We start from the raw sequence: 144,179 nt of genomic DNA on the forward strand, positions 1-144,179 counted from the left end.
TTTTTACTCTTCCAAAGACTTTCTTCCTTATAATTCCATCAAATAAAGGCAATCACTCTTTATAAAAGAATTGGTTGTTAACACCTTAACTCAGATTCTTTTACTCTTTGTTTTCTGCTTTTCTGATAATTAAGATAGTTGTGGTAGTAAGAACCAAATCCCTCCTCTCTAACATACAATACATTAGTAGAATGGTATATGTGTATACTTTATAAATAAATGCACATATATTGCAAAGATTTTAAGATTTGTTCATCTGGGACATTCCATAGGGTGTGACACTTGGAAAATACAAAGTCAGATACATCTTAAGCAATAGCCCATCCTCCAAAATCCCAGTTGGTGAATCCTCTTAAAGGCATTGAGGATTGATAAGGACTCTCATCAAAGTATGAATAGCCTGCTGACACTGACATAGGGAGGAATACTTCATAGGTTTTCAATTAAAGGCCTCTCTCCTGTAATGGGATCAAGGTAATTAGGGAATTAATCATGACAATAGATAATGTTTATTGAATGCTTTTAAGGTTTTCAAAATTCTCTACAAATATCTTGTTTGATCCTCATAACAACCTCAAGATATTTGTTGTTGTTGTTGCTTATTTGTGTCTAATATTTTATGACCCCATTAAGGTTTTCTTGGAAAAGATACTGGAGTTATTTACTATTTCCTTATCTAGCTCATTTTATAGATGAGGAAACTGAGGCAAAAAGGATTAAGTGACTTACTTGCCCAGAGTCATACAAAGTGTCTGAGGCTGAATTTGAACTAAGAAGATGAATCTTCCTGATTTCAGGGCTATCATACTTATCTACTGCATCATCTGCCTTAACCCTGAGAAATAGGTGCTATTATTAGCAATATTTTACGGAAGAAGAAATTGAGGTAAGCAGAGCTTAAGGGATTTGGCCTGCATCAATCAGTGTTCTAGGCAGCATTTGAACTCTATACATTGTTTCCTTGTTTCCCCTAGCTGCCTATCAAATTTAGCAAATTTAGACATTACTATAAACAGGGTTTTAAGGAATTCTTCATAAAAATATGTCATTATTTAAAGTAGATGGTAGAAAAAGTTATAATGAAAAATAACAATAACGGCTTCCAAGTATAAAATGTTTTTAGAATTATAAAGTGGTTAACACATTTTTACCTCTTTCAATACTTTCAAAGGATCAAATGTAAAGCAGGGAGTATTATTATTCCAATTCTACCTGTCTGATTACTCATTCTCTGCCAAATTATTTGTCATATTTCTCTCTCTCTCTCTCTCTCTCTCTCTTTCTCTCTCCTCTGTGTCTCTTTCTCTGTGTCTGTCTCTATCCCTCTCTCTCCCCACCTCACCCCACCCCACCCCTCTCTCTGCTTTCTCTATCTCTTTCTCTGTCAGTCTCTGTCTCTCTTTTTGTCTCTCTCTTCTCTCTGCCTCTCTCTATCTCTGTCTCTATCTCTCTACTTTCTCTTTCTTCTCTCTGTCTCTGTCTGACTCTGACTCTCCCTCTCTCCTTCTCTTCCTTTCTCCCTCTCTACCTACTTCCCTCTTTCCTCCCTTCTTCCCTCCCTTCTTCCCCTTCCCCCCCCCCCCCAACCGCCTTTCTCCCTGGCTTTCCTTCTGTCTCCGTCTCTATATCTCTGTCTTCCCTCTTTCTCTGTGTGTGTCTCTGTCTCTTTCTTTGTCTGTCTTTTCGTCTCTCTCTCTGTCTGCCTCTCTTTCTCTCTGTTTCTGTCTCTCTCTATCTCTTCTTTATTTTTCAGTGAGTCAGTAAGTTCCCATGGATTCAATTGACATCTCTGTCTCTCTATTTTCTCTTTCCTCATTGTGTCTCTGCCTGTCTTTATCTATTTCTCTGTCTCTCTTTTTCTCCTTTATTTTTCAGTAATCCCAAAAGTTCCCGCATATTCAAATTGACATCTCTATGCATATGACTCCTACATTATATTCAGTTCCAGTCTCTTTCTAGAACTCCACGCTTACATCACTTAACTGCCTATTGTACATTTCCAGCTGGATGGCATTTCAAACTCAATGTGTCCAAAACAACCCATTATCTCTCTTCACTAAATGCTCTTCTCTCCCTAATTTCTCAGTTTCTATTGAGGGCACTACCATCCTTCCAGATGACAAACAGGTGTGTGGTATTGCTCAAGGCTTCTCTCTCCCTCACCTTTCATATCCAGTCTCACTAGCACTAGCATTAGGTTAGAAAAGCTTCTTGCAGAAGTTTTATAGCTAAAACTTGAAAGCAGCAGAGAAGTTGGGGATGAGGGAGACGAGGAGAGAGAGCATTCCAAGCATGAGAGTCTTAGGGAAAATGCAGTCACATGATGGAGAAGCTCCTGCAAGGAACAGCAAGGAGGCTATAGTTACTGACTCATAATGTATATGGAGTAAGGTGTAAGAATGCTCGAAGGGCATGAAGCAGCCAAATATGAAGGCTTTAAAAGCCAACCTGAGAATTTTATATTTTATCTTCCTATTACATTTATATTGCATTATCTTTCTCTGTCATTGGTCATCATTTTCCTGGAGTGGTGGGCTTATCTCCTAGGACCATAGATTAAGAATTGGAAGGATCTCAGAGGTTATCTAGTCAAATGTCCTCATCTGAGAGCTGAAGGATCATTAAATGATTTGCTCAAACTCATAAAGGTAATAAATAGCAGAGCTGAAATTTTAAACCAGGTCTTCTGACTCCAAACAGAGTATTCTTTTCACTCTACCACAGAGCCTTCCATTTTGATTTTTAAAAAAATGTTCCCTAATAGGGCTCAGCTTTCCTTACCAGCTTTACTATATTTTGATCATTGCTACTTGATACAACTCTTAAAGGACTATGACATGATCTGTAGTCAATTTACTTTAGCTGCCCTTGTTTATATCTTCTGTACATGTTTTGTTTTTAATCTAAACTGCTGGTGAATCATCTGTGTCTCCATATAGTTCTTTAGGCAGTTCCCTGAAAGGTGAAGAGGAAGAGGTGCATTCCACAGACAGGGAACAAAGCTTAGTGGCTATGCTAAGCTGGGAGATGACATTTCATGTTTAGAGGAATAGCTAGAAGTCCAAGTTGGTCAGAATATAGCTCAAGGAAAAAGGAGTAATATGAAATATGGCTGAAAATTTCGATTGGAGTCAAATATGGAAAGTCTGAAATGATAAGTTTATACTTTATCTTAGGGACAATAGGAAGCTAGTGCAAGTTTTTGAGTAGGAAAGGAAATAGGTTTTTGCCATGGGAATGTTATTTTGATAACTATATGGGGAATGGATTTGAGGGGTAAAGAGACTTAAGATGGGTGGAACAATTAGACCAGGCAAGGTCATTAGTCTAGAACCAGAAGGAGCCACAGAGACCATCTATTCCAACCTTCTCATCTTATAGAAGAACAAACTGAAGTCCAGTGAGGTTAAAACCGAGGTTATAAAGATTCAAGAACAAATATTTGTTATTATTCAATACATAATTTTTCAAAATCATATTTAAACTTAGTAAATATTTATGAAATACTTAGTATCTACATGGTGGGCTAGCTAAATAGTACAGTAAATAGAATACCAGCTCTGGAATCAGGAGGATCTGAGTTCAAATCCAACCTCAGATACTTAGTAGCTGTCTGACCCTACACAAATCTCTTAATCCTATATGTCTGTTTCCTCTTTTGGAAAATGAACTGGAGAAGGAAATGGCAAACCACTCTAGTATCTGTCTCAAGAAAACCCCAGTTTGTGTTGTGAAGGGTGTTATATGACTAATTGATTAAATAACAACAATAGCATGTGGAACAGTGACTATATTTTGCTTTTCTCTGTCTTAGCAGTGCTTAGCACAATGCCCAGTACATGGTAGCTGCTTAATAAATGCTTCTTCCCCTTATTTCTCCTTGAGAACATGGACTGGTGACTTATTGACAGGAATTAGAGATTCAAAGATGAAAAACAATGTAGCCTACAATGGAAGATCACACAACTTAATCTAGTCCACAGAGAGAGGAAAAGAAGTGAAAGGATGAATCAGAGAGCCCACTGAACATATATATTTAGGGAACAAAAAGAAGGAAGGGTTTTTACGAGATTTAGAACTGGAATGAACCTTATAGGTCATCTTGGCCAATCCTTACATTTAAAAATTAATAAATTTGATAAAAATCAATAAGAATAAAGAAGTAGACAAAACCAGGGTAAAATCTGAAAAAATAACTAGACAAAATCAGGATAAAATCTCAAATTTTAAATAAATAATTAAATTAAATAAAATTAAAAAATTAAAAATTAATCAATCAATTAAATAAATAAAATCCCAAATGCTAGACTTAGAGATAATCAAACAAATTGACCAATGAGTAGTTGGCTGGTTGGTTGTTGTCTGTTCTTGAGAAGAACCAAAATGACATCACTATGTTGGAGTCAAATTGCATTGTGTCTGACTATGGCTGATCAGACCAATATGAGCTTAGAAGACTCTGCCACAGGTCAGGCACAAATAGTCTGTATGAACATTTGGAATGAAGATGTCTCTAAGTTTGTGCTACTGTAATTCTGCTTTGCTCATAGAGCATAGCACCTTTCTTTGATGTGGGCACATCAAGCTGGGAAGTCCTGTGCTAGTGTCTTCCATGGATCATAATCAATTCCAAATTTCTTCAAAGAGACCTTTAGAGTATTCTTATATCCCTTCTTCTGACCTCCATGTGAGCACTTGCCTTGTGTCTCTTCTCTGTAAAATAGTCTTTTAAGCAAATATATCTTTGGCATTCAAACATGACTAGAATTTGGATTTGAATACTTGGAAGATTAATTCAAGAAAGGACCTCAGTGTCCAGTACATTATCTTGCCAGGTTGAATTCAGAATCTTCTTAAGACAATTCAAATGGAAGTGATTCCTTTTCCTGGCATGGTGCTAGTATATTGTTCAGATTTTATAGACACACAACATTGAGGTCAGCACAATGGCTCTGTAAATCTTCAGTTTGGTAATCAGTCTAATATATTTTCTCTCCCGTACTTTCCTTTGGAGTCTCCCCAAAACCAAGTTAACTTTGATAATGCATGTGTCAACCTCATCATCTACATGTACATCCTTGGAAAGCATACTGCCCAGGTAAATGAGCTTATTCACAGCATTTAAAAGTAAACAAGTAATCAAAGAAAATGTTTTTCTTCTGTGACTTGTGTTCTCAATGTCTGGTACAGAGCATTGAACTTATTTGACTTGATAAATGTTGAGTTGGACTGTCCTTTTTAAGGGAGTGGTCGGTTCTGTCACTTTTGTGACTAATTTTATTTCCTTCTTTTCTTTAAAACATATAGGTCTAAATCCTTTATTTTACAGCTGAGGAAACTGAGACTTTTATCTTTTTCCACCATTCTATGGTCCAGTCAAATTGATTTTTCTGTTCCTCAAACATAAATTCCATCTTCATGTCTGTGCCTTTGCATTGCCCATTCTGTCCCTCCCATGTTTAATCTTCATTTCTACTTCCTAGAATCCCTCACTTCCTTCAAGATTGAACTCAAGTAAGACCTTCTACAGGAAACCTTTCACCCCCGCTATTAGCACCCTCCCCAGCCATCTTCTATTTATTTTGAATATACTTACATAGGAGATGTATGATGTGTTCAGGGCAGACTAGGTTCCCTGGTATGAGGGCTTACCAAACCCTTCATCCACTTTTGGAGTCCCAGCTTTCACTCAACTCTTTACCTGTGGCTCCAAGAAACTGGATAATGCTTGGTGCCACAGATGGGTAAAACCATCTTGGTAGATGGGTTAAACTAGTCTAGGGGAACCAACAGGCTTCAATTCTATGAGTGACTTAGGGGGATATTTATCCCAAGCATATGTTGGGTTTATAGTACATTTTATTGGATTTACCTCTCCCATCTGCCTCCTCTTACTCCACATTGCAGTGAAGGACACGCCCCCAAACTTCCCCAAACTTCCCATATCTCCTGTTTTCCGAGTAGTACATCCCAATGAACTTCACCCCTCGTCTCCACCCTACCTCCATTGGTAGGCTTCCAGAATGGGCTTATGAAAACAATTTGTTCTAGCTTCCGGAAGGTGGCTGAAGCTGCGGAGTTCCTAGAGCTCCGTCAGACCCCAAAATGCCAACAGCATCCTCTGTATCCCAGTTGTCCTGACTTTTGTCTTGCCACCGGACTCTGATGACTTCAGAAGAGTGAGGCTGACAATTTTTTGCAATTCTGACTCATTTAAATCTAATTCACACAGAAGTCAAGCTATCCCTTTCTAATGTCACACACACACACAATCTACACTTGTCTCCTTTCTCATCTCCCTTGGAGAGCAAAGTTTTGTTTTGTTTTGTATTCTCAGTAACTAGGACAAATACCTAGCCCATTAGGTGTTTAATAAATGCTTGATTTATTGATTTTTAGAAAAGTGGCAAGCTTCTTGAGCCTCAGTTTCCGTAATTGTAAAATGAGGGAGTTGGACTTGATGATCTTTGAGGAGCCGTCCCAGATCTAAATTTAAGATTTTTGAAGATACTGGCAGACGGAAGTGACCCAGTCAATAAGGAGTAGAGTCAGGATTCGAACTTAGGTCCTTTCCTAGCATCATTATCAACGTTCTTGTCCTGGGCACCAAGCCGCTGGTGAATGAATAGACCTATGGATGATCCGCGATCCACTGACTATTGGGTCTACGCAATGGAGGGAGGATGTAGACGAGGGGTGAAGTCTATTGGGATATACTACTCGGAAAACAGGAGATATGGGAAGTTAGGGGAAATTTGGGGACGTGTCCTTTACTGGTGTGTGTGTGTGTGAGCGTGTGTGCGGATGTGTCTGACTGTGTGTGTGTGTGCGCGGATGTGTCTGACTGTGTGTGTGTGTGCGCGGATGTGTCTGACTGTGTGTGTGCGCGGATGTGTCTGACTGTGTGTGTGCGCGCGCGACCGTGTGTGCGCATGTGTCTGACTGTCTGTCTCTGGTTCCATCCCGAGACATCTTCACAGAAGTTGGAAGAGCGAGGTTTCTGGGATGTACCAATAATGTACAGGGGGTGGGAATGCTCTCTGGGTATATATCACTCAATGGCTCATAAGACGAAGTGGGAGTCGATGGAAGATCATCGGATATACGTCACTTAGAAGGCATAGAGTGTAATTTAGTCGGAGTTCCAAGTGACGTCCAGAATGATTAATATTATTCCTGTTTGGTAAAAGAGGGACGAGAATAACCCTTGGAAAGAGAGACACAGTGCGCAGTCTCAGAACTTCATCGCCTCGCTGTGCCCCGGAAGTACTTCCTGTGATCCGCCTCCAAACCCTCTTAGCTGAGCTTGGGAAAGCGCCTCCTTCTTTTTCTCTTCCGCCGTTTTCGCGTTTGCACTAGGTAAGAATTTTCTCTGCTCCCCCAAGATCCTTTTGTCCTCTCACCTTTCCCACGGTAATTTCTGAATCCCAGGGCCGGGGCCCAGTGTCCAGAGGTGGGGTTCTGCCGCCGGCCGCGTTCCTGGGCTGGCCGACACTGTCCCGGCGGTTCGGAAGCAGCCCGCGTGGTCGGTCTGGGAAGGAGGGATGAAGGCGGGAGGCCCCGAGGTTGGCTTTCTGCTCACTCTCGGCGATGGATTTTTGCTTCCGCAGGTCCCTCAGCTGCCGATATGCAGAACGACGCCGGTGAGTTCGTGGATCTGTACGTGCCGCGGAAATGGTGAGCAAGGTTCCCTTGTGCTGCGCCCGCAGTGCTCGGGCCCCGACCCTTATCCCTGCCTCCCGCTCGTACTCCCCCCAACCTTTCCTTCCCTTGCCCCAGCCTTCCGCCGACTTTTCTGACCCAGATCCTTCTCCCCGCAGCTCTGCGAGCAACAGAATCATCGGGGCCAAGGATCACGCGTCCATTCAGATGAATGTGGCCGAGGTGAGCGCCGCCCTGTCCGCAGGGACCGATCTCCGGTTGTCGATTATTGGCACCTGAGGCTAACTCGGGAACCTGGAACTGTAGATCCTCGTGTTAGAGGGGAAATGGAGGATTGGAGATAGGGTTAGAAATAATTAGCCCTCATTGTAGAACTTAAGGGTTTGCAAAACGTCCTATATCTTTTTTGAGCCTCCGAACAGTTCCGAAGTAGGCGCTATTTTATCAACCTCGTTTTACGAATCAGGAAACTGAAGCCGAGCACCTTAAGTGACATGTCCCCCTCCCCCAGAATCGGGCTGCTTAGCGTTTACAGTCACTGTAAGGTTTGACTCCATAACCAGAATTCAGGACTGCTGGCTTCTCAGTTGCTTTTTGTTGGTTCTGAAGTTAGAAATCTTTAGTCTTTGACTGAAGTTGGGAACAGTTTGCAGATTGATGATTCAGAAGCCAGAAAATTAAGAGTTACTATTTGCTGTTAGCCGTGAATGGCTCTAGTGTGGTATAAGGTACGTTGGGATTGAGATCTGCCATAGCCTAAAACAAAAAAAATACAAAAACAAGGACATTGATGATAGGCTTTCACCATTTAGCAAAACCTTGAATGATACTGTGGAGATTCATCCTTCATAAAGTGATGAATAAATCTTTAATAAAGATGTTTTAGCTATCCTTGTCGAGCTATCTTACTATATCTTAAGCTATGTCTTACTAGTAAATTTACTTAGAAACCTAAAACATAATGCATCAAATCCTGCATGCAAATGGTTTGCTAAGTTTTTTTTTTTCAAATATAAAATTGAGATTTTTTTCCCCTAGTTTATAAAAATAGAATTTACTCTAATTGAAAAGTGAACCAATATCATCTTCTTTTAGGTTGACAAAGTCACAGGGAGATTCAATGGCCAGTTTAAAACTTATGCAATTTGTGGAGCAATTCGTAGAATGGTGAGTGGTTTTTCCTCTTAAGTTGGTGAAAAATTTGAGAATAGCATATGCTAACAGCATAACAACACATGAGAATAAGATCTAAGAATTGTAACTTGAATATGACCGAGTCACAGGTCTTCACAGGCATTGTCTACTTAAATCTTGCCAAAAAGTTCAGGTTCAAAAGCTGTTCAGTTATAAACTAATCTTGCCTTCTTGATTGAAGAAAAAACAGAGGACTTGAACTGTTAAAACTACTTATAGAGGTAATATGGGGAAAAAGGATTAAACAAAGAACAAATTACAAAAGCAAATTTTTAAGCCTGATTAAAAAAAAAATTGTTTAACAATTTGAGTTATCCAAAACTAAGAATGAGCTGCTGAGAAGCTGCTTAAGCAGATGTCTGTGATAGAGAGATGGAGAGATTTCTAGTTAGGTATGGTTTAGATCAGATGATGATAGATTGAATTAAATCTTGCTGTTTTTAACCTGAAAAAGCACAAAGCTATTTTCTCTACAGCTCTAGTTGAAAAATGGGTTGCGAAATCCAATGTTCTTTCTATCTAAAAGTCAAGGATATCAAACTAAATGTTTACCTCATATGTAAATGTAAAGCACTGCTTCCCTACTTTGTTATGATATTATATATGTTCATAATCTCACCAGATATCTAGGAAAAGATAACCTCTTCAGTTATTCAACTGGAACTTTAAAATCCTATAGCTAATTCAAACTAACCTCTATTTAAGGGAGAATCTGATGATTCTATTCTCCGGCTGGCAAAAAATGATGGCATTGTTTCAAAGTAAGTAATTTGTCACACTTGGAATATATACTCTTACTCTTAATTATTTTTTCTGGGTTTCATTGTTTTCAATAATTTTTCTTCTTGTTCCCCTTAGGAACTTCTAATTGAAGAAATCTTGTGGAATGTCTTAATAAATCCAAAAAACCAGAATGTGTATTGATTCATTTTTATGCTAATAGGAAGAAAATTGACTTTAGTCAAAAGAAAATTGAAAATTGACTTTAGTATTATACTGTGTTTAACTATTCCTACTTTTTGACATCTATTATCACCTCATAGAGAAGTTTTCCTTTGAAAGAGTTTTGTCTGAGAAAACAAATGATTATTTTAATTCTAAAGCATACACATTATATCAAAAGCAAGTTTTATTTCACAGCATCTCAAATTTCACAAATTCATTATCTTACTATTGAAAACAGACCAATTACAAGTGCCTCAAATACAATGACATTTAAAACTAAAGTTTACACAAATTTACATTAACCTAGTGCAGTTGTGCTGAAAGAAAGCAGCACTACATGTTTATGGCCACAAACCCAAATACTTAAAACAGACAGACAGCTCAAACATTTCAACATTTTTTCCTTTGAAAAGTTTTAGGGCTTAATTTTGGTTTAAATATTGGCTTTGTTGCAGTAATTTTGTGCTACCACACAGTGGCAGCTTTTATATTACTAAAAAGGGTACGTTTATCATAACAAGGCTTTTGAGCCAAACAGGTTATATAAAACCAATTTGGCAGCTAAAATTTAAAACTATATATATACACATTCACACACACACACAATTAAAATTATTGTATTTGCCAACAGTTTCACTATTGACTATACAGGATGGTTAGAGGAAAGTACCTAAAGTATACATTGTAAACCATAGAGCAAATATTTGGGAATCGGACCCTTACAGTGCTTGTACATATTTTATAAGTACCCTTTTGAGAAAATTTCAATGGCATAACTTAGAAGACTCAATGCACAGTAGGTATACATAATTTCATGTTACTGAGACCAGCCAAACAGGTGATAACCTTAGTGTAATAACCTAAGATCAGGCTGGGTTAGTAAAGTAGGTAAAGGGACAACCTCATGGGGGAAAACAAGTTTAAGGTGCTTATAGAAATAGGATTGTTATTGGCTCATTAACTAAAAACACTGGCCCATAAAATAGTACTTGAGCATAGCACAGTTTCTGTAGCTTCCATAATTTGTAGATAATTGCAAAGCTACTTCAGCTAGATTGATAGTATTGTGTCAGGCAACTGATGATAAATGATAGCTGTTCTATGCTGATCCTTACCTTGTGGTGCCCACAACTGTCAAAACTAGTTCAGTACTCAAATGTTATACAGTGAAATATAAATTCAATAGGAAATGGGATATCTTTAAACAGCTGGGAGATAGTTTAGAAAAGGCAAAGGGAAGTAGTAGTCTGGAATGATGTGTTTGAGAAAATGACTAGGTAGGGATGGGGAAGTCTTATAGTTATGTTCAAAGACTTAGGCTTCATGGGACTGGTAAATTGCAAATTGCTAGTTACAATAGCAACCAGCACTTGAGAGGCCTAAATTGTTTGGCCTGATAAGACTGGCCAATACTCTGGCCCCTTCTAGATGTGATTTCTAGGCAATAAATATTTTTAGTTTTCCTCGTAAAGGAACTTTTTTTCAGATCTTATATGTCAGCATGCTTTTCAACTGTGTGGAACTCTGCTACATGTTTTTCTCATGCGAGTTAATTTTTCAAAGACATTTGATAAGACTGACCTGAATACTGATCATATGTTGCATACCAATTAATAAAAGATTAAGTTTATGACCAGTTGGTGTCACTATACTACATACTATGTAAGAGACAACATCAAATATTTGAAATTTGCAGCAATTAACGTGTAACCTATGCGTTTACAAAACTGTGTACACAATTTGATAATACGTGTACAATATATAATGTAGTCAAAACAGGCAAAACTGAAGTTTACAGTACTTTTAAGAGTAACTCCCTCTTTCTTCCAGAGCAAGGTATGGTATTCAAGTTGGTCTTAAGTAAATTCCTTAATCAAAAAATCCAATTATTTTTGTTCTCTTGCAAAAATTAAAATGAATACCAATTTTCTCAATCACAATATTGCTTAGAAGAAACAATGCAAGAATTAGCAAGTAACTACTATAGGACCAAACTGTTGCATATTTTATCCAAACATTTGTTTAGTACTTGAATTAGATGTCATTTTTCCTGCCCACTCTTCACAATTGTATATAAACATTATACTTGAGTCTCACAAGGGTTTGTTTGGATATGCAACATGCCAATTTCAAGAGGAACATCACAGTGGCACGATGCTTGGAAGAACAGAATTCGAGTAAAAAAATACAATAAAAAAATTCAGATCTTGTTTCATTGGCTTAATTTGATAGCAAAAACTATAATTGCTGACACTTGGGAGAACTGCGTGCAGAAAGTAGTCAGAAAGGGACTTTGCTTTGGGTACTATAATGGCAGAGAACATCCTGAAGTGACAAACAGCAAATCACCCTTTAAGCCAAAACACTTCTACAGTTCTTTAGAGTCGCTTGACTGCAATTACCTTCATCAAGTATGATTGCATGATGAGATCCTTAACATTTAACATTCTAAAATTTTAACTATCCCTTTATCAATGTATTAATGCTTAAATAAATTAATAATTTCATCACTGATGAAGCCATTGTTCAAGATCTAGAAATCCAGATCCCATTGTTTGCTAACACAGCCACAGAATTCTTTCTGAATGCAAGGCAAATGCAGGTAAAGGATAAAACACTATATAATTATAGAATTTATAACTTACGCAACAAAAAGATTCTGGTACCAGACCAGTTTCAGGCACATTTAAAAAAAAGTACATTTTGTTCATATAAAAAATGCAGGAAAAATTTCCAATACCATTTAAAGTATGACATTTTGGAATGGAAGTAATAATGAACAATTTAAAAAAAAGTATCTTTCAAAGGAACAATAACATAACATCCTTTAAAGGGAAGAATGAACAGCCACAGTGACAACTACATCAGGAATTACTTGTGCTTTAGTGTCTAAAGGAAATAATCCTTTCTGTGCCAACAAACCTGTTGTCACCCAACAAATACTCAACTATGCCACTAAGAGAACATACATTTTAACTAACTGAAAGTTGTGATGTAATAGGGGCACAGAAAAGATTAGTGGGAAGTGGAAGTCATTCAGCAGCAAAGCATTCTGTAAATCTTCCTGTCAACTGTTAGGTGGAACACACTTGGGCTAGGATTGCTGGGTGAGACGTCTATAATGAGGTAAAACTTGGTTTTCAGGAAGGTATAGAGCTAGTTCCAGAGCCACAAGCACTGTAAATTCAAATCCAATTAGATCTCTTCGGTTGAATCTGAAGCGTTCTTCTAACTTCTGTATTGAAGAAGAAAGACTAAGTTAGATTGTTGTATCCATATTTTTTTCTAGCTATATTAAATAGTCATCACTTTGCCCACCTGTGACTCACTTTTTTTCAGGATGAAGCAAAAACAAAAAACTTGATTGTCTTTATGTCTAAATGTGAAGGCATTTGTATATTTTTGTTAGTGAGAAACATTTCCAAAGCTTGGGAAGAACAATTAGTAGATGCATAAATTATCATCTTTCTAACATTTGTGTCATAAAGAATAAAGATCTTTTGGCTTAAGTGAGACCAACTTAATTCGAGCTACCAACATAGGGAAAATAGCACTAGTCTATGTTTATATTTTTGATCATCAGCTCTGAATCCTATAATTCTGTGTCCTTATACATATGAATTTTGAATATACTCTCATTTTTACAACACTAGAAATGAGAAATTATATCCCAGTTAATATTGATTGCAAGTAGATATAGGTAGAATTTAGCATTTACCCTAACCTGACTAAAAGAACCAAAAGCTAGAACTCTCAACAGTGACATACTCTTCCATGAAAATAGAATCTGGTTATACTTACATCAATAAGTTGCTTTACTTCATTTTTCCTGAGGTCACTACTGATCTTTGCTGCAAGGAGCACACAAGCACCAGCACACAGTTTGCGGTTCTGTTTGTTGAGCTTGCCTTGTAAGACAAGCTTCTCAAAGTAAACATAAGCCATTGACACGGTAACTGGTTCGAGGTTGCATTCTTCAGAGAGATTCCTCATTTCCCGTTTTAGGCTGTGAGTAAACAAAAACCAAATCATGTTCTTAGTCACGAGGCAATATGGATCCTAATAGTCTTACAGACTAAGCAGTTTTAGATACAAGTGGAAGATGATTACCTTCTCACAAGTCCAAATGACTGCTAGCCCAGCTTTACTCAAGATTTTCTTACCTTCTAATTTTACTCAATGTAAGTTTGATGTGAGGAAACTTCTCTTTAAAAGTTTCATTCATGTCCTTTTTAAGGTCTGAAGGTTTCACATATTCTATCACGGTGGTCTGAAATAGAAAAGAAAATTGTCAGCTAGGATATATTCATTTTTGATCCTCAAACTCCATCTCCTATTGCTATAATGTAAATCTAGCCTTAGGGATCAAAATGAAAAGTTTTGCTGTTGAACTATTTTCATGCTTGTTAACAGCAAGGTGTGTACAAATAAATCTAGACCATTTTTAATACCTAAAATCTTTATGGAGAGCACTTCTGGGAGATTTAACAAAGTGAAGATGAAGCCTTAGTTCCCAAAGCAGGATGCAGAATATAGAATTATGCTTAAGTTTTGTGCTGCTTAGAGATTAAGTAATTGAATAAAATGAGGCAATATTGCTGACTAGCTTTTTTCCAGGTATCAAAAGGCACAAGCATTCCACTAATTTCTCTTACTTATAATCAATCTTGTTTTCTGTGAAACAAGTTTCTTAGCATATTTTTAGTTGCTAAGCTATGAATCTGAGGTTTTAAATTTGTCCAAAATGAGTACTGCTTAAACATGTGGCCGTGAGACGATTAGCATTTATTGAGTGCCCTATGATGTGTCAGGAACTATTCTGAGCACTGAGGATTCAAAGAAAGGAAAAAAATAAAAAGTTCCTATTCTCAAAAAGTCTACTGGGGAATACAACATGCAAACGAGTACATATTAACAAGATGCATAAAGATAAACCAGACATCAGGCAAAGCAGAAGCAGTAAGGAGGATGAGAAAGGCTTACAGAAGGTTGGGTTTTAGCTGGGAAGCTAAGTAACTAGAGATGAAGGGAAGAATTCCAGTCATGGTTACAGCCAGTGAAAATGCACAGAGTGGGAAGAAGCAGTGTTTGAGGAGTAGCAAAGAGACCAGTATTATTGGATTGCAGAGTAAGAGGTGTATGCGAATAGAACAGTAAAGGTGAGAAAGACTGGAAAAGTAGGAAGGGCCAGGTTATGAAGGGCTCTGGATATCAAACAGGAATATATATTTGTTCAAATAGGGGATTAAGTGGGAGAAGGAGGGAGAAGAGTGTGACATGGTCAGATCCACATTTAGAAAGATCAATTTGACAGCTGAGTGAAGAAGAGACAAATGAGGAGAGAACTTGAGGCTGGGAGATACACTAGCAGTCTACTTTAGTAGCCCTGGTACAAGGTCACAGAGTGGCTACCAAGGTGGTAGCAGTGTCAAAGGAGAGAAGGGGATGTACATGAGAAACCTCACAACAGTAAAACTGACAAGCCTTGACAAAAGACTAGATATAGGATCAGTGAGGAGTCAAGAGTGACATCTCTACTGGAACCTAGATAAATGAGAAAGTGGTAGTGGCTTCAATACTAACAGGGAATTGATACTAGAAGAATTTAACAATTTAGCTTTAAGATTGTTTCCAGTTCTAGAGGGTAATGCTATGATTTGTTTCTTCATATACAGGCACATTAAAATCTACTGCTGTTGAATCTCTTTTGTAATCTTCTAAGGACAGATGCTCACAAGTTTTACTAATATGATTCTGTAGTACCGAATGTTTTCACAATCATTGATTACACAATCTGCCACTGAATCAATTCTTAAGTAAATGCTAGACATACGAAAAATATCATTGATCAATTTTTATACACTTTATTGTTTTCTTACCATATATGATGCAAAGATAAGAACACGCTTGTGTTTCCCACAGGGCCACTGAGGATCATCAAGGAGATTAGGATTATATTCTATTGAATCACCTGTCTCACTCCCTAGAAGCACATACAATAGCATCAAGCATAGGTATAAGTCAGAATTGTTTTCAGACAAAAGGTATCCAGTAAATGTTTGGGTGTGTGTGTGTGTGTGTGTGTGTGTGTGTGTGTGTGTGTGTGTGTGTTTCCCTTTTAAATTGCTGATTTCAATTTCTTTTTTTTTTCTTTCTCTTAAATCACTACCAAGTTAGTACAGTGGATAGAGTACTAAATTTCAAGTGAGGAATACCCAAGTTCAAATGCTGCTTTGGATACTTAGTGTGACCTTGGATAAATCTTAACTTATCTGACTCAGTTTCCCTTCTGTAAAATGGGGATGATAATTTCACTTACCTCACAGGTTCTTAAGATCAAATAAGATAATGTGACGTGCATTATAAACCTTAAATTGCTATATGGATGTTACTAATGATAATAATAACGACAGTATAAGATTAACTGAGAAACGTTAAAGGTTGTTTAGAAAGAAGAGAAAAGGATGTCACATTTTCTGGTCCCTACTTCTACTGAGTACAAGAAAAGCAGAAACGGATCTAATGAGGCCATTCACTGAGAATTTCTTTTTCTTCCCTTTCCATCAGTGTGCCTTTTGCTACTATCTCCTCCTTTACCCTTGTCTCATATGAAGAGGTGGGATTCCTCTTCGCCAAGGGTAACTTAACTTGTACAAGTGATCTGTTGCCTCCTCTGTCAGCCCTATTTTCTCACTTATCTTCAATCTTTCCTTGTGTGCTGGCTACTTCTCTACTGCCTACAAATATGCCACCATCCCAATGTGGCTCTCTCCTCCAGGATCAAATATGAAATGCTCTAGCAATCAAATCCTTCTTAACCCCTGCCACTTTTTCAATCTTCTTACATTCCCCAATCCCACTCTTGGATGCAATAACATAGGCCTTCTTGGCTGTTGCTGTTGCTTGAATAAGACATCCCAATTCCTGACCCCTTGCATTTTCATTAGCCATTATTCCATGTATGAAACGCGTTCCCTCTTCATCTAGTTTCCAAAAAGTTCCAGCTAAAATCCCACCTTTTGTAGAAATTTTTTCCTGATCTGTCTTAATTCTACTGTTTTTCCTCTGCTGATTATTTCCAATGTATCTTCTGTATAGCTTTTTTGATATATAGTCGTTTACATGTGAAATTAGGGACTATATTTTAGCACAATGTATGGCACATAATAGGCATTTAATAAATGTTGACTTACTTATACTGTAAGGGTGAAGGATTTAATTTAGATATTATGTCAAATGGATACATTTCCTGACTGGGAGGAAAGTGGTAAAACTGCTTTCCTTAAATCTTTCATAGTAAACTAGAACTTCATCTCTCTGGAATGGGATAAATAGGTTCTCAGCAGATGGACATAAATGTATGTATGTATGTATGTTGATGTGTGTGACTTTGGGAAAATGCCAGCATACTAACATATGCACCACTGACATTTCTTTGAGTTTATACATTCTCATAGTGAGGAATGAGGGCACAGTCCATTGTGAAGACATTAATGGGCATACACTTATGGTAAAGGGAGGGTCAAGAGGGTCAAGTGGGCCCAAGAGAATTTGACTGAATTATTGGGCATCATAAGAGGATATACCTCCAAAGAGTGGTAGGAGAAAAAAAAAGATAAATGTAAATTCTGGGTCAATTACAACTTTTAGATAGAAAACCAATTTTCCATCCTTGTGTCCTAACTAAAAATTGAATTTGTATTATTTCTTTCCTATTAAGTGAAAATATTAGGAAACATTGTTTTTAACAATGAAACTCTCATCTATTTGTAACGATAAATGCTGCACTTAAATGAAAATGCGAGAATTGGTAAATGAACATCCACATTTAATGTCCATGTTTGCTTTTGGGGTATTTTAAAATGGGTTTTCGGTTTTGTTTTTGCTTGTCCTGTTTTGCCTTTTGTTCTTCACAGATGTATTTATGGAAATTAAATTTTGTCAAAAATAAGTGTTAACTATAAAAATAGTAGTATTATGTCACTAAAGTTACTTGGTGAAGCACTATTCTCAGCATGTGGTTAATTTTTAAAGGTGAATTTCCTTTTGTGATATCTGAGCCAGCATAATGTGTACGTGCAATTTCTGTTAAACAATTCTAAGATAATTTTCCCACATTTAATATTTAAAATTTATTCTTGGCTCCCTTTAGTGTCTCTTAAGTCTTTATCAACCTTTCTCCATTTCTACAATATTTATTCTTTTCAATTGGCTTAAGTTCAGTTACTGGTCTGATCATTATTGCTGGCATGCATTTGTATAAAATAAGTTCTATTACATTCTCTTTACTTTTTCAGTCTCCCCCTTCCTAGTCCATCCTTCACACAGCTACCAAAGTGATAAATGTTCTGAAAGCATAGCTCTGACCATCTCATGCTCAAAAGGCTCTAGAGTGCTCAAACACAAGCGCTTCTGTTTTCCTTTTAAAACCCTTCATAATGTAGCCCCAGACTGCCTTTCCCCCTTACATAATGCCTTTTTTTACTCAAAGATATGGTTAAATGGACTTTTCTTGCCATTCCTCAAACATGACCCTTTGTCTCCTTTCTTGGTCCTTCTGACCAGGCTGTTGATTTTTCCTTAAGGACTCTCTCAAAGCTCAACTGAAGTATACCATGAGACTTTTCCTTGCCTTTTCAACTGCTCTGTTAGAGATTCCAGTGTATTTACTATGATATATTTTGTATCAATTTGAGTGTGTATGTATTTCTCCTGATAAAATGAAAACTCCTTGATGGCAGAGACTGCTTGTTTTTGTTGTCTTGGTTCTATACATATAGATTCTTAAATAAATTCCTGTGAACTAAAAACATGAACTGAAAGAAAACCTCATGTTATAAAACTTCATACCTAATTCTGTGCCTGATGGCACAGATTTAGCTGTGGCAGATTTGTATCTTGACCCAGGCAGAGTCCGTTGAACGCTGGATCGGGGTTGGGATGCTGCAGTGTGATTATCACTTTTATGTGTGACAAGGGCATTTGTAGGATACAAAAATTTTGCATAAGATACTACCTGAAAAACAAATTCACATTTGAGATTATTTTCCTCATTTGACTGAGTTAGACAAAAAACAAAACAAAACAAAACCAAACCAAACCAAGTATCCCCGTGCTCCCCAAACCCAAGTTTCAGGAGGCTTTTCTTCATGTTGTATGTATTGATAAAGAATGCAAAAATGAATTCCTTCCCAACTGCTTACTTAGGACGAAGGAAAGAACCATGTTTGTAGGCTATCTTTTCAACTTTGAATTTATTTCCTTTTATTCACATTGATAGTCCAGTTTGGCCCTAATGAATTCCTATGAATGGAAATTAATGTGTATGTTTGGGTTACTTCCCTAGGGAACTTTACCATCGAAAAACTAGCATATGTAAAAAATTCATTTCTCCATCCTAAGAGTATGGGTTTATACATGATCCAATGAGTATCTGATATAAATTATTACTGTTTTGGTAACCTATGGTATTTTATCCTGCTCACTGTTCTATCATTTTCACATTCATCCCTTCAAATATTTCATATGAAAACATTCTATAATATAATGAAACTGAAAAGGATTAGTATTGTGTGATATCTGAGATTTGAAACAAATCTCCAAATAAGAGGAATATAACACTTTTGTTTATGTTAAAGTAGCTGGCTTAAAATTCAACTTATTTAGAAAAATAAAATTAGAAGTGAAAATGGTAATATAATAAATATATAAGCCTATTTTCCATAAGGTTGCATAAGCTTCTTTCCTATTTATCTTTCAATTAATTACAAACAGTAAGATAAACAAAGTTAAAATTTTTAAATAAAAGTTAAAATATTTAGGTCTTTTAGCATTCTTAAAAATTCTGACTTCAAAATTCTACAAACAATAATTAGCATTAGTTACTATGAAAATACAAAGATTAATCTTTTACCTTTCCATCAGCACCAAGCTCAACTCCTTCCAACATAAAGACCATTTCAGAAGATACTGAAACCCCACCAGATGGATGCCTCTGTTTCTGGCTTTCTACCTTTATGTCACTGTAAAAGTATTTAGATCAAAGATGGTATATTTTGGGAAGATAAAATTCCTTCCTCCTATAGTAAATGAACTACTGAATTAGGGGAGGGAGATTGGGAAAGGAGAAAGAAGTAGCTAGATTTTTAAAAATAGCATCAATACTGATGAACATGTCTAGATAGTTTTTTTTCCTTTTTCCCATGAAAAATGTATACATCTATTATCAATAAGCTACTGAAAATAAAAAGGAATGGAACCTGAACTTTCATAGAAATAACATTGAGTTAAGATTATGTAAAAGATAAATACTATTAGAAGATATTAAGAAATTCCCTAGCATTTTACATTGTTTCTGTTTCATGATAGTATTAATTCCTAGATAATACCATTTCCTATAATCAAAATAAAATTTGTATTAACCAATAAACATCTAGTGAATACCATTACTTACCTTTGTTTAAAGGATTGTACACATTTCATAGGAAAATTTGTAGGTAAAATCAAATTGTAGTAATACACAGCCAGTAAGCTTTGGAAACTGCCTCTGTAACTGGTGTTTTCCCACATCAGAGGAAGAATGGGTTTTCTATTATTGACTATTTTTATAGCATGTTTGCACACAATACTATTTCTACTGCTAAACATCCGTTTCCTTCCATAAATTATGAACAGGACAATCAAGTGGACAGGATGTGAGAGAACACAATTGTATTCCACATAAAGTGAAAGAACAATAAAGGCAATTTATATATAAATAGGTTCCCCCAAAAATAGTTTTTAAAAAGCTACACAAAATTACCTCAAAATGCAAACAGAATATTAATATTTTTAATATGATGAATAACTTTAACTCATAGGAAGTTTAATTAGATCGTATTTTTACTGAATTCTGAATGCTTCTGGAATTTTGGGGGGATAATTCTTCATTATAATAGGTCTGAATTTTTAGACCTGTTTTTCTAATTCTTAACATTATTTCCCCCAGGTTATGTTATCCTAGAGAGCTTTTAAATCATTATCACATATACCACACCTTGTATAATGCTGATGCTCTTATTATCAAACTTAAAAGTTAGAGAAAAGTGCAAGGTGCTCATTTTGCAGATGTTTTAGTAGTTCAATTATGGCCAACTTTTCCTGACCTCATTTGGGATTTTCTTGGCAAAGATCCTGGAATGGTTTTCTATCTCTTTTAGCTTAGCAAACTGAGACAAATGGGGTTAAGTGATTTGGCAGGGTACACATAGAGATCACACACAAGGTTAGATTTGAACTCAGGAAGATGAGCCTTCCCGATTGCAGACCTGTTGCTCTATTCATCATACTACCTAGCTATTTATATATGTAGATGTTTAGGTAAGCAAATTATAAATTACATATCATATCTTTTTTTTAAATAACTTTTTATTGACAGAACCCATGCCAAGGTAATTTTTTACAACATTATCCCTTGCACTCACTTCTGTTCTGATTTTTGCCCTCCCTCCCTCCCTTCTCTCCCACATGGCAAGCAGTCCTATACATGTTAAATCATATCATGTCTTTTGTGAAATTTGTCAGATCTACAGTTAAAATCTTTACTTACTTAATCCGAATGCTTTCTCCATAAGGCAAAATAGAAAATGCTGCACACAAGGACCTTTTAGCACAAATCAGAACTATCCTGAAATGCAATGGGGAAAACAAATGATGATATAAGAAAGTTCACAAAATTAGAACTAAGCTAAAAATACTCATAAATATTGCTTCTCAATCACATACTATGTGCTTAGGCACTGATGTAAATATTTTCTTTTATTAAAAAAGCAAGCACATATTTCATTAAGAAATTCAGAAGGTGGGAAAATTTTCAAGTTATTTCCTCATTGAGTCTTTAACAAGAAAAGGTTAATGTCAGTTAACACTGTGTGCCACCTCAAGCACAGAGTCTGAAGTTGGGAGTCTATTGACAACTTGCAGGTTTCTCCAATTGTGACTTTTTTTTGGTTAGTGTGTCTTCCCTCACTCCAGCCATGCCAAATCACATTAGAATAGAGTTAAATACTGTCAATAGCTAACCTTCTGAGCTATCTTCCATTACATATATACAGCAACATTTCTGGCAAATTAATAAGAGGGTCCAGAAAAGAGTCTCCATGTTCACATGAGTTATTCCTGACTTTGGCTGTCTCCATACCTGCACCAGGTAATGTCCTGCCTGGGAAAAACTTTTCCTCTGCCTGGGAAAAACTTTGCTCTCCAAATGGGTAACTGTCTCTATTAGTGATTCCTAATATGAGGAAAAACTCCAACTATGCTTAATTTACTCTGCAACATGGCCATCTCCTCTATGATTTCAACAGCTGTCTTCTTCTTCCTCCAAAGTATCCTTTCTTCCCTCCCCATTCTGGATCCAAGATCAAATGAATTCTGCCAAGTTATTTCTCTAGGGTCCCTTTTTGTGTTGTTTCCTCAACACAGAATATAGATTACTCAGAATATAGGTTCCTTGAGTGACAAGGATGTCTCCATTTTTTTCTGTGTATCCTCAGAGAAGGAGAAATGCTTTTCTACTCATTTCTGATTATTTGCTCATGAAAAGGTAGCTACTGTCCAAAGCAAAAAGGAAGGCATATGAAAGGCCAATGATCCAATTAATGGAGAAAAGCCTTAACGTCAAGAGTCACAAGTCCCTATAGTTAAAATTTGTTTCCTATGACCCAAGTTTTTAATACTCCCCTTTCCTATCCTTACCACTAATGAAACTGAAGATGGTGTATTATGGATTGTAACTGTTTCACAAAAGCTTACCGAATAAAAATATCACACATGTGTTTTACTTTTTGCTCTAGAGGCCTGGATATGTGAAATTCACTTTGTCCAATGCTATACTTTGTACTCCTGGCCTCACAACAGAAAAGAATTTCAGTGGTCAAAAGAAGCAAACTGCCAATGTAGGAGAGATCTACTTGGAATTATGGCTCAAAGACAATACTGACTAGTAATATGGTGGTCATCTACTTTAGTTTCCTCATCATTAAATCGAGAGGTTGAGATTTTATGACTTTTAAGGTCTCTTCTAGCTCTGAGAACCAGCACATCATTCTTCTTAGTGGAAAACAAAACTGTAGGAATAAGCCACTTCCCAATAACAAACATAAAGAGTATGAAAAAACAGTTCTTAAGTTACCAAACTAATTACAATGATATTTAAAAATGCTACAAATCACTAATTATTAGAGAAATACAAATTAAACTAACCATGAAGTTTTACGTCACATCCATTGGATTGGCAAAAACAGACAGAAAAGAAAATGACACTTTGGAGAGGCTGTGGGAAAACTCAAAACTCAGGTACTGTTGGAACTGTGAACTGGCCTTAACCATTCTACAAAACAATCTGGAATTTTTCAGTCTCCAAAGTTACTTCTCTTTGACTCTGTATACCACTATTACAACCATACCCCAAGAAAATCAAAGAAGAAAAGGACCCATATATAAAAATATATTATTAGCAGCTCCAGATTCCCATCAATTGGGTAATAATTGAACAAATTATCATATATAAATGCAATGAAAAACTATTTTGCCATATGAAATGAAGAAAGAGTTAGTTTTAGAGATCTGGGAAAACTTATGTGGCTTGATGCAGTGAACAGAACCAGGAAAATAATTTATTCTGTAACACCAGCGTTGTAAAAATGAATAATTTTGAAAGACTTCTGAATTCTGATGAATGAAATAATCAACTACATTTCCAGAAACCTGATGAATGCTGTTCACCAGACAGGAGAGATAGTGGATTAATATGTAGAATGGAAAATGCATTTTGTGAGGTAGCCAATTTGTTTTGATTATGAATATATGACACAAGGGCTGTTTCTTACATGTGCCAGAAAGTGGGATAAAGAAAAAAAAAAGTGTTTTAATTGAGAAAAACATTTTAAAAAATCCAATGTGCGGCATGTCATCTTTTATAATATGAAGCATATCAGAAATAATTCAGAGTAAGTTAAAAGAGCCAGAATTAATTTATCAGGGAAATGTAAGTAAAATGAATTTCATCTTTTCTCATAAATCCTCATTTCTTTCAACTAAAACTAAGCTAGCATTTCTTTTTGAAATTCAATTGATGCCTTTTATTTTTATATCAACTTGAAAAAAAAAATCTCACCCACTGCCTTTCCTTTGGAACAAAAAATAAAAAAGAAAGGAAAAAGAAAAACGAATACATTGCTTCTGACAATCTATGCAATATCTGGGGCTTACAAATTGTACATTCTAAAATACTAGCCTATATATGCCTTCTATTCTAATTTTAGCTTTTCTTTGAAATGTTTACTAAAATATCACTATCAGATTTTCTAGATTATTACCGAAAATTCCAGAGGATTATTTATAAATCTTACATGTCTAAAAATGAGCACTTTGCTATACATGTATGTACTAGAAATAATATGAAGAGGAAAGCAAAGAAAAGTTGAACTAATAAGGAAAAGGAAGTAGCTAAATTCTTTTTTTGGGGGGGAGGAGGAGGGTTGAGGCAATTGGGGTTAAGTGACTTGCCCAGGGTCACACAGTTAGGAAGGGTTAAATGTCTGAGACTAGATTTGAACTCAGGTTATTCTGACTTTAGGGCTGGGGCTCTATCCACTGTGCCAACTAACTGTCCCTGCTAATTTCTTTTTTTTTTTTTCCTTTTTAAAAATTTTTAATAGCTTTTTATTTACAAGTTATATGCATGGGTAATTTTATAGCACTGACAATTGCCAAACTTTTTGTTCCAATTTTTCCCCTCCTTCCCCTTCTCTCTCCCCCTCCTTTCCTTAGATGGCTGGATGACCAATACATGTTAAATATATTAGAGTATAAATTAAATACAAAATAAGTATACATGTCCAAACCATTATTTTGCTGTACAAAAAGAATCGGACTCCGAAATATTGTACAGTTAGCCTGTGAAGGAAATCAAAAATGCAGGCAGGCAAAAATAGAGGGATTGGGAATTCGATGTAATGGTTCTTAGTCATCTCCCAGAGTTCTTTCACTGGGTGTAGCTGGTTCAGTTCATTACTGCTCCATTAGAACTGATTTGGTTCATCTCTTTGCTGAAGATGGCCAGGTCCATCAGAACTGATCATCATAGAGTACTGTTGTTGAAGTATATAATGATCTCCTGGTCCTGCTCATTTCACTCAGCATCAGTTTCTGTAAGTCTCTCCAGGCCTTTCTGAAATCATCCTGTTGGTCGTTTCTTACCAAACAATAATATTCCATATTATTCATATACCACAATTTATTCAGACATTCTCCAATTGATGGGCATCTACTCAGTTTCCAGTTTCTGGCTACTACAAAGAGACCTGCCACAAACATTCTTGCACATACAGGTCCCTTTTCCTTCTTTAAGATCTCTTTGTGTCCCTGTAATTTCTTAAAAAGATGTATTTTTAAAAGACAGAACCAAATTCTGTTTGCACAGAACTTCATCACTTCACATGAAGTCTTCCTTTCCTGATGCCTTAAGCTGATAAGGTCTTTCCTTTGAAATTACCTTGTATATGTTTTGTACCAACTTATGATAACAAAAGCATTAAATTTACAAAGCAATTTACATATGCTATCTTATTCAATTCTTATAACAACCTAGTGAGGCAGGTGCTAATTAACTGCCATTTTTTGTTTTTGTTTTCTTGATGTGTTCTGTTTTTATATTACAAATATTTATAGATTACTTCTACTTCATGAGAAGTCTCTTGAAACAGTGAAGTAAAATTATTAATACAGTAACCTTATTGAAAATTCATGCAATATTTCACAACTGTAATGCCACTCCCCACCATGTTCAATAATTTTGCAGTTCTGTCTAACTCTTCATGATCCCGTTTGAGGTTTTCTTGGCACAAATTATTAGAGTAATTTTTCTTCTCCAGATCATATGAGGAAACTGAGGCAAACAGAGTTAAATGAGTTGTCCAGGGTCACACAGTCAATAAGCGTCTAAAGCTATTTTGAACTCAGGAAGATGTTTTAGTATTCTGTTTATGCTGACTTTTACTTTGTGCTATTTTATGTAGATCTTTCCAAGTTTTTAAAAAAATAATCTATTCCCCATTTCTAATAACACAATAATATCTCATTATATTTATATACCTCAAATAATTTTGCCATTCGAATTGTTAAACATCCTTAGTTTCCTTTTTTTTTCTTTACCAACACAAAGAGAATTGCTATGAATATATCTGTACATCTTGGACCTTTTCCTTTTTCTTTGATCGCTTTTGGGTATAAGTCTTGTGTTGGAATAGCTTCAAAGGGAAAATAAGCTCATCATGTATAATTACAAAATGTTTTCCAGAGGTTGTACCCATGCATAGGTCCACCAATAGTGCTTTAAGGATCTTGTTTTCCCACAACTCTTCCCATGTTATCACTGTCCTTTTTTAGTCATCTTTTCTACTCTGATGGATGTGAGCTCCCAATTATAAAGGAGGAAACTGAGAGGCAGAGAAGCTAAGTGACCTGCACAGATAGGAACAGCTATTAATTGTCTGAGACAGAACTTGAATTTGGATCTTTCTGATTCCAAGTCCAACACTGTCCACTGTGCACTTAGGTATGTAAGTGTTATTCTCCCTGATGGCATGAGTTCCTGAAGGCAGGGATAGTTTCATCATAGTCTCTGTGTCCCGATAGCCTGGCACAATGCCTGGAACATAATTAAGGTTGTTGATTAAGCAATTGATTCATTCAATAGGTGGCTGTGTCCTAAGGACAGTAAGGACACCTCGGCTGGATCACCAAATGCATGAATCGAACTGTGTGTAATAAACATACTCAAGGAGGTTAAGAGGATAGGTAGGTGCCTCAGTGGATACAATGTTAGTCCTGACATCGAGAAGACCTGAATTCAAATCCAGCCTCGGACACTTCCTAGTTGTGTGACCCTTGACAAATCACTTAACCCTGTTTGCCTTAGTTTCCTTATCTGGAAAATGAGCTGGAGAAGGAGATGACAAGCCATTCCAGAACCTTTACCAAGAAAACCTCAAACTGAATCACAAAGAATTGGACATGACTGAAATAAACAACTAATTTAAAAAAGTTTAAAGCCAGGTCCTTAAAGTCTTATAAATTCCAAATAGGCACTCATATTTAGATCCTCCATGTAACAGGAAGTGTTTCTTATGCAGGGAAATTTTAGTTACACCTGTATTTTAGGAATAACGCTTGAAGATACAAAATTCAAATTAACTTCAATAATTTCTAAAGTTTTAAGATTCTACTGTAAACAAAGCTTCCTCCCCAAAATCATACTTTTCAATACTTTGAAAATCTTCACATATTAACCTGTTTTAGTGGTTTTATGATTTTGAGCAGACTTGTAGAGACAAGCATTTCACCTGTATATATAATGTAGAAGAAACACTCAGACCATTAAGTTTCTATATTAAAGTAATAAAAAAAAATTAAAGGTCACCTGCTATTTTTTGTGTCATATTGTCTCATGTTCTTAATAAAATGAGTCTTCTTCAAGCCTTTGTGTCTTGGTGATCCAGATATATGTTTGGTTCTGCAATTGAAAAGGAAAAAAATAAATAAATTTCTCTCTACCCCACAGACTCTTCATTAGGACTTGTATGATCAGATGGCAGCACCAGCATGCAGGACCTCCGGCACTTTTCTTGGACAAGGGTAGCAGGGAAAAGGAATGCATGCAACAAGATTAATGCTGCTTTGAAAGAGTACCTTTGTACAGTGGCATATTCCACTATGTCTTCTAAAAATTCTAGAGAACAGCGCTGGGAGATAAAACGCCTTCTGCAAAAATGTACACCAACATGAAGAGTGAATAATATTAATTGAAAGCCTTAATGAATAGAAACTAAAAAAGCATGTGATGGATCCCTTAAAATAGTTATCAAAAAAAAAAGCCAGAAAAAATAAATCTTTCAAAAGTTATTCTTCAAAATTTCAGAAAAAAGATAGACTCATTAGTATGTAAAATTCAACTTAAGAAGATTTTTATTTTCCATTTTAATTAGAAGATCTTATATTAAATAGAATCTATGAACTCACCAATGTGGGTAAATCCCCCCATTAGTGATGAAGAACCAAAGCCATCCATCTTTATTCATTTTGGTTAGGGTACCTTATCCATGGTTTTTTTCACAGATCCTCCACAGAGGTCTTTCACTGTAACATCATACGTCTTCCCTTCCACTCCTGTCCTCCATACCCTGTTTGGTGCTAGAGTCTTTCTCTAGAACTTTTTTTTTTTTTTTTTAACATTTCACATTACAATGGAAGCATTCTAGAGGTCCATTTGTTACCATATGCTTTTGTCACATGGCTGACTTCCTTTTCAAATCACAAAATTTATTTTTTTCAATGATATCTATTATACTAGTTCTTGCAGACCATGAAACAACTGATGCTTCTAGAAAAACATCTGAGAACTGAAATTCTAAATGGTAATATCAATAATTAATGTGAAACATAAATTAGTATCATAGAAAACTCATCCTTACTAATATTTAATATTTACTTAGCATAGTATAAGGTACGGTTATTTTATATAGATTTCTGGGAGAAAACTTATTTAAGAAGAAAACCATGCATATCTACTTCTCTAAACATTATCTCTTCTATTTTAAAGAATTATTGTATAGAAATAAATACTGAATTTATCTGCCTTTTTGGAACATATAGGGGGGTATATTTATATACATACACATATAAATGATTCTGCCTAGTAAAGGCACAAAAAATAATTTTTAATTACTTTAGGATAGTATAAGGGAAGGTTTCATGGAGGAGGTGGCAGCTTGAAGTACTGGTTCAATGGCTAGAAATGGGGGCAACAATGAGGGGAAATGGTGCAAAAACATAGGATGCTAACAGGTAGAATAACTGGTGAGCAGACAATGTTAGAAAGAAAGCAACAATAATGAAAAAAGCCCTTCTATTTAATTAACATTTTCTTTTTACAGAAAACATGTTCTATGGAACATGTGAACAACAACAAAAATTAGGGAATATTAACAGGGACATCTGTAGCCCAAGACATAAAATTCATTGGGAAGATAAAAAGAGGATTCATTTTACATGAAAATAGGGATCTTATATGTCAAAAATGGGATAAGTGCTTTTAAATTTTTATACTTTCCCTATCTCATTATGTCAATGACCTCCCAAAAGAAATATGGGAATAGAATCCTCTATCTTCTCTTTTTATTTATCTAAAAAATGAATTAGATAGATATCAAGACTTTATACACAGTATAATATTTGAGGCAATCTTAAGACAAAATGGGAATTCACCGGCACAGAAGGTATGGCAGTGGGGACCTCTGATTTGTTGGCTCACTTTCTGTGGATATGTATTATAGTTTATGGGTGTCTAATTTAAGTAGATTTATAGATATCGTCCAGTTTTAATCAAATTAACCCTCACAAAATGGACAAATTGGCTTTAAAAGATTCCTGTAAAGAATTTGTGGACTGATAATACTATCAATGAACATAAGTAAACAAAAAGAAAATAGTAGAGAAAAGAGTAGATCCCAGGAGGATCTCATCAGTCACGATAAATATAAAAGCAAAACAATAACAATCTAATCAAAACTAATAGGAAGAAGCATCTCCCAAATTAAAAAAATCATCAAAAAGACTGAAAAAATAGATGATATATCCTATTATTAGTAATCAAGCCATGCACTCACACTCACACTCTCACTCTCTCTCTCTCTATTGTACCTTCAGATATTAGCTAATAACAGCACAAAGTCATTATGACCAGTAAGACACTTAAAAATTAAGCTTGTGTTGTCAAAAATGGATCACTTCTATCTGCACAGTGTAAAAAAATTTTTTTTCTAACCTGGTTAAAATTATATCAAATGAAGAATTTCAATGGATTTTTTCTTGATATCAGAGAAGATGGAAATTTGCCAACTAAATATCAACATAAACTGTGGATAATTTTTGGATAAGATTTAAAAATAAGTATCATAATTTACAGTAAGCAGAGTCAATGATGTGCTTTTTCAACTTGTGATTTATGTATGATTGTCAGGTATCCTTTTCTGATAGGACAGCAGCCACAAAACTAATCATGGCAACAAACTGAATTTAGTACATGAACTTTGCTGTACTGAAAACTGTTAAAGATTCAAAAAAATTAAATATGTTCAATAATCTTGCTTCCTAAAAAAAACTGAATGTTTAGTGAGGTTTTTGTACCATTTAAATTTATTTCACTCATCTCATACTTTAAGGTTGTATATGTATGTGACAAAAATACATTTTTTATTAAAAAATTTTTTTTACTCATAGGTATACGCAATCCAAAAAGTTTAGAGACTGATTTATGTGATATATCATGGCCTTAATAAAATCACATGACTGACTATGCTTTCTACAAGAGAAGTATTTTAAACAAATATCAATAAAAAATTGATTCACTGAAAACTGAGATCCCAAATTAAACATTTCAGCCTATTCAAGTGATAATGCTATTCCTTATGCTACAGACATTTGGCACATAAAAACATCAATATATAATAATTATTGTAATTTACTGGTACTATATTCTTTCAGAGTTGGGAAAATTTCCAGTAATATTACCTAAGCAAAATTATCTATACTTCAATTTCTTTTCAAGTGATTATTAATTTTTCTCAAGGCACTGAGAGCACATTTTGTTACCTTAGGCAGAGGTCACTATTCTTAACCTGCTAATTAATATGTTAAGTCAGGAGCTAAGATTTTATGTTGTAGCATAGCATTCTTGCTACCCTATTGTGCAAGGGAATTTTAATTGGGTTTATGTTTGACTATTACAAGATGAATGTGTCAGAACCTGGGCTTATGTGTGTTGTAAACCTTAGTGTTATATATCACCTATCATCTTTTAATTACTTGCAGCTATGAAAAAAAAGGAAAAAAAATGACTCAAATTGAATTCAGAAACATATTTACATCTTTTATCAAGGGTTTGTGTCAGGTGGTAATAATAATAATAATTTAGCATTTACATGGTGCTTTGTTTGCAAAGTTTGCCAAGCCCTTTAGAAAATTCTCATTTTATTCTTCTCATCCTGGAAGGAGAATGCTATTATTATTTCTACTTTACAAATAAGGAAAATTAAATGATTTCACTAGAGTCTCATAGCTAATAATATCTAAGGTCACATTTGAACTCAGATCTTCCTGATTCCAGAACGTATTCTACTCATTGCCTAGTATTTTGTAATATGAGAGATAAAAAGGATGAAGCAATGGTGGGACAATAGATCAAAAAAAAAAAAAAAACTAAATATAATTTCATTTTATTTTCAAATATATGTGTATTACATGGTAGGGAAAAACTTATGTTGAATTAAGAGAAAGCATAATGTGCTAGAATGAGGAAAGTGATGATGAGATGAAAATCCTCACAAACTCTTCTTTGGTCAGATTATGCCTGGAATATAATGATAATGGTGATAATAAAAATAAACATTTCCATTTATATGTTGCTAAAAGGTTTGCAAAGTATTTACAAACACCATCACAATTCCTCTGGGATGGAGTTGCTATTATTATCTCCATTTTACTGATGAGGAAACTGAGGCAGACAAGTTAACTACTCTGTCCAAGATTAGTTAATAATTGACTGAGACAGGATTTGAGAATCAGATTTTTCTGGACTCTAAATCACTGTATCACCAGCTGTCTAAGTAGAATTACAGCATCTAATTCTGGGCAACATAGGCTAATCTAGAGAAGGGTAGGCAGTATGGCCCATGTATATGAGGATCAGATAAAGAAAATAGAAAGGCTTAGCCTGGAAAAAAGAGGATTTAACCATCTGGGTATTTAAAAACCTTTTCTTACAGAGGAAGGACTAGACTTGCTCTGTCCTTAGAGGGTAGAACTAGAACAAATTTGTAACTATTAGGAAACTTCACAAAGTGTGCTCTTAAATCAAGCATAAACAAATTCAACTGGGGGCAAAGGAGAGGGCAGAGGAAAAGCCTTGGGACATAAGGCCTTGGCAGGACACAGTGAGGCTGCTACTTGGCAAATTCTCACAGGGCTGAGAGGAAAAGCATCAGTTACTTCCTATGTTAACTAATTATTCTGGATAATTAGGTGTAAAGGAATGCTATCAACACCCTCTAAATCTTAGTGCCTGCCTGTTCTCATTATGACATTTCAATAGAAAAAAATGAACAAAAGCTATAGTGAGGGAGATTTTGCTCTATTAGATATATATGTACTTAGATGTATATATAGAAACATTTCCTAAAAAATTAGAATATTCTTTTGAAGATAGTAGGATCCTCTCCTCTTGGAGGTCTTTAACTGGAGTCTGGGTGACTTCTTTGTCAGAAATGTGGCAGGAGAGATTACTGTTCAGACAGAGATCAGATTACATGGCTTTCGGCCTCTTCCAAATGTGAAATTCTGTTTCTGGGCTAGAAATACTTTTTGATAAAGATAAGGAGACTTAAAAATTTCTTAAAGATTTAAAAATCAACACAGAAATGACATTCTTAAGCCTAGAATGATAAAAATGCACGTCCTTCCAGTAAGTAATAATAATGCTAGCTGACATATAGCATTTCAAAGTTTGCAAAGCAGCACTCTATATATACATTATTTAAATTGTGGAAAATATTCTTGACCAAATAGTTTATATTAATCATTCTGTTAATGAGATACATGATATAAGTGAAAACTCAAGTTATTTATAGATTCAATAATCCCTCAAAGCTCAGACTTGGAAACTCAAACTGCAATGTGCTGAAAGTCGCAGGATAAAGTCAGTCATCAGATCAGCTAAAATGGGGACAAAGAGACTGAGACTCCTTACTGGAAAATAAACTGACAGAAGTCAGATTTGGCCTTATCTGCTTAGAGACAAGAAACTGAACAATCAAGTAATTTAACTTAAGTTCAACAGAAAGAGCAATATACTGTATACCAGAATACAGTGCTCTAAAAATCAATGCAGTTAGAAGCAAAGTTTTCTAATGGGTATAAGCTTTAATAGTGAATAATTGCATTAAAACTTTTGGAACACCCTGTATAATACCTTCAGGTGTAAGAAGCAATGCTATCATTATTTCTTATCTTTTAATAACATGATATATAATTATAGATTTTAGGCAAGAAAAAGTCTTTAGTTATATAAAATGAATTTTGTGAAATATGAATATATAAAGAATTATATAACAATGCTAATTTCAGAGAAATATTGTGAGGATTACTGCTGATAGGGCAAACAAAGCTGTCAAGTATTTTGAACACCTCAAGGAAAGGTGAAGCTTGATATCATTGTTCTTGAAAAGCTCCAGAAGTATTTAATGCATTATTTGGAGTATTTATTTTTCAAACACACATGCATAAGAGACAGTGAAATTCTGGCCAGTAGCTGACAGATAAGATGATGTTTTTAAATCTGAGAGGATGTGACAATTTCAAGCTTTTTGCTCTATATATGAGATAAATTTATTCTCTGTAGTCTGTAAAGTGACCCAATACCATGAATGTATCATAGGTATATTTTGTTTAACCTAATCATAGCTCTAAGCATAGATTTAAGTTGGAAGGGATTTCAGAAATGATTCTTTTACATCACTGACTTAAGACCATTCAGTTTCTGCTTGAATTTAGAAATACTGTATTCTACTTTTAGGTAGTTTAAATTGTTAGAACAAGCTAAAATCTGCCACTGCAAAATGAATTTTAGACTCCTAATTTTTTCCTTTGGAAACAAGAACAAGTTTGATTAACTCTTATAAATGATGACCTTTCAAATACTTGAAGATAACTATCATGTTTTCTCTCAATCTTTTCTTTAGATTAGCCACACCTAGCTTCTTCAATTAAGATGCAGCCAAAGATTACTGAACAATTATTGGATAAGGACTAGTCTTTTTGGTAGAATGGAAACAGATAGGGACTACTATGCAGGAGAACCCATTGTTTAAATTACAAGTTACAGTTCCCAAACTTTGTTTTCCACATTTTCCTGGTACCCTTCATAAAGTGTTTTAAGTGATGATATTAATAATTATTTTAAGGGGGATTATGCAGTATTCATAATTCTATAGATAAGACTACAAATGTACAATTTAAAAGGTTGTCTCTGAATCTCAAGGTGACTTGTTCACCTAACAAGTGGGTAATTATGTGTCACTGCCTTGTTATGTATTTGAGAAACAAATATTCATCTTCACAGAAATCCTGTGGAAAAAACAAAATTTCGTATTTATAAAAGGTATACAAAATCACGCTCATGTAAAGGGTACTATAGATTTAGTTTTGAGAGGTCAATTGATCATGAAAGGATCCATTCTTATATACAATAAGAGATACTGAAGAAAACTTCCAACCATCCCTACTCTCAAAGTGGGGCAAGAGAAAACAAATGAAAGTGACCTTTAACCAGTTTTAGATATTTACAAGTATTTGGGAGGAAGTTTTTTTCATTATTAAGTGTGGGCAGGTAAATTTAATGACTTACAATTTCTGTATTGTCTAGGTCCCCACCCCCCTTTTTTCTTTTTATTATAGCTTTTTATTTACAAGATACATGCATGGGTAATTTTTCAGCACTGACAGTTGCAAAACCTTTTGTTCCAATTTTTCCCCTCCTTCCCCCCACCCCCTCTTCCAGATAGCAGGTAGACCAATACATGTTAAATATGTTAAAGTATATGTTAAAGACTATATAAGACTATCTCTAGTCTTAAGAACAACAATTCCTTTTAAGAAATTTAAAAAAATGGAAATTATTAATATCATCAATACTGATTACTAGTATCAATAATAATAACAATTGCTAGCAGTTATATAGTGCTTTAAGGTTGACAAATTGCTTTATGTATGTAGTATATGCTCTGGAGCTACTCTTGCAATTCTTATTCATATTTAAGAAGTCAGTAAAATGCCCCTAATGTGGCTAAGTCTTTCCCTTAGAGTTCTGGGATTAATCCTCAGGGGCTGAGGTTTTCTTTCTAATACTACCTAGCTCTTGAGTCCTCATCAATGTGGTTCTTGTTATTTATATGAGTTGGTTATCAGTCAGCCAGACTTAACTGACTTTTAGAAAAGGGGTATTTTACTATAGTGATATGAATAGTTGTTATAGACCTCCTCCCCATCCAGGCAGTACCATATTTCCTATAAGTACATAAAAGTGTCTGGGGAAAGAGGAGTCAAAGTTAAGCATATATGGCATCCTCAGAGCTTTTTAAGTCCTTTTACTGGAGTCCTTAGATCTTCCCTTTAGGTATAAGTAGCTTTTTTCCTGAGCTCTTTGTAGAATCCTGAATTCTTGACCCCAATGCAGACAATGCAATCCATGTATTTGGGGATGCTTCTAGGACAAAGACAGGAAACTGGCAAATACTCTAGTGGGTTTTGCACTAGCTTCCTTATTTTTAACAGGTCTCACCTGAATGGGACAATGTCTGTTCTGCAGCTCATCCTATGACTTTTTAGGAATTTCTGCACTTAAGTCTAATGTTTTTTAATTGATAATTTGAGAAGTAGTCTCATTTGATAAATATATCAGGGGCAAATGGGGTGATTGATACCATCTTTACATATAAATTATTTCATCTGCTCCTCACAAACTTCTGTCACATAGGTGCTATTATTATTTCCATTTTGCAGATGAGGAAACTGTGATTAAAAGAGATTTCAGTGGTTTTATATTTTCAAACTGTTATTCAGTCTATTAATTAGTTCACAAACTAGCGGGGTCATGTATTTAGATAAGGACCACTCTTCTTTTTTCACAAATGAGGGGGGAAAAGGTCCAGAGAAGTTTAGGTGACTTGGCTAAGATCACAGGTGGTTGAAATATTTTAAACCCAGCTCCTCAGAACCCAAGTCTGGGGCTCCTTATTCCTACTGATCAGTTAAAATAGTGTACAGAGTCCCAGGTATTTCAATCAAATCTTAACTAAAGAGCAAGTTATTCCAATTTTAACTGGGAACTAATTATAGAGAACCTCCAAATGTCCAAGCATGTATGTGTCACAAACCCTAAAACCAAAATAACCTTAACAATTATAGGGCTGACTTGCTCCATCCCCTTATTTGAGGCACCTAAGGAAACTACAGCCCAACCAGGGTAAATGATTTGTAGTCATCCTTGTGCATATCTAGAATGAACTCACTGGGAAGCAACTGACAGGCATGAGCCTCTGGATGAGATACGCATTTCTTAAAGAAAAAGATAAATAAGGTAAAGAATGGGTTTTAGGAGAATCTTTACGTTAACACGAAACTAAAACCATGGTCAAATGTTCTAGAATTATGGAGTCAAAGAATATTAGCACAGAAATGAACTTTACAAATCATCTATTCCAACTCCTTCCCAGAATTTTTACCAGCAATTTTTGGGACAAGAAGCATGAAATATGCCCAGAATAAAGGAAACTGCAGTGGCAGCCCTAGGGTACCATAAAGTTGACGCTAAGAGATAGAAACATCAATTAGTAATTTCCCATTTTAACTATTCTTGTTAATTAGGTGCTAAAGCTCAATTGCTATGCTGCTGAGGAACTAACTGTTGTTAAAACTCTCTAAAGCTGACATCCTGGGGACAAAGCCCCCATAACCCTTCCCTGGTTACAGCTCTTTCCTTTCCTTCAACAGAAGAGGAAATTAAGGCTTGTGATGTGAGGTTAATTTGTCCAAAGCTGTATTGCCAATTGCCGGTGGAGCCAGGACTCTCACAACTTCTAGTCCAGAGTTCCTTCCCCCAAATCACACCTACTGTTTCTCTATGTAGTCATAGCTATATTCTTCCTTCTCCAAGTTTTAAAAACAAATATACAAAGTATATATATTTTCACGATATTACAGTAATAACATGCAATAATTATCTAGTTCTCTTTTAAATAAGCTAGCTGAGAAGTTTGCTGCACTTTAGAATTTTTATTTTTGGCATATAGAGGAGGCATCTTGTTTAATAGTGTGTACTTCCAGTTACCATATTGTATTCATTTAATTTTGAACAACTGTTCAATAATAGGTTTGCTATCTTCAATGGATATTTATAGTTTCTAGCATATGACAAGTTTTCCATTTTGATTTTGAATTGTAGCAACCAGACAGTTCTCAAAGGCACAAATTATTCTCTCCTCTCCCTTTTAGCTGATCGTCTAGTTCAAGAAGCATCCTTTAGTCAGACTTAGGAATGACTTAATTTTAAGGTTAATTTTAATTTCAAAGACACAATATTCCTGGCAAAACAAATCAAAGCACACAATCCAACGATGTATTGAGCAATAGTTAAGTAAGAAATAGAATTACAAAGGCCAGTATAGTTTGGAGGAGACAAATAAAAAGCAACTCAGTCATAATATGTGAAATAAGGACAAACACAATGGTTGCTAGAATTCTTTTGACATCAGAAATTATAAAGGGGCAGCTGGATGGTCCAGTAGATAGAACACTGGCCCTAGAGTTAGGAGGAACTTAGTTCAAATCCAGCCTCAGACACTTAACACTTACTGTGTACCCTGGGCAAGTCACTTAACCCCAAATGCCTTGCAAAAAACAAAAACAAACAAAAAATTAAGACAGGTATAGACATTATAGCCATGGATTTATCAACAATTTTAACTGATTATTTACATATTTCGCCACCTCCTGGGAAAAGAGATCTGTTCTAACCAACTATCATCAATAGGAATTTGTATTTTCTTAGGAGGATAGGAAAAAATTGGTTGCTGAGAGAGGCCTCTCTTTCTGCTTTTCGAGAACAAAAGGTCAGGAGCCAAGAAAGAAGAGAGAGAGGTAAGATAGGAAGGGAAGACCAGTAAAAATTTAGTGAGATCCAGAAAAATTTGTGAGACTTTTTAAAAAACAGCATCAATTACATGGATCTTTGCTTTCTGGATGGCTGTAGATATCTTCCTCCAACTATGAAGATTCAATATCCATGCCTCCCCTACTCCTGCCTCTGTGCTCCTAAGTTTCACACAATGTTCCTATGTTGCCCAATGTGCTGGGTCCCTTTCTTATTTTCTTTTGACACTGCAAAGATACCAGTGGAATACAAGTATTATCTGTCATTCCTTGTTTTTGCCACATGATAACCCAAATTTTTCACACTTGTACATTTCTTTGGTGACATTTTTCAACTTTGGTTCTTCCAAGTACTTCCTTATTTGTTGCACATTACAGCACATTCAACACCAACTATGAGCTGCTACATTGCTGTAAGAGTGATACTAATTTTCAATTATTTGGAAAACATAAGATCCCATGACTTGCAACTACACAACACTGACAGAACATTAATAAAAAAGATACACTTTTTTTCCCTTCCTGGGAGGAATCTGAAGTCATTAAAGGAACTTTGAAATTTTCTAAGGGTCATCTCACCCATTTCACACTTCCCATTTAAGTCTGGGACCATATATTACTGGCCCAACATGTGTATATTTATGTAAACAGACACCTTTACTAACCGACAGCCTATAAAAGTTATCTGTCCACCATGTCAAAATCTGATAAATTATTTTCATTGAATAAGTATATTTCTCTTCTTTCTGGTGGGAAGAATGATGAAATACAAAAATCCTTCTAACAAAAAGAAAGTCAAGCAAAACAAATTCTTGAACTGAAGAAGTTAAGAAAAAGTCTCATTCTGCATTTTGGGTCCATCACCTCTCTGTCTCTCTGGGTGATAGTTAGCATGTTTCATCATTCTAAGTCATGTGGTCTTTCAAATTTCTTTGTTTTCACAATAGTTGTATAACTCAGTTTCCAGGTTCTTACTTCACTCTTCATAAGTTCAGAGATTTTCCTAGGTTTCTCTGAAATAAGTCCTTTAGTAATTTTACAACACAATTGTATTCCACTAGATTCATAAGCCATAATTTGTTTAGTCATTTCCCAACTGATGGCACCCTTTAATTTCTGATTCTTTGCCACCACAATATCAACATTTTCCTTTTTGAGGGTCAACTTTGCCAATTTGATGAGTGTGAGATATAATTTCAGTTACTTTAATTTGCATTTCTATAATTAGTAGTTATATGGAATACTTTGTATGGTATAGATAGCTTGGATTTCTTCCTTAGAAAGCTGTCTATTCATATTTAATCATTTATCAATTGGGGAACTGTTACTATTATTTTTAAAAATCTTAATTGGTTCCTTATAGATCATTGAAATGTGGTACTATAAAGAAAGGTTGGGTGATTATGGCCTTTGTTCTTACTTAGGAGACTACAGTATTTTAGGGCTTGATACAATTGTAGGGCTTTCCTACAAACTGAAGCTTTTGGAGGATTTCATCATCTTTATGGAATCAATCTTAATTTTGACTTAATAATTGTATCTGTGCTGTTATTTCCTCCAATACAGTGGTGAATACTTTTGGTGAACATTTCTACCTGTTTTATACCTGCCTGATACTAGTGAGTAGAGGATCAATGAACCAGAGTTTCTTTGTTGTCATATTTTTCAAAGAATCTTACATAATTTTGATATATGCATAGGATATGGCTTGTTGAAAGAAAAGTTTAAGGTAGCATTCTGTTTTATAGTTTCCTTCTAGGAACTATCAACTTTTAAAAATTAAAAAAAATTAGTCAATGGGATCTTCTTTCACTGGACATTTATGAAGTCTGATACAAAGGAACCTCTAAATAACAAGTATCTTCACAGAAAAATTATACTAGGGAGCAGGGTGTAGCAAAAAAGAACACTGGACTAGAAAACAATACCTGAGTTTCAGTTCTTGGCAAGTAACTATCCTTCTGAGCATGTTTCTTACTCATTTTTAATAAGGTCTCTGTTCTGGGAATTGGATTAGATCATCTCTAAAGTCTTTTTCTAATGTTAAGATTTCTATGATTTTATATGTTGGGATACTTGAAGAAGTATCTTTTGAAAGACTCATAATTTAAAAAAATTATTTTCAAAACTTTTTTCTTGTTTAGAGCTTAAAGTTTGGAGTTCAATTAGCCCTGGAGCTTGGTAGTTTGATTCTCGATAACTATACAACATATTCAGTGAAATCTTCATCTAAAGATGATCTTACCCACCTATTCTTATTCTAGGTAATAAGTAGCATCAGAGAAATAGTGAAAGCCTGACTTTAAGCATGTACACAGTTTTAACCCTCTAAGTAAGAGGAATAATTATAAATGTTTCTGCAATCCAGTTTTACACTATATGAAATTAAACGTGGGTAGAAATTAAATGCTTCAGTTTTACTTTTGTACATAATTAAATAGTAAAGACTAGTTAAAATTTTAAGACTTCAAGATTCTAAAATAGGTAAGTTATGAAGAAGATAATAAATAACCACACAAATCCATTCTACGAAGCTTCTCATTTTCCCTTGGGTTAGATCCATTAAGACTATATAGCCATTAATTTTTTTTAACCAGTTACTAACTAAATTTGTTTTATTTTGAGGACTTCTCTTGAATCTTTTTGTAATGTTTTATATGAATTTCTTTTTAATTACTAGCAATCTGGATATAGAAACAACAAAAGGAAATATTCACAAGGGATATAAAAATTACTTATCACAAAAATATCTATATTTAGATTATTAACTCCAAATTTATAAGCATTTTATTATATATACTCTCCCCCAAAAGGCATATACAAATGCTCTAATACCAAAATCTGGGAGAAAAATAGAATGGTATAGAAAGGACAGCACTGGCTCTGGAGCCAGGGAATTTGAGTTCAAATCCTGTTTCTGAAGTTTCCCAACTGTCTGTCTTTGGGCAAGTCACTTCATTTCTGATGAGGATAATGCAGCCTCACCCAGAAGAGTATTTGCATTCCCTGGGAAAGACTCTGTTCCCACATTATGCACCTTTTGGATGCAAAACCTACATTCCCTGGGAAAGACTCTGTTCCCACACTATGCACCTTTTGGATGCAAAACCTACATTCTCTGGGAAAGACTCCTTTCCCACACCCAATCTCAAGTAGGTTCCTTTCGAATGTAAAACCCGAATTGTTTTGTTTCTGTCTAAGAGTAAGCCCTGAGAAAATGTTTTTCGGCAATTCTTTGACATTGTCCACCAAGAGAACATCTTGGTATCTCTCTCTTTAATAAAGCCTTTTCTTATCACAGCCTTTTGTGTAGGTTTCTCGCTGGAACCCGTCCTAACTTGGTGTTATGGAGAACTAGGAGACCAACCCATTTCCCTGCCACGATCCATACCTCATCAATTTCCCTGGGCCTTTGTTTCTTCATGAACAGAATGAGACAGTGGGACTAATCCTTTTTGGATTTACAATCTGGGTGATGCTTCCAATGGTTACTTACAGAGAAAATTTTGCCTTAAGAATTTTCTTAAGAGGGAAAAAATGGTGTTTTTTAAAATATTAAAATTTTTTAAACATTTTAAAAAAATAATTGATTCTTGCACAACGAAACTGCAAATTTTAATTGATAAAGGTAGAATGATACCTAAGATAAATAAAACCCAATGGACTTGATTAAGAAGTGATTGCCTTCTCATCCCTAGCTTACAAAACTGTTCGACAATCTCTGATAAAGATATGCCTTCTCCGTGTCAAGGCAATCCCTAGCAATAAGTAACTTTAATGCTATTCTCATTTCCCTTTTGGCATATTGCCCCCCTAATTATTTCCTTCCTAGCCACCCCCTCTCCCCATCTTATCTTCAGTCTTTATCTCCTAGTTCTTCTCCTGCTGCCTACAAATAGTCTGGGTTCTTTCATCCAGGTCTGCAGCTCTCTTCTCAAAGGCTATCACCTCTCCTATGGGTAGGTAGATGGTAGTGGACAGAGTGCCAGACTCAGGAAAAGTTGGGATCAAATTCTGTCTCAAATGCTTATAAGGCAGCACAATCCTGAGAAAATCATTAATCTCTCTGTGCCTCAGTTTCTTCATCTGTAAAATGAGGGAGATAGACTTGTTGACAATTAAGGCCCTTTCTCATTTACAACCACACCTCTTGGCTACCATTTCCTTCACTCTTCAACCTTCTGTAATGTAATTTTCTGACTTCAATCCAATGAGATTGCTTTCAAGTTGCCAACAATTTCTGAATTGCTAGATCTGGTGGTTGTTTCTCAATCTTCATCCATCTTGAGCTCTTTGCAACATTTCACCCTGCTGACCCCCTTTTCCTCTCAGTTTTCTCTTTGTTTTCCCTCTCTAGAATTCTATTCCATATCCTGCTCCTTCCTATGGGTACACCCCGAGGCTCTGTCCTGGTTCCTCTTCACTTTTTATTATTATTTTAATGACTTCATCAGCTCTCATGAGTTTAATTAGCAACTCTATGCAGATGACTCCCAGATCCAAATATCTAGTTTGGTCTCTCCCCTGGTGTCTCTAGAGGCAGAAGAATTTGGGTTCAAAACCCAACTTTAACAGAGTGCTTGTCTGGTACTGGTACTGACAAATCAGTTCACTTCTGTAGGCCTTGGTTTTCTTGTCTGTCCTTCAGAGTCCAGATAAATGATCCTATGATTCCATCTCACCAGTTTCCAGCTGGATGGATTTTTTATAAGCACCTCAAATTTAGCATGTACAAAATACAGCTTATTAACTTTCTCTATAAACATTCCTATCATAACTTCATTACCTTTGTTGATGGTATCAAGTCACAGAGGTTCACAACGTTGGAGTCATCCTTGGGTCCTCATTCTCCCCTACCCCACATATCCAATCAGCTGCTTAGTTTCCTCTAATCTACCTTCATGACAGCTCTTGCTTGAATCAACCCCTTTCCCTCTATTAAAATGGCCATCATTACAGTCAGGTTTTCACTTACCTCTTGACAGGAGCATTATAGAAGCTTCTCTAATGATCTTTCTGTCTCTTCTCTCCCTCCAATAATCCCCTCTACATAAGAGATTTTCCTACAACATAAGCCTGACTCCATCATTCCACTTCTCAAATTCCAGTGCCTATTTCTAGAATCAAAAGGGGACAAACTCATTTGGCTTTCTTTTAAAGCCCTTTACAACATGATTCTAAATCACCTTCCCAGGCTTATGTTACTCCTGCTTTACCCCCAAGGTTCCAACCAAATGGGCTTCTGTGCAGTTTTTCACACAACATTCCATCTCTTAACTCTTATGCCTTGGAACAGTTTGTTCACACTTGTAATGTACTCTTTCTAGATTTCGCCTTCTAAAATTTCTAGTATCCTTAAAAACTTAATTCATCTTCCAAAGAAATATACAAAACATCGAAGACAAACACAAAAAAGAATTAAATCCCTGTTTCAAAGAAAATGAAGAAGCCTATAAAATTTTAGCTTCTTGGTTATTTTAAAATCATCTTGGCATAATAAAAATGAAATCTTTATCTAGGAGATAAAATTTTTGTTAGGAGAATAAGAACTTAGATGATTCATTCATTTACTAATGGCATAAGTACAATGATCAATTCTAGACCAAAAGTTGAGCATCAAATTAATAAAAGTTATATTCAATGCCTAGCTTACTTTACTAATAACTTCAATATACTTGCTATTTTCATATCTTGAAAACTAGGAAGAGAACTTTGAGGAATGGTAGTTATTATTTAAACCTTTAAAGTATTATCAGTATGAGCCATTTATCACTGTGAGTAAATCATATTTTGAAAAAAGTCCAAATGTATAATAAGTATCTTCAGATTTCTCTAATACTCTCTCAGAATAAATGATTTAGTTAATATAAACCTTTCAGGACACATTGCAAATCACTACAACCTTAAATCTACACATAATTACTAATAGTTTTTCTATACACAAAGCATCATTTTACTATGGAGATCAAATAATTTTGCATAATGCAAAAATGACCTTAAAAACATAGATAATTAAACACAATGCAATGATAGTTTTCCTGCTGCTTCACACTCTGCTAATGCAGTCTTTGTACCAGTCACAAGGGCTGACATTGATTTTATATATAGGTATGTTTGAAAAAGTTCATGTTTAAACATATGACAACATTAAAACTCAACTTTTTAAAGACCCTTGTTATTACAGCTAGGATTGATTTGTTTTCTAGAGATTACTTTCCTACACCATATCAGAAGATCTACTAAGATCAAGTGAACAAGCACTTTTATGTTGTCTTTACATGACAGGTCCAGAAAAATCACTAAGCAGTTACTTATGGTGCTTCATTCTGGATAAGAAACTTGAAATTTTACAATCAAGAGGCTTATCTATTAGTTGTGTTAAAAAACAAACCACAAAGAGCATGGGAATTAGCTCTAAGAGTGTGATATAAATCTAGCATCTTATAATCATTTATTTGCCAAAGAACTCTCCCCTTCCCCACCCTATTTAAAGAAAGTCACTAACATTTAGAAAATGCTATTGTAAAAAGGGTCAATTATTTCAAAGGTCAAGTCCTACTTTCTGCCAGAAGAATTTTTCTTGTTTTCTTGAATCTTGATGCCTTTCCTCTGAGACTTTCTCCAATTTATCCTGTACAGCATATATCTTGATTGTATTTTGTTATTTGCATCATTACCTTGCTCGTTAGACTGGAGTTCCTTGAGATCAGGGCCTTTTTCTGTATGTTTTGTCATATGCTTAGTACCTGGCTGACACATAATTAGCATTATAAAGCTTGTTGGCCTGATCTGATATAGCACTTTCTTGCCTATTAAAAAAAGCATCAAATGGCACACTTGATAAGGATCTCAATAAATAACTAATTGGGCAGAACTAGCTACACAGTTACACCAAGATAAAAATTTTTTTTAAATATAAAGAACTTCAGTTTACTTTCTTCAAGAGTTAAACATGTGCATTCATACATATGTAATAGTTTTCAAGCAAAAAATGTAAATACCTACTTAAAAAAACTTAGATTTTTAAAATTTAATATAAATTTAGGAATTTTACAAAAAATTTATAAGATAGGCTTCTGAAAACTCTCTTTAAAAAAAAACTGAAATTAATTTGTTTTCAAGGAAGCATCTTTAGGTAGTCTTGACTGGAGGGGTTTGAATTATTGTTCATTGCTTGGAGTAGAACTTTTCCAAGTAAGCACTCCTTCAAATATACACTATTTTCTAAAGACAAAATAGTTGTCAAGGTCATGAAAACAATTCATAAAAAAAATGCTCTCCATTGGTCTATTTTAAAAAAAATTTAAAAACAAATCTCAGCAACAGGACCAGATCTGCAAACACTACAGTTTTTCAACGTGAGATATGCCGTATGCCCAAGCATCTTCCCTCGCGGTTAAAAGGGTCAGAAGATGCTGCCAGGAAATGAAGGTAAGACACCAGCACCGGAGCAATGGCCCAACACTTGTTTTAGTGGGGAAAGCATAAACTGGGAAGGGAGTAAAAGAAAAAGAAAAAGCAGAAGCCTGGACACACTACGGAAAAAAAAAAGTAAACTACATACTGTCATGTGCGTTTCCTGAGAGGGAAGGGAAGTCACCAAGAAAGGTAAGTAAGTTAGATGCTGGAGGGAGTCTTTGGAAGGAGTTGTGGGGGACGGGGTGCTCCGGGCGAGGGGCAGAGCTTAGCAGTAGCATCCTGAGGGGCAGAGACCCCAAAGTGGGGCTCCGTGGTCTCCCCACCTCTCCCAGCATCCTCCCGAGCTCCCCAGCATGGCCCCTCCGCAGACGCCGCCGGGGTGGGTGGGGAAGGTGTCGAGACGCTCCCCGCCCCCACCTGCCCGCAGGACTCTCACCTTTGCCGCTGGACCTCCAAGGTGAAGCCAGTGCTCGTCTGCGTGGGGCTGAGGAGCCCCTGCGGAGTTGAGGGAGCACCCTTGCCCCCTAGCCCGGACATAGCCGCGGCGGCGGCAGCCCCACCAGCGGCGGCGGGGGGCGCGGTGAGCGGGGCAGGCGAACCCAGCTGACTCCCGAGCAGCAGCAGCGGGGGCAGGAAGACGCCGCCTCGGGCACCCGAGGGCTCGGCTTCGCCGCGGGCCGGCGGCAGGGAACTGTCCTTGGGCAGCTGCAAGAGCAGGGCCGGGGCTGGGGGAGGCCCGTTGGGGGCCCCGGGACGGGACGGCCCGACGGCGGAGGGAGGCAGCGGGTGCCCGGCTGGGGACTCCCCGGCCGCCGCCGCCTGTCCGGACGAGCTCTCATCTTGAATCTGCGGCGGGGGCTTCTCGCCGCCAGGGAAGAGACTGGGGGGCCGGCCATCCAACGAGATGTTATTAAGGAAAAAGAGAGCGGCCTGTCGGCGCCGGGGGTCGCCCCGCTTCCTCAGCTGCGGTGGGTGGCGTGGCGCTGAGTGCTCCCTAGGAGTCGGCGGGGTCGGTGGAGGCTTGGAGGATGAGCCAGTGCCGGTGGCGGCGGCGGCCGAGGCAGAGGCGGCTGAGGAAGAGCCACCCGCCGCGGCCGCAGCCATTCTCTAAATGAGCCGCAGCGGCCCCAGCCGGCCAGAGTGGCCCGGTCGGGAACGCGCACGCCCCTCGCCCATTGGCCATGGCGCGTGGGCATGCAAATAAGAGGATGTTCTGAGGCAATCTATTGGGCATCCTGGCTCGGGGGGCGGGCCAAACCTTTCTCCAGGGAATGCTCCTCTGGGTCCTAGAGGCTATTGATCTTGAGTCTTGAGGGAGCGGCTGGGCTGGCCGCCCGTCCCCCCCGCGGGGATAGATCAGCGGCCAAGTGGCTAGGCGGGTTGGGAGGGCGCCAAGACGCCCGGCACCTCCCGCGTAGCGTGTTTGAATCCAGGCCTGGGGAGGGGTGCGGGCAGCGGTAGTTGTTGCCGATGCTCTGCTCTTGGGAGAGATGGGAGCTCACTTCCTAGGCTGCAGGTGGGATAGCCCTTTGTTGTTGAGGGCTGGGGAAGGAGCGGGTTTGCTCTGCCCATTCCTTTCTTTGCGTCTCTCAGTCGGGGCTGCTGGTCCGAAGCTGAACCTGACCTGATGAAGGGGAAGGGACCTAGCCCTTCCTCGTTTGCTTACAGAAGACAAAGGAACTGCTACACACTCTTGATAATACTGTTGTTGCTTCTTTTTTTAAAATTAATATTGTTATTCAGTAGCGAGGATACTGAACTATATCACTGTTCTCCATGGAAGTTTTCATTTATTGAATGCTAGAGATCACCTTGCTGCCATCCCTTCATCTTAACGGCAGAGGACCCTGTGTCCCAAAGATAAATGACTAGACCAAAGGGACAACTAGCTGGCAGTGGATAGAGCGCTGAGCCAGGAAGCCCTGAGTTCAAATTCGCGCATCTTGTGAGAATCAAATGGGAAACTATTATAAAGTGCCCGGCATGTCGTAGGTGCTCTATGATAATTACATACAGATGTGTGCATACCCACAATTGGAAGCTGAGTGTTAAAAAAATAACTACAGTAGAGTCTAGGGTCAGGGGTCCTCAGACTTTTTAAATAGGGGGCCAGTTCACTGTCCCTCAGACTGTTGGAGGCCGGACTATAGTAAACACACAAACTTTGTTTTGTGGGCCTTTAAATAAAGAAACTTCATAACCCTGGGTGAGGGGGATATGTCCTCAGCTGCCGCATCTGGCCCGCGGGCCGTAGTTTGAGGACCCCTGCCCGGGTGCTGTCACTCAATACAGCCTTCAAGAGAGGTCCCACTAATACAACGTATATGTGAACATGCCTGTGCACGTATGCACATGCACACAGACATCGGGAAGAATGTGAATAAGAAAGCACAGAAATGTTCGCTCAAGATATTTGATATCTTGAAATATATAAATATATATGAAGGGGAAATATGCACATACAAATACATGTGTATACATATATATTTCTCTAAACTGGCTGAAGAAGTAGAGAATACATAGATATATAATATAATTTTAAATATGTATTTAAAATAATTAAGTCCTTATTCATTTAATTAATTATTAAAGTAGATATTTAAACTTATAGTTATGTAATTATATAAAATTATGTAATATAATTCTGTTTCCTCTTTATACAGTTAATTTAGAACTGGGATCAGAACCCTTACCTTAGAACCTGAGTCCATGTGTAGACTCTTTGCTTGTAACTTGGAAAGGACAGGAAGAGATCCGATTGGTGTTTCAGCCAGGAACAAGCTACTAATGGATAATTGAGAGTTGGTTATGTTTCTATTTCTGAAGTTTTTTGGGTTAGAAAGAATAATAGTAAGGTTACAACTTGGCATCTCCTAACCTTCTCCCTTTCCCCAGGTTGAAATGCAGATCAATGCTGCTTGCGAATGCTCTGAATGGTCCTTACACTGGATGAATGTATGAAAGGACAAGCTGTTTCCTCATGGATTCTTTTGAACTCTTGTCCCTACTGGTTTTACTTATGGAAGTAATAGAGGGACCTCGCCACGAGGCTGTGTTGACTGGCCAGCATTGTTTCTAGGAGTATCTCTAAGTTCCAGGGCAATTATTATTATATAACATTCAATTTCCAAATTCTTAAATGACTTTTTTTCTAGCAAGTAAAGGGAACCTTCAGGCAGTTGCCCCAACTTCCTAGTTCTTCTCAAATCTCTTGCCTATTATGGTCCAGGAGACTTCAAGGTCTAGATCTCAGACTCTCTAGTGACAAATAGATTTAGATTTGGGCTCCTCTGAGTGGGGGTGGAGGGAGGGAAGAGGGACATAGAAAGTGACTATTTTAATATATTCCATTAACAGTTGATTGTGGTTTTGAAACCATAGGATACAAGTGCAGGAAGGGACCTTAAAGCCCTCTCATTTTACAGATGAGGAAACTGAAGCTTACTTTGGGTATGTGATTTCTTTAAATTCATGTATCTTGTTTATAATAAAGCTAGGCCTGGGCCCAGGTCTCCATCACTGTTTCTACCTCACCATCCCTACCTCAGGTCTTTTTTTTGCTGCACATCTTTTATTTCTGTTCTCTGAGTTCTTGATTCTCCCAGTTATCTATATTTGTGACTGGAGGTGGTGGCACAGATAATTCAAAAGAGCAAGAAATTAAAAACTCATTTGTCATTGGATTTGGAATGCCAATTTTCTGCAGCATACTCATGCATAATTATGTGCTGATCAGTAACACTAAGGACTTAGAAGGGACAGGAAGAGCTCCGATTGGGGTTTAGGCCAGGACCAAGCAACTAATGGATAATTGAGCGTTGATTATGTTTCTATTTCTGAAGTTTTTTGTTTAGAAAGGATAATAGTAAGGTTACAACTTAGTATCTGCTAATGTTCACCCCTTCCTCAATTTAAAATGCAGATCAGTGTTGCTTGTGAATGATCAGAATTGTCATTGCATAAGATGACTGTTGGAAGGAACAAGCTGCTTCCTATTTTTTCCTACTCCTTCTTACTCACCTCCTCAATTATTTTAGACAAAAAAGAGTCAATAATCCATGATAATTATTTGCACACAGACATTGTCAATATAGACATAGTAGTTTATATACACATATAGGCACACAAATAATGTTTCAATCAATGCATCTACAAATATTTACTACTAATAACATCTAGCATTTACGTAATGTTGCAAATTTTGGGAAAGTGCCTTTTTATTTCCATTATAGATAAAAAAGCTGATGAAGATGGAGGTTTAAACAACTTGCCTGAACTCACACAGATAGTAAATGTCTGAAGCAACATTTGAACTCAGATCTTGATTCCAACTTCAGTAATCTATCCATTGCATCATTTAGTGGCTTCACATATTAAGTACCTGGTATATACCACGTGCTGAGAGTCCAGAAACAAAAGTGAAATAGCCCTCATCCTTGAGAAACATAATCTATCCAGAGAAGATAGTATGTAGGTATGTAGGAATTTTCAAAATTCATTACAAGTAGATATAAATTATTTGGAGGGGAGGAAGGACATTAGCAGCAGAATACTTCATGGAGAAGGCAGCACTTAAACAGTGAGTTAAAGGAAACTAGCAAGGGATTCTAAAAAGCAGAGGTGAGGAGATGGAATTCCAGGCCTAGTGGCAACCAATAAAAAGACTTGGAGATGGGAATCAGAGTGCCTTGCATGAAAAATAATAAGAAATGCAGTTTAGTTAGACTGGTTTGTGTGAAAGAGAATAATGTGAGGACAGCTAGATGGTGCAGTGGATAAAGTACTGGTCCCGGAGAAAGGAGGAGCTGAATTCAAGTATCTGATCTCAAACACTTAACACTTGTTAGCTGTGGGGCCCTGGGAAGGAAGGAAGGAAAGAAAGAAAGAAAGAAAGAAGGGATAAAGGAGAGAGGAGAAAAAGGAGGGAGGAAGAAAGAAAGGAAGGAAGAAAGAAAAAAGGAAGGAAGAAAGAAAAAAGAAAGGAATGAAGGAAAGAAGAAAGAAAGGGAAGGAGGTAAGGAAAGAAAGGAGGAAAGGAGGAAGGGAAGAGGAGAGAAAGGAGGGAAGAAGAAAGAAAGGAAGAAAGGGAGGGAGGAAGGAAGGAAGGAAAAGAGTAATGTGCAATAATCAAATGAAAGAGTTTGTATTTGCTCCTAGGTTGAATAGGAAACTGTCAGTTTACTAAGTAAGTGGACAAATCATAGATTTGAATCTGGAAGGGACCTTAGAAGCCAATAGCATTGTAAGACCTGTACTTTAGGAAATCACTTTAGCCCATGTGGGGAAAGACTTAAGGAAGGAAGATGATTAGGGGATCTATTGTTAAACCTAACATGGGAAAATTCATCTTTATATGGACCTTTAGATGACCTAGGTTCTAATTCATAGTTTCTTTTCTTTTCTTTTCTTTTTTTTAATAACTTTTTATTGATAGAACGCATGCCAGGGTAATTTTTTACAGCATTATCCCTTGCATTCACTTCTGTTCCGATTTTTCCCCTCCCTCCCTCCACCCCTTCCCCCAGATGGCAAGCAGTCCTTTACATGTTGAATGGGTTACAGTATATCCTAGATACAATATATGTGTGCAGAACCGAACAGTTTTCTTGTTGCACAGAGAGAATTGTAATTCATAGTTTCTTAACCTTTTTTTTTATTATTATAAATCCAGTTATAGACTCAGAACATTGTTTTAAAATTGACAAAATAAAATATATAGGCTCATAAAAGAAACCAATTATCAAAATACATCAAACATATTTTCAAAATATATTAAATATATATTATCAAAATATATTTTAAAAATAAGTTCACATACCTCATGAAAACCCTTATTCTACTCCTTCCATGCTCCCCAAGAACTTGGCAATGTGACATTAGATTTCTTTTTTTAAGGACCTCAGTTTCCTCACATATGAAAGGAGGGGATTGGGCCAGATGATCTCTGCCTATTGCTTTGTGTTTTTCCCTCTCTGTTCTGTTTAGTTCCAACTAATGACCTTTGGAGAGAGGTAATTTTTCTCCAATTATCCCTACCTCCTCTTCCAATTCTGACATTCTCTGAGTCTGTTGTTAAGTATTTAATTTTTAAGAGATGTGTGATTGAGCTCAATCACAGAGGATCAGATTTGTTGCTATAAATCGCATCCTGGACACATGCCAACATCAGGCAGATACCCCTTTTTTCAGCATCTCCGGTCACTTGAGTTTAGGCCAGGGATTCTTCCTTTTTTTTTAATTAAAGCTTTTTATTTTTCAAAACATATGTGTGGACAATTCTTCAACATTAGCCCTTGAAAAGCTTTGTGTTCCAATCCCCCCCCTACCCCTTCCTCCACCCTTTCCCCTAGATGGCAAGTAGTCCAATATATGTTAAACATGGTAGAAATATATGTTAAATCCAATATATGCATACATATTTATACAATTATTGTGCCACCCAAGAAAAAAAGAGAAGCAAAATAAAATGCAAGCTAACCACAACAAATAGAGTGAAAATGCTATGTTGTGATCCATACTCAGTTCCCACAGATGGTTCTTTATCACAAGACCATTGGAACTGATCTGAATCATCTCATTGTTGAAGAGGGCCATGTCCATCAGAATTGATCATTGTATAGTCTTGCTGTTGCTGTGTATAATGATCTCCAGGTTCTGCTCATTTCACTTAATATCAATTCATGTAAGTCTCTCCAGGCCTGTCTGAAATCATTCTGCTGGTCATTTTTTATAGAACAAAAATATTCCACAACATTCACATACCATAACTTATTCAGCCATTCTCCAACTGATGGGCATCCATTTAGTTTCCAGTTTCTTTGGGCCATGGGTTCTTAAACCATTTTTGTGTCATGGACTCCTTTGGTAATCTGGTGAAGCCTATGGGATCCCTTCTCTGAATAATGTTTTTAAATGGATAAAATAAAATACATTGGATTGCCAAGGAAATCAATTATATGAAATAATGATGAAATTTTTTTTTCTCATCCAAGTTTACAGGCCTGCTGAAATCTATCCAACTCTCAGGGTTGATTTGAAGCCAAATGAGATAATATTTGTAAAGTGTTTAGCTCCGTGGCTCACCTAGAGTGGGAGTTTAATAAATAAATGCCCTTTAGAGTAAAGACGCCTGGTCTTGGAGAGATCTTTTCCTACTTACATAGTAAATGCAACCTAATAGTTGCTATGTTAGGCTCTGAGAATGCCTGATATGATATATTCTTTGTCTAAAATCAGACCTCTGAAATATAGACCTCAACTGTAGGGGCTCCTACCCCCATAAACTTGGGTAACCCAAACAGAACCAGAGGAGCTCTCAGCAACTTCTTTCCACAAGGTAGACTTCAGCTAGAGCTATCAGACCAAGCAGAGAGGAACCTGAAATGCCAAACAATTAAACTGAGACATTGCACCACTCTGCAGAGCCTGATCTGGTACATTCATCATTTTCTCCAGACACTTCACTATGAATGTTATCAAAGGTCGACTAGGTTGACATCTTGCTCAATAAGAACAATCTTTTCCACTGATCTCATTAATTGATCTCTCCTTTGTAACCCAGCTACATGGGACTGCAGGAATCCATCTCTAGTACATTGCTCTACCTCCTGTATTCTTCCACTCCAGTGCCTTCTCCTAATATCATGCTTCTGAGAAATATATGGGGTACAATCAGAAGACATCCTTCAGTGTACAAAGAGTTTTAATCAATGTTGGGAACATTGATTAGAGTTGGAGTCTGCAGTACTGCTGGCTAACGTGATGGACTCAGGCCTTTGGCAAAGTCAGAAGAAATGCTGTTCTTGAGTCTGATGAGGGCATTTGTCCTTCTGCTGTGAGTGGTTTTGGCTCAGGGCCCTGGAGCGTGGAGGGAACTTGTGCAGGGTTTTGTTTAAAAACTGGCTTCTGCAGTGAATGAGTTTGATCTAGGGCCAAGCAAACCGAATGCTTGCTCTCAAGGCAAAGAAGAAACAGAAAGCCTCAGCCAGCCTGAACAGTATTTCTTTCTTGTCTCCAAGCTGGGTTGTTCTCAGCACAGAATTCTCCAACACAGCTCCTTAGGAGCCAAAAAGGTTTTGTGCTTCAGGTAGTTATTCCTTATTCCTTCTTCCCTTTGGATATTTGTTGGTTTATTAGTACTCTAAACTCTGGAGCAAGGCTGGCTCCATCTCCCCTTAGGGAAGTTGGAGTATCCCTTGAGGAACTGGGGGAGTCTTTAATATCATCAGCTCAAACCTCCATTCCCCTTTACTCTCTCCCACTAGCAATCATCAGTAATTAGCTCACTTAACCACTTATACACCAATTAGCTTTTACAACAGGATATTTAATGAAAAGATATAGCAAGAGCCAAATTTGCAACCATTTTCTCATCAACACCTGCGGGTATAGTCTCCCCTATATTATCTTGGGCCCTGAAGAGAGAGGCCTTAGACAAGGCAATTTATACATAGCATTTGCCCCACCAAGTTCCTTTACAAATGGAGTTTATAGTTGGATGAGGCTGAAATCTCCATTACTGCCTAACAGAGCTGGGGCAGGTTGCTCACCAAATCCCTCTAATGGACTCAAGCTCCTGGACCAAATTTGGGTGGCTTGAAGGTCACAAGGGCATAACCATCTCCAGTTTCCTTGGGGGTGATCGTGGGACATATTCAACGGGGACAGAACCATAGATAAAGGCTTGAGGACTCTCCCTACCAAAGGCTTGTTTAGCCTTCTCATTCTAACCCAGGTAAGCAGGAATAAGATCACTTTATTTTGGCTTATTGAATGTATCCCAGCAAGTCAACAGTCCACCTCCTCATCATATGGTTCAATGACCAAAACAAGTTACAGAAAGAATGTCTGGGCCTGTTCCAAATTGGGGATCAGGGATATTTTACTTCCTTCTGGAAGTAGTTCCCACCCCCACCTAAGCCTCTTTGCATGGGGATTGATTCCTATTATACCTATATTATTCCTTTTAGGATTGTTCTTTAGCTTAGATTGCTGCCATGAAGTCAACTGTTTTGCTTTCCCCAGAGAATGGATACTGGGAGAATGCTTTTTTCCCCAAATTTATTTGAATTTATTTAGAAGATAATTATTCTTTTATTTTATAAAATTTTGTCCTGATCTTGTTAACTTTATTCTGTATCAGATCATATAAATCTTCCCAGATTTCTTTGAAACCATCCCTTTTATCATTGCTTCTTAAAAAATAATATTTTATTTTTCTAAATATATATGAAGGTAATTTTCAACATTTACCTTTGTAAAATCTTGTGTTCCAAATTCTTTTCCTTCTTCCCCTCCGCTACATCAAGCAATCTGATACAGGTTAACTGGGCAATTCTTCTAAACATATGGGAAAATGCTTTCTTGATCACTATCTCTTAAAAATTTTTTTTAATAATAGCTTTTTATTTTCAAAATACATGCAAAGATAATTTTCAGCATTCATGCTTACAAAACCTTGTGTTCTAAATTTTTCTCCTTCTCTTCCCCCATCCACCTCCCCTAGACAGCAAATAATCCAATATAGGTTAAACATGTGCAATTTTTCTAAACATATTTCCATATTTATCATGCTGTGTAAGAAAATTCAATTGATCACTATCTCTTTAACCAAAGGAGTGCTCCAAGCTATATCCAAATGTTTGATTCCTGTCTTACCAACTGCTGGTTACATAAAGACCATCACAATGTTCATTAGAGACTAAGATTATTTTTCCAAGCATTTTTCCCAATTACAAGCAGAAATCATTGAAATTATGTAGATTAGAATATATCAAATATATATAAAATAAATGAACTTTTCTATTGGTAGCAAGATATTTCAGCTTAGCAGGGAAAAGAACTCCCAATCTCACCCAGATGGAAATTTTCCAAAGTCTCTATTAGGGAAAGCTGGAAATAGCATAGAAATAAATATTGGCTCTTTTATAGTTATCCCTTACACATTATAGGGTTGTGGGGGGCATCACCTCCATGATCTAGAAAATCCTCACAAAGTTTTTTGGCCCTATAAGAGAATAATTTTGAATTATTATGGTATTAAAAGATAAAGTATGTTGATATTGCACAATACTATGCATATATTTTATGCATTTCTAGGTTTTTAAACATTTTTCTTTGTTTTCTGAGGCTTCTGCAAAACTCCCCAAAATTTCCGTTAATTTTTTTTATGCTGACCTGTGATCTATCAAAACTGCAGAATATGGAAGGGATAATTCTAAGCTTCTTCCCAAAGTTTTTTCTTTTTTCTTTCCCTGAATAGAGCTTGGATCTGTTTGTGCCCTCTGTAAAACCAAAAAATAGAGAAAGGACCTTCCTTTCCCAAGTTCTTGCCATCTCTGCCTTTCATACAGGCACAGAACATCATGTAATCATGCTATACACAATGTTCCATATCCATAGACACCCCTCCACCATTTCTGCAAGAAATTTGGAGATGTCTTACTATATCCATTTTTTTTGTTGCAAAGATTGTTCTGTGTAATCTTGACAACATTCATTTTCAATTGTTTCATGTTGGTCTTTCCATTTCCATTTTAGCAAATTATTCTTGCTTATTAGTTTCTATGCTGTTGAGTTAATAAATATAACAGCCAATTTATGCATGTAACAAAATATGAAATTACAAACTTTTAAAATAATCACTATTTATATTATTTGCATTTAATAATTGAGCTTTATTTGTAACTATTATTTGTCTTATTAATAAATATTTTTATACTCTTTAAATTTCAGTTCCTTGGGAAAAACTCTGGTTATCCAAACCTAATTATGGCTCTGCCTTTCATCATACCAATTAAGAACACAGCTTTTCAGGATACACTAGCTTCCTTCAACTCTGTTTCTTACCCATCTCTAAATCTTAATAGCACAGTGACAAATATGAGATAGAAAGCTGTGGATCCAAGACTCTCTATTTCCAGGATGCCTGTTTCCTTAAAAAAATGAAAAATCTAAAAGAATTTTAAAAATCTTCTGAAATCTGAAGATTGAGCTTAATAATCATGATGATAACAGTGATAGTGCTTTAAAGTTTGCTAAGTGTTTTATACACATTATTTCATTTGATCTTGGTGCCAGAGCATATTGTGTATACTAATGAGGTGTTCTTGACAGTGTAGTAGTATCTTGTGTTGATAAGTTAGGAAAACCCATATACTGATGGTTTGGGAGATGGCAGAGTTTGGACTTTAATTTACTTTGGATTTAGTGGAAATCTCTCAGGTTGGTTTATGCCAGTGTAAGTGAGATAGGAAGTGTGGAGGTTTCACCTTGGAGCCTGAATGGCTACATCTGCTAATTGGATACTAATTTAAAAAAATTATAGAATCTAGAGATCTTGAATTATTTGGATCCTTGGTCACTCTATTCTAGGGCATGTCTTTCCCTATCTAAGAAACATTTGCTATGTTATCCCTGAGATATATGCTGAGAATATCTGATTTGAAAATTCGATAGCTATATATGTAGATGGAAAAGATTAACCTATGGTAATAATTTATTATTATTTCACCTTTTGGCTTTAAAGGACCATGTTCTCTTGGTGCTGATAAGCTGCTGTAGTAGGTAACTCGCAGCCAATTCCTGGGTGTTTTTATTGCAGAATGCAGAGTGGAGTCTGAATGTGACAGGATGTTAACCTTTGTTTTCAGTATCTGTAAGAAGCCAAGGGAGTGAGTCAGCCGTGTGTCAGCTGGGTATGAATCAATGTGTCTTGTGAGCAATTGCGGGTGTTATCTGGGTAAGGATTTTTGGGCTGTTTGAGGGCATGGATGGAGAGAAGTTCCACGCTTGGGCAAATCTCCATTTAGAGAATTGGGGAGGATTGAGAAGTTGGGCTGTGAAGATGGAGCAGGATGGTTCTAGCTCCCTGTGCATGGGCACAAGCATTGGGCGCTTGCTGAGGGACCAGTGCTTCACTTTACTGAGACCCGAAGGATGTCCTAATCCATCCTCAAGTTTTCTTTTAGCTTGGTACTGAGTCTATGGGAATGGATTCTTGAGGAGGCATTGTAACTATAATAGTTATAATAAGGCTCTACTCCCTCTCTCTTAGATTAGAAATCAAAATGTCCTGGGTGAAATTTGTGTCATGGGGAACTGTAGCATATGGGGAACTCATTTTTCCACTGTTTCTCTGCCAATTAACAGGGTGATCCAGATGGAGTTCTGAACAAAAATGTTTTAGGTGGGTCCTTGGAATATGTATGGCACCTAGAGTTTCTCCAATGAATGTCTGAAAAATAATAGGGCATTTCAATTGGAGGTCCAAACTCACTTCTATTTTTATAGATTTAAACAATTTAAATTCTAATGAATTCCAAAAAATATGTGGGTTAGCCCAAAAGGAATTAAGCACTTGAGACTGATAGGAATCAATTACTTCTCCTCCATATTCCAGAAAAGCCTCTAAGATATGAATCATGGCTCGTGGAGGCTGCTTCTTATGAGAATAATTCTGGGCTCAAGCAGGCCAAGATTCATTCTGAGAATGACCTGGCCGCAAAGAGATGGAATCAAGCTTTTTTGGAGATCTCTGGTTTATGATGTCTCCACTCCAGAATCTAAAAATCAAGCTTCGATATAGTTCACATCTAGAATCTTCTCATAAAGGATTAACAGGATTCTGTCTGTAAAGGAATTCATGTATAAAGAAAATAACAAATATAAGACAAGTTTTTATTTCTCCCATCATAAAAACTGCCTAAAAGACCCAAAAACTCTTAAGTGTTCATTAAAAAACACTTAAAAACATGAAAGCATAATTGATAATACTTATTGTGCTTTCCTGGGAGGTAAGGCCAACTTTGTTGGAGTGCTAAGCAGTACTTATCTCAAAAACTTTACTATCCAAACAACTTACAAAAGTCAGGTTCTTCCTGCCAGCTAGGTATGGCCTTTTTTTTTGTCCTTACAGGTAGTCATTTTCTTTCTTTCTTTCTTTCTTTCTTTCTTTCTTTCTTTCTTTCTTTCTTTCTTTCTTTCTTTCTTTCTTTCTTTCTTTCTTTCTTTCTTTCTTTCATTTACAATTTAAAAAATGCAGAAAAAAAGAAAAACAGAAAAGAAATACAAAACAATACGAAGCAAAACAAAAGAAATCATTGTCATGTGCCCAGCAGAACATCAGAGATTCAAAATATATAACAACAAATTACCAATTCAAAAAAGTACATATATAAATAGAAGAAATTATATTCACAAGTGTCTATCTTTTCTTTATTTCCTTGCAAATTACTCTTTTGTTCTCTGCTGCATAACTTTTTTACTTTATTCTTTTCCCCCTTTTTCATTCTCCCCTACCCCCAAACAAGCAGGCTTTAGTTAAGAAAAGATAGATTTATGCATACATTTGTAGATATATATAATGCACACACACACACACACACACACACACACACACACACACACCCTCCACACACACACACATCTTTCTTATCCCTGCTGACTCTTTGCTTTAATTCTGCTTCTAATTTACCTTGCTATTACTTAACCTCCTCCCACCCATGGATCCTTCCTTGTTTTCTTCCCACACCTTTTGCTTCCCAGTTCACTTATTCCCTCCTCCCTTATTTCTTTATAAATTTTGGAGAGTGCTATTTCCCCTATATTATTTCCTATTTAACCCATTCCCAATGTGAGTAGGTTTTCAAATATGAGCCTTCTTCCCCCCTCTACTGCCTATGTTCATTCTTCCTGTGCACCTCATTTGTATAATTACTACTTTTATTTTAACTCTGTCCCAATCTGTCTTTTGAGCTGCTCTATTGTTGATGTTAATCTTAAACATATAGTATTCATTTCTCATGTTAAAAGAAATAAACAGTTTATTCATGTTGAGTTCCTTGAAATTGATCTTTGATATTGGCTCTTATTTGTTAAATTTTCTGTTAACTTTGGGTTTGATTGATAGCAAGTCCTGAAAATCTGCAAGTTCATTGAATATCCATTTTTTTCTCAGTTTAATATTATAGATAATTTTGCTGGATATGATATTTTTGGCTGCAGGCTTAATTCTTTTCATTGTTGATAGGTATGATTTCAGAATCTCTGGTCTTTTACTCTGGCAGCTGCTAAGTCCTGTACAATTCTAATTGTAGCTCCAGTGTATTGTTTTTTTCTTGGTTCAGTCATTTTCTTTCCTAAAGAATGGTATAGTTGTAGGAAGCATCTCTTATTAGGAATTGGGCACCAAGTCAGGAACTCCCAATCTCTTGAATTCACAAGATTATTGCTGCTAAGTTTGTAAGTATCTGTTTCTTAGGATCATTGCTTGGTGACCTGGCCTTAGGGTAAGAAATACAAAACAGAATAGGCAGTCAGATATATGAGATCAAATTGCAGGCTTATTTAGACAAATACATGTTCTAAGTGCTCTGTACATGAGTTGTAACTATTGTTGATGCTGGGGGTAAGAGAGGTAGAAAAATCTCCTTCCTCCTTTGAAATCTAAGGAAGAGCTAGCACTAAATCTGTTCTAAGAGGGAGGCCTAAAAGAAAGAAAGGGTGTATTACAGTCTTATAGGCTATTGGGTGCAAGAAATTATACTCTCTTATAATTATAAGGTTATTCTTGATTGTAATTCTAGCTTTTTGGCCTTCCAAAATATCATATTCTAAGCTTTACACTCCTTCAACTGGTAGCTGTTAAATCTTGTGTGATCCTGATAATGGCTATGTGGTATTTGAATGGTTTCTTTCTGATTTCTTGAAGTATTTTCTCTTTGACCTAGGAGTTTTAGAATTTGACTATCATATTCCTTAGAGTTTAACTTTGGTATACCTTCCAGGTGGTAATCACTGGAACCTTTTAATTTCTATTTTACTTTCTGGTTAGAGGACATTAGCATAATTTTCCTTGACAATTTCTTGAAATATGATATATCTAGGCTCTTTTTTTTGATCATATCTTTTAAAGAATTTACTAATTCTTAAATTATTTCTCCTCGATGTATTTTCCAGAGAAATTATTTTTCTTATGAAATATTTCACATTTCTGCTACTTTTTCATTCTTTTAACTTTGTTTTAGTGTTTTCTGATATCTCATGGAGTCATTAGTTTCCACTTGCCCAATTCTAACTTTTTTTTCAATTAAATTTATTTAAAACTTAAATACAAAATAGAAAAAAATTACCATGTGTACAACAGAACATGAGTATTCAAAATATGAAAAAATAAATTTCCATTTCAAGAAAGACTATATAATAAATACTACATATTGTGTCCAGAGTTGTCCCTCTTTTCTTTGTTTTCTCGTAGATTTTGTTGTTGTTGTTGTTCTCTGCTGTGTATTTTTTACTTTTTTTTTTCCCCTTTCTTCTCTCCCCCACTTCCTCAGGAAGGCTACAATTAAGCATGGATATATTTATGCACACACACATACATACACATGTACATGTACATTTATAGTCATACACATATATATTCATATACATCTTTGTAAAACCTTACTATATTTAATTGTCCTGTTTTTTTTGCTGTAGTATCCTTTACAGATGAACACTGTTCTTCTCTATTTCTGTGGTAACTTTTTATGGTTGGGTTCTTTCTCATTTGCCTGTACATTAAAAAAAAAATTATTGCAGATTGTTAGTGTAATCATCTCTAGAGTTGTGGCCTGGGGGATGGTGGCTCTGGTCTCAGGTCTTCCTTCAGTTCCCTCTTGGAATCTGAAAGCAAGAGCCCTGCCCTGCTGTGAGTACCTCCCTGACAGCACAGGATGTCTGCTGGTTCCTTCTCACCCTGGGCCATCTTTTGGCTGCCCAGATGGGCTGGCACTCTTTATCAGAAGAGGTTCCCTCCAGACTTCCCACACTGTCTGCTGGAGCTGGGCCACTTTCCAACCCATTCAGCCCCAGGGCTCACCACTTGCTGTTTTAATGGAACTAGCCTGAAGGTGTTTATACTTCACATGGGCCAAAACTTTGTCCTACCATGTTTCCCCGATAATAAGACACTGTCTTATTAGTTTTTTTGGACAGAAAAACACCAGAGGGCTTATTTTCAGGGGAGGGCTTATTTTAATGAACATTGACAACAATTTTAATAAACAGGTAAATGTGAACAGAAAAAAGTACCTTTATTCAATAATGATCATGTCATCTTCTTCAACAACATCGTCATAAGTGTCCATACCCTGAATTCCGTCCTGGATATCTTGCGCCTCTGTTTCCTTCAGAAGAAGTGGACCCAATCTGTCATGTCCAGCAATATAGCTCTCTTTAAATGAACATGTCTTGTCCAGGTAACCTGCTCCTAGTGCCTTGGCGACACAGCTGTCAGGAATTTTATCCCATGACTTCTTCACCCAAGTCACGACTTCTTGCAGACAGGGCTTCACAAAGTTTCCACACTGATTTCTTTCCATTCTATTTTCAATGTAGTCATTGACTTCCATGCGCAAATGGTCCTTGAATGGCTTGTTTATTGCAATATCAAGGGTGTGGAGATAGGCAGTCATTCCTGCAGGAATCATTACTTGATCTATTCTTCTCTCTGCAAGGAAGTTCTTCCTTTCTTTAGTGAGGTGAGTGTTGGCTGAATCCCAGATTATCAGACCTCTTTGGTTACCTCGCATAACAAGTGGCAGCATTAAATCAACCCACTTTCTTATAGCGGCTTGTGTACACTAGGCTTTTTCGGTTTCAAGAACGTAAATGCCTGATACATGGTCAATCTTATCTTTCTTGCCCTTACTGATGATTAGAGGTGGCTTTCTTTCCATCCAAACGAATTGCCAAAACACAGGTGACCTGTGCACTTTCATAGCCAGTGGTGGGAATGTAGATTGACGTTGCACCCCTGTGATGAATTGTTGTTTGAGATCCTTGTCCCATAAACACTGCAGTTTCATCCATAGCAATCATATTGCAGGTTTGGTACTTGGAAATGTCGATCCTATCAATAAAGGACTTGAATGCAAGTGCATGGTTAATAACTTCAGCATCTTCCAGCTTAAACAGTGTTGTTGATCTTCTTAGGGACAGTTCATACCATTGAAGGAAACCGTCCAACCAGTGTTGTGATGCTTTGAATCCTTCTGAGACCATTTCAAACTCTGGTGCCATTGAAAGGGCAAATGCTTGAATATCAGCCCTGCGCACAACCAAGCCTTTGCTCTCCTGTCAGCAATCCATTCACCAATGAGGATCTCCAAATCAGGATATAAGGGTTGCCGACCTGATCCAGACCTGCGATTTTTCCCTTTTCCCTCATCCACCTGTTGATTGAGGTTATTATAATCTGCTCTCCATTTTCTGACCATTCAAAGATCCAAAAGTTTTTCTTTACAGGAAACTGCAAGATTCTTGCCATGTGACTCCTCTACAATTGCTTTCTTATACTCAACAGTATAGCTCTTCCTTTTTGTATTCATGTCTGGGGGTCAAAACAGACAGAATAATAAAATTATGACCATCAGTCCTTCTTTTCACTCCATCATGCCCCTCAATAATGTTTTAAGCCCATCATGCTCCCTGAGTGCTCCTTCTATCCTCCATCATGCCTCCTGAGTTCTTCTTTTATCCTCCATCATGCCCCTTTTATCCTCCATCATGCCCCCTCACTCCTGCTTACATCCCAGGTTTTTATGTTGTCCTGCCTCAGCTCTCCTCCCCGGCACTGCTCTCAATGGCGCCAGCAAGCAAATCACTGGGGAAGAACAGGATGACGCGCTCACTGCTGCAGCTCTGATTGGATGCAGCTCGGAGTGCAGTGTGCGTTTCACCGGGGGGGGGGGGGGGGGGGGGGGGTTGGGGGGAAGAGGGGGGGAGGCACGCACGCGAGGTGGGAGGGGATGGTGTATACAGAGGGTACCGTAATGTAGCGTGTAGCACAGGGGATCACCTTCACTACAGTAGCAATCTCAATAGGGCTTATTTTCAGGGGAGGGCTTATTTTAGAGGAATCTTACACAGTAAGGGGAGGGCTTATTTTTGGGATAGGTCTTATTCTTGGGGAAACATGGTAGTATCTTTCTTTGGATTTTCTCTGATTGTCCCAGGAAGACCACTGCTCTGCCCCAATTCTTATTTATTTTAATTACTCTACCTTGCCCCGAGGTGATTTTGTCTTGTTTTGGAGAGAAAGCTGGAATTTTCTGATATACTCTGCCATCTTCCCAGAATCCTCTTCCAATTCTAATTTTTAAGGAATTATTTTCTTCAGTATTCTTTTGTGCTTATTTTTCCATAGCTCTTCTAGAAGTTCTTGTTGAGTTTGTGTCTAAAAATAAGCTACCTTGACTTCCTTAATGTGGTCATGCCCTCCCTGAGCTGTTCCTTCCTGGGAAGTATCCCTTTTCTTTTCTACCAACTGACAATAAAAACTAATTTCTACTTGGTTCCATTTTCTCAGGACATAGCTAACAATTAGCTAGGAAATATCTATCTATCTATCTACATCTATGTATATTGATATGTAGATATATACATACATATACTCCTATACATATTATTTATACACACACCCTCATATATACATACACATATATATTTATATACATACATACCTGTGATTTGGAATGCTTAGGTACAATGAGGAGGAGGAAAGTTGGTACTAGGAAAGGAGACAGATGAAGCTGAGATAATGATAAAGCATACTTAAATGTCAGATCTCTGAATCTAGGGAGTCAAGTTAGTGTTGACCAGGAAAATTCAATAGTCTTGGGGATTCATGATAGGGTATAGGGGCGTGCTGGAGCCAGTTTGTACAGGATCCTGAGGACTGATTGTTAAATTTTTAATGTGAGTATTTATACTTCAGAAATCAACAAACTATACACATCAGGGTTGAATTTTTATTTTGTTTACTGTCTATATTTAAGAAAGTTTCAGAGAAAATATTAATTCAAATTAAACTTTGTCTGCGTGTAATTAAAAAAAATAATTTATCACTATATCCCTCTGTTTAGGAATCAGGGTAATTTAGTTTGGGGTGTTAAGATAAAGTTGAATACTGGATCCTTGAAGAAATCAATTAAGGTTCTGGGAATTTGACAGATAAATGAATCAATGAATGAATGGACAAGTCTTTATTAAGCACTTACTTTGTGCCAAATACTTTGCTTAGTTCTAGGAATATGAAGAGAAAAAGCTCTCAGGGACCTCACACACTAATTGAGGGAGAAAACACAAGCAAGAAAATTCAGCAGCAAAGCTTATGGAGATGTCTACTAGTCCTAAGAATATAGCAATAGGACAAGAAACAAGGTCTATTTAGCCAGATGAGAGGGTCAGGAGATCTTCAGGATATAGAATCAGGGCATATGATTAGATCTGGTGTTGCTCCATCTCATTGAAAGGATTAGAGCTGGTAATTCCTAGATCATTCCAGCAATGTGAACAGGCTTCCTGTGTGATTGCAAGGGACTGGGTTTGAGCTACCCAAGGATTTGGGGAGAGAGTGAAGGCAAAGGAAAAGAAGGGAGAGATACCTGATGGAGGGATTATTCCGGTCAATAAGGTCTAAGGTTTGATGATGATTCCTGGTTTCATTAAGGTCAGCCCTCTGGAATGACCTAATAACTAACTCCTTTCATGATTACAATGTTCTCACTGAGGAAGCATTTAGAGAGGAATTTATATGAGTACTTGCTTCCACCATTATACTGTAATCATTGATGTATTTACAAGCCTTACTTCCAAAGACTTCAAAGTGTTGTAATAGCTAGCATCTCATTTGTCTTCATAGTAGCTTTGTAAATGGAATAAAGAGTTGATTTTATTGTTCTTATTTAATAAATGAAGCAATTGAAGCACAAGCAACAGAGCACCTGCCTGGGGAGGAAAGTTACTAAAGAAGATTTAAGAAGAAAACTAGGAATGTACACATCAGGCTATAGTGTGTGGGTATGGAGTGAAGGTCCTAATGGGACAATGGATTGGATGAATTAAAAAAAAAAATCTAACATGAAAACCATATTTTGAACTTTGGGAATGTAGAGCTCATTTCTAGCATCTGTTGTGTTTTCTTGAATCAGAATTTATAGTTTTTCATTACTTTTGGTTCTCATGCTCTTTTAATAGCTGGTATTTTTTATCTTTAATCCTTCCATTCTCTTCAACTTAAACTTGGTCTTTGAAGTTAGTGATGTTTTGGGGTGGGGAGCTCTGCCTTCTAGACTTAGACCCCTGCTGGGCTCAGCTCTTTGGTTCCTTTGTGTTACTGATTGTGGTCGAATTGGTCCTTGGTGAGTCAAGAAGAACTCCACTGTGCTCTCCAGTGTGCTATGTATTTTCAGATCTCTGTGGTTGTTTCCTGATTATTCAGGGCTTCTTGTAGATGCTTGGAAGATTGTAGTAGCACTCTTAAAAATTAGCTATCAGACATAGTTCCCTCTACTCATAACTTCCTTTGCTTTACTCTGTACATTTTTCTGGAAATCACTTGATATCCTGTGGTAGCTCTGGATTTTGGAAGATGGAGATTGTTTTCAAGTCATAGTTCTGTGGGAGAATAGTTGGTAGCCAAAGTATTTATAGCTACATCTTAATAAAAAAATTGAAAGACAAAGTGGTCCTAAATGGCATTGGTCAAGTCAGATAATTCTTAGTCCACTTTGGTCAAATCAGATAATCCTTAGTCCTCCAAAGTGGGTTTGGTCACTACACCTCACATTATGATTCTTTAGATATTTCTTAATGGGCATTTTCATCCTTCTCTCCCTCTCTCCTTAATCCTCCCTCCCCCTCTCTCTCCTCTCTTTTCTTTCTTTCTTTCTTTCTTTCTTTCTTTCTTTCTTTCTTTCTTTCTTTTCTTCTTTCTTTCTTTTTTCTTTCTTTCTTTCTTTCTTTCTTTCTTTCTTTCTTTCTTTCTTTCTTTCTTTTCTTCTTTCTTTCTTTCTTTCTTTCTTTCTTTCTTTTTTTCTTTCTTTCTATCTTTCCTTCCTTCCTTCCTTCCTTTCTCTTTCTTTTCTTCCTTTTCTTTCTTTCCATCAATTGATTTGTCCAGTAAATGTCAAGTGTCTGAGGCTGGATTTGAACTCAGGTCTTATATCCATTATACCATCTAGCTGGCCCTATTCCAATTGTTTTTCTTCCCCTGCAAAGATGTTACTTTGGGAATCACATTTGATTCTTTGGAACTCAGCCTATAGATACTATAATACGTTAGTGAATCCACTTACCAGTAAAAAAAATTCCATACTTGGGGGACAACCAGGGGAAATACAAGGAGTTGGAAAATGGAATAATTTTGTCCTAAGATTAGCAAGGAAATCAGTCTAATGGATAAAAAGTACATGAGTAAGGCAGGGAAGAAGAGGATCAGCGGTAATAATTGTGGACTGGTGGCAGTGCAAGTTATAAAGGGCTTTGAATGCCAGAGTATTTTATATATTTTTATGAGTGATAGGATCACATAATAGATTTAGAGCTGAAAGGGAGCTTGGAAGTGATTAAGTATAACTTTGTTTTACAGAGGAGGAAATTGAGGCTTAAAAAAGAAAAGGGACTTGACCAAAAGATAATATGTTCCTGATCAGGAATTTGAATCTAGGTCTTTCGACTACAAATGTAATGCTCTTTCCACTCTACCACAGTGCCTGCAATTGGGATTATTCTGAAATCATTGTATTCTGTGTTAAATATACCATATTCCCTTCCCCCAATTTTTATTTCTAGTATTCTAAGGCTATACCCAAGCTCTAGCAGTTTCTATCATAATGAAAAGGTTTTGAATATACTCGTGTTTACAGACTATGTTTGTTTTACAAGGACCGCTTTTGCTAAGTATGAAGAACCCCATTACACATATACTCATTGTTTATAACAATGAAAAATTTGCCCATTGAAGTCATAAATCAAAGATAAACAGGATTCATGTTGTGCTTTTGTTTTTATTAAAGTCTATTTAAAGTGAGCACTTTTTGTTATGCATACATTTTTATTAATTTTAATTCTGATAGTTTGTTGTTGTATTCTTTGTGCTTTGATCTCCCTGAGTATAAGGTCTCATCTTTGATTTGTATTATTTCCCTTTCAAGTCTAAAAGAGTTCTGGGCATAAGTGAGATTTCAGCTGAAGATGCTAACAATCTATTTCTTCCAAGCAGGTTCCAGAGGTTCCCTAGGCCTTCAATATCTCCCAGAAAAATTGGTCACTGGTCCCAGAGAATACTGTTGCAAGTATCTTTGGTAGGTGGAGGGACAAGGATACTCCATCCTTGCTGATGTTTATCAATGCCAGCTTCTTCTAATTTTATTCATTAACCTTCTGTCACAATTGACTAAAGAGAGACTTTTCTACAAGGAACAACTCTGATGAAATCTAGATAAAGAGAAAGAGAAACAGTGTTTGGTAAAGTTCTTATCAAATGCACCACCTGTTCTGGAAAGCCATAGCCTGGAGCATGTGAATCCATGAATCCTGTGATGTGACTCAAATCAGGGTTGAACAGAACCTTGGTGATATCATGAAATTGGAGAACAAGGAACCCTTTTCCCTTTTTTTTACTCTCCACCCCCCAATGTTTTTTCCCTCCTCCTTCCAAAATATATTGTGGGAACCAAAAAAAGCTAATTCTATCTTGGGCCATATTAACAGAAGTCTTGTTTCTCAAATGAGAAAAGTTTTGTTACCCTCTGTTCTTGTCAGACCACCTCCATGGTATCACACTGAGTTCTGGATACCACATTTCAGAAAGGGCACTGGGAAGAGGGAATATGTCTTGAAAATTATAGTCAGGGTGGTAAAGAAGGCAGCTAGAAACTGTCATATGAAGGATGTTTGAAGGAACTGAAAGTGTTTACCTGGGGGGTGGGGATGAGGGGCATCAGATCAGATAGCTTCAGAGCTAGAAGGGATCTTAGAGGTTATAATATCCAATATCTTCATTTTACTGCTTACCCAGCGAAGTTAAGTGATTTTCTGGGTATCATATAAATAGGGGAGTAAATAGTAAATATAGGAGCTGATATTTGAACTTAATTCCTCTGATTCAAAATCCATTATTCTTTCTACTGCACCATACTTCTGCTTTCAAATTATATATATGTATTCTCTATAGCTCTTGAGAACAGGACTTGTGATAGACATGTGGCAATGACAGAAGGGCAGATTTTGATTCATCGTAAGGAAGAGCTTTCTAATCACTAGGAAGGACCAACAACTGAATGAGTTGCCCTCATAGGATAATGCCCTCCCCATCAAAGAATGGATCCAAGAAGAGACTGAGTGACTCTCTGTTAGACATGTCATAGAGGATATTTGCACGGGGTGGGAAGATAACTTAATAACCTGTAATGTTCCCTCCAACCTGGAGATTCTGAGTCATATTTGCATTTGAAATTTTCTTTTCTTTTCTTTATTTTTTCAAAATAGTTTGAGAGGTATTTATTTTTTTTCAAATACACATAAAGATAGTTTTCAATGTTCATTTTTGTGAAACCGTGTTCCAAATTTTTCTCCCTTCCTCCCTTAACTTCTCCCTCCCTCAAACAGCAAGAAATTGGATATAGGCTAAATTCTTTTAAATATATGAAATTTTATTTTCAAAAAACTCTTCACATCATTTCAATGATAAGAACATAGCACAGAACTGAATTTCATATCACAGTGTTTTGAATTAAGAAAAATGTTTAACAAGGAGGATTCTTGGATATCCTCCAATCCTATGGACCATGAAAATTAAGAGAAAACCCAGAATTACTGTCTAATGCCCACCATTTCGGAATTAATTGCACTCTACCTATTGATTCTCTTTTCTGATTAACCTTCAGTTTTATCTGATTAGCTTGACTTTTCTATCTTTTCTAAGCTTTCGTAAAATACAGTATTATCAGGCTTGTCCACTAGGTGGTAGACGCAGACTAGGAGAAAAACACCCATTGTTATACTGTGTCGGATTCAGAGTATACTTCCCATTCTCTACATTCTAGCTGCCCAGTTTTGGGCTAATTACAAGGGTTCCTTAATCTACACAATAGAACTGTTGCTCAAATCTTGCCTGTAAATTGAGTTTTAGAAACCAAGTCATTTCTAACTATACAAAATCATTTAAAAGCTTTCTGTAGAAAAATATGTCCCAGCAAAGGCTACACCATTCCTTTGTAAAAAAAAAAAGCTCATGGTTTGTTTTAGGAATAGATAAGTGACTTCTGAGACCCCTTCTATAATTATAAGCTCATCCATCCTTTTGTAAAGCTCAATTCGTTTTTTTTTTTTTTGTATAAATGCAGTTTTTATCTAAAATGAGAGACATCTGGGCACCATGTACCTACCTCCTTCCTCACAGAATCATAGAATTTCAGTTAAAAGGGAAGTCAGAAGTTATCTAGTTCAATTCATATCCAAACAATAATTACTTCTACAAATTCCTAATCAGTGGCCATCTAGATTTTATTGGAACATTTGCAGTGAAGAAGCTTTCTTTAGCTTCTTGTTTATTTATATACCAAAATGTCCTGCTAACTCTTCTAACTCAACATGGCCAAAACTGAACTCATCATTCTTCCCATCTTCCCTCCCCCCCAAAAAATCTTTCATCTCCTAATTTCTCAGTTTTTACTGATAATATTTCATCTTTCAACTTTGATTGTACCCTCCTTCTGCCTTCTTTGACAGAGTTCTTGAGAGGTCTAGAGGAGAAAAATAAGGATAGGAAGTTTGACTAATTTAAAAATCCATGGATCCCGAGGTTTCTGATCTTCAAACATATACTCTTTACCAATAATGGCTTCATTTTTGGCCACGGAGATGCACTATCACATGATGTTTTTAAGTTGTTTAAAGACTTACTAACAATTCTGATCCTCCTTGACCTGCCCAACATCATATTCCTTATAGTTCAAGCCACATAGTTTAGCCCTTAGTTTGTTGAATTGAAATATATTGTATCTTAAGCATTGTTCACTTATCCCCCTCCATGAGTCTTGAGGAAGATTTTATGATTATGTCTCTCTTAGAATGCAGATAAACATAGGACTATTTATACTGTTATGCACAAAGAAGTTGTACAATCAAGACATGCTAACTTTATGAGAGAGGCAAATCTTTTGACTATAACAAGACTTTTGGATTATATGTGGATTTCAGAGATCCTCCTCTCAATTGGTACCTTTGGATAGTTGAGAGTTGATCAAATACATGCAGATTGAAGACTGTCATAGGATCTTTGTCTGATAGAGAGATGCGAGGGCTTAAGAGCCAGCCATCTCTCTGTCCCATCAGTGGCCACTGTGCTCCTGTTGTCTCTCTTTTGAGAGGAAGACAGATGAGTATTTCTACTTTCAGAGAGTAGCAGAGACATGAATACCAGAACCTTCTATTCTTTTCTTTTTCTGTTCCAGGTTTTCCTGGTCTGAAGCCTTATATCATTCACCTCCCAGATTCATTCAATTGCAATTTGATTTTTCCCCAGGGAGAAAATGTTAATTGCTGATTCCAAGTTTTCTGCGTCCTGAAGACTGGACAAGATGTTAGGCAGAAAAAAAAGTTCCCCATTCTGAGAGGAGGGTTCAGTCTCATACATCCACTGTAAACCTGTCTTTTCCCAGGAGTCTTTGCTCAATCATCAAACTGTTTCTCCTTCATGTAAGACTTTCCAAGTACTTATTCACTGTCGTCAGAGTTTACCATCAAAGATTGGATAAGCTCATTTTACTTAAGAGTGGAAGACAAGAGAGGTTCTTGAATTTGTGCCATCTTTTTTTTTTTTTTTGCTGAGGTGGTTTGTACTTTTGGTTAAAAAATGATCCCTGTTTACTCTTCCTCCTTTCCCCCAAATCAAGCCTTTATAATGCCCTCTGCTAATCTTACTCTTATCTCCTGGGAGAAGTATGTAGTGATGGTGGAATCCAGGATTGGGAATGGGAATTCACATAATCCAAGATTGCTGGTACTTTGGGGTTTGGAGATACTAGACTTGGTTACTTGGCCATTTTATGTCAAGTTCCTTTTTGTGTATCATAATGAAAAGAAAACTTCTTGAATTCACACTCATGGCCCACTCATGGATGTCTCCTCTGAGGCCCCATTGCTTGAAGCAGGACTGGGATTATCTTCTTCCTTTGGGCTTTCCTCTTCTTCAGTCTGGGCAAAGACTCCTTTCACTCTCCTTCTTCCTCTTGGTGACTTCTTAGCTGCTGCAAACAAAAAGCCAGACACTGGAATTAACACCAGGGTAAGGGAAACTTTCAGAAAAGAGGCTATGTGGTTTATCAGATGTGAGAGATGCTAGGAATAATAGACACTAAACTGGATTAGCTCTGGGGCAGGGTCCTTCCCCTGGGCAGGACAAATTGCTCAGCGGACACCCATTCATTTTATTTCCACACATTTTCCTTACTGTCTAGCAATCCTGCTTGCCTATTCTTCAGAAGTCCTGGGCTTCCCAAAGGAACCCATATAGTGTCTTCTCTCACACTTTGCTCTGTTTTTCTAAATTATCTTCTCAATCACAACTTCTAGACCTTCTATATGGAAACTCTTGGGCAGCTATTAGGAGAAAAACCTATATAAATTAAGTTATACTAAGCTATGAACGATCCATTGTCCAATTCTTTCAAGAGTGTTTGGAGATAGGAGGCTTGTTAATTTAAAGAGCTCTATAATTGGTGCCACTTAAGGTTGGGACAGATTAAAGAATCTCAAGCATTGTGGAGGAGATCCTTTTGGGAAATGCTACCAGATACCTAGTTCTACATTCCCAGTCAATAAGCATTAAGCAGTCTTCTGGACTATGGAGACAATTACTTCTGGAAGGATGTTATCCTCCAGACCTGTAGACACTGATTCAGGTAAATGTATCTTCCTGAGGTAGGATGCACTGACAAGAAAGGAATACAAAATCTTTGCATTTTAAAGCTAGGAGAGACCATTGAATTCAGTCCATATCTGAGCATAAATTCCTCTCCACTCAAAAATATTAAATCAATCTTGTTATGGATTTGGCTTTTATTGCCTTAGTTTGATAATCGTTCCAAATTTGGGGACTGGATGACATTTGGATGACCAGTTACTAAAGAAACAGATGGAAAGAAAATGCATTCAATGTCCAAATTCTAACAATACAAGTCAATCTTCTTTGGAGAACTTCAAAGGCATAGGAGGGTCATCTTTCTGAAAGCCATGCAAAGCATATAGAAGCAACCTAGAGTGGTGAAAAGTGGTGTTGGATTTAGAATCAGAAGAAACAGAATGCAGTGTTTTTTTCTGGAAGTTGTGTTTATCCCTTTGGTGTTGGACCCACGCTGATTTTCCAGTGGCTGATGGAAACATCAGATGTTTTTCTCCTTGTCCTAAAACTTTGTTCCCTGGGGTGGCCGGACAACCCAGATTGGGCATCTTTCTTCCAAAATGATTCAATTTTCAGTGAGTCTTGTCACTGATTATTTCCCCTGACTACTTAGGAATAACAGGTGTAAAGCCATAACCATTTGTTTTTCTGCTGCTTTGTGCTTAGGGCATTTGGGCAGGAAGAATTTTCTTTGAAGGTTTTGGCTAACTTTGAAGAGGTACCTGAATTCAAAATAAGGGATTAATAGCATTTACTGGGCCTTTATGCTTCCTGTGTGGCAAGCTCCAGATCTCCAGTGTAGGCAGCTACTTTCAGGGAGGTAATTCTTATTGTTGTAACCTCAGAATTAAATTACAGCTCTTGACTCCAGAGTCCCTTAAAACCAAGGGCAAAAAACAAAAACAAAAACAAACTACATGGGGCAATTGCTGGGTGAATAAAGTGTAGGGTCTGGAGTTAGGAAGATTTGTGAGTTCAAATTTGAGCATTTACTAGCCATGTGACCCTGAGCAAGTCATTTAACCCTGATTTCCTCCTCTCCCCCCAAAAAAAATCCAAAACAACCAGGAGTAGAATGTAGACTGTTTGCTGGTAAGACATTAGGGAAGACTTCCTCACATTGGAAGGGGCACGTATTCTGTGTGGGCAAGAATCATGAACAGTGCTTCTCAGTGTGGTTTCCAGGTTACAGTCAAGCTAGCTCTATGGGAGTCCCATCCTGGTAGTAGACAATTGGGTTTTTTGTTTAGTTTTTAAATAATATTTTCATTACGTAAGAGGGACTCAATTAAGGGGAAGGAATTGGAAGACCATTGTTCACATTTGGTTTCTGATATATATAAGCTGCATGGTTGTTATTCAGTTTTATCTAACTGTTCGTGATCCCATTTGGGGTTTTCTTGGCAAAGATATGAAGTGGCTTGTTCTTTCCTTCTCCAGTTCATTTTCCAAATGAGAAACTGAGGCAAAAGGGTTAAGTGATTTGCTCAGTCACACAGCTACTAAGATTTCTGAGGCTATATTTGAACTCAAATCTTCCTAACCCTAGGCCCAACACTCTATCTACTGTGCCATAGAGATGTGTGGTAAGTCCCCTAATTTGTCAGTACCCCCAGAAGCTCTCTAAAACTACAGGTTAAAAATGAATTCCTGATCTCCATCAGTGGAGGGTGTTTCCACAATGGGAATTACCCACACTGATTAAAAATACTCATTTGGACTAAAAAAGAAAATACTTCAAATGCTCAGAGGGAAGTTAAAAACCAAACTCCATGTCTGAGGCTGAGGCCATTCGCTATCCTATGTATTCAGGAAAATCCATCATGACTAAGATTGCACAGATAAAACTGGGACTCTCCTGCCAGTGCCCCCAAACTGTGCCAAAGCAAAGAACTGACTTCATAAACCCACAGTTTCCCCACCCATGGCCCCTTGCGGCCTGTCTGTACCCTTTTGCAAAACATCTGGTTTGCATGATGAGGCAGGATGCAGTTACTGAGCTCAGGGCTGCATAAAGCTTGGTCTTATCAAGGACAATTTTCTGCTTATTCACCAGTAGGAAATAGCTGTATAACCCATGCCATTGTTGGAAAGTCTAACTGCTACAGCCGGTCTGGAAAATAAACAGGAGTTGCATAAAAGCTTTCTCCAAATGTCAATAGCTTATTGTGGAGTGTGTGGCCTCTGCTGTCAATCCATGTTTCTGGGTATTGCTTGGATAAACACTGAGGGACTCGCATGTATTAGCTTATGTGTGAAAGAGGGCTCTTTCAGAGTCCTGGTTGCCAAGCCGCGGCGGCTAACCATTAGCAGGAAGTTCCCTGGATTGGAGAGATACGTGGGGTTCCCAATGTACAGGGGACCGTGTCTTATCACAGGGAACTCAAACCCCAATAGTATCACCCTAGGCAAATGTTTGAGCAGCACGAACTTCTTGTGGTGGGAACAAACAGTCAGGCTTCACCCTCTGTGGCTCTTCCGCTTTTTAAAAGTTCAGATCCTAATCCATCAAGCCCAGGGGTTTGGGCCCCAGCATTCTGGGAAGGGGCCTGCAATAGTTTCTGACACTTGATTTGGAACCTTTGTTACGAAGCAGGATAAAGGTGGTGATAGCGAATTTCTTTGTGTGACGCCTTAATCTTTTAATCTCACAAATATGATTTCCATTCATTTTTTCCTTTCTTTCTCTTCCATAATGCCTTAATTTATTCCTGCTGGAAGTGACCTTATAGATTGTCTAAGCCAGTCCTTTCATTTACAGGTGAGGAACCTGACCCAGAAAGGGTAGCATGGTGAGATATCCTGCTTGATAGAAGGTAATTTCCTTGAAGGCCGGGACACTTTTTTTTTCTTAATTTATTTCCGGGGCAAGTGCTTATTAAGATGTCTACTCTGTATCAGGCACATAAATAAAAAAGTCAGACAATACCTGCCCCTAAGGCACTTACATTCAACCAAGGGGATAGAATATGTTCATAGTGCTTTATAGCTTATTTCTGGCTCTGTTCAGTTGAACATAATACTGGGCTGCCCAGCAATCCGGATAATTTTAGTTACAACTTTGAGTAGACAGATGATAAGTATATCCAGAATTGCAAGAAAAATTCAAACATGATCAGAAACAAGAAATAACAGTAGCTCCCTGAGACCTGGCTCTCCTTCTCCCCTACCATCCCCTTCTCTCTCTCCAATAATGTTCTTCACTCCCTTGGAAAAGCCAGCTCTTTACTCTGGGTCCTCTTCCCTTATACTTTAAAAGTTCCCTTATACCTTTACTCCATAGATCTTGTCCCCGTTTCCGTTTCTTCGGCAATCCTTGTATTTTATCCTTCACACAAAAATACCTCAGGTCTTCTCCTTGAGGGTCTTGGTTGGTTCCTGGATCATAATTAGGAGCCACCTGAAACACATGAGAAATATTGCTCAGGTTAGGACAAAGCACCTTCTAATCCCAGGTTATAGAATCATAGGGTTTGGAGCTAGATGAGTTAGAGATTGTGGAATCCAACCATCTCATTTTATAAATGAGTAAATTATGGCTCAGAGAGGGACACACAATTAATAGCTGAACTGAGATTTGAACTCAGCTCCTCTGGCTTCAAACCTATGGTTTCATCCTTCCCTTCTTGTTATCTTCCCAGGTCATTCTTATGAAACTTTCCCTGTGGTGTCCCTGTCTCAGAACAAACCTCACTGTCTGAGGTATCCAGCTCATCAGATTCAGGCTTCGAGGACTCAGCATGGTTGGTGTCTATAAGGCAAAAGAAAGAATGTCAGGTTCTTGAATTGAATGAACAATGGCTTAGAAGGTCAGCTGTTCAGATCCACATATTTTATTGCAATAATGGGTTTCATCACCTACAATAGAAATCCCGCTGTACCTTCCCAACAAGTTGTTGACTTGAAGACCTAGAATGAGGGGGACCTAATACCTCTCAAGAAAGCCAGTTCCACTTTAGGATAGCGCTAATGGTTTGGGAGTTTTCCATCCTGTTAAGCCCAAGCTGGCCTTTTTATAGCTTTCTACAAGTGCTTCTAATGGAGCCAAAAAGTGATAAAGTTATAGGAATTGAGCCTCTGGTATTATAGGCTATGCACCTGCAGGTATTTAAGGAACTTGAAGGTGAAGAAATTTCCTTTATCAATTCAGCTAGGAACTTTCTCTTCAGTTTATGGCCTTTGTGAATTGCCTTGAGCACTGAGAAATTAAATGACTTGTTCAGTCACACAGTCAGTTGATGTCAGGTAGAACTCGAAACCAGATCTTCCTCAATTGGAAGCTGGATTTATCCATTATGACAAACCTAATCTTTATTCCATATGACAAATAGTTAAGTAGAACTTTTATGTTCCTTTAAATGGTTCAACCTTCTCCTCTTCTTCCTTCTTCTTCTTTCTTTCTCCTTCTTCCTTATTTTTTGTTCTTCTTTTAAAAATAATAATAGCTTTTTATTTTCAAAATACAAAGATAGTTTTCAACATTCATCCTTGCAAAACCCTCTATTCCAAATTTTTCTTTCTCTCTTCTCTCATCCCTTCCCTTATACAGCAAATAATCCAATATATGTTAAACATGTGCAACTCTTTTGTACATATTTCCACATTTATCATGCTGCACAATAAAAATAAGATGAAAAAGGAAAAAATGAGAGAAAAAAGCAAGCAAACAACCACAAAAAGGTGAAAATACTATGTTGTGATCCACATTCAGTTTCCACAATCATTTTTCTGGATGTAGATGGTTCTCTCTATCACATTAAAATTGTAGGCTTTTATTCTCCGGAATAAAATGTCTTTCAATTGTTTCTCATGTGATATGGACTCAAATCTCTTCATTATCCTCGTTTCTCTGCTTTGGATATTATATAGCTATAGTATCCTCACACTATGGAGTCCGAATAGTCTAATAGTCTGGCCATATCTTGTTTGTACAAAGCTATTTGCATGTGGTGTTTACTTTCAGACTATGAGCTTCTTGAGGGCAAAGGCTGTTTTTAAAAATCCTTTCTTTGTATTTATAGTGCTTAGGACAGTGTATTACATGTAATTTCAGTGCTTATTGACTTGAATTGCAGGATCTCCTAAATAAGATTCACAATCATTTATGAGTTCAACCTAACAACCTTCATAATAATAACTTTAAAGCTTATCATTCAGATTAATTGTAGTTGGATGAATTGCCCATTGAACTGCTCCAATAGTTTAGATATCACAGATGTACACTGAATTAGGTCAAAAATTTTAAGTAGCAGGAAGAGTAGACTGGATTACAATTGGGAAATTGCCTAGCCCTTTAAATGCTCTCATCTTCCCTAGAAACCAAACCCAACAATTTAAGTCAACAAACATTTATTTGGTTCCTATTATGTGTCAGGCAGTGTACTAAGCATCAGGGATACAAATAAGGACAAAAACCAGTCCCTGCCATTCAGGAATTTCATCACAATTTAGTGGGGAGACAATATATAAACAACAAAATGTCAACAAGATATAGATATCATAAGTTGGAGTTAATCACCAGAGGGAAGTCACTAACATAAAGAAGGACTGAGAAGGATTTCTTATAGAAGGCAGGATTTTATTGACCTTGAAGGAATCCAGAAAGTTAGGAGGCAGGGGCTAAAGAGGCAGAGAATCCCAGGCGTGGGGGACATGGGATAGTGAAAAGGGAGGGAGGAGTGGCAAGTAGAATCACTAGATTGTATAGTATGTAGAGGGGAACAAGATGTAAAAAGACTGGAGAAATAAGAAGAGCCAGGTGAAGAAGGGCTTTAAAAGGCAAACAGAAGAGTTTTTATTTGATTCTGGAGGTGATAGGGAAAGGGAGGGACATTATGAAACTTTCAATTTAGGAAAATCATTTGGATAGTTGAGTAGAGAATGGACTGGAGGAAGGGAAGACTTGAAACCGTGAGCCCATGCAGCAAGCTTTTGCCTAGTTCAGGTATTAGTTAATAAGGACTTACATCAGAGTGATGGCAATGTCAGAGTAGTCCACATCCTCCCAGGAGCAGCAACTATAAGCATGTATCAGCACAACTGGCCAAATATTTGAAAACAGCTGTCTTGTCATCCTTAAATCAGTTCCTTTTCAGCTTAACTGTTCTTAGTCTTTCAGTTGATCTTCAGAGAGCATGATTTCAAATATCTTTGCTACACTGTTATCTATCATCAGGTTGGCAAAGTAATCGCTTTGCCAATTAACTTGCCAGAGTAATTACTAAAAGAACACAGAACTGAAACTAATATTCCTGTCTTCCTGGTTTCAAGGCCCAGTTAAAATCTCACTTTTTTCTAGAATTCTTTTCCTCAAGACTTAGAGAAGAATTAATGCAAAGTGAAATGAGGAGAACCAGAATATTGTCCAGTCTAACAGTGACATTGTTTGACAGTCACTTAGACGATATCAAAGGACATATGATGAAAAATAATATCTACCTCCAGAGAAAGAACTGATGGAGTCTGAAATCAAATCACACTTTTAAAAAAAGCCCTTTATTTTTCTTGTTTTGTTTTTGGTCTGTGTTTTTACTAATAAAATGGCTAATATGAAAATGTTTTACTTCACATGTGTTATATATATATATATATATATATATATATATATATATATATATAGTTTGATCTCTTAAGGCAGGGGAAATGGGGTAGAATAGAAAATTTAGAGTTCAAAATTTAAAAAAAATTGAATGTCAAAATTTTTTTTACATGTAATTGGAAAAAATTTTTTAAAAAGTCTTTCCCATCCCACTCCTTTAATGCTAATACGTTTTCATCTATTGACAATCACCAATATGTCTTGTATATATCTTGTGTATATAGTTGGATTTATGTTGTATTCTTCATTAGATTGTAGGATAAGGATTATCTTTTGACTTTCTTTGTATTTCAAGTGCTTAGCACAGGGTTTGGCATTCAGTAGGTGCTTTATAAATGCTTGTTGACTGACTACTTTTTCTCATTCTTACTATATAAGCAGTTCACTTCCCTTTCCAGTCATCCATGTCCTAAATTATGTCTGGTTTCTTTCATAACCAGAATGTCAATATGGATGTAGTTCAGTTCCTCCAACAATATGTCAATTCATTGACACTTTGCCAAATAGCTCACATTAAAAATATGAACAATTAAATTAATGTTTGTATATTATATAAGAACTGTGTAAACAATACCTTCTGTACCCTGCTTCATCACTATAAAAGCAGAAGGGAGAGAGGCGCATGTAAGACTGAGGATTATTTTTTATTTCCTATTTCCTGGGCCTCAGTGCCCTGCCTTCCCCTTCCTTCCCCGAAATAGTCATAATTTAGTGGGATGCCAGCCTCTGGCAATGCTTCTGTCTGCATGAAGCTAGGATAGCAGATACAGCATGTAGGTTCATAATATATTTAGAAGATAATAACAGGCTTTCTCTCTGTCTCATTAGGGTATAGTACTTCACAATGATGTGCAAAATGTCTGAGAGTGAATTGAGCCTTTATTAGTCATAGTCTTACTTGATCTGTGCTGAAATAGAATAAAAATAAAAAATATCCTAATTTTACAGTCACTTTTTTACTCTCCATCTCTTAGGGGATGCAGCCTTACTTATTTAGATACCTTACTAGACTGGAATAGGGAATCACCCCACTCTTGGGGAATATAATGTCAGGTCAAAGAAAGTCTGGACTCAGAAGAGGGGTTTCCTTATTGACATGTCATTGTTATCTTAATGTAAAAGAATATATTCATCCCGTTTTTGAGAGCTGCTTTTTAATGTCGGAAGAGGGAGAGAACTTGAAGAACAAGGGACAAAGGCCCCAGGCTCAGGAAAGGGACTTTAAGCATGTCAAGCTTTCCTGATTTCCCAGTTTGCCAAGGGTCAGTGTGGCCACACCTCCAACCCTGATCTCCTCAGGATCTTCCTGCTAGACCCAAGGCTCAGTTTACATAGTGAGCTGGCAGTGACCAAAGTAGTCCTAGGCCACATCTCTTGATGTGACTCTTGGTCTGGCTCCCAGGGAGTGGGTATAAAGGGAGATGATTCAGCCATAACAATATGGGAAAGGTTCAGAGAATGACAGAGGTAGGAGGATTCTAGAGTCTCCATCACATACTATGATGCAGAAATCCAGAACTGGAAGGGAAGCAAGTCTGTTCTAGCTTCTCCTCACCAACTAGGAAAATAGCTAAGCCATTCAAGCTACCCATAATGAGTTGTATCTTGGTTCTGCAATAACATGGAGTTTGTACAATACTTCACATTTTAAAAATAAAACATTCATCACATAAAACATAAAGCACTCATTCCTTTCCAAATATGTTTACGTTTCTGTCATCTTATCTTGCCAATGCCCATGTGAGACAGGTAATGTAGATTTATTCTTTTTTTCTATTTTACATTTGATAAATCATGACTCATACTGATAAACTGTCCAAGATCAATGACCTTTATGACATTATCCAAAACTACTTTGCAATTTTATCAGGATCATTTTTAATCTTCTCCTCTGCAAATTTGTGAACTGTTATTCTCTATGCCTTTATCTTCATTGATAACAAGCAAGTTAAATAAGGTTGATCCCTAGTTTTTGTTCATTTTGTGACATGATCAGTTTTCTCATCTTTATAATGGGAATAATACCTAGAGTACCTAATTTATAGTATAGTTATGCAGTCAGATGAAATGAAAAGCATTTTGCAAACTTGAAAGTTCTAAATACATGTCACAAATAAATGTCTAAATAAATTCTTATTATTGCCTACCTCTAAAGTGATCCAGTGAGATCATGTATATAAAATGCCACAAAAATAGGAACAATTATTGTCACTCTGACACCCTCGAAGTTCTTTAATGGATCTCTTAGGATTATAGGATCTAGAGCTTTAAGAGACCTTAGAGATCATGTAGTCCATTTTATAATTGAGGAAACTGAGGTCCAGAGAAAAGAAAAGGGCTATTTATGGTCATCCATGGAGTAAGTGGCAAAGATAATAATAATGCATTAAGCAATTATTTCACATTTTAGCAAAGATCATGGTTGGGGGAAGGATTCAGAGCTGCCTCAGAGATGGAAAGATAATATGAAAGCAACAAGCAATAAATGTCTTATTGGTATCCAATCACTATGCCAAATTAAGATTTAAAATTAATAACTAACATTTCCATAATGCTTTAAATTTTGAAAAGAGATTTGCAGTGCTGTTCCTGAAGTCAGGAGGACCTGAGTTCAAATTTGTCCTCAGACATTTAATATTTCCTATCTGTGTGACCCCTGAGCAAGTCACTTAATCCCAGTTATCTCAGCAAAAAAAAAAAAAAAAGATTCTCATATATTATCTCATTTTAGTTTCATACCAACCATGTTATAGGCATTCTTATTTCCATTATTCTATTTTTCCATTTTCCATTCCATATTTCGGTCATTCTATTCCAAATTCCATTTAAATTTGGGACAGCTAGATGGTAGAATATATTAAGCTCCAAGACAGGAGTAAGGAAAACCAAGTTCAAATTTAATCTCGACACTTACTAGCTATATGACTCTGGATAATTCACTTAACCTACATCAGTCTTGGTTTTCTCATATATAAAATGGGAATAATAATAGCACACATCTAAAGGATTGTTGTAAGGATCAAAAAATAATAATCATAAAGAGCTTAACACAATTCCTGGCACATATAAACATTAGCCATTATAATTGGAAAGCTGAATAAGTTAAATGATTTGTCCAGGATCATCCAGCTGCTAAGTGTCAGAGGTAGAATTCTGAACCTAGGTTCTCTAGACTTCCAGTCCATCAATCTGTCCACTGTGCCTCTTTCTTTGTTATTTTGGTGACTACTAGTAGGATTACCTGGTTGAACATCTGCTTCTTGTTTCCGGAGAGACAACCTCAGTCTGATTCCTGCATCATGTTCAGCCTCATCTGAAGTGAGTTTGCTGGGATGATGACCTTGTGGGGATGGCATTCGCTCCTATGAGATAAAGTGGAAGACAACAGGATTTAGCATCTCTAGTTCTCTGCAAGCTTCCAGATTTAAGCTGCTGAGCCCTCCAAACTTGGGGCTTAAAGAAACCCTCCCTGGTGCCCCTGCTACAGGGCCAGGCAACATTCAACGATTGTTTCATGCTCACTGAAGGACGGTCCCTTGGATATATGATATTTTTATAGGTTTTTCATGGGATTTTATATGAAGCCTAACCCCTAATTTTTATAGCTGATAAAACAGTCCATAAATTTGAGTGGCAGAGCGGGGATTTGAACTTAGGCCATGTTGTAACACTGGGTGACTTTTAAACCCCTAAAGATTAGATCTCTAAGGATTTTTTCTAATTCTAGGCAGCTAAGCTCCTTTGGTTCTTATTTTTCATCATTTTGCTTTTTAACGATGGGGTTATTTTTTAAAGGAGTCTTATGAGACATTGTTTTGGGCACAGAAAATTTTATTTATTTAAAGAACAATCAATACAATAGCCTAGAAACCACAGTGCATAACTGAAGAAATTTAGAGGCCACTGAAGGCACAGCAGGGTGTTTTTTTCTTTTTAATTTAAACAGTGCTATCATTTAGTCTCTAAGTCTCAAAGTCCCTAAGTCCCATAGCTGTTATGGCAAAGAGAATAAGGAGGGTGCTAAGCAATTAACACTTAGTATTTCCTGTGTGCAAAGCCAGTTAGAGGGACAGGGATAAGGATTCTCATGTGCTCTCCCAGGACAGGGAGCATGTATTCTTCTGAGCATAGGTACTACAATACTGAGCACATGGGAATAGGTAGGGTTGCAGAATATGGAAAAAACTTATTGACCAAACAGGCCAAGAAGAGAACAGGACTTGGAGTCACAAGACTATTTCCAGCTCTGTCACATAATAAAAAATTTAGTTTTTTTTTAAAATTACTTTGATTTCTGTCTGATAATTGCCTGTTTGTATCTTTTGACCATTTATCAGTTGGGGAATGTCCTATATTCTTATAAATTTGATTCAGTTCTCTATATATTTGAGAAATGAGGCCTTTATCAGAGATAATTGTTGCAAAAATTTTAAAAAACTTTGAAATTTTGTATAATCAAAATTACCTAGTTTTTATTTTGTAATGTTTACTGATACACTATTCCTTACTCTCCTAATTTGCTTTATTATTATACCCTTTATGTGTAAATTATGTACCCATTTTTACCTTAATTTCTAACATACCATTTTCCAGTTTTTCCAGAAGCTTTTGTTAAATAATGAGTTTTTGTCTCAAAAGTTTGGAACTTTGGGTTGATCATATACAAGATTACTATGATCATATATTATATTGTGTACCTAATATATTATACTGATCTACCACTTATTTTTTAGCTAGTATCAGAATGTTTTGCTGGATAACCTATGTCAGATTGCTCACTCTCTCAGTGAGGGGAAGGAAAGGGATGAAGGGAGATGTAGAATTTGGAACTCCAAACTTTATTTTTTCCCCTACTTAATAGTATTTTCTTTTCTCCAATTACATGGAAAAATAATTTTCAACACTCATTTTTATAAGATTTTGAGTTCCAAATTTTCCTCTCTCTTTCTTTCCCTTCCTCTCCCTCCTGTCAGCAAGCAATCTGATATAGATTATACATGTACAATCATGTTAAGCATATTTCCATATTAGTCATGTTATGAAAGAAGAATCAGAACAAAAGGAAAAAACCATGAGAAATAAAAAAACAAAAAACAGAAGTGAAAATAGTATGCTTTTATCTGCATTCAGACTCCATAAGTTCTTTTCTAAATGTAGATAGCATTTTCCATCACACAAGTCTTTTGGAATTTTTCTTGGATCATTGTATTGTTGAGAAGAGTTAAGTCTATCATAGTTGATCATCACATAATCTTGCTGTTACTATGTACAATGTTCTCCTAGTTTTGCTCACTTCCCTCAGCATCAGTTCATCTGAGTCTTTTCAGGTTTTTCTGAAATCTGCTTGCTTATTATTTCTCTCTCCTCCCTCCCTCTTTTGGGAAGCAATTGAGGTTAAGTGACGTGCCCAGGATTACATAGCTAAAAAGTATATGAGGCTGGATTCAGGTACCTCTGTCTTTAGGGTGAGTACTCTATCCACTTTACTACTTCCCCCTCATTATTTCTTGTAATATAATAGTATTCTGTTACATTTATATACCACAAATTGTTCAGCCATTCTCTAATTGATGGGTATCCCTGCAATTTCCAGTTCTTTGCCACCACAAAGAGAGCCATTACAAATATTTTTGTACATGTGGGTCCTTTTTCCTTTTTTATAATTTCTTTGGTATACAGATCTAGTAGTGGTTTTGCTGGATCAAAGCATATGCTCAGTTTTATAGGCCTTTGGACATGGAACTTAAAATTAAAAAAAAACTGTTTAAAATTGTTTTAACATGCAGTTGTGGAAAAAATAGATATTATCATTTTTAAAAATCACTTTAAGATTGACAAAGCACTTTCTTTATAACTGCTCCTATGAGATAAAGTGTTACTTTCATTTTACAAATGAAGAATTGAGACTAAAAAATATGGAATTATCTATCCAATATCACACAACTATTAAGTAGCAGATCCAGGATGTGAACATGTCTTTTGACATAAAGTCCAGCAAAACTAGCTATATTAACATTTTACTTTGTGCTTCATTTTTCTTCACTATAAAATTAGTGAATTGATCTCTTTGTCCTCTCACATTCTTGCCCTCTGCAGGTCTAAAATTTTATTATTCTAAGATCCAAGTCTAAATTACTGAATGGATGAGTCTTAGACCCCAGGGCAAACTTGGGGATGGGCTGGGTGACAATGGAGAATAGATTACTATGGGAGTTTGGAGTGGGGTAGGGGAAATCCCACTTAGAAACCCCTCTTCTCTTTTTTTTACTCATTCTTCCAGGTTTGAATCTTCCAAGATTACTCCAATCTTCACTGAACTATCTGTTTTAAAAAACTCTGATTATACGTGGGGTTCATACTCCATATTATACTATTTCATTGTTCTCTTTTTCAATGTCAGTCTTGTTACCTTAGCTCTTTGAAGGTAGGGCATAAAGGAATAAAATTTTCCTACAATATCCCCAACAAATGCTTAGGCCTTTGCTTAAAGACAACTGGGGATAGAGGGGACCCACTACTTCTAGAAGCAGCTCATTCTATTTTTTGTATAAAATTAATTGTTATGAGATTTTTCTTTATATCTAGCCTGAGTTTGCCTCTATAACTTTTAGCCATTGCTCCTAGTCTTGTCCTCTGGAGCCAGACAGAAAAGTTTAATACATCATGCAAGTGATAGCCCTTCAAATACTTGATGACAGTGTTCCAAGTCCTTTGATCTCAAATTCTGTTTTCCCTAGTATCAGCTTGTCATTCTGTCAGCATCCCTGTTATTTGTCTTAGCTATAGATAACCAGCCACCCACATGATATCACTTAAGGATGCTGTGAGACGAAATTTTGAAATACATTATAAAGGGATAGTTTGTGGATCTCTCACCTGCTCTACCCAAAATGAGATCATTAAAAAAAAACTAGTAGCTCTTTTTGTGTGGCAAAAAAATGGAAAGAAAACATATGTCCATTGATTATGGAGTAAATGAATAAGATGTATAAGTGAATGTAATGAAATATTACTTGTTAAATAATATTTTTAAAGAAATATGTTTTAAGTCTTCTAATAAATTATTAAAATGAAGAATTCAGAGAAATGTGAGATGTATGAATTAAAGCAGAGTTTAAAAAATAGAATCAGCAGAACAGTATGCAGGACCACAAGAGAGTTTTTGAAAATGCTAAAAGAAACCTTACTGCATAGTAAGTGAAATGACCTATCTTGTTTCCTGAGGACAGATAATGAATCACATTTTTCTTTTTCAAAAGAGAGGTGATAAACTATGGCTGCAGGATGTTACACACCCTGTAGATGAGGCCACTCAGTAGGTTCATTTTACTTACCTATTTTAAATTGTTACAAGGCAGGGTTCTATCATCAAATGATAATGACACACAAAGCAAAAGGCATTAATAAAACATTTAAAAGGTCATGCCAATGAAACTTGCTTACTTAGGTGACAAGGTCATTAAAGTAGTAGATCAGAAGAATGTAGAAGAAATGATTAATCTAACTACTGACAAAACATCTGGTAAAGTCATGTTATTTTGCAGAAAAGATGGAGAGAGACAAGCTTGATAGTATTATCTTTAGGAATAGTTGGAATTGGTTGAATAGTTAAAATTAAAAAAATAGCCATCTTGGAAAGAGGTATACAGGGAAATATCTATGCTTATTTTGAGTTATAAACTTTTTTTAGTCAGTGATTTACATAGGGCTTACCACAAGGCTACAAATGACTAAAGGGAAAGAGATAGCTTTCAAAAACCAGGCACACAAGCCAGGAGATGATAACTAATTTTCTGCTCTATTCAAGTTAAATAAATGTTGACAAATGTTGAGACTATGGGAGGTATAGAAATACAAGTTCCGAGTCTTTCCTTAAAGTTTGCATCCACATAGTCAACTAAACATAATATAGGAAAAAAGATATTAAAGGCAGTCTACTGTCTAAAAAACTCCAGAGGTTCCCTATTAGCTCTAGGATGAAATCTCTTTGGCATGTAAAACTCTTTACAAGGTTTCCCCTTCCCATAATTTTAATTTTCTTTTTCTTTTTCTTTTTTTCTTTTTTTTTTGCTAAGGCATTTAGGGTTAAGCGACTTGCCCAGGTCACACAGCTAAGAAGTGTTAAGAGTCTGAGACCAGATTTGAACTCATGTCCTCTTGACTTCAGGGCTAGTGCTCTATCCACTGTACCATTTAGCTGCCCCCCATAATTTTAATTTTCTTGAAAATAAATTATTTCCTGGCACTCTGAGATCCAAGCTTACTTTTTTTTTTTTTTTTTGGTTTGTTTGTTTGTTTGTTTTTTGTTTTACATATAACACTTTTATGTCCCATCTTCATGCCTTTGTACTAGGTCATCCCCTCTATTTGGAATATTCTCCTTCCTCACTTTTGCCTTTTGTAATCCCTGGCTTCCTACAAGATTCAACTTAAGCAGCTACCTTTTGAGGGAAGTCTTTTCTGTCTCCATCCTCCTACCTGTGCTACCCTGTCATTCTCTACCTCAGGTGTTGATGCCTTCTCCTTCTACTGTGCTCTGTATAATGTCTACTTTGTAGATATTTTGCAAATGTCTATTTTTGTCCACATTGTTTCTTCCATCAAAATATAAACTCCTTGATTTGATTTTTGTCTTGTACAACTCTCCTTCTTTTTTCCCCACCAAGTGCTTAGCAGAATATCTGGCATTCAAAAAGTGAACAGTTTTTTGCTTTGGCTTGATTTGGAAGGCAGTCTCTGAAGGATGCAGACAAGATAAAGAATAGGTAGGGAAAGATCAATGTAGGCAGCAGTGTCCAGAAAGGCTTCCTAGGAAAGTGGACCTTGAGCTGGAGGAGACTTAGTAGGGAGGAGAAAGACTGAGCCCCCTGGTGCTCCTGAATGGACAAGGACCAATCACACTCTAGTTGGAACCATCTGGACAGCTCTTTAGCCTCAGTTGAGTATGCTGAGGTTTATTGGAAGATACAGGACATATTGTTGACAAGTAACTTGGGCAGGCTCTTTGATATCTGTTTGAAAACCAAAAATACTCATGGCATCTCTTTTGGGGACTCCTGTGCTCCTGTTCTGAGGAGCCCGCTTTGGCTTTATAGAAATCATAGATCCAGGTTTGTTTCATTAAGTAGGAAGTTACTGAGAAGTCTTTCTAGAAGACATCAAGTTACCTGGTGTAGGTGTTGGGGCCTCTCCCCAAGTGGCTCAGAGAATTTGAGAATCACCAAACAATAAGTCAGGATTTGTCACCTGTATTCTCACGACTCAGAGTGAGGTCACTCAGAATACTGGGGACTTCAGAGGAGTAGGAAAGGAAAGGTAACTAAACCTTCGTAAAAATAAAGGAATATATAATCATTAATGCAGGTATGGGGCTGCTAGGCTTAGAGTTAGATCCCCTTTTGTTTCCCTTGTAGTGGGGACTTTGAGAGTCTCCATACTATATTATATTATAATCTCAATTTCTAAAAGTAAATACACTCAAACTACAATATGAATGTATTTTCCTAATGAAATATGGGTTATACCTGGAGATTTCCCCAGGGCTTAAATTAGGAGAGCAAAGTATCTTGGTGTTTTCAGAATGTAAACTACTCATATATATGTATATCTACACATATATATTATATAGACAGATATATATATATTATACATTATATCTATATCTATATCTACATATCTATATCTATATCTATATCTATATCTACATATACACGAGTAGTTTACATTCTGGATATATATGAGTAGTTTACATTCTGAAAGCTCTAGACAAGCCAAAAAAACCTGGGCCAAGGTAAGTAAACAGAGTAAGGAAAAAGATAAGGGAAAGGGAAAGGACAAATGTTTGTTGCATTTGGAAAAATTTTCTAACTAACCTGTCTTACCAAAACAACAACAACAACAAGAACCCCAGAACAAAAACAAACCCTTCTTTCACTACCTATCTGTAATGATTCAATTAAGTATCTCATTGTCATGAAGATCCATTTTCATGACTTCATGTGGGATAAGTATTACTTAACCTATATTCATTACTGAGATAATGTATTAAAAGCATTTTGAAAACTTTGAGCATCATATAAATGTCAGCTACTCTTAGATTTCATTACCATAGGTCTGGTGTCTTAATTTCAACAATGTCTGACTTGTACAGATTTATACTTGTACAGACCAATGCTCCACTCAAAACCCTTTCACAGTTTCTTTGTTGCCTACAGGACCAAGGAAGCAGCACCTAGGACAGCACATGCACATAGTAAGGCTTAACAGGGCCTTAGAAGATAGTTATTTAATAAAAATAGGCATTTAATAAGTGTTTAAATTGAATTGTTTTTGGTTAGGCTTCTGTTTCACATCAAGTTACAAATACATTTTAAGTACATCTTTTCTCCATAAGCCAAGTATACAAGTATTTGGAGTTTTTAATCAGATATTGACACATTAGTTTATCACTGCCTTTACTGCTGGATGACCAGAAAGGGAGAGAGGTATCAGGCATCACGAGGGGACTTCTTAAAGCAGGTCAGTGGCAGTGAATGGGCAGTTGGGAGGGGACTTTGGGGTAAAAAGAAGCTGCCCCAAAGCCAGACCTGGCGATCTCAGGGATCTGAACTGGTCCAGCTCCTGCTTGTGAGTGTAAGATTCAATCAGTCACAGCATGCTTATTAAGTCAGGCTGGCGCGTTCAAGGTTTTGGGAGGAAGGAGAACATTTCGAGGTCTGGTCACTTACCAAAGTTGCAGGGGGATCATCTCTGTCTTGGCTGCAGACTCGATCCGCATCTCTGGGAACATCGTGGGGGTTGGAGACTGGGAATTTGCTTAATGTCTCTGGAGTCAGAAGGGAGTGAGCCCCTTTGCTCCTCTGTGCCGAAAATCTTTCCCCCAACTTTGGACTTGGGGTGCGAGTCTCTGGGGGACTAGGGGACTTGAGCCAATCGGGTAATCGAGGGGCTTCCCGACAGCGGCCATAGTCGGAGAGGTCCAGGGGCTTGTCCAGAACATAATTCCGGGTATCCTCCTCTTTCTCCCGTGGCTCCGAGCAATCGCTCACCACTGGGAGCAGAGGTCTCACCGGCTCTGCGGAAGGCTCCTTGCAAGGCGGATGCTTCTCTTCCTTTCGTGTCTCTTTTCCCTCAGAGTCTATAGTCTGGTGGGGAGGAGAGGGTGGCTTCTCCTCCCGCTCCGCTGGGGCTGTATCTCGGTCTCTACTACTCTCCACTCGAACTCGGAGCCCTCGAAGTTGCTGCTGGGCCAGGAGGTACTGGAGCCTCTCTCTCTGCTCCAGGAACTGGAGCGTGCCCTCCAGTCTCTGGTCGCGCATGTACACTATTGCTCCGGGCAGGTCCAAGAAGGCCGGGCGGTCTTCCCAGTCCTCCTGCAGCCGGCTCCGGACTTCCTCGCCTTCCTCACCCTTCAGCCCTCTCCTCGAAAAGCTCTGGGTCCCAGTGGGCGAAGAGCAGTGACTTCGAAGGCCGAAGCGATGCAAGGAGAGGTGGCGGTTGAGAAGACAGAGATGCTCGCTGCGTGCTGTTAACTTCAGGGATTCATAGGAAGAGGCTGCCTCTCGGGAATCTTGCTTGTTCGTTTTCATATAACTGGGCGGGGTACGGGGAGAAAAATACAACTTAGGCAATTGATCAAGCGGATGGGACAATGAGAAAAAGGTATTTAAATCCCTCTGTCATCAGTTTCCCCTTCTGTAAAGTGAAGGGGCTGAGTTTGGAGGATTTCCAAGGTTCTTCCCAGCTACGACATTGTGCTTTTTGGTTAGAGAAAGCTAGGATGTAAGGGGAAAAAAAACACTGTTTTGCATCATCTTTCTGTGTGGTTCATTTATGTTCACATCTGGAAGGAATCTCAGAGACCAGCCCTCACATTTGATAGATGGAGAAACTGAGGCCCAAAGAGATTAAGTGACTTTCCTAAAATTGTATGCCAGTAATAAGCAGAATTTGAAATAAATCCTCTCTGATTTCAAAATCATTACTTTTAATATTGTCAAATTATGTACACTTGTATTCACTCCTCCTTTCTCCCCACACCCTCAATCATCCTTCCAGACCAGATCATATCATTGCTGAAAAATATGTATTAAATTGAATTGAGATTTTAGATTGAGGATTCAAGGAAGCTAGTACTTTACCCCCATTATGAGCCTGATGGATTTCTAGTGAAGGTCCAACAAGCACATCAGTGAGTCTCCATCCCCCTAAATATTCCTTCACTCAAAAGTGTGAGAAAAAATGCTTAATACCTTTTCCTTTAAGATTAGTGGGGTGGCCAGAAGACCAGCTTTGTAGTCAGGAAGCTCTGGCCTTAAATTCTGTCTCTGATAAATACTGACTGTGTGTTGCAAGTCATGCCATCTAAGTTCTCAATATTCTAGATGTTTTTCTAAGACTGTTAAGTTGCAGAAAGTTGCATATCTGAATCATTGAAGGGAGTTTACAAACTAATAGATCTCTAATCTGATGAAATCTCAAATCTAGACTCCTATTGCCTTCCCACACATCTCATATCTGGGATATTATAAAATAACCACTGTTGTATAATTGTAGAATATTAGGTCATATGGGGGACATAGAGTGATCACTTGCTACCTCCACCTGTAACTTTTTTTTTTTTTTCCTGGCTGAAATGCTTTTCCTATTCCTTTTTTCCCCTCCCCTCTTGAGGACCTACAGAATCTCTTCAGAGAGCACTTATTACCTAAAGCCTTTTATTATTAGTTCTTTTTGCACACTGGTGAGACTTGTTTCTTCAAGTAGATTTTGAAGTCCCTCAGGGGAGAGACTCCATCTTCTCTTTTTCCTCACTCCTCCTATCACAGGACCTTGCCTAATAGATATTTGTTAATTGGCATTAACTAAGTTTGTATGCTCTGTGCTCATGCCAATTGAGGACTTTGTGGACTTGAGGTTGTGAAAAGTGTATGTTGAGCAAGTGAGACAGGGAGAAACCAGCTTGCAAGTAAAAAAAAAATTGGCCACAGTAAGGAGCTAAATGCAGATAATTGGCCCAATATAAAGGGAAAGAAAAAAAAAAGTTGAGGGCCAGGTGAAAATTCATTTACATTCAACTTTCACTTCTGCCAATATCTTAATCTTTTCAAACAACTAATTATAGAAAACAAACATCTCTTTTCTGGTGACAGACTTGGAGGAATGTAGAGTAATAGGAATGTTTGCTCCTATTAGGAAGTTTTTTACTTCAGATGTAAATTACATCTCTGCACCCCAAATGGATTCTACAGACACAAGTTCTTTTTGTGTGTGTGTGTCCCTATCTCCCTTTCACAGGGGGCAGTTCACAGCTGCCTGTGCTTTCTCCATAATTTAGTATTTAGTTATGCTTTCTTTGGAATAAAGAATCATAAGACCAAAAGGATAGGAAATAAATCTGTGATTTCATTGCCATAGGGACCTTTGTGATGGGGAAATGTCTTCTCCCAATGCAGACCATCTCTGCAATTTATGATGTGCCTAGAGCACTGAGAACTTAAGTAGCTTATATAGGGTTACATAATCAATACATGTCAGAAGGCAAAATTTATACCTAATAATAAGTCTTCCTGGCTTTGAGGATAGCTCCACTATGCCCCAATGCCTCTCAATAGGATCATAGAAAAGATAATTGAAATTGAGAACTGGGAGGGACATTGGAAGTCACCTCATCCAACCCCGCCTCCCCAATGTTACAAATGGGGAAACTGAAGTCCAGAAAGAGGGAATGACTTGCCTAATGTAACATAACTGGTTAGTAAAATCCAGTATGGAAGCAACATCATCATATTTTAAAACAGGCTCTTTTCTCAAGTGAGACACAATTAATTTGGTTATATAATAAAAGAGCGATTGTCTAAGCTCACCCAAAACTTCTCTATTATTGTAAAACTCCACAGAATTAGTTGGAAGTATTTGAAACCAGCTCAACAAAGGTACCAATCATTTGTTCAACCAATAGATATTTATTGAGGACTTCCTAGATACTCAGACTTATTCTTTGTATTATAGGTTAGAAAATGAAGGAGAATGATCCTAGTCTTTGGAGAGCTTACTGACTAGTTGAGGAGAGAATAAATACTCAGACAGGAAAGTAGTATGTAGTGAAGTGTAAAGAGTAGTATAATTAGAAGGGAAAGGAGAGTTGGGTTCCAATTTCAGCTCTCACACAGTCTTATTAACCTGGCCTCAAAAAATAGGAGGCTCTGGTAAGGAGGGACTTGAAATAGGTAGTTTCCAGAAATCTTGAACAGGTTTGGTTTGATTTAGAGAGCTCAGATTTAAAGGCTCAGGGACAAACATAAGAACAAAAGGGAAGTTACCCCAGGGCTTCCAAGTGTCTGAAAGGCTTCAAAGGCCCTCTTGGTAAAAGTATGTGGTGAAGAACTGGATCTGTCTCTTACTAGTTTATTCATTCTTCTCCATCCCTTCCTCTGATCCCACTCTCAAATTTAATTTGCTTCATCATCCCGAAGACTGATAGATAGCAAAGTGCAATCAGTTTAGACTTTGTGCAGTCCAGACATCAGGTCCTAGGGAAATGAACAAGGACTCCATCTCACCACAGGGATGGGTCAGGGCTGGGATGGAGATCTCTATTCAGGAGGGGGAAAATGACGAGGAATTTCTAGGAGTGACCAGTTCCTTTAACACTTCCTTCTATCTGGCTTCCATTTGGCAGAACAACACTTCTCTCGAGTCCTTGGTTTTCCCAGACTTCCCCCAGAACAATATTCCACCCCAAATTTAGGTTAGGTAGATTAGGTGGTTCCCATAGCCTTCTCAAACTGATTCTCTTGTAGATGATCTTTGGTCTGGGCATTTGGAATAGCAACTGAATTTCTGTGAGGATAGGACCCCCAATCTGGGAAGTATGTAGGAGGAAAGCTGAATCTACTCCCTCATCCTGATTCACTCCATTTAATATATGGGAGGAGAGCCCCTTTTGACTGGGAAACTGCAGAGCTCTCTTTTTTCTTAATTATGGATTATAGATTGAGATTATAGATTGAGGCTAGTTGACTATAAAAGTCATCTAGCCCAGTTCCCTCATTTTGTTCATAAAGAAACTGAGGTCAAATAAGTTAGGTAATTATTCTAAGGTCACACAAGTAGTATGTATCATAACTCACAAGAGTTATGATTTGAACCCTGGTCCTCTAACCTAAGGCTTTTGCTGAAATAATCATGTTCCACTCCCAACTCAGCTGTGATCCGCTCAGAGTTAGTGGACTCTGGTGTGTGTGTGTGTGTGTGTGTGTGTGTGCGCGCCAACACAATTGGAGCTTCACTCACCTGTCCAGGGCATGGCTTTGGTCATAGGGTGGGGAGGGAGGACTGCTTCTTGGTGGGGGTGGAGTGGCTGTCTCAGAAGAATTTTTCTCAGAGAGGCAAGATCGGGACCCTGGTCTGACCACAGCAATGGTCCCATGCAGCTGATTAGAAATCCTCTGGGGATTCTGAAAAGATGGGAGATGAGAACAACATCAGAGTTACCATCTTCATTATCCCTAAACAGGGACACATGAAATCCTATGCAGATGTGGCCCTCTTTAAACAACTCTGTTATATGTATATAAGCACACTCAATAGAGAAGTCAGGGATTAGATATTCATACTACAGATATACCCATGCTACAAAGACAGTAATCTACTCCTTATACTAATGATTTAGTATGTGACCTTGGACTATCATCTGACCTCACTGGCCCTTGGTTTTCTCATTTATTAAATGGAGATAGTACCTGCGCTTTCTCATAAAGTTTTTATGAGAATAAAATGTGGGGACAGCTGGGTGGTGCAGTGGATAAAGTACCAGTCCTGAAATCAGGAGGACCTGAATTCAAATCTGGTCTCAGACACTTAATACCTTCTAGCTGTCTGACCCCTGGGCAAGTCACTTAACCCCAATTGTCTCAGCAAAAAAAAAAATACCTATGTATTGTCTAGTTCAATCTGTACTAAAATAATAAATTACACCTGTAACATCTTTGGCAAATGGTCATTCAGCTTTCTGCAGGAAAACCTGCAATAATATTCAGGATAACTGACAGGAAATGTCCAATAGAGAGCAACTGGTGAGATGGAATTAGAGTTCAAAACATAGATTAAGGCTGGATGTAGACATCTAAATCATCTATAAAAAATAATAGTTGAACCTAAGAGAACTGATGAGATTATAAGAAAAGGGGTGTTGGGAGAAAAAGGAAGATGTTAAGTCCCAGATTAGAGCCTGAGGTGAGGGCAGAGACAAGGATGGAGATCTAGCTAAAAATATTTTAGGAGAGGATAATTGGCGTGAAAGCTGAGGGAGAGAGAGTTTAGGAGAAACGAATGATCACTGTTGTTGAGAGGTGCAGAGAAGGATAAGAATTAAGAAAAGGCTCTGAAATTTAGCAATGAAGAGAGCCTTTTGGTAAACATGAAAAGAGCAGTTTTATTGAAGTGGTGGGGTTGGAAGTCAGATGGTAAAGGGCTGAAAAGTGAGTGGAAAGAAAGTGATAGAGGGAAGTGATGATTTTTCTTTTCCAAGCATTTGATTGTGAAAAAGAGGAGAGATGTAGGACAGTATAGTTAGTTTCTAATTAGTGAGAATAAAGAATCCCCTGAAGTAATCACACGTGTTTAAGTTTGCAGTTTTCAAAGTTGTAATTATGTAAAATATGGTCATTTGTTCTAGCTCAGTGGGAATATTAGGACCTAGTTGTAATTTTCTATTTTAACTATTCTTGCTAAGTGGTAACTGTATGTGGTCAGTCCAATTAGACTCCTGTTTCCATCTCTCCTTTCTACAGTCCAGCTTCCACAAAGTTGTAACAATTAATTTCTTAAAGCACAAGTTGGACTACATCATTCCCTTCCTCAAGAATCTTCATTGTCTCCCCTCTTGCCTTTTGGGATAAAATATAAATTCCTAAATTTGGTATTTAAAGCCCTTTTCAATCTGGCTTTAGCCTATCTCTCCAGGCTTATTTTACATAATAACTCTCCTTTTATACATAGCATATTCCAGCTAGACTGGATCTGCTATTCCCTGTTCTCTATAGTCCATTTCCTACCCATACACATTTTTATGCCTGTGTATAGGCATAGTCCCTTAAAAGCACTCTTTCCTCACCTCTGCCTATTACAATATTTTTCTTCAAGGCTTAGCAAATGTGCCAACTTCTTTATTCATCCTTCTAGTTATTAATGCTTCTTCACTCCTTAAATTACCATTTTATACTTATCTATTCACATTTCATATCCCCTTACCAGAAAAATATAAACTCTTTGAGAACAGGGTCTATTTTATATTTTGCATTTGTATCTTTAACCTTTCCAAGAGTGTTTTGCACACAGCAAATGCTAAATAAGTGCTTATTGGCTTGAATTGGATAGGGGAGCTCATCATTTTTTAAAGCAGCTAATTCCAACTTAAAAAAATTCATTAGATTTTTTTTCCAAAATCAGGTTTAATCAATCTTCCATATGAAAATCTTTCAAACAGTTGAAGACAAGCTCTCATATCTATCGCCTAAGTTTTCTCTTGTCTAGATTAAATATCCTTTTTTTCCCCCCCTTCAAGTCATTTGCTTGGTTGTCCATCACAGGTTTCCTCATCAGGATATTCTACGTCTTGTCAATGTCTTTCCTTAAATGTGACTCTCCCAATGGCTGCACTTATGAATAAAGTTGTTTGGGACTTTAACTTCACAAAATGTCAGAGCTAGACTTCCAAGAGCCAAGATGGTGGAGTAAGCAGTAAATTATTGTAACTCTCTCATATTTACCTCCAAACAACCATAAAATGTGCCTAAACCACTCTTGGAACAGCAGAACCAGAAAAAAATGTGTGTGTGTGTGTGTGAAATATTCTTTGAGTCCAAGAAACTTGGAAGATCAGCAGGAGGGAGCACAGTCCAGGACAGGAAGCATCCCAGCAGGCCAGCAGCAAGCTGCACCTCAGTAAGCTGAGCTCCTGAACCCCAGTGTGGTGGAGCAGACAAATACTGACATCACAATCTGCCATGTGCGTCAGCATAGGCAGGGGAATGAGCTGACTCCAGCTCATGCTTTAGTGTAGCCCCAGGTAAAAAGAAAAACACCCCTCTAGCCTCAGCACCATACTAGACACACCCACAAATCAGCATTAGAACCTTGCTCAGTACTAGGTAAGTTGTCAGACCCCTTCAGCTTCTAGCCTCACTCCCTCCGACCAGAATCAGATCTGAGGGTCCCTCGTTAGCCTCGGGGCAACATTAGTGCAGCATCAGTTAAACAGCCAAGGTATGCAGCCTGTGGCACAAGAAATCTGCAACAGTGTCTCTTCCATCCTGGGAGCAGAGCTCAAATTTTAGAGAATGGAAAAAGGCTAAAAAAAGATAAAAAACAACCAAAAAAAATCTTGCTATAGAAAGTGACAGGGAAGATCAAGATTCAAACTCAGGAGAGGACAACAGTGTCAAAACACCCATGGACAAAACCACAAACAAAAAAAAGTGGTTTCAAGCACAGAAAGAGCTCATGGAAGAGCTCAAAAAGAGGTTTAAAATCATATAAGAGAAGTAGAAGAAAAATTGCGAAAAAATGAGTGATGCAAGACTCATGAAAAAAAAAGAGTTAACAGCTTGGAAAAAAGAAAACAACTACTTAAGAAATAAAATTGGTCAAATGGAAAAGGAAAATACAAAAACCCATTGAAGAAAACAACTCCTTCAAAAGTACAATTGACTAAATGGAAATGGAAGTACAAAAGCTAACTGAGGAAAACAACTCCTTAACAGTTGGAATTGGGTAAGTGGAAACTAATGATTATGAAACATTGAGAGTCAATCAAACAAATTCAAAAGAATGAAAAAAAAAAAGAAAATGTAAAATACCTCATTGGAAAAACAACTAACCTCTCTCTTCAATAATGAGATGAACCAAATCAGTTCCCACAGAGCAGTAATGAACTGAACCAGCTACATCCAGTGAAAGAACTCTGGGAGGTGTGTATGAACCACTACACAGAATTTCCAATCCCTCTATTTTTGTCCACCTGCATTTTTGATTTCCTTCACTTAATTGTACACTACAAAGTCTGATTCTTTTTGTACAGTAAAATAACTGTTTGGACATGTATACATATATTGTATTTAACTTATACTTTAACATATTTAACATGTATTGGTCAACCTGCCATCTGGGAGGAAGGGGTAAGGGGAAGTAGGGGAAAAGTTGGAACACAAGGTTTTACAATTGTCAGTGCTGAAAAATTACCGATGCATATATCTTGTAAATAAAAAGCTATAATAATAATATTTTAAAAAAAGAAAAAAAAAGAAAAACAACTAACCTGGAAAATAGATCTACAAGAGACAATGTCAGTATCATTGGATTACCTGGAAGCCATAATCAAAAGGACCTGGACAGCATCTTTTAAAAAATTATCAAGTAAACTAGCCTGATATCCAAAGGGAAAAATAAGCATTGAAAGAATCCCACTGATCACCTCAGGAAAGAGATACCCAAATAAAAATTCCAAGGAACATAATAGTCAAATTACTATCAAGGCAAAGAAAAAATACTGTGAGAAACAGTTCAAAGCAGAAACATGACTCCAAACTGTCCAATCCTCACCATGTCCAGAACTCGTTGTTCCTGTAGGTTTGTGCCAGGAGGGATTTTAGGAATTGCAGAAGTCTGGTATCCTGATGACTTTTCTATTTTTAAGAAAGAAAGAAAAGCTCAGAGAAATTGATGGAAGAGGGTGTATATATTTTATTTTGTCTCCTTAGTGCAGTTAAATTCATGCATTTATATATTGGACTTCTCATGGATTCTGTGTAGAGGATGTGATTTTGGTGGGCAAAATTTTGCTAGCTGAAACCTCTTTCCCCTTCCCTCCAGTTGTCCAAAATCTCCAGAGGGTTAGAAATTGTGAACTTAACTGAAAATAAGCTTCCTCCCCATGTGCCTCTCCTACCCTAGAATGCTGCCCATTTCACTTGGTGCCCACCTCCTCAGACTTTGTGTGCCCCATTTTTCTTGGTCCTCTCCCTTTCATGGTTTACACTGTACCTTCTCCTAGAGGAGTGTGAGGAAGATAGTCCTCCTCTGTCTCCCGACTTGGTGGTGGTTTCTCAATGCTAGGTTTCCTCCCCCCTGGGGACAGTAAGGGCACAGGTGAATCTGGACTGGAGCTGCTTTCCCTGGACATAGTCCGGTGGTGCTTGGGTCTGTCACTAGGAAGGAAGAGACAAAGAGGAATGAGGATGATACCAGCCAAGCATGGTGGGATTGATGAAGAGAGACTAACCCTATGTCTAAGTGTATTTGGAGGACCCATATATGGTGGGGTTTGAGGGTTGCTGGGAAGGTAGGTCAGCTTGCAAAGGTCATGGGATTGTTTAGATTTGAAAAGGATCATAGGGAACAATAACATAATTGCCTGAAGTAATTGAAAGTCAGAGAAATAAAGTGATTTACATCCTAAACACAACATCATGGATGGAGACTTGGAATCAGCAGATCTTGAGTTCACATCTGACCTCAGGCACTTATGAGTTGTATGAGTCTGAGAAGATCACTTAACCTCTGTTTTTCTCAGTTTCCTGAAATAAGGATAGTTAAAATACCTTCCTTCAAGACTTGTGTGAGGACCAAATGAGATAACATGTATAAAAAGTGCTTAGCACAGTGTGTGGCACATACTAGGTATTATATAAATGCTTATTTTCTTTCCAAGGTCACACAGGTAACAAGTAGAAGAGCCAGAGGTTTCTGATTCTAAAGCAAATAATCTTTCTGTTATATGCCATATTGCCAGCTGTACTACTTGTGATATCTCTCAGAGTCTGTTTCCTTTTTTTCCCCTGTAAATAATTTTGGTTAGAGAATCCCTAAAGTCTTTCCCACCTCCAAAATCCTACAATCCTATAATCCTAGAAAAAAACCTAATAAAATTTTCTCCCAATGATCCATGAAATCCTACCCTTAGAGCTTCATTCTTTAGGATTAAACACTTTTCTTCCTATTTCCTCTTTTAAAATGTAAGTAATCCTACCTCCAAATGAGTCTCAGTTTCCACATCTGAAAAATGAGGATACTTGACCTGTCTGCAGGGTTGTTGTGAGGAAAGCACTTTGTTAACCTTGAAGTGCTCTAGAAATGTGAGTAATTTTTGCTTCTCTTATAGAAAGAGAGATTGGGTCTGTGATTTAATTGAAATAGGCAATTCTGAGATGGAGAAACTGCCTCAACTGCAGGTTGAAACTTTATCAGCAATTTAATAGCTATACAATTTTATTGTTTAGCAGGCTCTGATGGAGAGCTAGATGAAAATGTCATTGGGAAATATTTAAGAAAATAAATAAAATACAATAAAACACAGATGACATTAATATGTATTTTTCTAAGTAAATAGGCAACTCTAAGGAATCCTTATGAACAGTTAGTGGTTCCCACTTCTATTTGAGTTTGATGTTGTTGTTCTGGATCAGTGGTGTTAGATAGAAACTATTCCATGTATAAGTATTCTGCTTTAGTCTTAAAATGTAATGTCAGCTATATTTTATTGTATTTTCATTTGTTTTAGTTTTAAAAAATGTAATGTTATTTTTGTTGCATTTTCATTTATTTTAGTTTTAAAATGTAATGTTATTTGTTTTATTGTATTTTCATTTGTTTTGGTTTTCAAAATGTAACATTATTTGTTTTATTGTGTTTTCATTTGTTTTAGTTTTAAAATGTAATGTTATCTCTGTTTTATTGAATTTTCATTTATTATATTAAATATTTACCAATTACATTTTAACTTCCTTTGGTGGCATGTACCTGTTTAACACTTCTGGTCTAGAATACTGAGAAGTGACTTATCCTGGATCATATAGGTGCTATGTGTCAGAGGCAGAATGTGCATTCAGGTCTCTCTGGTCCCAAGGTTTGCTAAATTTCCTCAACTTCTGCTCTCCTAAATTACCTTTCACCATTATTACTTTTGCTGTTGTTGTTCAGTCATTTTCAGTTGTGTTCAACCCTTTATGACCCCATTTAAAGTTCTGTTGGCAAAGATACTGGAACAGTTTGCCATTTTTTTCTTCCAGCACAATTTATGGGTGAGGAAACTGAGGCAAAAAGGGTTGAGTGATTTGCCCAAAATCACAGAGCGACTAAGTGTCTGAGGCCATATTTGAACTCTAGAATGACAGATTTCCAGGCTCTAAGCCAGGTGCTCTGTGTACTATGGTACCACCTTGTTGCCCACTATTATTATAGTTATTACAAATTAATGGTTAATGGTAGCTGAACGGCATCACCTTTCCTTCTTCAATAGGAAGTAGGGAATTGTTTGCTAAATTGGTGGCTGGGGGCTCATTTACCCAGACATTGGTGAGGTAAGGGGGGGGAGGTGGCGAAGCCAGAACTCACTCCAGATTTCGAAGTCTCTTCAACTCTTCCTTCAGGGTTTTGTTTTCTTCCTTTAGCCCGTTCATTTCATTAGCTATGGATAAACAGGAAAAACATCAGCTTGGCTTGGGCAGGGATCAGAAGTAACTCGGGACCTGGCTGCCCAAGGAATAAACTGCCCCTCTGTGAAACGTCAGATACTTTGTGAAGGGCCATCACCGTCTGCTCCAGTTCACTTGCCAAAGTATTTTAGCAATAACCCCTAAATAACCTCCCAGGCCACCTTAGAGGAAATTAGTCCCTCAGTGGGATGCAGTCTCAGTTTTCATATCTATAAGATGGGTTATTGGTTTTACCCATTGTGGTAGATAACATTGGGCTGGAGTCTCTGTTTTTCTTTGCCCAGTAAATCGTGCCAAATGGAATGAGTCAATGGTTGGGATGGATTCCCATGGGTAAATAGTAATTTCAGCGCTGGAATGTGTGTGTGTGTGTGTGTGTTAATAAAAGCTAGAAGTCATAGAATTGTAGAGTGAGAAGTGACTTAGAGGTCATTTAGTACAGTTTTTTCCGATAGTTCCTTTCCCTCTCTTTGCTATCTTTCAACCCCAAAACCAATATGATCTCCTTTATGAAGCGTCCCTTGATCCCCACAACTAGAAATAATCTGTTCCTCCTTTGAAGTATACGGGCATTCATTTTTACCTTCCCTGTGGATTCAAGAAGGTCTACTTTTATTGTAATTACATATGTTGTTGCTTTATCCCTTCAACTTCAACGGTTGCTCTTTGAGAGTAGACAATTTTTGTTGTCTCTTCCACGTGTTTTTGTCCATTTTGAATATGCAATAAATAACTATTGACTGGCCCAGATGCCGAAAAGGTACAAGACTTCAATGGGCTTCCTCTTATTTTTTGTTCTTTTTACAAATGCTCCACAATGTGCACAAAGCAATGCTCATATGTACATGTGTGTTCATATAAAAACACACACATATATGGACATATAAATAGACACACTCGCCTGTCTCACACATCCATATATGCCCCCCATCCCCATACTCATGCAGACACAGGTGCACATTCACAGACACATGTTGTTTCAATCATGAGTGACTCTTTGTGACTCTATTTGGGGTTTTCTTGGCAAAGATCTTGGAATGGTTTGCCACTTCCTTTTCCAGCTCATTTTACAGATGAGGAAGTGAGGGAAGCAGGATTAAGTGATTTGCCCAGGGTTACAAAGCTAGTTAATGTCTCAGGCCAGATTTGAACTCATGAAGATTCCTGATTCTAAGCCTGGCACTCTATCTACTGCACCCTAGCACTCTATCTACGGCAGCCTAGCGCACTGCCCCTCCCTCCTGCATACAAACACACAAACATACATGGGTATGATTACTGAAATTATATACATGCTGATAATACAATATATATATATATGCATATACATACATGCATATATATATATATTACTTTATATTTTACAATTGAAGAAACTGAGGTTCAGGGAGGGATTCATTCAGGAACCCACAGTTAGTACATTTGAATTTGAGTTCAGGTCTTCCTGATTATTTTTCTATTTTTCTAGCTATTTTTCTACCACACTCTGCTAATTTTCTAAAAACGAACCCTTATATAAGCACAAACACTAATGCTACAAACATACATTTATTCACAAGCATTCCTTTATAATACAGTTCCTCATATTCATGCATACAAAGTCACATGCCTTTGCCAATCATGTACATACATGCACATATGCACACTCACACATACATGTGCATACACGTGTATCTGTAATACAAGCATAAATTCTCACATACACAATGATACACATATTCACTTCCCTTACATGTGTTCATCAACATGTTCATGAACACTTGTTTTCAACCAAGACTTTTCAGAGAAGCAAAATCTTCTGTGGATTACTGGGAGAATTGTTAGGAGTTGAGGAGAAGATTCAGTCATATCTTTTACCCCTCACACCTTGAATCTGAGGTTCTTTTTTCAGCTGACTTTCCTGGGAGTTCCCTCTCAGTCTAGGACAGAGCCTCTCAGGTGCACAGGGAGCCCGCACAAGCATCTCCTTTCTTTTGCCCCTCTTCAGCAAGGACTATCTCAAAACACACCATTCATCTTGAAGCATTACACATTTATAGTGTCAGGAAGGAACTTAGTGCTTTTAAAAGCTGAAGCTTTGAAGGAGGTTTTTCTAGTCCCTGGATCATCTGCCTTCTTAGTTAGAGGAACACCAGATGATAGAGGGGAGCACAATAGAGATTGAAAGCAACCCTTGGGGTACTTTTTAGAAAATGCAGAAACCAGAAAGCTTCTAGGGAGGTTGGTTGAGCTATCAAACTAATTTTCCCAAATCACAGGTGTAACCAATGTGATTCCCTTATTTGGTAGCACCAGTGTCTCCCTATTGCATCTATGGAAAAATCAATTTCTGTTTGACATTTAAAACCTTTGACAAATTACTCCCGACCCATCTTTCTGGAATTCCTACATTCTATAATTCAGCCAAAATGGCCTTTTTGCCATTCCTTGTGTCTCATTTCTTATTTCTGTGTCTTTGCATAGGATGTCCTTCCCCTCCCATGCCTGGAATGCCCTGCTTACCCACTCACTCCTGCCCCTTAGAATCTCCTCTTTTCTACAAAATTCAGCTTTGGTACCATTTTCTACATGGAGTCTTTCTGAGCTTTTCCTATCTCCAAGACCAGATCTGACTGCCAAAAGTGTTTAAGTTTATTTCATGTAATCTTGTGTGTAGATATATGTATACATACATATATACACAATATACATATATATACTGTGTGTATAAAATAGATATAGATATATACACATACATACACGCACACACACATATGTATGTTTATGTACACATACATGTTTATGACCACAATATTTCTCCTAATAGAATGTAATTTGGGGGGGGGTTAGGGACAATTATATTTTGTTACTTGTGTTCCAAGCCTCTGGCACAGTGACTGGCACATAATAAACACTTTTTGAATGCTTTTTGATTAATTGAGTGATTGACTTACTGAGGATAAAGATGTGCTGTAGGCTCTGGAGGTGAGAATTCTCATATTCATGCTGTTTCTTCTTGGCCAGCTCTTGAGTCACCATGCATCTGTCACAGAGGCCAGCTCTCAGCCTAAAAAAGAGTCATCTAGTTAATTGTCTCTATACCAAAGCTGCGCCATTCCTTCTTCCCTCCCTTCTCAAGTCAGGCCTCCAGGTCCTTGGACCTAACCTAGGAATCCCACGTTAGGATAACCTAAATATAGTTTGGAATTGGAAAGAAACCTAGAGTGGGCTGTACTTATCTTTGTATTGTATTTTAATTCAGAAAGAGAAGACAAGAGATGAGAAGAAACTTCTCTAGATGGATTTTCTCATTTTTATATTCTATAGGTATTCCTGAAAAGTTGAGTATAAATGGAATTCTTGTAAAGTGAATCCTATTTAAAATACAACCAAAGAGAGTTCTATGAAAAATACTTTTACAGGGAATCTGTGTATTCTGACAATTCTAATCATAGGAGGGAGTGTGATATAATTGGACTTGAATTGGATTTCTGAGTCTGCCATTTACAATCTGGGTATTTGGAGTAAGGCATTTCATCTTTTACAGATTCAGTTTCCTCTTCTATAAAATGGAAATCATACTACTTGAACTACCTACCTCACAGAGTGGTTGTAAGGATCAAGTTAGATTGTGTCTATGTTAGAAGTTTGAAAAATGGAACAGTGTAAAATTTCTAAAGTGCTAAATAATTTATAGAGCTCTTGAGATACATACATATATGTGTGTGTATGTGTGATAATAATTAGACTCTATTTAATTGATAAATTTTCATGTATGAGAATTGTATTGGAGAAAGCTCTGAAATAAGAATCAGAAAACTAGAATTTGAGTCCCTTGTTGGCCGAAGACAAGCTGTGAAACCATGAGCACATTGTTTATCTTTTGGTACATTAGTTTTTTCATTTAAAAAAAGATATAATACTTCTACTATCCTCAGAGAGAAATAGAAGAGAACCTTATAGATGGGACAGTACATTAAAAATACTAAAGTTCCATATAAAGGTGAGGTATAAAATTATAGATTGTTAAGGTTAAGAAGGACTTAAGATTTGACTATATATTTATTGTTCAATTGTTTTAGTTATGTTCCACTCTTCATGACCCTATTGTAGTTTTTTTGGCAAAATTACTGCAGTGGTTTGTCATTTCCTTCTCCAGCTCATTTTACAGAAGAGAAAATTGAGGCAAACAGGATCAAGTGACCTTCCTAAGGTTATACACCCACCAAGGGTCTAAGGTCAGATTTGAACTCAGGAAGATGAGTTTTTCTGACTCCAGGTCTGATACTCTATCCACTGAGCCACTACAGTGGGATTCACCAGTGCTTTCAAAAGGCTCTGTATTCTTGGAATCCCTTAAATGAGAAATAATTTCCAAGTCATGTTCTATTCCTAACAAAGGGAAACTTATTCCTTATATAGGACTCAGTGGGCTGCTGCTTGTCATGCGGGTTTTTCCAGTGGACAGGACTTACCTGTTTTCTAATACCTTCACGTTCTCCTTCAGGGCTTTCTGCTGTTCTCGAAGCTGGTGGTTTTTGGCGAATAGCTCTTCAATCCTCTGGGCATCTCTAACTCAAAGAAAGAAGGAGGAGACAATGAAAATGATCTTTTGCCTTCAGCAAGGAAGGTTTCTAAATAAAAAAAAAGTTTGTTAAGATTGGCCTGGATGGGAGAAGGACTAAAAGCAGGAGATACCAGCTAAGAGACTATCACAGTAGTCCAGGTGAGAGAGGATGAAGGCCTAAACTGGAATCATAGAATCATGGGAGTTTTTAATTGAAAAGAATTTTAGAGTCTATCAGGATTAGAGGGAGGATAATAGGGAAGAGTTGAACATGACTGATGTTTTGTTAATTAGAGGATCTGAGTTCAAATCCTGACTCTGCCACTAATTTGCTCTATGACTCTATCCCAGTGACTTAGGATCATAGGCTATAGAGCTACAAGGGATCATAGAGGATGTTTAATTAAATTGATACGGAGAAAGAGTGATATGGAATTGACATGCAGAAAGATATGCCAGGTTACACAGAAGGCAAACCATCAGGAACAGGTTTTTTGACTTTGTTTCTAGGATTCCTGCCACTGCAACACAGCTGACTTTTCTTCACGTTATTGTTTTTTTTCATCTGGAGAATGAGTGGGTTGGAGCAGATCATTTTTAAGGTCCTGCTTTACTTAGACTTTCTATGGCTTATATGTAGTTCATTGAAATGAAGGATGGAGCACTATTTCCAGTTTGCCAAGGATGGTTTGCCTCCTCTGCTCCCCTATCCCTCTGGAGCTTCTCCCTCCATTGATGGTATTTTGAGCCATAAAACTGGGAGACCCACCAGAAACTCTAAGGGAAAAGATCAATCTCCTGTAGGCTTCATATATTACTTAGGGCTGGGTGAGGCTCTCTTTAATAATGGAAAAGGTTTTTGCCGAACCCTGACACATATTTCTTTTGAAGATTTCCTCTGGATCCTTAGAGAGAACACTAGGGTCAGCTCACATAGCAATGGGGCCCCCTGTTCAGTTGAACTCACCGGCACTTCTCTGTGTTAAGCTCCAACAACTTGTTCTGCAACCCTGCAAGAGGGGGAGGACATTAGGACACTGAGCAGTTTCATTTTAGAACCAAGACATTGTCTGTTTAGTGTTTGGGCACCTTATCTGGCAGAAGCATGTGGAAATGAAGAAGCTCTGTGGTTCTCTTTTATGGGAGGAGATCTGGTTGAAAAGGGGTATTAGAATTTCAGTAATGAGTCATTCACCTTCCTCTTCTCATCCATGACAAGGGCCTTTCCTGGCTGTCTTTAACCAATGATTAATAGTGCTCTCCTATCAAAGTTATATATGGGTATTTCCAGAGCCCTCCCTCCCTATTTATCTCTCCAGCCCTGGTACATGTACCTCCATACAGTAAGGGTACAGATGAGGGCCTGGATTTGGAATCAGAAAATATATATTTGTATTTGCTAGATACAGTTGTGTGGAACTGAGAAGACTCATTTTTCTGAGTTCTAATCAGGCTTCAGACATTTACAAGCTTTATGAGACTAGGCCCTTCACTTAATTCAGCACCTCTGGGTCCAGGTTCTATGCATTCTTATCTTCCCAAACCTAAATCCTCATTCCAGGGCAACTTGAATGTTGTTCCCTGCCAAAAAGCTCCTACTTTTCAGGCATAGGAGGGAGACCTACAAAAGAAGGATATGTTCTCTCTCTCTCTCTCTTTTTTTTTGCAGGACAGCTATTTATTTTATAACCAACAAATGCGCTTTATGAGGACCCTGCCATTTTTACTACCTTACATATGACATGGGTATTTAGAACCTTCTTTCTGTCAAGGTGCCATAGTATTAGGGAGCATCATAAGGTACAGGTTAGAAGGTTCCAGCCCGAAATATTGCTTAGCCCACAGTGTGACCTTGCTCGTGTCTCCTTGGAGGCTGGATCATACCGAGGACTTCTTTTTCATGGATGTCCTTCAACTTGTTCAAGCATTCGGTGAAACAGTCCATGGCTGGGACCCGGTCCTGTAAACTTTCTTCCCTTGCTCTTCTTGTGGCAGTTGGAACTTTCTCCTTTGGTCTTATCTCATGTTAGTCTCTGACCTTAAAAAAATAGTCATTACATGTAGAGAGTAGAAGTAGTAGGGTAATAGTGATGGAGCCACTCAGAACCTAATGGCCTTTTCTTGACTTTATATGAAGTTAAATGTACGAATCTAGAAGAAACATCTCATTCTTTGGTGATAGCAAAAGTTTCTGGGAAGATATGGTCCTTTAGCCAAGCCTCTCAACATAGACAAAGTGAATTGAATGGTGAACTCTGCTCCTAAAGTTTTACTGTTCCTTCCTAACCCATTCACTTCCCTTCTCCCCCCACCAGCTGTTGTTCCCTTGTCCCAGTGTAATAAGTGCATCATTGAAACCGGGATTTACAAGATCTAGTTTCAAATAGCAACTTTAAAAAACATTACTTGTGTGACCATAGACAAATCCCTCTAGTTTCCTCAGTTTTCTTCTTTAAAATAAGAGGGTTAGATGCTATCTCTAAGATCTATTTTAGCTCTAACTGCTGTTTTCCCATGATTCTCTGTTCTAAATAACAATTTCTACCAAGATCTCAGATATGTTATTGGTTGAATACAGAGAAGACATATCTGACAGCTGGGTTCATTGGCAAGACGAATTGTGTATCTACATGGAGGAAACTTCTTCTTCATATACAACACACACATACACATGCACATACACATACGCCACTGCCACCAAGAATCATTTAAAATTTCAGTAGCCAGCCTTAGCAGTGCACAGCAGACTGAAATAATGAGAATGTCTATTGTTCCTACTGGATTAAGATAGCAAAAGGCTTGTCATGAATTATGGTTGATCTATTTGTTTGATGTTCTTAGTTCTATAATAGAATGCAAAACAGGCTTGTAATTTAGTTGTTGAACCTAATTAACTTCTATTTAACACACACACATACACACACACAAGGCAGCTTATAAAATCTTTTTTCAAGGCTCTTTTTGGAAACTCACATTGAAGTAATGCCAAATGGAAGTTGATGTATGTGAGAAATTTTTCTAAGAATGGGGTTCATTTTGGGCTTGAACTAGCCCTTGATCTTATTGTGCTGTTCCTTTATTCATTCATTTAAGTCATTTATTAAACAAAAATTCATCAATCACTTCCAGTATACTTAGGTTTATATTCTTGGATGTAAGGGAGTCAGGAGAAAAAGATGTAATCCCTGTGCTTGGGAAGCCCACACTGAGTAGAGAAAAGCTTGGTTTAGTAGCAAAAGCACTGGACGGGGGGGCTAAGAAACATATGTTTAAATACTGGCTCTGAATATTAAAAAAAAATTCCCTCTCTTAAAAAAAAACACAAAACCATGTGACCTTGAGCAAATCACTAAAGTTACATATTGTAACAGATAGAGAACTGGACTTGAAGCTCATCTTAAGTCCAGAAAAACATGGATTTGAATCCTTCATCAGTCACTTACTAGCTACATGAGTTTTGGCAAGTCATTTAATTGCTCTTGTCTCAATTTCCTTATTTATAAATAGGGGATAATAAGAACACCTATCTCACAGGGTTGCTTGTGATGATCAAATGAGAAAAAGCTTTGGGAACCTTAAAGTATTATGAAAGGATCAGCTCTTTTTTATAAAGAGGTTAAATGTGTTGTCTAGAGCCACTCAACTGTGAAAACAAAGATGGAAGCATATGGATCAGACTGAGTATGCCCAAGATAATTCTGTGCTGGAGGTATCATGATTTTGAGGGAATTGAGGGGTTGAATAACAACATAGCTGAAAGATCTTGGAAACAACAATTGATGATTTATTATTACAAAAAACCAAGATCATCCTAAAAAAATCAATAACTAGTAATCCATAATTCTACTTTCCTAACACTAAAAAAACCTTTTAAATAATAATTGACTGTACCTGGAACTTTAAACTTTGCAGTAAACTTTGTGAACATCTCAGTTGAGATCAACATAATCACAACAACCCTATGAGTCAGGTATGGCAAGCATTATTATCCCCAATGGTCATTGTCATTGCCATATTCCCAGCTGCACAAAATGGTCAAATAGTTTATAAGTGTCAGAGATAGAATTAGAATGAAGATCTTCTTATCTCTGAATCTAAATTCCTATTTTTTAAAACCACATTGCCTCTCCTTTATCAGATTAATCTACACATGTATTGAGGATATTTGTGATGAAGGCATTAAAAAGATATTAAGCAGACTTTAAAAATAATTTTCCATAGCAGATCTATGTTAAATTTAATTAAAGATCCAATTGATTGTGTTCAGTAATGAAGAGAATCATCTACACCCAGAGAGAGGACTATGGGAACTAAGTGTGGACTACAACATAGCATTTTCCCTCTTTCTGTTATTGTTTGCTTGACTTTTTGTTTTCCTTCTCAGGTTTTTTTTTCTAGATCCGATTTTTTTTTTGTACAGCGAGATAACTGTATAAATATGTATGCACATATTGGATTTAACATATATTTTTAACATATTTAACACAAATTGGACTACCTGCCATCTAGGGGAGGGCATGGGGAGAAGGAGGGGAAAGTGTGGAACAGAAAGTTTTGCAAAGGTCAATGTTGAAAAAAATTACCCATGCATATGTTTTATAAATAAAAAGCTATAATAAAAAGGACTAACTTTGAAGTTCGATCATTAAAAAAATGTCTAATTGATTGAAAGGTGCAAGTACTGCTGTACTTATTCTTAGTAGGGTATAAAAAATTTGATTGAGAGGAGCAAAATGATGCTTTAAAAATATTCTTCTAACAAGGTGTCTCTCACATATATTTCTTAAACCACATAGGCTTCTTTGAACTAAGTTACATAACTTTGACATTTCTCTGATTAATATCAAGTTAAGGAATTAAATAGGTATATTTTCACCAAATATGTTTGCCACAATGATGTAGATTAAATCAAAGAAGGACTCAGTGGATGTAAAATTCTCCAGATTTCCTGTCTATGGATGACACTGTGTTGATTGCAATAAGATCCAGAACATTGCAGATTGTTTTCAGTGAGAGTTATAATTGTGCAAAAAAGTTTGATCTTTATATAAGAAAAACTATATGGATAAAAATACCTGTTATAAATATTATATGCAATTGAATGAATAGCTCATAGGTCCATCAGTATGTGTGTGTATATACATATTTATATATATATTTAGACATATGTACCTTCCCACATATATGTACACACACATATATATGCATGAATATGTTTTTATATGCATTATATATACACATATTTATATACATCTTCTATGTACAACTTCTATAGACATTTTATATGGAATATGACCTGAGTCCAGAACTGAATAACTGTGGTAGAGCAGGTTGGATTAAATTTGGGGCATTAAACAATGCTTTTAATGACCTCAAACTCAAGTAAACTAAAGTTTGTTTAAAAAAAATTAAGTCATGAAATATCATAGTATCTGAAGAATTTAATTTGAGCATTACCCAAATAGCAATAGAGAAGACTATAATGGGCACAAGTAGGTGATAGCATATTACCAATGAAGAATAGGTAGTTAGGTGGTACTAAAATAGAGCTGCAGAAGAAAATGATAAATGACAAAACACTTCAATATCTTAGCCAAGAAAACTCCAAATGAGGTCATGAAAAATCATACATGACTGAAAATGACTAAACAACATTAACTGTTGGATGAGTTGGGAGTCACCACCCATAATTCTCCCCAAAAGATGGAGGACAACCAAGTCTGGATCAAGTTCTAGTTTTACAGATTTCCCTGTCATCATATCATTCTGATCCTCAGATACTTCCAACTGATCTGCCATTGTGTCCTAAAAGACCACCAGAATTTGCCATTCACCCAGCTACCACAGTCTTAGGACTTATGTATCTTTCTCTCCATCTTGCAGTTGCATTTTCTAATGTCTGTTGTCTTTCCCACCTGGAATATGTTTGAGAAGAGATACTGTCTCATTTTCTCTATCTCTAATATTTAGTACAGTGTTTAGCATATAATAAATATTTAATAATCCATTTTTATTCATTCTTATTATTCATGCTACTATCATTATTAAATAATCATATAACTTTTTTTTTTTTTTACTGGACCTATGATTTCATTGTTATAGGGAACACTTTGTCTGAAGTACTAAGAAATCAATTGACTTGCCAGCTGGTTCCTGTCAGAAATGGATGTAAAATCAGTTCTACCTGATTTTGAAGCTAACCCTCTTTCCCTCATACTGTTTTCTGTAAATGCCAATGCAAGATAAGTGCATTTGTCTGGGTTATGTATTTTATATGTGTTATTTGGAATCCCCCTTTTACAACTGAATTCCAGGATCATCCCTCTGGAAAGTCTATTGGGAAGCTATTTAGTCCACCCTCTCCTTGGATATAATAGGATCATATATTTAAAACTGGAAATGACTTTGGAGGTCATTAAATACAGCACCTTGTAGGGGATGAAACTGTCTCCTATAGACCTATAAGAAATAGCAAAGTCAGAATATGAACTTAGCTCCTCTGACTCCAAACCCAGCATTCTTCCCATTATAATGTATCTTTGAATCTCACCCCAATGAGATAAAACTATTTTTTAACAAATGTCCAAAGCTAAAAGTAGAAGAATTTAGAATAGGTCTGGAAGGGGACCCAGAATTGAAGCATTTTCTTTCTTTCTTTGTTAGTTCATTTAGTTAATGAGCCTCACTAAAGGATAGAAGTGGATTGTAAGATTTTTTTGTCTTTTATTTTGCATATTTATTTGATTTTTGCTTTTGTTGATAGTTGTTTTTGCAATTTAAAAAACCAAACTAACAATAACTTCAAAAAAAGTGACTTAAGGATCTACGCCTGGACAGGACTTTGGAGCTCTGTTTTGAAATTGTATAGTACTTCTAAAATGACTGGATGTTTTTATATGTCTTTTCTTCTGAGTATCTCAGTTTTACAGATTGATCCTCCCACTGCTCTTCTGTGAGGAAAGGAGGTGCCAAACACATAGCCCTCTCTTTTTCTTTGAGCTTTTTCAAAGGTAGGCTCTCCTTCACTATAAATGCAAGATGTGATTGTTATTAGTTTTATAGCTTAAACCTTCCACAAGTATATCATTTTAAAGTTCACAAAGTGCTTTCTCACTTGATCCCCACAATTATCCTGTTGGATACTTAGAGCAGAAATTATCATCCCCATTTTATAGAGGAGTAAGCTGAGACTAGAAAAGGTAAAATTATTTGACTAAAATCACAAAGTTGTGATAAATCTGCTCCTAACTCATGATGACAATATAACCACTATTGGTCAAGCACATATTGCTTAGATGATGACAAAAGAGAAAAGAGAGAGCTTCTTAATTATTATATGGAGAGAAAACTTTTAGTAATCATGGTAGCCTCCTTTAAACAGACCACTTGCATGAATTTAACCCAAATCATAGACAAATTGGTTAATTTATGTAGTTTTGCTAAATTCAGATTTTGGGGGATGAAAGACTCCTAGGCTCCTAGAATCACAAATCTCAGAATTAAAAAGAACTTTAAAAACTAGTTAGTCCAATCTCTTATCCCAAGTTGCAACTCTAGTCTCTTCTTGAAGTTATCCCTTGATGGGGAGTTCACAAACCACCTTGGGAAACCCATTCCTTTCACTTTGGGAAAACTGAATCGTTAGGAAGTTTTTCCTTTCATTGAGCCAAAGTTCTACCCTGTTCATTTCTTGGTTCTGATTCTATCTTATAAAGGGGAGTGGCAATGGAATTTTTGTTGAGACAAAGAAAAGGAATTTGAATGAGGTAGTCAAGTTATTAAGAAGTGATAATTGCCTATAAAAAAGTTTTAACTAGGTGTTTAAGGTTGAGGTATAAGCATTAATAAGTAGTTTTAAGAAATCAGGTTGGAAACCTCAACCATTGTGGTGAACAGGGGAAATTGTGAAGTGGCTCATATTGAGTGTGAAACGTTTTTATTTTCACCACAGCCTAGTGCCTGTTACTTATGTGTTCCCAACATAAACCAATCTTTCTCCCAGAGGAAAAGGTAAAAAAGCTGGAAGAATGAATGTCTCTACACATTCCAGATGTTAGAATGAAGACTGACTGAAGCAACAGATGCAAATGCTTCCAGGGAGGAAAAAAAAAAAGAAGCTGAGGTGGAAGAAGGGAGCTACTAGGTGAGAGAGGTCATTTGGTAGAGGAATAAGAGTAAGTAGAGTTGTAGTAGTGATTCCCTGCTCAGTGTACTGAGATAGTGATAACAAAACATATACAAATCTATTGACTTTCTGGGCAGCTATGTGGTACAGTGGATAGAATACTTGGCTTGGAGTCAGGAAGACTCATCTTCTCAGACACTTAGTAATTGTGTGATTTTTCAGTTAGCCCTGTTTGTTTCAGTTTCTCATCTATAGAATGAGTGAGAAGGAAGTGACAAATGACTCCAGTGTTCCTGTCAAGAAAACTCCAAATGGGGTGATGAAGAGTCAGACATGATTGAAGTGACTAATCAAAAATGTCCTCCTGGAGTTTCTATATATAGATATAGGCTCTCAGACATCCAAATAGATGACAACTATTCACTCTGAGATTCAACTGAATCACAAATGATGCTACCAGAAGAAACATAAAAAAAACATTATGCATAATTATAAAGTCTTGGCAAGAAACAGAAGACTACAGGGTGCAGTTTGTATTTTCCTGACTATTGTCTATCAAAACTAAAGAATACAGAAGAGAAAAATTAATTTGCTAGCTGAGGAGGTATTTCTGAGTATTTGGATTTCTCCATCATGGATTTACAATATAAAGTTGACAGATTCCTGGCCAGGAATTGACTACATCTAACAGATTGGTAAGGATGTTTTTGTCAGATGTCTTTCAAACTTAATCAACACATCATTAAACTGAAAAAAATTGGTTGGCTTGTGTAAGGACTGTACATATCCTTGAAAATCAGAGAGTTTAGGGAGTAACCTTAAAGAAGGAAGTCAGCTGACAAACTAGTATTTATTAAGTTATCTACTATATGTCTGTCATTGTGTTAAGTGCTTGGGATATGAATAAAGGCAAAACAACAGATCCTGCTATCAGAGTTCACTGTCTAATGGATGAGATTACAACTATATGCAAATGAATCATGTACTGTACATGATAAATTGTCACCAATTCATTAAGATTATTAAGGAGAACTGGGACCAATTTCTTTAAAAAGATGGGACTTTTGCTGAGTCTTAAAGAAAGCCTGGGAAGCTACAAGGTAGAAATGGAAAGGGAAAGTGTTCCTGGTATGAGGGATTATCAGTGAAAACACTCAGGTAGGAGATAGTGTTGTATTTGCCAAACAGCAAGGAATAGTTAAGAGAAGTTAAGGCAGTTGCAAATTCTAGGAGACAGAAACTCAAGAAAGGAACCAGTAGGAAAACTCATGCCATCAAGTATCTCTAGATAAATGTACAAGGTTTAAGCAATGAACAAGAAGAGCCAATGGTCTTAATTCAAGTGAGCAAATTTGACTTCAAAACTTGTTCTGTGACTTGGTGTGCTGGAACACATAACTGAACTGTGAGAAACACTATAGGTAAAAGAAGCATTGGAGTAGAATTGAATATTTAGAAGGAATAGTCATGTATGGAAATGTTGCAAGTAGATTTGGGAAGCATGATGGAAAGTATTTGGGTAAAAGTCAAAGAACGGAGAGATAGGAATAATTTTTGTCATTAGAATATCCCACAGATGGTCTTGACAGAAACTAATCACAAAGTTAATGTGGAAATATAATATGTAGTAGTGGGAGACTTCAACCTTTTGAAACTCTTTACCAAAAGCAGATTAGCTAATAGCATTTAGTTTTGCCTTAGTGATAATTTCTTTCTTCAAAAGATAGAGAAAATATATTCTGCATCTAATTCTCATTTGTATAGAAAAACTGGCTACTGGAGTGGAAATGATGGAAACCTGTATGATGAATGACCATTAGTGTTCCATTCTAGAATTTATCATAGGGGAGAGAAATCTAGGCATAGTCTGATATATATACTTTAAGTTTTTGAAAAGTAGATTGCAGTGGGTTCAGAGGAAAAATAGGGGGGATCCCATGGATTATAATGTATCACCACAGGCAGAATGGGAGATGACAAAAATAAGATTCTGAAGACAGGAAGGGAAATAAGGTAATTCAAATAAGAAGGAAAATGGGATTTGTTTAAAGAGACCTATGTATATGCACAGAGATTTCATAAACTAATTTAGCTTTTTAAAAATGTAGACAAGATAGAAACCAACTTGTCTTTTTAAAAATGTAGAGAATCGGACGCTAGGTGGTGCAGTGGATAGAGCACCATCCCTGACGTCAGGAGGACCTGAGTTCAAATCTGACCTCAGACATTTAAAACTTCCTAGCTGAGTGACCCTGGGCAAGTCTCTTAATCCCAATTATCTCAGCCAAAAAAAAATGTAGAGAAGATTGGACACTTGGTGGAACTGTGAATTTAACATTTAACACTTCCTAGCTGTGTGACCCTGGGCAAGTTACTTAATCCCAATTGCCTCAGCCAAAAAAAAAAAAATGCAGAGAAGATGGGACACTAATACACTGTTAGTGGAATTGTGAATTAATTCAATCATTTTGGAGAGTCATCTGGAATTATGCCTCAGAAGTTATAACATCGTGACCCAGCAATATCAACATTAAATTTATTATAGAAGCTCTCTTTATATTGCCAAAGGAAATTGAGGGGATGGCCATCAGTTGGGGAATGGCTAAACCAGTTGTGGTCTATGATTGAGATGCAATATTGCTGTGCTTTAAGAAATGATGAGCAGTTTAATTTTAGAAAAACATGGGAAAGCATGAAATAATGAAGAGTAAAATAAGCTGTACCAAGAGGAAGTAGAGGATACTAAGAGGATACCAAGACAGGGGAATCAAGAGGATACAGTAACAATAATATTGTTCAAAGAATAACTGTGAAAAATTAAGCTATTCTGATTATTACAAAAATATTCAAATCAGTTACAAGGTTCCTATTAAAGATGAAATTCCCAAGAAAGAACTGATGAATAGAAGTATGCATAGTATGGTTTTACATACTATCCATACTTATATAAGTATGGTTTTTGTTGTGTTAAATAATGATTTTCTCTAGTACAGGGTAGGGAAGGAAGGAGGGAAACACTTAAAATAGAACTTAAAATGTAACAAAAAATGGAAAAAATAAATTTAAAAAATGTACAAAAGATTTCAATCTAATAAGGCCAAGTCACAGCATGAATATTATGGTTTCAGACGTATACAAATAATGTCAGGAATACTAAAATTCAGCTGGTTAAGGAAATTAAGGATAATATGTCTCTTAAAATTTATAGTAGAAGAAAAATGAATGTTGCTGGAGGGACAGGATCTTTTCTTGGAATACTTTAGGTGATAACAGAAAAAAGGTAAAACTACTCAATTCCAATTTTCTTTCTATGTTCTCAACAATATGAATTTATATATATACCACAAAAATGACCAAGGCACTTGATATTCAAGATTAGTAAGGGGATGTTTTAGGTGTCTATGATAACTTCAAGTCCCCTGATCCAGAGGAACTCCATTCTCCAGACCTAAAGAACTTTGCAGATGGAATTCCTGAGTCATTGTCAGCAATATATGAAAAATCATGGAGAATGAGAGAAGTGCCACAAGACTGAAAAAGGGTAATTGTCCTGATTTTCAATAGAGGGAAGAAAAGAGAGCCTTCAAACTATAGGTTAGTGAATTTAACTTTGACTCCTTAAAGAGATGATGGGTAAAATTCTAGAAAGGGAATCAGAGATCATGCTAGATTAGCCTCATTTTCTTTCCTTTTTTTTTTTTTTTTTGATAAGTTACTAATGTAGTAGATGAAAGAAAAGCTGTGGATAGAGTTTACCTAGATTTTAACAAGCTTTTGAGAAAAGCATTTTATTCTATTTTTGTAAAGAAGCCAGAGAAATCTAGATTATGTGATAATATCACATAGATTCAGGACCACTTGCAAGGCTGGGCACAGAGTAGTTGTTAATGGTTGAAATCTAACATGAGGAGGGTTTCAGGGCAGGGCTCCAGTCATATATGCTTGATCCTGTACTGTTGAACACTTTTGTCAATGACTTGGATAAAGACATAGAGGATATGCCCATCAGATTTTCAGATGATTAAAAAGTTGGGAGCAGTAGCTAATAGTCAGAATCCAAAAGTATCTTGGCAAGGGTAGAGTACTGGACTAAATCTAATCAAATGAAATTCAAAAAAGATATATGTGAAGTTTTGCATTTTAGTACAAATGCCAACTCTATTAAGATGGAGGATGCATGGATAGACAGCACTTTGAAGAGTATCTAGGATTGTAAGCTCAATATGGGGCAGCTAGGTGGCACAGTGGATTGAGCACTGGTCTTGGAATCAGAAAAACTCATCTTCCTAGGTTCAAATCTTGTCTCAGATACTTATTAGCTGTGTGACCCTGTGCAAGTCATTCCATTCTGTTTATCTCAGTTTCCTCATCTCTAAAATGAGCTGGTAAACCATCCTACTATCTCTGTCAAGGAAACTCCAAATGAAGTCTCAAAGAATCATCAAAGAATTAAAGTTGAACATGACTGAAGAACAACAGTGACAGTAGCTCAATATGAATCAGTAGTGATTTGGCAGCCACTGCCTTCCCCCCACCCCCAAGCCAAAATGACAACAACAATAAAAAAAACCCCAAATTATTTCAATCACAAGCAACATTAGAAGAAGGGATAACTCTCAGAAACAGGGAATAATAATCCCACTATATTCTGCCTTTGTCAGATGTCCTTTGTCAGATTGTGTTCAATTCTGAGTGCCACAGTTTAAGTAGGACTGGAGAATGTTCAGAGGAGGCAAACTGGAATGGTGAAAGCTCTTGAGCTCATGAAATATGAGGATCTCTTAAAGCAGCTGGGTGTGTTTAGCCAGGAGAAAAGAAGCTTGGGGAGGAGCTGAGGCGGAACATGAGTGTCGTGTTCAGGCAATTGAAGGGCTCCCATGTGGAAGAGGATTATGTTTGTTCTGTTTGGCCCTAGAGGGCAGAACTAGAGCAATGGGTAGAATTTGGAAAAATTATTAGGAAAAGCTAACAATGAGAGCCGTCCAAAAGTAGACTGGCTTTCTGGAGGGCTGATAATTTCCCCCTCATTGGAGGTCATTAAGCAGATATTAAATGACCACTTGTTGGGCATGTTACAGTGAGTACTCCTTTCATGCATGGATTAAAATAGATGGCTTCTAAGGTCCCTTCCAATTCAGTTTCTGTGATTCTCTGATTTTGTAGGCAAATAAAAGAAAGCCATTTTTTCTTTCCCATGACAGCTCTTCAAATATTAGATGACAACAATCATGGCCCCCTTAAATCTACTCTTCTCCAAATTAAGCATGCTTAATTTCTTCAACTGATCCTGCTTCTCAATGTTTTCTTTAAGACCTGGTGCTTGGAACTGAGCATGAGCCCATTTGGATCTCAGGTAAAATATGGGTTGTGAACTGTTATAAACTAGAACCAATAAGTGGAATGAGAAAGCCAAAATATTTTGATCTGAATATTTTCAAGAATTTATTGATGAAGCAGAAATGATTGAAAGCCTTATTGAAGAAACTATTGATTGATTTCATATTGGATTTTTGTTTCTCATGAGGGAAAGTCTTGATTTCTAACTATACTCGGGAAGAATAGGACATCATCCAGTCAGAACAATCTCAAATATTGAAACCACGGTGTCCAAATTAGTAAGGTTCTATGTACTACACCTATTTTGAGATAAAATATAATATAAATTTAGCACTGTGCAATTAAAGCACTATCTGCTATTATTGTTGTTGTTATTTTCATATTTATGTTATTTTTGGAATTTTATCTCTATTACTTACTAGTTGCATAGCTTTAGGCAAATTACTTGACCTAAGGAGACTAGATTTGATAATTTCTAAGGTGTACTCTAATGGTGTAGGACTTTGGTACTACATTCTTCTCAATTTCTGCCTTCACTGGTCTCTTTATCAACCAGAACACTAAATATTTTTTACATATGGTTCTGCTTCTGACTAATTATGGAATCTGTTTAAATCATGTCCTTGGGCATCTGTTTCCTCATCTGTAAATGGGAAAGAGTGTGTTAGATGAAATTATCTTTAAGGCTTCTTTAAGTTCTGACATTCAATAGATCTATGATTTTTAGCAGTTAATCAAAAAATATTCATTGTCATTAACTTTGTTTCATCCTGTCTAGGTTATGTGACAGTTATAAAGTCAAATATAGGTCTGACTAATCACAAAGCTCCAAAATTTCCCTTTTGTCTCAAGGATCAAATATAAAGTCTTCTTGTAAAGCTCTTCGCCATTTAGTGCCAGCCTACCTTTCCAATCTCATCATATGTTACCCTGCTACATATACACCAGGGATGTGTCTACTTGCTGTATCCCCATAGTCAATCTCCTGTCTTCGTGCTTTTGTATAGACAACCCCTCAGTCCTGAAATGTATTCTTTCACCTTATCTCATAGAGTCCTTAGCTTCTTTTAAAACTCAGCCCAAATGCTACCTTTGGGAAGCCTGTCCCAATACTTCCAATGATTGGTGCCTTTTCCTTGCAAATTACAAATTATATTTTATACTTAAGTTTCCTATGTCCATCTTGTTTCTCCTTACTGCAAACCTTTTTGAATAGTCACTTTTTTTTTTTTTTTTTTTTGTCTCTGAATCCCAAGTACCTAGAACACAGTGGGAACTTAACAGATACTTTTTTAAATGAACGAACAAAATATGCCTGGAATTCGGCAGAGCATTTAGCAATCTCTCATGCTTTCCATATGGACAAGATAAAGAGATATGGACTGACTTACAGTTAGGTAGATTCAAAACTGGTTCACTACCTAGACCCAATGACTAGTCATTAATGGGTCTGTGTTAACCTATGAAAGTTCTAGGGTGAAGTGTACCTGGTTTCTATTCTTGGTTGTTAACAGTATTTTAAATCAATGACTTGGATAAAAAGTGTAGATAACTTACATAACTGGCAGGTGACAAGAAGGAAGGATGGCTAATACATTGGATGTCTTGGCAACACAAAAAGCTACTGTTGCACTGAAAGTTAAAATGTCTAAGATTAGGGATATCATCATCCCATTGTTCTCTGCTAACATCAGACCACATATAATTGCTAAGGCCCGAATTTTAAGAAAAACTAAACTTCTGAGATAATTTATGACCCTGTGATTCTTTGTATTCCCAGAACTTAACACAGTACCTGACACATAGTAGGTACTTTAGTAAGTGCTAATTGACTGACATGAATTGGTAGATGTCTGAGGAATTAGAAAGTTCATTGGCTGGGAGTTAGGAAATTTGGGTTCTAGTCTTATCTTTGCCACTGATTCTCTAGATAAGATAATAGGAAAAGGGGTACAATTAAAAGGACATCTGACTTGTCAGAAGACCTGGATCTGAGTTCCAGTTCTGACACTATGTGACTTTTGAGTAAGTCCCTTAACAGTTTCTTAATTTGTAAAATAAAGATACTAAATCTTTTATTAGAGAGGTAATATGGAGGAATATCTAGAAAGCCAGCAAGCCTGGAAATCAAGAAGCATTGAGATCAAGTCTTATTTTGATACCTACAGACTAGATGTGTCGCCATGGGAAAATGACTCAACTTCTCAATATTCTTGACAACTTTTAAAGACTAAATTATAATTTGAATGAAAAGAAAATTTAGATATTTTAAAGACAAAATCTCAGATGAGCTGCTGATTTTGTCAGGACAAAATAAATAAATAAATTAGCCTTTGCATTTAAATGCCTTTTTAGATTGTTGTGAAGAAAGCACTTTATAAATTTCGAAGTATCAGTCAGTCAACTGGCATTTATTAATCACTTACTACACACCAGGCACTGTGCTAAGTGCTGGAACTACAAAGGAAGGCAGTTCCAAATATCAGGGAGTGCGTAGTCTAATTGAGGAGTTAATATGTAAACAAGATACATACAGGAAAAAAATTGGGGGTAATCTCATAAGGAAGGCATTATGATTAAGGAAGGATGAACTTCTTGCAGAAAGTAAAACTTTATCTGAGATTTAAAAGAAATAAGGAAAGCCAGGAGATAGAGATTAAAAGAAAGAGCTTTTAGTATTCTTTAACCCAGAGTCATAGAATGTTAGACTTAGAAATGGATGTGAGAAATCATTTCATTCAGTCCCAGTGTGACAAATGAAATTGGGATTGAGAGAGATCTAGGGAACACACAGCATCATACCATGAATCAGTGACAGAAACAATGAAACCTAAAGGTCCTGGTTTTTAATGTATGAACTTGTCATTCTATCTCTCTGCTATTAGAATTCTTAATATCTCTGTATGTTTTCTCTTGGATATGAGGAGGCAGCATACTATGGTGGAAACAACATGAGTCTTAGAGTTAGAAAACCTGAATTAAAGTGACAGACTCCTAAATTTATTAGATTAGTGGTGAAATTATTGGGAATTTTTTTTTAATGTGCCTGAGTTGTCACTTAATCTCTCGTGCCTCGGTTTCCTTATTTGTAGAAAGAGGGGGTTAGACTTGATCGTCTAATACAGATCTAAGATCAAATGTCTTAGGGAAATTCCCTTGACATTTCCACAACCTTAGTGCACTTCAAATAACTTAATTTCCATGCAATATTTTACAGATGCAGAGAATACTGTCCATTTTCTTCTTCCTCCTTTTCCTTTTCTTTCCCCTACTCTTCTTCTTCCTCTTTCCCCTCCTCTTCCTCCATCTTTACATCCTCCTCCTATTTCTTACAATCCCAAGTCTAAAGGGCCTTAGTTACTAAATCTCTGCCTCTAGAGTCAAACTTCATTCCTGGAACCTCCATTCTGTCCCAGACATCAGAAGGAGGCACGGAAACTTTTCTGCTGGTTTCTGTGCTAATTCCTTTAAGTGAACAGGGCTGAACGTCTCGCTCCTGCAGATGATATAACTGCTATGTGAGGATGGTTGCTGCCCCCTAACTACAGAGCTGAGAATAGCATGTACCAGTGACAGACTTGAAAGCCCATACTGGTTGAGTACAGGAAAATATGCACATAGCACACCTTGTTTGCATTCATCAGCAAAGCATCTGCTGGAGCAAAAAACCTTCATGTCGGCAAATCCTTAAAGGTATCTGGATTACATAGACTCCTCTGGCAGCAGCTATGAGATTCTAGAGGAATGCTTCTTCCATTTTTTTTTAAATCTCAAGATCCCTGTCAGAACATCCATCCATCCATCCATCCATCTCTCAGTGTATCTATCCATCCATCCAACAAACACATTTATTATCTGTTATGTGAAGGACACTGTTCTAGGTTCTAGGAATACAAAGAAAGCTTCACGAGGTCATAGATTTAGAGGTGGAAGGGATGTTACTGTAGAAATCTTTTGGTCTAAACTTTGTTTTTCAGATGGAAAAAACTGAACCTTAAAGAGCTATATGGACTTACCCAAAGTAACACAAAGTAACAGTGAAGATTTAAAAACAAAACAGGTTTTTCAACTCTAAACCTATTGCTTTCCTAGAGGAAAGTTTTGTTGTATAAGGAACATTGGAAGGGCATTTCCCTCTCTCTCTTCTGTTATTGAAGGAAACAGCTTCTCTAGCACCTCAAGATCCAGGAGGGAATATTTCTGTACCATCCTCTTCCTCCCACACACACTTAGATTATAACTGTAAGAAGCAAGATGGTACAGTAGGCTGAACAATGAATTTAGAGTCAGGAAGACCTGTGTTCAAATCCTGATTCACATGCAACAATTTTATCACTTTGGGTGTCATTTAATTTTTTTTCTGCCTCAGTTTTCTCAACTATAAAACGGAGATAATAACAACACCTACTCCACAGGATTGTTGTGAGGATCAAATGAGATTATCTTTGTAAAGTGCTTTAAACACCTTAAATTCTAGCACTTGTCTATCTGTACATACTTCACCTAAAAGGTGTTTAAACTTAAGTTGGTTTAGTCCTGGAATATATGGACTATAACAACAGAAAGGGACCATAGGAATTATCTGGTCCAATATTTTTTGCTCCTTAACCCCCTTTCCACAACAACAACAACAACAACAACAATCTCCTGAATAATTTAATATATTATTCATAATATTTTACAACTATTTACTGCTTAAGGTACCATTAAATAATTTTTTTTAAATCAGGAATTTCTTGGACTATTATTAAGAAACTCAAGGTGTTGGAAAAGCACCAGATAAGAACCACTCATCTAGTCTAATCCTCCTCATTTCACAGATGAAGATAGTGACTTGTGAAAGGTAAAGCTAGGTAGCGCCCTAGTACACAGAGCACTGGGCCTGGAGTTCGACTCTGAATTCAGATTTGACCTCAAACATTAACTAGTAGTGTGATCCTGGGCAAGTCACTTAACCCAGTTTGCCTCAGTTTCCCCATCTATAAAATGAGTTAAAGAAGGAAATGAAAAACTGCTCTAGTATCTTTCCCAAGAAAACCCCAAATGAGGCAGCAAAGAGTCAGGACTGAAAAACAACTAAACAACAAAAAATGACTTGTGAAAGATCCCAAAGTTAGCTGAGGGTAAGTGTCAGAGCTGGGATTAAAATAAAAGTCTTCTGATTCTAGGTTCTATAGTCTTTCCACCAGTTTATGCTGCTGTTTCTACTTCCTCCTATTTGTCTTTGACTATGTTATCACTGAGCACTAGTGTGGCCCAAAGGAAAGAACAGTGGATTTAGTCAAAAGTTGTTGTTCAATCATGTTTGACGCTTAATGACCCATTTGGGGATTTCTTGGCAAAGATACTGGAGTGCTTTGACATTTCCTGCTCCAGCTCATTTTACAGATGAGGAAATGGAGGTAAATAGAGTTGTGTCTTGCCCAGGGTCACACAGCTAGGAAGAGGTCACACTTGAATTCAGTTCTTCCTGACTCCATCTATCTATCAGTGCTCTATCTACCATACCAACTAGCAGCCTTTAGTCAAGAAATCAAGATTTGAATTCTGCCCCTGTCCCTATAAGACTGTGTGACCTTGGGCAAGGTACTTTTTTTTCCATGACCCTGGATTTCTTCAATTATAAAATGATGGGGGTTGGATAGATAACTTTTGTGTGGATAGATAAAAACTCTGCTTTATGATACTGTGAATGTGTTCAAGAATAGAGTTATATACATTATCTCATTGGGATCTCACAATAATTCTGTGAGGTAGCTCCTACAAATAAGTACATTATTACCATTTACAGATGAGCAAACCTAGACACTTGTGGTCACATAGCTAATAAATATCAGAGACAGAATTTGAACCCATCACTCTCATTCTAAAGTCTAGTATACTATGCAATCTGTCATGAGGTCTTTTATGCTCTCTCCAATGGGAAAACAGAGGATGTGTCAGAGCTGTATTGGGGCCAACTCTTCTTGTTAAAGTTCCAGTGTGAGCATTTATCCTGTCAGACTGATTCCAGCCAACACCGCATCCAGGATTTGATTTGTTTTGTTAATTGTCTAGATTTAACAAATTATGGAGAAAACGCTAACAATGAAGATCAAACTTAAAAGCTGGTTCTGTAATAGTTCTGCTCTTCCCTCCAAAAAAAAAAGCCACTTGTTACATGTTTACTAACTTGCCTCTGGAGAGGGTGCATTTTTTTAGCCTCCTCCTTTCCTTTCCCCCTTCCCCTTCTACTTCTCTGTAAGGTGAAACAAGTTTCTATGTCAAGCTAAATATGTATGATATTCCCTCTTTGAGCCACATCTCATGAGATTAAGGTTCACAGAATATTCATCTCCTTCCCTTCTTTACCTCAACTGTAATAAGTCTTTTTTGCCTCTTTCATGTGATGTCATTTAGCCCATTTTACCTTCCCTTACCTCTTCTTCCAATACAACCCCCTTTCCACCCCTAGTTTATTTGTTATATCCTCACATTAAAGTCAATTTACCTACACCCTGTAAGGATAGAGCAAGCATTTTAAACAAAGGTCCAGTGGCAAGAAGAAACCTGGCCCTTCTATCAAATCATAAAATGAAAGAGCCCTGGGAGACTATCTAAGCCAATCCCCTAATTTTATGGATAAGGAAATTAAGACTCACTCAGAACAGCTGAGTGATTTGCTCAAAGTCACACAGGTGGTGAGGGGCAGGGCCAGGATAGTGTGCCAGAGCACACAAATTTGTTTAAACATTAAACTGAGAAAAAAAAAATAACGACAAGGATACATTTATTGGGGATGCACAGACCATCTCCTGTTTGGGGGTTAGTCGGGTCTTTGCTCCCTTTACTTTTGCGAAAAGTCCAAGATAAGTCACCCAGTGTCCTTGCCCGTCTCCCTGGGTATCCACAGAAAGATCTCCCTTTAGTGCAAGTGTAACTGCTGCCGGGGGGCAAAGTCTCCACTTTAGCACTATTTACTTATAGAAAGAAATATATTAGTTATGGCTTGAATGAACTCAAGTCATTAAAAAAAAAAAAATCCCAACAACCTACGCCCTTTCCATCCTCCTGCTGGAAGAACAGCCCAACCAGTTTGGCAGAGTTTGGCGGGTTTTTCCTCTCCAGGCATGTTCCCATCAGCTTTACAGGATCTGGGGCCTGGCTCAGGGTGTGACTGGTGTGGCTATGTCCATGAGCTAAGTAAGACAGGGTGGGGGTGGGGTCTAGCCCTGGGGCTGGAGCTTTTAAAATGGGCGAAGGGATTTGTATTTTTTTTTCCTTGGCCCTCAGAGTTCACAACTAATTAGAAAGAACATTGAAGGCTTCATTTCTGCTACTTTCTGGCTATGTGACCTTGGAAAAATAATTTCCTCACTCTATATCACAGTTTCTTCCTCTGTAAAATGTGGGGTTTGAAGGATTTCTAAAACTCTTTTCAATTCTAACACTATATTGCGTGTGTCTATAGAAAAACTTTACTTTGTAGAGGTACTATATATTTAATTTATGGAACTGGCATGGAGTTAGGTCAGGTTCAGGATGCCCTGGACTGGACAGAGTGAGGAAGGTGAGCCTTGTGATATGGTCAGTTTTAGGGAGCAGCTCCAATAGCTTATCTTGGCTTTTAGTCACCCATTCTTTCTTTTCAACATCCTCTTAACATTGAAGGTGCTGGCCTGTGCTCCAGGAGACAGGGTCTGGAGGGCCTTTGGTAGTGGAGGATATTGTCTAGGACAGCATGGATTTTCCCTGCCATGTGTTGCAATTATTATGACCATTGACTTTTAGAAATGGGACCTTCCTTAGATTCAAGGGGACCTCTGTGGATACTCATCTTAATGTTTGTAAACAATAAAAAGCTCCTTGAAGAATGAGCTTGATACATTGGCAACATTGGCATTGGATCCTTGTTCCTAGTCCACTCTGCTACCTATCACCTGTACAATCTGGGAAGAATCATTTCCTTTCCTGGTCTTCAGTACCCTCATTTATAAAATGATTAATGTGGAGTAGATGACATTCAAAATTCTTTCCAACTTTAAATCCTAAGTATGGGTTTATGAAATAATAAGAATTTCATTTTGCATATTGAGCTTATGGCCTGAAGTGGGCAGATACTCAATAATTGGTGAATGAATGAATGAACAAATCTGTTAAATAAGGGATTTAAGTGAGATCTCTGAGTTCCCTTCTAGCTGTAACATGCTGAGATTCTAAAGAGCATGACCTTTGGTCTCTTCATACCTCCCCACCACCCCAGACATTTTCTTCCTGCAGGGAAGAGACACTAAAAGCTACTTTAGAAGCTGGGCATTCCATTGTGAGGTTGGTCAGTGGCTGTAGCCCATCCTGTTTCTTTACTTGCTCATCAGCTATGGAAGCCAACGGGGGACTTGGGTGTTTCAAGAGCCTCCCAGCTCAAGTAACTGAGCTGGGTCTTGGTTTCAGATTTCCTGCCCTTCAGGTTCTATTCTGGAATCCTCCTCCTCCTCCTCCTCCTTCTCCTCCTCCTCCTCCTTCTCCTCTTTTTCTCTTCTTCTCCTCCTCCTTCTACCACTACTTATTATTGTTTTGCTTTGTTCTTTGGATTTTCCTTTTAAACCCCCCCATTTCCCAGCTGCCTCTGCTCTGGGGAGGGGTGTGTGCTGGGGCTTGTGGAATGTTGTGGGGGGTGTGGGGGATCATCCCCAGCACAGCCTCCTCAGGCAACAGGATCCTCAGCTTAGTGGGCACTCCTGCAAACCTCTTGCCCCACCGGTCTGCCCTAGCCCAGGCTGGCTGGGAGTTCATACAAAGCCTGCCCACAGATATCTGGAGACTTGTCTCTCATTGGCTGCTTTTAGTCTGGTTCCTGGAGCCTGGAGCAGTTTAACCTTTTATGAAAAACTCTCCTGTAGCATGAGTTACTGAAGACTTGGTAGGAGGATTTTAAAGATTTTTCTTTTTATCCTTCCTTGACAAAAGGAAGATTTTTGGCTTCAGGGCCACGAAATCTCAGACTAGGATGGGATGACCCACTTTTGAAACCAGGCAGGCCCACTCCCAAAAGGCTGGTTTCCTGGGTGGCCTAAGGAAAGGACTCATAGAATTCACTCATCCATCAGTTATTTGTTTGTCCTTGATTTTTCAGTGATTCCTTGTTCTATCTTTTCTCCCTAGGCTTGACATATGAAGATAGAACATTGTTTTTGCTGATTTGTTTTTTCTAGGTTAGACTTAACCTAGGCCTTATTTCATAGAAATTTTTATCACAGTTAATATCCGTTCCTTAAAGATACCATAGAATCTCAGAGGTAGAAGGACCCTAGAGTTCATCCAGTCTAATTCATATTTGAGCAAAAATCTCTCCTCTTAAGTTTCTACTTGAAGATCTCCTGGGGAACTTGCTGTGATATGGAAATTTATTGTTAGAGGCAGACTATTTCACTTTTGGACAGCTACAATTATTAGGAAGTATTTTTCTCAAATATGTCTCCAGAAGCTTATATCTATTCCATTAATTTTCTACGGGACCAAAACAAATGTAATATCTCTTCCATATGATAACCCTTCAAATATTTGGGGACAGACAATAGCAAAAATAATAACAACCTACATTTATACAACTTTTTATATAACTTGCAGAATCCCCTTTAGATGGCCTAATTTCCAGTGCCCTCACACTATTCCCATCAATTGGGGTCTTGTAATGTTTAAGAATCAATATTTTACTCTATCAACTTCCCCTCTTTTTCTTTTAGTGAGTTCAACAACTTGCCCTCTAAGACTTGGTGATGCTCAGAAGATTCTGGACAGAATCACTAGTGGCTCACATCCCCAAATTCCTGTGGATAGGACTTATTTCAACCCAACAATCTAACTTGAAGAAAGTGTTTGGATGCCCTTGGAATTTGTTTTAACAAAGTAGGGGCTGAGTTTTTGAGGGAAAAACCAGCTCAGTCAACAGATGGGTCAAGGACAGATCCCAGAAGTCTACTTCCTAGCTCCCCTATCCAGTGTGTTTAACAAGGCTCTGTTCCCTTTAGTGAAAGGGAAAGTACAGAAAAGCTTCATCCCTTTGCACTAGGGAGGCTCTGTTAGATAAATCAGTATGAAGGCTGTCTGAGAATAGACAATAGCAGCAGTATGCTGGCTCTACAAAGCCCTTCACTGTATTTGGATCCCTATGTGTGTGAAGTGTTCCAATGGACTTCTCAATAGGGCCCTGTATTTGTCTGTTGGAGTCTGTATTTGCTTAGAAAAAAGAGAAGTTTCTAATGGGTGTTTCCAGTTGTATTACCCTTTCTTGCCCTGTTCTTTAGTTGTAATATTTTTCCTAAATCAAAAAGTAGAAAGTCAAGTTTTTTCTGTATTCTACTGTTTTGAAGCAAAGGGAGGAGAAGTCAGTGAATTCAGTCAGGTTATCTGAATTTTCTTTCTCCAAACTCTCTCTCTCTCTCTGTCTCTGTCTCTCTCTCTCTCTCTCTCTCTCTCTCTCTCTCTCTCTCTTCCCCTCTGTCTTTCTTCTGTCTCTGTCTCTCTCTTTCTCTCTGTCTCTGTCTGTCTCTATCTCTCTGAATGTCTGTCAATCAGGTTATCTGAATTTTTTCTTCAACCTCTCTGTCTGTCTCTCTCTTTGTCTCTTTCTCTGTCTCTCTTTCTGCCTGACCCTCTCTTTCTCCCACCTCTCTCTCCCCTTTTCTCTCATTTTTTATCTCTTTTCACTCCTCTCTTCTTCTTCTTCTTTTTCCTCCTCCTTCCTTTCCTCTCTCTCTCACCAAGTTTCCACTCTTCCTCCCTCTTTCTTTCTCTGTATTTCCACTTCTCTTCTCTTCTCTCTCTCTCTCTCTCTCTTTCTCTCTCTCTCTCTCTCTCTCTTCTCTTCTCTTCTCTTCTCTCTCTCTTCTCTTCTCTTCTCTTCTCTTCTCTTCTCTTCTCTTCTCTTCTCTTCTCTTCTCTTCTCTTCTCTTCTCTTCTCTCTCTCTCTCTTCTCTTTTCTTCTCTCTCTCTCTTCTCTCTCTCTCTCTTCTCTTCTCTCTTCTCTCTCTCTCTCCTCTCTCTCTTCTCTTCTCTCTCTCTTCTCTCTCTCTCTCTCTCTCTCTCTCTCTCTCTCTCTCTCTCTCTCTCTCTCTCTCCTCTCTCTCTCTCTCTCTCTCTCTCTCTCTCTCTCTCTCTCCTTTCCTTCCTTCTCCCCTTTTCCATACATTGAGTGCTTCTGGTAAGAAGATTACTTAAAAGCAACCTTCTTTAGAGTTGTACTCTCAGGATGAAAGGTTCCTGAAGGAATCTCACTTAGGTGCTATCCCTCACCTGGTCTAATTTGGTCCAGGAGCCAATAATTAGCCTGGGTAATGTGAATTTCATAGAAGGAGAAAACACAATCCTTGCCCTTGGGGACTTTGTAGTCTGTTTTGACAACAAGTCTCAAACCCATGCAATAGTTAGTGAAGGATATAGGACTATGTGAGTAGGGGGTTCAATAGTATGGCACAGACATTCAGAGAATGGGGCAGAAAGCATTAATTGTGTGATGGACACAAGTGGCAGAGGAGTCAGAGAAGGGCAGTCTGGTACAGTGGAAAGAGAACTGTTAGTTAATCAGAGAACCTGGTTTGGAATCTGGTCTCAGACACTTACTACCTGTGTGACCTTGGACAAGTAACTTTCCCAACTCTAGGTCTCAGTTGCCCCATCTGTAAAATGAAGAATTTGTGTGAAAATGTGACATTTAACATCTTTTCTGGTGCTAAATCTACATGTGAGTCTATGCCCATTATTCTAAATGCTGGGTGGCTCAGTGGATAGAGCATCAGACCTGCAGTCAGGAAGACTCATCTTCCTGAGTTCAAATGAGTCACACTAGTTGTCATTTCATTCTGTTTGCCTCAGTTTCCTCATCTGTAAAATGAACTGGAGAAGAAAATGGCAAATCACTCCAGTATCTCTGCCAAGAAAACTCCAAATGGGGTCACAAAGAGGCAAACACGACTAAAAATTACTCAACAACAACAACAACAACAACAGATAGAGCATTGTGTCTGGAATCAGGAAGACCTAAATTTGAGTCTGACCTAAGATACTGAGTTGTTTTGTAACTTTGGCAAACTTTGTCTTCCTCATTTTCCTCAACTGTTAAATGGAGATGATAGCACCTACTTCCCAGGTTTGTCAGGAAGAGCAAATGAGAGAATTTTTTGTAACGTGCTTAGCACAATGCCTGACACATAGTAAGTGCTTAAAATACTTCATTCATTCATTCATGTTTATTACACATCTCCACATGGCTCTCCTGTTGTCACTTTTGATTCAGATTAATCAAAACTCAATTTGTTAAGCTTTCCTCTTCCCCTCTAAGATAGTTTTCTCTTCCAACAACCTCAACTAAGCTCAGTTCCCTTATGTGCAAAAATAGGGATGATGGTGCTTGCATGTATTACCTATTCTCGGGGCTTAGTATGAGGAAAGAACTTTCTGAACATTCACATCCTGCAGAAATGTCACGACCGAACATACACACATCATATGTACACATACAAACTCACTGACCCAAACTCGCACGCAGACACACCTGCAGATGCTGGCGTGTGTGTACCCAAACAGCCCTGATCCCGTGTGCGAACGATGATTTGTGCACACCACCTGCATGTCTGACAGCACACACATGCACCCCTGTGCTCAGGCTGTTCAGGCTGGCATGCACACATACAAGAACAATGCAGGATTGAGGTACAGCTTAGGACCTGAGGTGTCAACTTGCTCTTCTGTCTCCTGTAGCTCAGGTAACAGAAACCACTGCAACCTGATTCCCCGGGCCAGGCTGAAGTCAAACAGCTGCCTTTGGGGTGGAGCTTAAAGGATGGCCTGGCATGGGGGCTGGGGGCTGGGGGGAAGCTAGGGCAGATTTGGTGGAACATAGTCTTGGGATTCAGGGGCTGTCTGTCTTCGTAGGAAAATGATGAATTCACTAGTGCTGGACAGGGGGCCGTATCTCTAAAACGGGGTAAAGCTGGAAGCAAGAAGATGTCTTACTTCAGAGTCATTTCCAGCTCAGAGAGCCATGGTAGCTGTCATGCCCCTCGAAGGGAATGAGGGGGGAGGGCTGGGGGTGGAGAAGGAGACTTTTTCCTCCTCCCACATTAAGTCCCCATCGTCCCTCTCTTACTCCCAAATGCTCCCAAATAAGGGATTTGGGAAAATCTCCTTTTGCATAGCTGAGTTCTCAGCCAACAGACCAATGCCCTTCATGCTGTCTTTTTGCTGCTTTCACCTCTCCATATTCCCTGCCCCAGACTGGGGATAAAAGAGGAATTAAAAAAAAAAAAGAGCTATTATCTAAATATGTATTCTCAGGAGAAGCCAGGGCAAAATGTCCTGCTTTCCTGAGTCCACTCAGTGTCTCCCACTCAGCCTAGTGGTCCTCACTGGAGTGGATTCTGTTCCCTCCTCCAATTCCATTTAAGGCAATAGTTTTATTCACTCCTTTCCAGTTGAAACAACTGGGGCAAACTCCAGGCATTTTAGCCCTCCCTTGCAAGGGGGGGAGAAGTAAGAAATCACTTTTATGGGCAGCTGTGACTTTGTAGGGAAAACCAAGCCCTCCTCTGCCAACTGAGCCACCAGAGAAATGTTTGGGGATTCCAGGCTTGGATTAAAATGCATAGACCCCATTCATAGAGGAGAGCAGAGCACATAGTCCAGCTTAACAACACAGAGAGAGTTCCTTTGCCACACGGAGGACAGCACCTGGAGCTCAGCTACCTCACAAACTGGAGGAAACGTAAGCTCCGGAGATCCATCTCCCTTTCTCTTCCTCCCCAGCGGTTACACACTGAAGTCAATGCTTTTTTTCTTTCTGTTTCATAGACATTAGACTTTTAGAGCATCAGGGCCAGTGACGGGCCCCTGGTACTTACATCATGGCTCTGCCCCTCTGGTCTTCTCCTGCTCGGTCCGGCCTCTACCTTTGAGTCAAGAAATGATCTCCTGGTACACAGGAGAGCTATAAAGGAGCAGTGTGTGAACTTGCACAGACAATAAGCCATAATTTTTGACCAAACTCGCTATACTGGTTTGCGTTTCTTCAATCCAGAAGCAGAAAGGAGGGAAAGCCAAGCCGAAGTTGCTGAACAAGTTCTGCTATAACACAAAAAAGTGGTAAAACGGGTAGGGTGTGAACTCAAATAGAGATCTGATTGTTTTCTCATAATTACGGCTCAGCCTGTACTGTTGGTTGAAGTCAATCCAGTTAACAAACAGGTTGAGTTCAATAAATGCATTCTGACATTAAGGTCACTTTTGTTTTGGGCAGAGGGGTAAAATATCATCGGTTGGGTAGAAGGAAGAAGATTCTGCAGCTATGTCTCATTTCCTAGAACCATATAATACCAGAAGTAAAAGAGTGCCTTAGAGATCATTTAATCTACCATTTTATAGAAGAGGGAACTGAGGCTCAGAGGTTACTAAGGTAGTATAGTAGCTTGGGCATTAAACGTGGAGTCAGGAAGACTGGCTTCAGACACTTACTAGCTGAGTGCCTCGGTGCCTCAGTTTCCTCATCTATAAAACCAGGATAATAACATCATCCCCCTCCGAGGGTTTTTGTGAAGATCAAATGAGATAATAAAGCTGAAGAGTTTAGCACAATGCCTAACACATAGTAAGTACAACATTAATGTGTGCTATTTTTATTATTAATAGTAATATTTTTATTTTTATCTGTAAAATAGGGCCAGTAATAGCACTTATCTCATAGGAGTGTTTTGAGGAACAATTGAGAAAACCTAAGTAAAGCATTTTGTAAATTTTGAAGTGTTATTAAAATGTTGGCAATTATTATTGTTAAGCAATCAAGGAACATTTATTAAGTTTCTATTATGTGCCAGGCACTGTACTAAGTACTGGGGATACAAATGAGGCAAAAGATAGTTCTTATTCGATAGGAACTCACAATCTAATGGGGGAGACAATAAACAAAATGTGTATATATATATCTATATATCTCTATATCTCTATCTATCTATCTATCTAGATATATATGCACACACATATATACATATATAAGTATATATATGTATATACAAATGTATATGTATATATTTGCATATATACACATATATACAAATATATACATATACATTTGTATATACATACAAATTTATGTACCTTTATATACATATAATACACACATAGATATGTATATGTGCGCATATACAAACATATAGGATAAATAGAAAATTATTAACAGAAGGAAGGCAATAGATTTAAAAGGGGCTGGGAAAAGCTTTCTGTAGAAGTTGGGATTATAGTTGGGACTTTAAGAAAGCCTGGAAAGTTAGGAGACAGAGATGAGAAAGAAGAGCATTCTAGTATAGGAACTGTCAGAGAAAATGCCCAAAGCCAAGAGATGAAGTGTCTTGTTCATGGAACAGTAAGGACGCCAGTATCCCTGGAGGACAGAGAATAGATATAAAAATAACAGGAAAGTATGAGGGGCTATATTATGAAAGTTTCTGTATGTCAAGCAGAGAGTTTTGTATTTGATCTTGGAAATAGTAGAGAGTCAGTGGAGTTGACTGTGTATGTGGTGACATGATTGGAAGGGTACTTTAGGAAAATCATTGAATGACTGCATAGAGGATGAATTGCAATGGGTAGAGACTTGAGAACGCAGACCCACTCATAGGCCACATCAATAATTCAGTTATGAGGTAATGAGGGCTTGTACTACATGACAGAATCAGAGGCAAGAAGATGAAATTGACAGGTATTGGAAACAGATTGGATATGGGAGATGAGAAATCGTAAGGAATTCAGAATAACTTCTAGGTTGTGAGCCTGGGGAACTGAGAGAATGGTGATGCTCTCTACAGTGAAGGGGAAGGGGCAGGAGGATTTTTGGGGAAATATAATAAGTTTGATTTTGAACATGTTGAGTTTAAGATGTCTATTTACTGGACATCCAGTTCAAGGTGTCTGGAAGGGAGTTGGATATGCAAGATTGGAGGTCAGCAGAAAGATTAGGGTAGGTTAGAAAGGTTCATCAATATAATTGGAAATTAAATTCAAAGAAAAGCAAAGTAATATAGCAGAAGAAAAGAAGAGATTCCTAGAGAGAATGCTGAGGGACAGCTATGATTAGGGGGTATGATCTGGATGAAGATCCAGCAAAGGAGACAGAGAAGATAAGAGGAGAACCGAGGAGAGTGATGTCTTAAAAACCTAGAATAAAAAGAGAGTATTAAGGATGAGAGAAGAATCAATAGTGTTAAAACATTGGATCTAATAACTAAAATTATTGAGATAGTTTTGATGGAATGATAGAATCAAAAGTCAGATGATAAGGGGTTGCGAACAGGATCAGAGGAGAGAAAGTGGAGACAAAGGCAGACAGCCTTCCGGAGGAGTTTAGCCAGAAATGCAGAAGGGACATATAGTTATCAAGGCAGCAAGATGAAGTGAGATTTTTTGATAATGAGGAGACGTTGGCATAGTAGGTAATGAGCCAATAGATAGAAATTGAAGGTAGGTGATAGAGAGCAGATAACAGAAGGGATAGTCTTTTGGAGGATACAGGAAGGAATGGGATCATTTGAGTAAGTAAAAGTAAGGTCACCTCTTCACAAGAGACAGGGGTGAAGAAAGAGATGGTGTCAAAAGATACTTTGATATGAAATGAGGAAGAGAGCGCTCGGGGACAATGACTTCAATTTTTTTTTCTGTAACATGTGAAGCAAAGTTCTCAACTGATAGGGTGGGAGAAGAAGGAGTATCAGATTTAAGGATCAATAAAAATTGGAAGAGAATCTGTGGAGAGTGCAATAGTGAGTTGATAAAGCAGATATAGAAGGATTGCTTAGCAGCAGTGAGAGCCCAATTGAGGAGGTGAAACATAAATTTGTAGTGGACCTAGTTGGAATGGTGGAATAATTTTCTACATCTTCATTTAAAAGTTAAGGAGCAAATGCAGCAAATGATGGACGTGATCCAAGGCTGAGGGTTGGGTCTTGATAGGGTAAAATCATTTAAATGATAAAGAGACTAAAGATTTATTATTATTATTATTATTGAATTGACTTGCCCAAGATCACACAGATTCAGACCCAAAGCCTTTTGCCTCCATCTCCAGAATGCTTTATCTCACAAAAAAAGAAGACAAAATGAAGATTTGTCTAGATGGTCACACAGAGCAGCTCATGAGCAGATGTGAAAATTATGAATCACACTTTTCTTGCATGATAGCCCTTTAAATATTAGAAGAGAGTGATTGTATCCTCCCTAAGTCTTCTCCTTTCCAAGATAAATAACAGCAGTTCCATTGGTACACATAGAGCATAGTCTCTGGTCTCCTCATCCCTCTGGCTGACCTCCTCTTGACACACTCCAGCTTGTCAATGTCTAAAATGTGGTGCTTATTTTTGAATGGAATGCTTCTGATTTGGTCTGAAAAAAAGATAATCACTTTCATCTTCATTATTTTGGACACTTTACCTCTTTTAAATAGTGCAAGTTGAAGTACCTTAAAAAAAAAAATTCCATGGTTGAGTGCTTAGTTGTATTGAGTTTACTGTTCATTAGGACCCCCAGATTTTTCCCCCCACAGAAACCCTTGCATAACCATTCTTCTTTAATTTTGCAATATTTATTTATTTTTTGATCCAAAGATAGGATTTTATGTGTATCTCTTTCAAAATGATGTAGAGGATAGAATGCTGAGCTTGGAGTCATCTTCAGATCTAGCTTCAGACACTTAGTAGCTATGTGACTCTGGTCAAGTCTCTTAAGCTTGCTTGCCTCAGTTTCCTCATCTGTAAAATGAACTGGAGAAGAAAATGGCAAACCAATCCAATGTTTTTGCCAAGAAAACCCCAAATGGAGTCATGAAGTCACAACTGTAATGACTGAACAGCAAAGGTAGCAACTTTTAAGTTTTACCTAATTTGATTTGATCCAGTCTTTTTTTCTTGCAAAGATGTTTTTAGATCTCAGTTTGGTTTACCAAAATTTTCATTTTTCATATCATCTGCAAATTTTATAAGCAATCTAGTTTTGAATTCTTTGACGTCTTTGATAAAAATATTAATATAAGGCCAAGGACAGATCCCTGGGCTAGTTTACTTCCAACTTGACATTGACCCAGTAATACCTATACTTTGGGTCTGGTCTTCAATCGGTTTTGAATCTCCTTAATTGTGTTTTTTTTTTAGCTCACCTCTTTCAATCTTGTCCACAGGAGCAGTGTGAGAGTTACATTATGACAGTGGCTTTATATTTCTTTTAGCATCCTAGGATATAGTTTGTATCCAGTGACTTGAATTTGTTGAAGTGCTCTTTTTTTGAAAAAAAAATTTTTTTTCCCATTTTAGTTTCAATTCACTGTTCACAATTTTTTATTCTCTTTTCTAATGTGAAAATCATTCTCTTTGGCAGAGAAAACAAACAAAAATATTAATTAATTCTACTTTCTCTGCATTATCCATTTTAAGCAATCAGTCTTATCCCTTCTCTGATAGTCCTCTTGTTCTAGAATTGTTAACTTCATCTTCCTATTATCTTTTGCATTTATCAACAGCCTTAACTTACCAGTCACTATTCTTAGAGTGAGAATATTTTGAGATTATTTTAATATTTCTGATCCCTCTATGTCTTTTCTACCTATGCATTTTTCTTTTCTTTTAAAAATGTTTTCTTGATTCCTTTTATCTTTCCTTCACAATAATTTCTCATTCTTAATTCATAATGAGCTCTCCATTGTGATAAAGACAACTATATTATTTTGTATTATTATATATGTCATAATATATATAAAATGACAAAATCTACATAAACTATATGTAACATATTTGATGTGTCTTATAAACTATCATATGAGAGCAAATAAGATATCATATGTAGAATTCTTTATATCACTTAAACATATTATTAATGCTAGATATTATTAATAAACAAAACATATATATTTGACATAGAAGCTGTATCTGACAGCATTTGAAAGATTCTATCCCTAGATCTCTGTTATGAAAAAGAATGTTTCTTTCATTTTCTCTTACCAGGGAGCTTCATAATTATTATCTAGTCCTTGACTATGTCTTTCTACAATACTTTAGAGAGAATTTATGGAGGCTTTATTTTGGCTTTTTCTATTTCATGCATCCTAAAACATCACTTGGACCCACTATCTTTTATCCATTATTTGCAATAAATGACCAATCTATATTCTTTTCTAATCCTACATATATCTTGGGAAGACAAGCATGTTGATACACTGTTGGAAATGCTGTAAAGTGGTTCAGACATTTTTGATTTCAATTTGGAATTCTGAAAAAAAAAGTGATTAAATTTTCAATATCCATTGACCTAGCAATCCCATTACTGAGATTATTCCCTAGGGAAATCAGATATATAATGTTCATTATATATCAAGATTTTTATCAATCATACATATGTTTAATGATGTCTCTATTGTTATTTCTCCCTTTTTAGACTGATGCTACATCCAAGGCAGATTAGATTTTAGGATCTGGAGCAGAGGAAGAACTAAACAGAACTACTGTTGGCTTCCTCTTAAAGGCTAGCTTAGCAGGATAGGATGGGGTGTGTGTGTGTGTGTGTGTGTGTGTGTGTGTGTGTGTGTGTGTAGTTGAGAGATAGTCACACAGTCACACAGTGATTTTATTTATTTGTTTCTTTAAGTAAAAACTTAGCAGTATAACTCATACAGAAAGAAACACACTTTGAGAAGAAACCAGTAGGCTCCTTATTTATTTGGAGAGTCTAGGATTTATTATTATGTTGTTGTCAATGACACAAGATTAAAGGAAGGAAATTAAATACCCTATGTAGGAGACATGTTCTCTGGATTCCCTGAATAGGATAGATTGAAAGAAGAACTTCCTGGATTGTCTCCTCCCCCAAATTCAGGAAAATGTATTATCTTCTATTTAGGAATTTAGAATAATTTACACGCCCACATTCTCTAGTTGTTTTTATTTTCTGATGCTTATCTAGATTGAGATTCTTAAGGATAAGGACCAGAGACATCCCCAGGGTCCAGGCAAATTGACTGGATTGCCTCAAGCTTTGAAATTTGGATAGCTCCACTGTGCTGTAACAAAGTGGCTGGGCTGTAACCAGGAGGACTGGGAGGTCCAGTCTGGCAGAGAGAAAAAAGATAGCTCCCTCAAGTGGTGCCAAAAAGAAGACCCAAAAGCAAAAAGTGGCAGTGCCAAATCAGAAGAGTAGGTTTCTTTGTTTACTCTGACTCATTACCTCTCTATTCTTAGACCTTTATTCTTCTGGACCTTAGTTTCCCCATCTGAAAAATGAAGGGTTTGAATAGGATAATCTCTATGATCTCTCTCAGAATTTCTGTGACTGACATATACAGACCCCAAACTTAGCCCCAAAGGGTAGAGGTAGTAGCTCTTTTCTGTCTTTCTGTTCCCCAATCCTGGACATATATTTTTTTAAAATAACTTTTTATTGACAGAACCCATGCCGGGGTAATTTTTTACAGCATTATCCCTTGCACTCACTTCTGTTCCGATTTTTCCCTTCCCTCCCTCCACCCCCTCCCCCAGATGGCAAGCAGTCCTTTACATGTTAAATAGATTACAGTATATTCTAGATACAATATATGTGTGCAGAACCAAACAGTTCTCTTGTTGAACAGGGAGAATTGGATTCAGAAGGTATAAATAACCCGGGAAGAAAAACAAAAATGCAAGCAGTTTATATTCATTTCCCAGTGTTCTTTCTTTGGGTGTAGTTGCTTCTGTCCATCTTTGATCAATTGAAACTGAATTAGCTCTCTTTATTGAAGAGATCCACTTCCATCAGAATACATCCTCAAACAGTATCGTTGTTGAGGTATATAATGATCTCCTGGTTCTGCTCATTTCACTCAGCATCAGTTCATGTAAGTCTCGCCAGTCCTCTCTGTATTCATCCTGCTGGTCATTTCTTACAGAACAATAATATCTGGACATATGTTTGTGACACATTCCCTTTGAAGGCTATTTAATAATAATCTCATTTAACCAGTAAATACATACTGAGGAGTAGAGCTTGGGAGTGCATGGGGATTTACTCTGGATTTGCCATCTTTCTAGGTAAAGTTCTACTTTGCCTAGTCGTAATTACCTTGAATGACCATAATGTCCAATATCAATTTTAATAAAAACACACATTCATTCATTCATTCATTCAAATCATTGAATCCCTACTATGAACTACTTTGCTAGGCACTGAAGAGAATGCAAATATACATATAATACAGAGCCTTAAATTTCAGGGTGCTATATGATGTTGAATCATAATCATAATATGAAGAAAGACTAGTGTGAAAAAATATATGAAATAGGGACAAAGGGAGGTAGGAGGTTCAGAGGAGAAAAGAAAGGCATCATTTGAGTTCAGTCCCTGGATACCAAAAGAAATGAATTTCAATAGTTAAAGATAATCTGGACATGGAAAGAGCAAACACACTGTGTGTGTGTGTGTGTGTGTGTGTGTGTGTGTGTGTGTGTGTGTATGAGAAAACTTTGAGTTTGAATTTGATTAGAGCAAAGGATTCATAAAGGGGATTAAAGCAATCTAAAAATGAATGTAGAAGCCAAGATATGAAAGACAATCTGTGGAAAATCCCTGAATCACTTTATTTTTTTAATGAAGGTATCACTCAGAGTTACAGATATGGCAAGATTCCAATATTAGGAAGGTTGGCTCTGGAAAAGCAGTCAATAATATGCAAAACATCACTTTGTAGCTGGGTTTGGTCAAGAAATCCCAGATCCCCTTGAGGCTTTTGTGAAAAACCTCCTTAAAGACTTTTCTGATTTTAGCTGTTAGTTCTGGCCATTCTCATAGTTGAAAGGTTCTTTGAGGTCCAAATCTCATAGAAGATATTAAAATTAAAATTTGCCCAAAGTGTAATTTCTTCTTGGACCTTCTCATTTTTTTATGGGAAAACATGGTCTATAGGTCTATAATGATTTATAGAATCTCAAAGCTGGAAAGTGGCTGAAGAGGTCTGAAGGGGAAACTTCTCTGGTGTTTGTGTGTGTGTGTGTGTGTGTAAGAGAGGGGGGAAGAGAGGGAAAGAGGAAGAGAGAGAGAGAGACAGACAGACACACAGTGACAGACAGAAAAAGAGAGAAAAGGAGAGAAAGAGGGAAAGAGAGACAGAGAGGGGTAGAGAGACAGAGATGGAGAGAGACAGAGAGAGACAGAGACAGAGATAACACACAGAGAGATCAGAGATAGAGACAGAGAGAGAGAGAGGGAGAGGGAGAGGCAGGGAGGGAGAAGAAGAGGGAGAGAAAAAGGGAGAGAGAAAAAGGGAGAGGGAAAGGGAAAAGGAGGAAGGGAGGGAAAGAGAGAAAAAGAGACAGAAAAAGGTAGTGGCTTTCCATCTATGAATATCAGATTCTTCCTTTGTAAAGTGAAAGAATTTGCACGCAAAGGCTTGTAAGTTGACTACCAGTCCAAATTTACTTTGATTTCAAGTCAGAGGCAGCAAGTAAAAGGAATGCTAGGTTTTTAGCATCTGAATCCCTGCTCTACTTTTTCATTCCCTGTGAGTGTCCCACTTTGGACAAATCACTCCTATAATGCAAGGGAGTTAGATTCATGCTCTTTTTCTAGCTCTAGCTCTGACTTGTGATTCTGAGAAATTAAGGAAGATTGAATTTGGTGACACTCTGAAGGTGGGCAGTGTCACAATAGAGAAGTGATGGTCCCTGGAAAGGGCTGACAAGGTAAGAATACAGTGTCAGATTCTCCCTCTCTGAGGGGCTTAGCATTTAAGCATCTTAGCTGTATGGCGAAGAGGGGCTCAGTCGGAATATATGCAAAATCCATATTTCCTTTTCTTTTGTCTCTTAGTTCAAATAAAAACACAGTTCATTTTTCTTTAAGTGATAAAGGAGTTTCCTAGGTGCTTTGGTACATGAAAATAGGATGTTGTGATAAAAAGGAAAATCTGTCTAGGAATCAGCTCTAACATTAACTTGTGGTGTGATTTATGGTGAATGGGATGCCCACTTTCTCTAGACAGGAATATTTCCTTCTGAAGGTTTAAGGGGATTGGAGCAGAATAGTGGTTCTTAACCAAATGGGCCATATTCTTGTTTTTGTAAAAAAAAAAAAAAAAAAAAAGATAATTGTTTTTCACTATAGTTAGTTTCCTTTATAATCCTACATATTTTATTTTATACATTAAAAAAATCATCCTAAGAAAGGGTCCATAGTTTTCACCAAACTAATGAAGGACTCTATGACATGCAAAAAAGGCAACCCCCCCAAACAAACAAACAAGCAAAACTCCTTTGGATTAGTTTGTCTTTAAGTTCTTCCAGATTTGACATTTTAAGATACTCTGGAATGACCAGGTATCTTTGGGATACCTTTGTATCTTTGGGAATGGTTGGGATGGTTGGGAAAAGTATCTTCCCAATGCTGCAGGGTTGGCCGGTGGGATTCAGAGCGATCTTGCACCAATGTACTGTCCACTAGAGGTCACTCTTCAGCTATAGAATGGAGTAACAATCACTTGCCAGTTATTCCTTGAAAATTTGGGAAGTTTCCACGAATTCCCTCCCAGTAGATTCTTCTAGCCCTTAAAAAGAGACCCACTGAGGCTTAATCTTTGTCAAGCTCTCCCTGCATTCAAATTCCAGATTTCCACTTCTTTTTTGTGATTGTATGAAAGGACGTAGTAGGGACTCAGAAAAACTTTCTTGATGTCACAGAGAAGGAGGAAAGGATTCTGATATTGTGACACTGCCCACCTTCAGAGTGTCACCAAATTCAATCTTCCTTAATTTCTCAGAATCACAAGTCAGAGCTAGAGCTAGAAAAAGAGCATGAATCTAACTCCCTTGCATTATAGGAGTGATTTGTCCAAAGTGGGACACTCACAGGGAAAAAGGGAGAGGGAAAGGGAAAAGGAGGAAGGGAGGGAAAGAGAGAAAAAGAGACAGAAAAAGGTAGTGGCTTTCCATCTATGAATATCAGATTCTTCCTTTGTAAAGTGAAAGAATTTGCACGCAAAGGCTTGTAAGTTGACTACCAGTCCAAATTTACTTTGATTTCAAGTCAGAGGCAGCAAGTAAAAGGAATGCTAGGTTTTTAGCATCTGAATCCCTGCTCTACTTTTTTTTTTCATTTTTTAAATAGACTTGTGATTTCTTCCATGTAGGTGGCATCCTTTACCTTATAAGTATTAGAATTTTCTGGGCAGATGCTAAGTGATACCTTTATGCAGGTTCACATAGCCCTGACTTAAACCCAAGTCTTCCTAGGCCAGTTCCCTCAAACATTAGCTAATCTATTCTAACTCCTCCATTTTAAAGATGAGAAAACTGAGGACTAGAGAAGGGAAGGAGTTTGTCTGAGTTTATATAGCTAATCAACAGCTGAGTTATAAGTTATTTATATCTAAAATGTTCATTGAACTTTAATAAATTCATTTTAATTCAATTAGATGACTTTCGATTTAACCAACAAAAAAGGATTTATTATACTTCTGGTATGGACCAGGAACTGTGATAGATACGGAGAATTTATAGCCATCCCTTACCTTCAAGGGAGTAGGATACTGTGGTGGGAAGAATGCTTTGTGGTAATTTTATGGGAGAGTCACTAGTGTTAGGAGGGAATCAGGAAAGGACCCATGACAAAGTAGCACTGGAATTATCTGGAGGCAGTCCCTTCCCTGATGCAGATTACAATTCCTCTCTGTTTTAGTAAATAATCTTGTGGGATTTCTGGGACTGAAAAGATTCATCAATCTGTGGCCGTGCTGCTGCTGCATCTCATTGTACTTAGGTGGGTTTTTGAGAAGAAGGCTGTCTCCAGTCCTCCAGATCCATCTCTTGCCACTGGATCCAGGTGATTCTGGAGGGGAAAGTGAGGCAGGTGACCTTGTCCAGCCTCCCTCTTTTAAATCCAATTCACTTGCATGTCACGGCATCCCCTCTCTGATGTCATGTCCTCTTTGAGAATGAAGGACAAACAACAACCTCTTGAAAAGCACTCATACAGATCATCAACAGTCCTGTACTTAAGGCTTTTCCAGCATGACCCTGCTTGTAACTGACTGGCTTTGTTTTTGAGAACCCTGGGAAGGATTCACACCATAGAAAGCATTGGTATAGGAAGTTAGTGGAGACTCTGGGGAAAATTCTATGTAAACAATTGTTATTATTATTCCAGAGCTAATGGTCTGTGCATATGAGAGCTCAGAGTCTGGTCAGGGAGATAAGTCACCTCTCCATCACAAGCTCCCAGATGGCAATGGCAGAAATTGTCATTAGAGTGTTTAAAGAGAAAGTACAGCATAAAACACAAACTGTGTTATTTAGGAGCTA

The 144,179-nt window shown here is 37.3% G+C and overlaps 3 protein-coding genes across 4 annotated transcripts; 1 reads left to right on the forward strand and 2 right to left on the reverse strand.

The window, feature by feature from the left end:
- Positions 1–7,250: 7,250 nt before the first annotated feature.
- On the forward strand, positions 7,251–9,770 carry RPS21 (ribosomal protein S21). The gene is made up of 6 exons (XM_051976705.1): positions 7,251–7,359; positions 7,611–7,677; positions 7,821–7,884; positions 8,758–8,829; positions 9,562–9,617; positions 9,715–9,770. The coding sequence occupies exons 2-6, from the start codon at positions 7,628–7,630 to the stop codon at positions 9,722–9,724; spliced, it is 252 nt and encodes an 83-aa protein (XP_051832665.1). The 5' UTR covers positions 7,251–7,359; positions 7,611–7,627; the 3' UTR covers positions 9,725–9,770.
- Positions 9,771–9,967: 197 nt separating this feature from the next.
- CABLES2 (Cdk5 and Abl enzyme substrate 2) lies at positions 9,968–46,143 on the reverse strand. 2 transcript variants are annotated; one of them, XM_051976704.1, is made up of 10 exons: positions 45,458–46,143; positions 27,532–27,603; positions 27,263–27,355; positions 21,389–21,466; positions 19,715–19,823; positions 18,652–18,817; positions 15,681–15,784; positions 13,965–14,071; positions 13,603–13,807; positions 9,968–13,036 (listed from the first exon to the last, which is right to left on the reverse strand). In XM_051976704.1, exons 1-10 carry the CDS (start codon positions 46,123–46,125, stop codon positions 12,896–12,898), a joined length of 1,743 nt encoding a protein of 580 aa, XP_051832664.1. In that variant the 5' UTR covers positions 46,126–46,143; the 3' UTR covers positions 9,968–12,895. The 2 variants fall into 2 exon arrangements, with proteins under 2 accessions (XP_051832664.1, XP_051832663.1); XM_051976703.1 differs by lacking the exon at positions 27,532–27,603.
- Positions 46,144–68,480: 22,337 nt separating this feature from the next.
- On the reverse strand, positions 68,481–107,409 carry RBBP8NL (RBBP8 N-terminal like). Its single transcript, XM_051976706.1, has 13 exons — positions 107,274–107,409; positions 106,357–106,399; positions 105,298–105,393; positions 103,777–103,889; positions 100,743–100,815; positions 98,394–98,557; positions 97,953–98,035; positions 93,645–93,808; positions 89,078–89,942; positions 81,592–81,712; positions 75,442–75,503; positions 75,023–75,152; positions 68,481–71,099 (listed from the first exon to the last, which is right to left on the reverse strand). The coding sequence occupies exons 1-13, from the start codon at positions 107,332–107,334 to the stop codon at positions 70,954–70,956; spliced, it is 2,121 nt and encodes a 706-aa protein (XP_051832666.1). The 5' UTR covers positions 107,335–107,409; the 3' UTR covers positions 68,481–70,953.
- Positions 107,410–144,179: the final 36,770 nt, after the last annotated feature.

The sequence above is a fragment of the Antechinus flavipes genome, chromosome 2 (genome assembly GCF_016432865.1).
Source record: "Antechinus flavipes isolate AdamAnt ecotype Samford, QLD, Australia chromosome 2, AdamAnt_v2, whole genome shotgun sequence".
In the NCBI taxonomy this organism is placed as follows: Eukaryota; Metazoa; Chordata; class Mammalia; order Dasyuromorphia; family Dasyuridae; genus Antechinus; species Antechinus flavipes.

What these genes read in the sequence shown, in the direction of transcription:
- CABLES2 (XM_051976704.1), bottom strand. Translation starts at nt 46,125, where the DNA reads ATGGCTGCGGCCGCGGCGGGTGGCTCTTCCTCAGCCGCCTCTGCCTCG. An exon ending in GCCATCAGGCACAGAATTAG is followed by an intron (nt 15,785 to 18,651) that starts GTATGAAGTTTT and finishes ATGTGCTTCTAG; the next exon opens with GGAGTGAGACAGGTGATTCA. An exon ending in ACATTGAGTAAAATTAGAAG is followed by an intron (nt 13,808 to 13,964) that starts GTAAGAAAATCT and finishes GTTTACTCACAG; the next exon opens with CCTAAAACGGGAAATGAGGA.
- RBBP8NL (XM_051976706.1), bottom strand. Translation starts at nt 107,334, where the DNA reads ATGGACTGTTTCACCGAATGCTTGAACAAGTTGAAGGACATCCATGAA. An exon ending in GTGAAGGTATTAGAAAACAG is followed by an intron (nt 103,890 to 105,297) that starts GTAAGTCCTGTC and finishes ACTCTTTTTTAG; the next exon opens with GCTGAGAGCTGGCCTCTGTG. An exon ending in ATGATCCCCCTGCAACTTTG is followed by an intron (nt 81,713 to 89,077) that starts GTAAGTGACCAG and finishes TTTATCTCATAG; the next exon opens with GAGCGAATGCCATCCCCACA.
- RPS21 (XM_051976705.1), top strand. Translation starts at nt 7,628, where the DNA reads ATGCAGAACGACGCCGGTGAGTTCGTGGATCTGTACGTGCCGCGGAAA. An exon ending in CTGTACGTGCCGCGGAAATG is followed by an intron (nt 7,678 to 7,820) that starts GTGAGCAAGGTT and finishes TTCTCCCCGCAG; the next exon opens with CTCTGCGAGCAACAGAATCA. An exon ending in GTGGAGCAATTCGTAGAATG is followed by an intron (nt 8,830 to 9,561) that starts GTGAGTGGTTTT and finishes CCTCTATTTAAG; the next exon opens with GGAGAATCTGATGATTCTAT.